The sequence below is a fragment of the Carya illinoinensis genome, chromosome 9 (genome assembly GCF_018687715.1).
Source record: "Carya illinoinensis cultivar Pawnee chromosome 9, C.illinoinensisPawnee_v1, whole genome shotgun sequence".
NCBI lineage: Eukaryota > Viridiplantae > Streptophyta > Magnoliopsida > Fagales > Juglandaceae > Carya > Carya illinoinensis.
Genome location: NC_056760.1, coordinates 5,760,272 through 5,880,408, shown reverse-complemented (window position 1 = coordinate 5,880,408; position 120,137 = coordinate 5,760,272). Strand labels below are relative to the sequence as shown.

At 34.4% G+C, this 120,137-nt stretch overlaps 8 protein-coding genes and 1 long non-coding RNA gene across 13 annotated transcripts; 2 read left to right on the top strand and 7 right to left on the bottom strand.

The window, feature by feature from the left end:
* Window positions 1-12,325: 12,325 nt before the first annotated feature.
* On the bottom strand, window positions 12,326-14,101 carry LOC122275834 (probable glutathione S-transferase). The gene is made up of 2 exons (XM_043085116.1): window positions 13,721-14,101; window positions 12,326-12,818 (listed from the first exon to the last, which is right to left on the bottom strand). The coding sequence occupies exons 1-2, from the start codon at window positions 14,033-14,035 to the stop codon at window positions 12,474-12,476; spliced, it is 660 nt and encodes a 219-aa protein (XP_042941050.1). The 5' UTR covers window positions 14,036-14,101; the 3' UTR covers window positions 12,326-12,473.
* A 12,955-nt stretch (window positions 14,102-27,056) lies between these two features.
* LOC122275832 (probable glutathione S-transferase) lies at window positions 27,057-28,822 on the top strand. Of its 2 annotated transcripts, none has more exons than XM_043085113.1 (2): window positions 27,057-27,435; window positions 28,246-28,822. In XM_043085113.1, the coding sequence occupies exons 1-2, from the start codon at window positions 27,121-27,123 to the stop codon at window positions 28,657-28,659; spliced, it is 729 nt and encodes a 242-aa protein (XP_042941047.1). In that variant the 5' UTR covers window positions 27,057-27,120; the 3' UTR covers window positions 28,660-28,822. The 2 variants fall into 2 exon arrangements, with proteins under 2 accessions (XP_042941047.1, XP_042941048.1); XM_043085114.1 differs by having other exon boundaries at window positions 27,061-27,435; window positions 28,315-28,822.
* Window positions 28,823-37,282: 8,460 nt separating this feature from the next.
* On the bottom strand, window positions 37,283-41,114 carry LOC122275839. 4 transcript variants are annotated; one of them, XR_006228706.1, is made up of 3 exons: window positions 40,797-41,114; window positions 38,456-40,002; window positions 37,283-37,870 (listed from the first exon to the last, which is right to left on the bottom strand). It is a non-coding gene; the product is annotated as an uncharacterized LOC122275839 (long non-coding RNA). The 4 variants fall into 4 exon arrangements; XR_006228707.1 differs by having other exon boundaries at window positions 37,283-38,755; window positions 39,086-40,002; XR_006228708.1 differs by having other exon boundaries at window positions 37,283-39,181; window positions 39,776-40,002.
* A 7,572-nt stretch (window positions 41,115-48,686) lies between these two features.
* On the bottom strand, window positions 48,687-50,568 carry LOC122275838 (probable glutathione S-transferase). The gene is made up of 2 exons (XM_043085121.1): window positions 50,139-50,568; window positions 48,687-49,253 (listed from the first exon to the last, which is right to left on the bottom strand). Exons 1-2 carry the CDS (start codon window positions 50,403-50,405, stop codon window positions 48,909-48,911), a joined length of 612 nt encoding a protein of 203 aa, XP_042941055.1. The 5' UTR covers window positions 50,406-50,568; the 3' UTR covers window positions 48,687-48,908.
* A 10,262-nt stretch (window positions 50,569-60,830) lies between these two features.
* LOC122275833 (probable glutathione S-transferase) lies at window positions 60,831-62,605 on the bottom strand. Its single transcript, XM_043085115.1, has 2 exons — window positions 62,223-62,605; window positions 60,831-61,323 (listed from the first exon to the last, which is right to left on the bottom strand). The coding sequence occupies exons 1-2, from the start codon at window positions 62,535-62,537 to the stop codon at window positions 60,979-60,981; spliced, it is 660 nt and encodes a 219-aa protein (XP_042941049.1). The 5' UTR covers window positions 62,538-62,605; the 3' UTR covers window positions 60,831-60,978.
* Window positions 62,606-73,828: 11,223 nt separating this feature from the next.
* LOC122275835 (probable glutathione S-transferase) lies at window positions 73,829-76,000 on the bottom strand. Its single transcript, XM_043085117.1, has 2 exons — window positions 75,624-76,000; window positions 73,829-74,410 (listed from the first exon to the last, which is right to left on the bottom strand). Exons 1-2 carry the CDS (start codon window positions 75,936-75,938, stop codon window positions 74,066-74,068), a joined length of 660 nt encoding a protein of 219 aa, XP_042941051.1. The 5' UTR covers window positions 75,939-76,000; the 3' UTR covers window positions 73,829-74,065.
* Window positions 76,001-76,602: 602 nt separating this feature from the next.
* On the top strand, window positions 76,603-78,308 carry LOC122277315 (non-specific phospholipase C6-like). Its single transcript, XM_043087272.1, has 2 exons — window positions 76,603-76,851; window positions 77,801-78,308. The coding sequence occupies exons 1-2, from the start codon at window positions 76,818-76,820 to the stop codon at window positions 78,097-78,099; spliced, it is 333 nt and encodes a 110-aa protein (XP_042943206.1). The 5' UTR covers window positions 76,603-76,817; the 3' UTR covers window positions 78,100-78,308.
* Window positions 78,309-78,850: 542 nt separating this feature from the next.
* Window positions 78,851-80,759, bottom strand: LOC122277155. Its single transcript, XM_043087049.1, has 3 exons — window positions 80,551-80,759; window positions 79,367-79,460; window positions 78,851-79,270 (listed from the first exon to the last, which is right to left on the bottom strand). The coding sequence occupies exons 1-3, from the start codon at window positions 80,730-80,732 to the stop codon at window positions 79,052-79,054; spliced, it is 495 nt and encodes a 164-aa protein (XP_042942983.1). The 5' UTR covers window positions 80,733-80,759; the 3' UTR covers window positions 78,851-79,051.
* A 16,455-nt stretch (window positions 80,760-97,214) lies between these two features.
* Window positions 97,215-99,653, bottom strand: LOC122277542 (probable glutathione S-transferase). Its single transcript, XM_043087556.1, has 2 exons — window positions 99,277-99,653; window positions 97,215-97,795 (listed from the first exon to the last, which is right to left on the bottom strand). Exons 1-2 carry the CDS (start codon window positions 99,589-99,591, stop codon window positions 97,451-97,453), a joined length of 660 nt encoding a protein of 219 aa, XP_042943490.1. The 5' UTR covers window positions 99,592-99,653; the 3' UTR covers window positions 97,215-97,450.
* Window positions 99,654-120,137: the final 20,484 nt, after the last annotated feature.

The window sequence follows — 120,137 nt, the reverse complement described above, 5'->3', positions numbered from 1 at the left end:
CACAAAATCCACAAATCAAAGAACCTTCTTCAAGAATAACTCAAAATTATCCTAAAGAAAACATTCTCGGTGAGCTAGAAGAAGGTATGAGACTTAGAAGAAGAGTACTAAATCAGGTTTCTTTTGTGTGTTATTTGTCACAGGTTGAACCCAAGAAAGTCGAAGAAGCACTAAATGATGAAAGTTGGGTCAACGCCATGCATGAAGAACTACATCAATTTACTAGAAATGATGTATGGGAGTTAGTTCCTAAACCAGAAAATTCTAACATAATTGGGACTAAGTGGATCTTTAAGAACAAATCCGATGAGCATGGTACTATTGTGAGAAATAAAGCAAGGCTGGTTGCACAAGGTTACACACAGGTAGAAGGGATTGATTTTGATGAAACATTTGCTCCTGTGGCCCGGTTAGAATCTGTTCGCATTCTACTAGCACTTGCCTGTCATCTAGACTTCAAATTATATCAAATGGATGTCAAGAGTGCCTTCCTAAATGGAGTGTTACAAGAAGAGGTATATGTCAACCAACCAAAAGGATTTGTTAACCATCTCTACCCTGAATATGTCTACAGGTTGAAGAAGGCGCTGTATGGACTGAAACAAGCACCTCGAGCTTGGTATGAAAGATTGACTGCCTACTTACTTGATCATGATTTTGTTAGAGGACAAGCTGATAGGACCTTATTCATAAGAAGATCAGGTAAACAACTCTTAATTGCTCAAATATATGTTGATGATATTGTTTTTGGAGCAACACTTGAATCTCTTGCTTATAACTTTGCAAATGAAATGAAATCTGAATTTGAGATGAGTATGATTGGTGAGTTAAATTTCTTCTTGGGTATTCAAGTAAAACAATGTAAAGAAGGAATATTTATTTCACAATCTAAATATGCAAGAGATCTTGTAAAAAAGTTTGGAATGGAAGGAAAAAGCAATGCTCGGACTCCCATGAGCACTTCAGCAAAAATCAGCAATGACTCCACAGGTAAAAATATTGATCCCACTCTCTATAGAAGCATGATAGGAAGTCTTTTATATATTACAGCAAGTAGACCTGATATAGCTTTCAGTGTTGGTGTATGTGCTAGATTTCAAGCTAATCCTAAAGAATCCCATCTTACTGCAGTAAAAAGAATCATAAAATATCTTAATGCCACTGTTGATTATGGGATATGGTACTCAAAAGACACTAATCTTACACTTGTTGGCTATTCGGATGCTGATTGGGCTGGGAATGCTGATGATAGGAAGAGTACTACGGGTGGATGTTTTTATATAGGTGGAAATCTTGTAGCTTGGATGAGTAAAAAGCAAAATTCTATTTCTTTATCCACTGCTGAAGCTGAATACATAGCTGCAGGGAGTTGTTGTACTCAGCTATTATGGATGAAAAAAATGCTTGATGATTATGGTTTTTCTCAAGACACTATGACAATATATTGTGATAATTCTAGTGCTATAAGTATTTCCAAAAATCCTGTCCAGCATTCTCGGACCAAGCACATTGATATTCGACATCATTTTATAAGAGACTTGGTTGAGTCTAAAATTATATCCATGGAACATGTGCCTACTGAACATCAACTGGCTGACTTGTTTACTAAACCTTTGGATGGACTTAGATTTGAGTTTTTACGAAAAGCCATTGGTATATGTGATCCCAAGTGAGAGTTTCCTATCCTACTAGTTTAGGATCTTTTCTTCCCGTTTTTTTCCTATCTTTAAAAGCATAAATGTTTCAGTTTTTTTTTCTGTTTTAAAAAAAAATCTTATAAAAAACTGGGTTGTGTATTTTCTTTAAGGTACATGTTTATTACATCACAGGTTGAGCATGTATGGAATTGCTTTCAAAAAATTTTCTGATCTTATGTGTTACTCCTCTTTGTGCAGCTCTCTTTAAGTGTACTAACCCTATAGGTCTTTTTGGCAAAGTTCATCTTTATGCACTGTGAGGAACCTATATGTAAGCATTTTTTTTTTAAAAAAAGGGATGCTCATCAAGAGGGAGTTCATGCCTTGAATTGACTAAAACTAGTTGAACCTAGTACTTCTTTAAAGAGCTCTCTTCTTGCCAAACACAAAGAGTGATCCATATAGAAAAAGTCGGTGTTTATTCATTGCGGAAAAAGACAAACACCCTACACGGATCTATCACCTTGAGTTCTTACAGAAAAAATCGTTGCTCCAATCATTGTGGAAAAAGATGAGCAACCAACATGAACAAAGGTGGTGTACAAACTAGTGTTTGGAGGAGATGCATATGTATCTAGGCCCTAGCATAAAGTTTGACTTTTAAGGTCAAGAAACAAACTCTAGTGAGCATCTTTATAAAAAAATATATATTACCTTTCTTTGAACAAAGGTATCAAAAATATAACACAAAAGAGAGCAATAAAAAAAAAAAAGGGGAAAGCTCATAACATGCTATGATATAAGTATACTCACTCACACACTCACCTGAACTTTGGCATTACTGATTCTATGAGGAGTGAACATCCACAAAGAGATTATTACAAACATGAGTGGGCTAAGGATTATTGAATTTTTTTTTGGTATATTCTGACTTGATCAAACTAAGATGATTTTAGGCATGTTCCTTTTAAAACCAAAACAACAAAAAAAATAAACCAAATCTTTTTCTACAAAAAAAAAAAAAAAAAAATATTTATAGTTTGTTTTTTTTTATTGCTTTGTTCTGTTTTTTTTTTAAATAAAAAAAAATTAAAAAAATAATAAAAAAAAAAAGGAAAAGGGGGTTCCCAGTGTGTTGCATACATGTATCGGGTCTTTTATGCCTAAGTGTAGAAGTCCTAATAGGACTCTTTGGTCCAGCACGTGCACGGGGAGGGTCTTCTTTTAAAACACTTAAGCATACCTCTTGGCCTTTGTTTCCTACACTCAGCCCGATTCTCATCAGCCTCCCCTTACCCATTTTCACGGCAGCTTGCTTCCTTCCCCCTAATCCTCCATACACGGTACTCTTTCCACTCTCATCTTCAAGGTAAGTATTTTCGGATCCTCTGTTTTTTTTCTATTCTTTTCTTCTCTCAAGTTTCGGTTTTTGTTGATATCCACAGTTTCTGTGAAGGGTTTTATTTTTTTTCTTTCTGGGTTGTTGGATTGAGCTACACTACTCGGAATTCGGTTGTGTGTATTGATTCTTCTCATTCTATGCATGTATTGAGGACCAATCTCTATTACACACGGATTCTCTGTTTTTTTTCTCACGGGTGCACACCAAGTGTTTGTGTTTTTTCCTGACTCACCTTTCTTTTGTTTTGGGCACTTGTTAGGATGGCTCTTTCTTATCTATACATAGTAAGGTTTTCTGCACATATTGTGTTTGGGTTGTTCTCAACGTTCAAGCTTATAAAAACAAAAAAAAAACAAAACACCAACCCACCTTTTAATATCACATTTTTGTTTTATCTATTCTTATCCTCTATAAGGTTTGAGAATTATCTTTCTAAACTTGATTCTTGTACTCTTTCAGATGAGATTCAAAGAAAGGGCAAAACGCAAAAAGTTCACTACTCCGGTGCCATCCGAGCACTCTTCAAGTGAGGATGTCCCATCACTTGAACCCATGCAATTAGGCGACACTTCTGCCCCTCCTCCATCTCCATCACCATCGGTGCCTGTGCCCACCGAAGCACCTACTGATCGCTTCACCTCCATTGAAGCCGAAAATGCCTATAGAAATACCTTTTCCAAGAGACCCGTCTTGGGTGAGCGGGAGGTAAGCATCCATGACTTTCCTTCGGATGACTTCCAAATTATCCGCCAAATATTCATTGAAAGAGGTTGGGAGAAGCTCACTCATGCCCTTCCTACACCTTGTGTTGAGGTGGTCCGGGAATTTTATTCCAATATAGCCCACTTCAATTTAGATGATCATAGCATCATCTCTACTGTTCGCGGGATTCAGATTGAGGTATCTCCGGCTATTCTCCGCAATCTATTTACTCTTCCTGAGGTGGAATCCCCTCTATATCCATATAAGGGCATGGGAGCCCCAACCAAGACTGCCATGCGCAATCTCTTTGTTGGTCTCACTGGCCCCAAATGGACTGCCAAGACACACAGACTGCCTCTTCACAATATGCTTCCTCAGTATCGGCTTCTGGCCAAAATAGTCTTGACCAATCTCTGGCCCATTAGTCGTCATACTGAAATTTCTCTAGAAAGAGCTTATTTTATGTATGCTCTTGCTACTAGTGTGTCTATTGATTTTCCACGACATGTCATTGATATTATTCATCGTTCACATGTGGAAAAAGAGTTAAATCTCCCCTTTGGAAGTTTAATTACTCAATTGGCCATAATTGCAAAAGTGCCACTTCGAGCAAATGAACCCACTATGAAGCTGCCAGGGCCTATTTCTGCCTTAACCGTGGTTAAATCAGCAGCTGTCATCACCAAGAAGCGCTCCCTCAATACTGAGTCAGCATCCTCTCCACCTGAACCATCCATCCCCACCTCACAACTTCTTGAGCAACTCACCTTGTTATCTCAGAAGATGGATAGCTTCACAGCGAAGTGGGAGGCCAGTCAGTCCAAGTTGGAGCAACAATTGGCTGCAGTACGCTCTGATTGTGTACAAGCAAATGATCGACTAGTTCAACTGTCCTTGGATGTCCAACACATTATGGCAAGCGTAGCAGATTCTGACGAGGAAGTATAGACCTCCATGGCTGATTGTTGACAAAAAGGGGGAGAAAAGTTTGAGGGGGAGCAGCAGCATCTAAGGGGGAGTACATTTGAAAAACTTATCATGTTATTTTTTTTGGGACTGTAATGCAGATACATTTGGGCATGTATTTTGATTAAGTTAACTGACCATTCTGGTTTTATTAAATCACAACTCTTTATAATATTCTATACTTTTTTGTGATTTGATAGTTGACATATTTTCAGGAAATCTACATTCATCAAACTGGTTTCGTCATCAATCCGCCAAAGGGGGAGATTGTAAAGGCAAAAAAGTTGGCTAGGATTAGATGAGTGAATGATAAGGCTTATCTTATCATATTATTTATTATTGTTGGATGAATGTAAAAATGTCTAAACAATGTTGAGTCTATCTAGAAATATTAGGAGTTGTTTAGATAAGTTCCTGAAGTCAAAATCGAGTTCTGTTAGCAGTACACTTATCCAGAAGAAATCGGAACAGAATTCAGTCTATATCAGAAGAAGTTATCCCGAAATGTTAGCAGTCCGTCGGGACGCGTTTTCGCGTCTGTTGCTAACCGTCAGCAGAGTCCTACTACAACTAGAACTGTTTTCAGATCTTCTATTTAAAGGGGACTCGGTTTTGTATCTCCTCAAGGACTTCAAGCCACGAATTTTACAGAGGATATTCTGTGTGTTTATGAGAGAAAATTCACTTGAGAATTTTCATGGGATTTTTCATATCTTCTTGAGTGTGATCGTGCTTTGAGTGCGAAGCAACATCGATTGGGTTTCAGCCTTTGGAGTTCCAAAAAGGGAGGTCAACATTTGAAGATCGCCAGAGGTTCTGGCTGCTACTGTGGTAGAAGACAAACGGGTCGTTTGTCTAAGCAAGTAAGAGAGTCGAATTGCAAAGGTTTTGTAATTGATTATTACTTGTAATTGTTCTTCAAATAATGAGATTGACTTTCCTGGGTTTGGCTGCCCCGTAGGGTTTTACCTTTAAAGAGTTCTTTAAAGGGTTTCCCTTCGTAACCAATCGTTGTGTCTTGCAAGTTTGATTATTTATTTTAAAGTATTTGATTCATTTCATAATCTTTATAATTGAGATCTAACTAATTTGTTCAAGGAAATTGGTAGACAATTTCGTGGTTTTACAGGGGTACATTGGGAATTTCATAATGTATGAGTATGAAAACATGTCAAATAATGAGCAAAAGATTGAGACAATTTGATTGACAAAAAATCAAACACTTGGTGGACATACCATGAAAACCGAAATGCATAATGGCGTAATCCACCAAAATCTAGCATTTATACATGATTAACGTAACTTCCTTTCAACATATGTATAAATTCATATTCAAATCAACAAATATCCAAGACCCAACTTCACATATCAAATACCAACAATCCAATCTCCATATTTATGTGCCCGGACCCTTAGAGCATGAGAAATAGATGCATTTGGATAAAATAGAAGACTTACCATGATAGAGAAACGTAAATTAGGATGATTTGTTATGGTTCTTAATCACGAAAAGTTCGAAATCAATGTGAAGTGAGATATGGTTAGGGTGTGAAAGAGAAGAGTGCCGTGTATAGGTGTAAGAGTATATCGTGAAAAGGGGTGTGATCTAGGCGTGAAACCGAGTGGGGCTAAATGTCTTAAGTCACTTAAATGACTAAGTGCTGTGCACGTGCTTATGCCATAGAGTCCCACCGGGATTTATACCATCAAAATAGACTCACTATCAAAATAGAGACTCACTCCTACTCATTCATCAGATACTAAGATACCCAAAACTGATACAGAGCAAAAAATCAAAATAAAACCATAAAAAGAATATAAAATATATTTTATATTTTCCCTTTTCTTCATATAAAAATTAAATCTTTTATATTTTATATTTTTCCATTTCTTTTAAAAAAATTTGAGTCAATGTAAATGCCTAAATGCATAACAAGTCCAAGCATAGTGTCACCCACATAGCCAAAAAATAAAGTACACTCTTTTATTTGCAACAATCACAATGGACGTTCACACCTCATAAGTTGATCAATTTCAAAGTTCATGTGAGTGTGTGAGTGAGAAAATTTATATATAAAAAGATAATAACCTTTTTTTTTTCCTCTTATATAATTTTTTTTTTTTTTTCCATTCATGAGCACTTCCTTCTTATAGGTGCAATACTTTCTTCTCATAAATGCTCCCAAGAGTTTGTCACTCACCTCAAAAGTCAAACTTTATGTTAGGGGCTAGATACATAAATATCTCCTTCAAACACTAGTTTGCACAACCATTTTATATGTCCATTTTTGTTGCTTATCTTTTTCTACAATGATTAGAGTAGTGATTATTTTTTTAAAGATTTAAGAGATATTTTCATCTAGAGTATTTGTCTTTTTTCATAATGATTTAACACCGACTTTTTCTATATGGATTAACTATTTGCATTTGGCAGGTAGAGATCTCTTTATTATTGTACTAGTTTTAACTAGTATTAGTCAATTCAAGACATGGACTCTCTCTATGTTAAGCATTTCAATAAACAATATAAATTTTAATTATAATATGCATACATACAAGTTCCTCTCAGTGCTTTGTAAATGAACTTTGTCAAGATGACCTATAGGGTTAATGTGCACAAAATAAAGAGATACAAAGGTTCAAGAATTTACCATTTGAGAACAGAAGTGTTCAAACTTTGACATATCAAACATGCACTTTTCTTAAAAAAACTTTGAACCAAACCAAAAAAAATATTATATATATATATATTATCTAAAAACTAAAAAAATAAAAATAAACATATGCAAAATAGAAAACATAACATCCATGTCATAAACTAATTATATGTAAGAAATGCAAGAACATGCAAGTGGTCCTATCAATTAATGTGACATGACATCTTTGACCACCCACTTTACTTAAACTTTTGGCCTATTCTTTTCATTAACAACACGTTGTATAACATTCTCTTTGTTGTGAAGATAAAATTCTGCTAGTTCACCAAGTTTGATATTTATGAAGTTGATTTATTGACTTATATGATCACCAACTTGATTCTCTACACTCTTTATTTTCCTTTTTGAATTTCTTTCACTTTCAATTTTTTGCACTTGATACAAGTCAAAGCAACGTGGTCTTATATGGCCAATAACTCTACAATTATGATAAGTAGGAATAAATTTACCATCATATTCACCTTTCTTCATCATTTTTGTGGTTGATTTTTTATGCAAATTTTCTGAATAAATTGGCTTAGATACAACATGATTTTGAACATTTTATACACTGATTTCCTATAACATTAACAATACCTGTAATGGTAATGGATGATGAGGTTAGTTTTTCTTTCCCTTTGGAAGTCGTATATACTAGGCCAGTTCTATCACTACTCGCTTTCTGAAAACTCAACATCTCTTCTAATTTCTGTATTGCTGTTTTTTGCTTGCACTCCTGAAACTTTTTCAATTCTTTTTCTAGTGCAACATTTTGATAATTTAATCTTGATACTTCAATGCCAGAAATTTTTAATACCTCAGATAGATTGTTTTTCCCATTATCCACAATAATAAGTCTATTGTACAACTTGTTGTTAAGTTTCTTTAATTTGATAACTTCTTCACACACATCATTGTATGCTTCTTGTACAATTAATTCATAGTCAGCTTCAACAAGTGCTACATTCGAATCACTATAATCGCATCCACTTTCTGCATTTGTTAGTGCAACTTCTGAAAAATCATTCACAATAGTAGAAAAAACCATAAAAGATTTTTAATTATTAGAAGATGAGCTTGAACTTTCAGAATTAGAACTATCACTAAGTGTGGCACTCAATGCTTTTCCTTTACTTTTCTTCAAATTTAAATATTCAATTCTTATATGACCATAACTAGAACATTCATGACACTTAACTTTGTCATTTTTCTCATATTATCTTTTTTCCAATTTTCAGAATATTTTTTCTTTATAGAAGATTCTTTATTTTGTTTTTGCTTTCCACTGGCTTTTTTGATAAACAATAATTTTCTGAATTTTCTTGCAATGAGATTTATATCTTCATCGTTCAAATTTTCCTCATCAAAAAAATCATCTTGATCCTTTTTTACTATTTTTTAAAGTAATAGACTTACTTTTTCTTATTTGAGGAAGTGAGGATTTATATGTTTGTAAGGAACCGACTAGCTCTTTAACTTTTATTGCATCAAAATCCTTATTTTTCTCAATGATAGTAACCTTAGGCCAAAATCTTTCAAGTAAAGACCTCAAAATCTTCTTCACGACCCTTGAATCCTCCATATTTTCACTGAGATTAAACCTGAAATTAACAATATCATTAAGTCTAGTATAAAAATCATTAAAACTCTCATCTTCCAGTATTTTAATCTTTTCAAATGTAGAGGTTAGCATCGACAATTTCAAATTTTTTACAATTTTTGTCCCCTCATGTGTAACCTCCAAGATGTCCCATGCTTCTTTAGCAATCTCACACATTGAGATTTTTTAAATTAATTGAAAGATACAACCATAAAAATAGTGTTAAGTCTTTTGCTATTTCAGTTGCAATTGGTGATCTCATCTCTAGTTCAAGCATCAAGAGATGTCTCGAGTTTAGTCCATTTTCGTTCAATTGCATGCCACACACGTTTATTCAAAGACTTGAGGAAAGCCTTTATACAAACTTTCCAATAAGCATAATTTTCTCCATTAAAGTGTGGTGAGACATATAAAGACAACATGATTTACAAAGGCACGGATCACACTAGGATGAGTGAACCTGGTTCTGGTACCAATTGAAATTTTCAACGTGTCCCCATGAAACCACAAAATTGTCTACCAATTTCTTTAAACAAATTGGTTAGATCTCAATATTATGATTATTTAATAAATCAAATACGTAAAGTAAATAAACAAACTTTTATAACACAACAATTGGTTATGAAGAAAAACCTTTTAAAGAACTCATTAAAAGTAAAACCCTATGGGGTAGCTAAACCCAAGAAAATCAATCTTATTATTTGAAAATCAATTACAACTAATTATCAATTATAAAATATTTGCAACTTGACTCTCTTACTTATCCGGACAGACAACTCATTTGTCTTCTACCACGGTAGCAGCCCAAACCTCTAGCGATCTTCAAATATTGCTTTTCCTTCTAAAACTCCAGTGGCTGAAATCAAATCAATGATCCTCCAAACCTGGAGCATGATCGCACTCAAGGACAGATTAAAAAAAAGTATGAAAATTTTTTTAAGGAATTTTCTCAACAAAATATGCACTAAAAAGTACTATAGAAAATATCTAGATTTGAATTTCTACAGATCTTAACTAGTAGGATTTATTAAATAAACAATCTAGAAAGAGTTCTAGTTTCATTATGACTCCTCTTCTGTTCAGCTTCTGTTCTAGATAAATGCAGATTCTCATGGACTCGAATTTCACATAAATGACTTGTTTAAACAACATCTATGACTTCTAGATAAACTCAATAATATTATAGATAAAGTCAATAATTATTTTACATTCATCCATAATTACAAACTTACTGATAGGATAAACTCTATTATTTTAGTTACCTAGTCCTATTCAAACTTATTAACTAAGTTACATAGTCCTAACCAAAATCTTGCATGTACAATATCCCCCTTTGGTGAATTGGTGGCAAAATCTTGCATCTACATATTCACTCCTTTATGCTTCCGTTATGTGTATAATAACTCTTGTCCAATGGATCTTGGATTTCTCAAAAGGTACCATCTGAGAATTTTAGAAGAATCTATATGATGTGAACTGGGTATATTTTGCAGTGTATTTGAAACATCTCCAACTGGCTGAAGGGGTTTTAGAATTACAAGCCTTTTCTTTGGAGATTGTGGTTTAGTAATCATGCATGCAACCACTCATTCTCTCTGCACTAGACACTTTGCATCTTCCATTTCCATCTCACCTCAATTAAAAAGGAAACACACATTGTGGTTAATACATTGTCTTATAAAACAACTTCACTCTTTACCCTCTAGTTTCTTGGTTGTTGCAGTACCAATTTTAGATATACAGTACAACCCCCAATGGATGATCAAGGCTTAAGCCCGTTTGCTATAGATATTCACTTGGTATATGCTCTAGAAAATGAATCTAACTAAGCCAATATTAATTTAGTTCGGGAATTTGATATATATCCCGTGAGGGGAGAAAATCCTAGGGTCCAAGGACCAGTGATGGAGATGCAAGAAGAGCCATTTGTAATGCCACTAGGAGGGCTATGCATGCCGAGGTTAGAAGGGTTGCATTGGGGTGCATACATGTCTCGGGTGGTGAGACATTGGGCACTCACGACTAAAGGAAGATCAAGTTGTGGTCAATTCCTTGATTTTAGGGGTTTGGATGGCAAATCCCTTAAATTAAGGGGAGTGGGCGATTTTTCCATAAGGGTGGCCGGTTATGCCCTTTTAATTAGGAGTTTACTTATTTGTAAACTTGTTTCCTTTAGTTTAGGCATTTGATAGGTTTGTTTCCTTAAACTTAATTAGGTTTTCTTAAACTTAGGAGTGATCTATGATTGAGATATAAATCTAGATTTAGGTTAAGGGAAGTAATTGGGGCAAGGTGGCACCAATCCTAGTGAACCCTATCTATATTTTCTGTTTACATTGTTATTTCATTATTATTGTTATATTTTCTTTCAATGAATAAGAATTTTCTCTTTTAAAACTTTAGAGAATTAAGTGCTAATCTAAGTTAGTTTTAATTTTCACCAACAAACCAATTTGGATTTTTGTGTTGCCTTGAGGTAACCCTAGATCTAGTCATCCAATAAGCCAAATACAAGTGAGTAAAAGTAAGGCTTCCATCAACCAAACCCAGCCTACCTGGTTGGATGCTAGAGGACAAAAAGGGACAAGATGAGAGAGGAGGCATGGGATGTTAGGGGGGTGCAGGAGGTAGGGGCCTAGACGCATGCATGGAGTCATGGAGTAGGGTAGGCTATCAGCAAAGGTGTTAGGGAGGCATGGGGGGCAGGGGGTTAGGAGGCAAGGGGGGTAGGGGTTCAGAAGGCGTGGGGGCTTCAAAGGAAAGGAAGGCACGAGGACAGAGCTCTCACCTTAAAAGGGGCTTATTATTATTCTTCTTCTCCAACCTCTCGAGAAAGAGTTACGGGAGTTTTAGTACAACTATAGCTTTCCTTGTACAGTGAGAGATGAGAGGCCATGAGATGTTATAAACAAGAATATTATAGTAAATTTCTTATCCTCAAATGCCTATGGATGTAGGCACATACCGAATCACTTAAATATGTGTGTCATTCTTTTTAGTTTCTCTATTCTTATTTCCCTTCCACCGCCGTGAACTTACGGGCCGACACTGTACGTGCCGCACCGGACCATTGCTGGGGGGATCAAGTCACGCCATTTGAGGCCCGAACCGCCTCAGTGGGCTAGGAATGACTTTTTCTCCTCTTCCGTCTTGTTGTGCAGTTTTTACAGCATCAATATATCCAATTTAGACTCCCCAAGAGCTTCCAATTAAGTTTCAGGTCTATTTTTAGGATGGATAAATGTTTTAGTACATAAATTTCACAAAAAAAAAATGTTTTAGCACTACTCTTCATCAATAACATGCAGAGGACACAACGAAGTAACATACAGAGGACACAACGAAGTGTCTTTCTTATTTATGATAAAAGATACTACACTTTTGATAAAACGTTCAGCAGAGACGCACATAAAAACCATCCTAAACGCTGCAAATACATACGGTAGCACTTCAATGTTGGGGCCAAACCGTTACTCTCCTAAAAACCTCTTCCTCAGACCCAGGGCAAATTCGTAGACCTTCTGCTGGTCAGGAAGAGTCTTGGCGACACTCTCCTTTTGCATGCACCTCTTGGCCCATGCAATAATCTTGGGGTGCTCTGCCTCCATGCTGAATTCTCCAAATGTCTCAAATGCATAGAACCAGCTGTAGAAAGTTACAAAAGCAACATCCATAAACCCAAATGTTTCACCCCCAAAGTAAGGTTTCTCACCAAGCTCTTCCTCCAACGTCTTAAAGATTTCAAGTAACTCCTTCTTTGCCGTCTCGTGCTCTTCTCCTTTTGTGCTCCAGAGTTTCCTCCCAGTATCATACACCTGCACTTTGCACGCACATTGTATTACCACTCTCCATAGATTATAGATTAGGATGAAGAATGTCAGAACAATTCCTCCCAAAAAATATAAAAAAACTGATGTGGAACCATCTTTCAAGTGGTTTCAAATATCTGCCACTTAAATAGACAGCCATTTAAAATTTTACACATTAACATATGCAAATAGAATGACATTAGTTTGCCCGGTTCATTGGACTGGAAGGTAATCTCTTTGTTCCAAGGGTCAAATTATTTCCCCAATACTCTCTCTGCTAGAGTTCTAGGACATCCTAAAATTAAAACCAAGAGTTTGAAATTGGGACAGAATTGCAGAAGCAGAGGGAAGACAATAAGAGCACGAGTTCTGACGTCAATTCCCCTAGTACTTTTTTCAGAATCCAGAAAGAAAAGCTCAATTCAGTCTGTTGATTGCGAGATAGAAGATCAAGACAATATGTGTCGAATCTAGCAGGTTCATAGTAAATTAACCGAAATTACATTACGACTACTAGAATCATCATCGTTTCTTGAATCTTTCCGATAAAATATGGAATTCTGATGAAAGTATTAACGTCACGATATAGTTTTAAAAGAAATCTTGCTAGCCTACACTGATAGACCTTGCTACTCCAATAAAAAAAAAAATCAAAGTAGTCAACATATGTGATACCCATGAAATGAAAGCGGCCAAATCAAAACAATAAACATAAATGAATAGATTAAAATATTTGAGCTGCTCTGACTACTATAATGGTCTTAAATTTAAAGAACAAAAAACTAAACCAATAAATAAACAAATACGCTAGATCCCAGCAAAATCTATCGGACCAATGAAGCCGTAAAAGGAATTAAAAGCGACACTTAAAAACAAAAAAGGAAAATAGAAATCGCAGAGACATGTACCTTCTTATCAACAAAATCAGCCCAGAACCTAGCTTGAGCTCTCTTGTAAGGATCAGAGGGCAACAGTGGAGACTTATCGTTCCAGACCTCGTCGATATATTGAACAATGATTAAGGACTCGCATATCGGTTTCCCATTGTGGATGAGAACTGGGATTTTCTTGTGAACCGGATTCATCCGGAGAAGCAGATCGCTCTTGTTCTTCAAGTCTTCCTCCCTGTACTCATACTTGATCCCCTTCTCAGCAAGGGCAACCCTGCCCCTCATCCCAAACATGCTAGCCCAAAAATCGAGCAGAACCACCTTCTCTGCCATTGTTACTGGCCTCAGAATATCGAAAGCAACCGACTTCAGGCTTTAGCGAGAATGCGAACTAGACAGAGTGGGACCGTATATTTAATTATTTATAGAAATTGTACGAGTGGCTTGGAAGGGCTTGGCCTGGAAGATTGCTCCACGTCGTGGATGACATCATGATGGATTCCTTCCAAACTTCACGTCGTTTCATTTTTAATTAATTATATTAAGACTATTTTATTTTTGTAAAATAAATAGTAATTTAAAAATTATGAATAATATCACAATAATGCAATAAAATAAAAATAAATGAGCATATTATTTAGAAAAATTATACTTATGGTCTATTTTATTATTATTCTTTTAACATCTAATGACGTAGTATCAAATAATTGATCCAAAAATTAGACATAAATAAATTATTTTTAGTTATTTAATATCACATATTCCAAAATAAAAAATGATGATAAAATAATAGTGATTAGCATTTATCTATTATATAAAACATTAAAACTCAATTTTGGACAAAATGCCAATGCATCTAACTCGAGAGTCGAGAGAAAAAATCTTACTTCTCTTAATTATTAAATGAAATAATAATAACGGTAACATCATAAGTATTATATTTGTGACGCCCTCAAATTTTGTTTGGGATTGAACGAACATTTGAAGTGTCGAGACATGCAACACAAGGTTACCTGCCCCCGTTCATGACATATAAGATGCAATGTTCCTAACATGCATCTAACATTATGCAATATTCGCAGCAGATAATTTTTTTCTTTAGCAATACTATGCACCAAATTGAAAATATCCCAAATGCTTAAAACATACTTCATACATAAAGACCCATTGAGTAGATCACAACACTAGTCCAAAATGTTTATGATCTAAAAAATACTAAAGATGTAATTCCATTGTACAAGTAGTAATTTACGTTAACTACTATATTAACATTGACGTCGCACCGTCGCTTAGTCAACTGTGTCTAGTTGATCAGCTCCTGATTCTCTTTCAGGTCCTGTAACAAGATCTACCATTCGGGGGGAATGGTAGTTGGGACTACCAAAGTGAGATTTGATTACAAATCTCAGTAAGTTAACAAAAAAACTTTCACACAAGCTAATGATGCATGCATGACAGTAAAAGCATAAATGCATAATCAAATTCATAAGTAATTAAAGCATAACTTGGCGTACAACATAGCATAATTGACATAACTTAAATTGAAACATGAACTGAACTTGACTTGACATGAACTTGATCTGAAACTTGACTTAGCATAAACTTGCTTTGAAACTTGAATTAACATGAAAAATACATACTCCACAGTTGTTGTGGCCCCATGTATTTTACACAAACTTGACTTAACATGAAAAATACATACTTCACAATTGTTGTGGCCCCATGTATTCTACACAAACTTGTCTTAATATGAAAAATACATACTCCACAGTTGTTGTGGCCCCATATATTCTACGTGTAAATACATACTCCACAGTTGTTGTGGCTCCATGTATTATATGGAAACTTATTCTTTAACTGCTTAAATACATACTCCACAGTTGTTGTGGCCCCATGTATTCTACGTGTCACAATTGTTGTATCTCACGTAGTGTATGCGTCACAATTGCTGTGACCCCATACATAAGTAATCAAGATGAAACGTGACTGGAATACGAAAGGACTGAAGCCCTGACGTAACATAACGTGATTTGAACATAACTTGAAATACATGACCAACTTGAGATAGAAACATTTCATAACATGGCATAACATATAATAGACAACATATTTAACATGACATACTTGCAACAGTGAATATTACATGACTTGACATACATGTAATAGATGGCATACTTAGCATGACGTACTTGTAATGTACAGTAATACATAACAGAATATATTATGTAACAGATAAAAATTGATGACAAAATAAATTCTGTATAATAGACAATTATGTGATAACTTGGCATGGCATGACATATATGATAACACACATACATACACTGTAGTTCCTTTACATAGCACACATACACAGTAGACTGCTAGTAAGTTAAAAGCTAACTTACCTCGATCTCCGCGTTTCTTATAAAACTTCAAGTGCGATCACGAGGAATTGTAATTAGTGATTCTAAAAGTTAGAACTAAATCACTAATAATTTGAAATATAGAAAATACTAACTTAAAGAGTAAAATTTTCATTTTACTCTCTACATGTGGGAAAATGACCGTTTTACCCATAACTTAAGGATTTTGCATACTAACTCCAAAAGTTTCCAAAATTTACATTCCTCATGTAAATTTTGTCCTAAACTTAAATATCAACTCAGAAAAATTTAAAACAAAATACAACTATGGAAAACACACTATGGCCGAAACATCCATAGGCCATTTCCTTTGATTTTTTTGTTGCAATTCTTTTCAACTTCAAAACTCATGCTTAAACCAAAATTTTGCAACAAACATCTTCCAATCCTAAGTTCAAAACCATACTTAAAACATCCATTTAGAAAAAGCTAATAATCAACACCAAACTTTTTTGTAAAAAGATCCAAGCACTTGAATCACAAGTTTTGACCTTAAATCAAAACATATCCAAGAATTTCAAAAATCAAATCTTACTTCTAACATATTCATAATATCATCCTAACATCAACCATGCTTTAAATCATCAAACTAAAGTCACCAAAATCATAAAATAACATTTGGAGTTTTTGGTTTTACACTTAGTCCAAAAACAGAAACTTTTTCCTCAACTAGTTTTGATAAATCTCTTGATCTATGACTTATAAATATATGATCTTCAAACCAAACCATCACATGGTTTAAAAAGATGTCCTAAAACATATATAAGTTTCTAATTCAAGATCACATGGTTAGAAATTAACTAAAACATAAATTTAGCCAAGAATATCCACACTTTGGCTTGTTTGAATATCTCTTTGCATAAAATTTCATATCTTTGAAACTAACATCAAATATCTTCAAAATAATAATATAACATGTATATAAGATACTTAGGATCCTCCAATAAAATTATTAAAGTCATTAGAATAGGTTTAGACCACCAAAGAGTTAAACTTTCTCAAAACAGAAACTGTTTTTCCTCTTCTAGTTTCTAAGTTTCTAAATCTAAGAAAATCTTTCATCAAAACCTTTAATCATGCAAAACTCCTCAACCAATAGTCATATATACATGTTAACAATGCTCCATAAAAATTTCGGACCAATATCTATCCATTAGCTTGGTCAAAAACTCCAAACTATAACATATTCTCCAGTTTATCTCCCAGAATGACCTTTCTATAGTTTACACAATATTTTACTGACCAAATGATCTTCAAATGGGGCAAATAAGATATCCATGTAAACTAGACTCAAAAAGGAATAACTTATATGAAGGAGACTTTATGATAAAACACTTACAACAGCTTCGAAATGGGCGTACAAAAGACCTCCTAAAAGCTGTCCGAGAGAGAGTGTTTGATAATCTTTTATTGGAAGGTGTAATTGAAGATAATTTCGTGGGGAGAGGTGGCTGGAGATTATTATGGATGAGATATGGAAGAGATGAGGCTGGAGTTGAGAGTTGAGTGTAGTTTTCTCCTACCCAAAATATCTATAAAAGATTATCTCATAATATTCTATCCAATAGTATCTACAAAAAATCAACTTAAGATATTTTTATCTAATAATATCTATAAAAATCAACTCAAAATATTTTTACCCAATAATATTCATGAAAATTACCTCAAGATATTTCTTTTTATCCAATAATATCTACAGTTTTAAACAGACGTTTTGACCGAAAATATGAAAAAATATTATTGCGCCATAAGACTTTAAATAACCCTCCGAGTCTAATGGCACAAACCATAATACATTTTGACACTTCTAACTATCTCCAATAATCAAAAACACACTTCTGATACTGTGACGCCCCCAAATTCCGTTTGGGATCGGACGGACATTTGAAGCGTCGAGACATGCAACACAAGGTTACCTGCCCCTGTTCATGACATATAAGATGCAATATTCCTAACATGCATCTAACAATATGCAATATTCGCAGCGGATAAATTTTTTGTCTTTAGCAATACTATGCACCAAATTGAAAATATCACAAATGCTTAAAACATACTTCATACATAAAAATCCATTGAACAACTAAGATCACAACACTAGTCCAAAATGGTTATGATCCAAAAAGTAGTAGAGATGCAACTCAATCGTACAAGTAGTAATTTACGTTAATTACTATATCAACATTTATGTCGCACCGTCACTTAGTCAACTGTGTCTAGTTGATCAGCTCCTGATTCTCCTTCAGGTCCTGTAACAAGATCTACCATTCGGGGGGAATGGTAGTTGGGACTACCAAAGTGAGATTTGATTACAAATCTCAGTAAGTTAACAAAAAACTTCCACACAAGCTAATGATGCATGGATGTCAGTAAAAGCATAAATGCATAATCAAATTCATAAGAAATTAAAGCATAACTTGGAGTACAACATAGCATAATTGACATAACTTAAATTGAAACATGAACTGAACTTGACTTGCAACTTGACTTAGCATGAACTTGCTCTGAAACTTGAATTAACATGAAAATACATACTCCACAGTTGTTGTGGCCCCATGTATTCTACACAAACTTGACTTAACATGAAAAATACATACTCCACAGTTGTTGTGGCCCCATGTATTCTATACAAACTTGACTTAACATGAAAAATACATACTCCACAGTTGTTGTGGCTCCATGTATTCTATGTGTAAATACATACTCCACAGTTGTTGTGGCCCCATGCATTCTACACATCACAATGCAGTTAAATACATACTCCACAGTTGTTGTGACCCCATGTATTCTACATAAACTTGACTTAACATTAAAAATACATACTCCACAGTTGTTGTGGCTCCATGTATTCTATGTGTAAATACATACTCCACAGTTGTTGTGGCCCCATGCATTCTACACATCACAATGCAGTTAAATACATACTCCACAGTTGTTGTGACCCCATGTATTCTACATAAACTTGACTTAACATTAAAAATACATACTCCACAGTTGTTGTGGCCCCATGTATTCTATGTGTAAATACATACTCCACAGTTGTTGTGGCCCTATGTATTCTATACAAACTTGACTTAACATGAAAAATACATATTCCACAGTTGTTGTGGCCCCATGTATTTTACGCATCACATTTGTAGTTAAATACATACTCCACAGTTGTTGTAGCCCCATGTATTCTACACATCATAATGTACTCAAGATGAAATGTGACTGGAATACGAAAGGACTGAAGTCCTGACGTAACATAACGTGACTTGAACATAACTTAGAATACATGACCAACTTGAGATAGAAACATTTCGTAACATGGCATAACATATAATAGACAACATATTTAACATAACATAATTGCAACAGTGAATATTACATGACTTGACTTACATGTAATAGATGACATACTTAGCATGACGTACTTGTAATGTACAGTAATACATAACAGAATATATTATGTAACAGATAAAAATTGATGACAGAATAAATTCTGTATAATAGACAATTACATGATAACTTGACATGGCATGACACATATGATAACATACATACATACACTGTAGTTCTTTTACTTAGCATACATACACAGTAGACTGCTAGTAAGTTAAAAGCTAACTTACCTCGATCTCCGCGTTTCTTATAAAACCTCAAGCGCGATCACGAGGAACTGTAATTAGTGATTCTAAAAGTTAGTACTAAATCACTAATAATTTGAAATATGGAAAAATACTAACTTAAAGAGTAAAATTTCCATTTTACTTTTTATATGTAGGAAAATGACCGTTTTACCCATAACTTAAGGATTTTGCATACTAACTCCAAAAGTCACCAAAATTTACATGCCTCATGTAAATTTTATCCTCAACTCAAATATCAATTTAGAAAAATTTAAAACTAATCACAACTATTAAAACTCCATAGGGCCGAAATTCTCATATGCTATTTCTATTGATTTTTGTTTCCAACTTGTTTTGATCAACCTTTTGATCTATGACTTATAAATATGTGATCTTCAAACCAAACCATCACATGGTTTAAAAAGATGTCCTAAAACATATATAAGCTTCTAATTCAAGATCACATGGTTAAAAATTAACCAAAACATAAATTTAGCCAAGAACATCCACACTTTGGCTTATCTGAATATCTCTTTACATAAAATTTCATATCTTTGAAACTAACATCAAATATCTTCAAAATAATAATATAACATGTATATAAGATGCTTAGGATCCTCCAATAAAATTATCAAAGTCATTAGAATAGGTTTAGACCACCAAAGAGTTAAACTTTCTCAAAATAGAAACTGTTTTTCTTCTTCCAGTTTCTAAGTTTCTAAATCTAAGCAAATATTTCATCAAAACCTTCAATCATGCAAAAACCCTCAACCAATAGTCATATATACATGTTAACAATACTCCATAAAAATTTCGGACCAATATCTATCCATTAGCTTGGTCAAAAACTCCAAACTATAACATATTCTCCAGTTTATCTCCCAGAATGATCTTTCTATAGTTTACACAATATTTGACTGACCAAATGATTTTCAAATGGGGCAAATAAGATATCCATGTAAACTAGACTAAAAAAGGAACAACTTATATGAAGGAGACTTTATGATAAAACACTTACAACAGCTTCGAAATGGGTATGCAAAAGAACTCCTAAAAGCTGTCCGAGAGAGAATGTTTGATATTCTTTTAAAGAAACGTGTAAATGAAGATAAGTTCGTGGGTGATGGCTGAAGATGCTTATGGAAGAGATAAGGGAGATGATAAGGCTGGAGTTGAGAGTTGAGTGTGGTTTTCTCCTACCCAAAATATCTATAAAATATTATCTCAAAATATTCTATCCAATAATATCTATAAAAATTAGCTCAATATATTTTCCAAATGTGGAGTAGACTTGGAAGAGTAAGGTGGCTAAAATCTTTCTATGTGTATTTTAAATCTCTATTCTTAAGATATTTTCCAAATGTGTATTTTGCTTAGGTGTCATGATCTCACACCTTGATTTCTTTCACAATTCCATCTAATGGTTTCTCTTTGTGCCAAGTATCTAATACTATTCATTATGTGTGGTTAAGATCTTGCCAAGTGTCCAAATAAAATATCGCTATCCTAATTTGGACATTTCACACTATGATTTTGAAAACACTACGCTCAGTACATTTACCGAGGTTACTATTCACTCCAAAAATAAACGTAATAAACTTAGTACTGAAAAATTCTAAATATTAAATTAAGCCTAGTGGTGTAGACTATAATGTATTCTGACACTTTTAACTATCTCAAATAATTAAAATCGCATTTCTGGCACCATAGTGAGTGATAACACTAACTATGTTGACAGGCTAAAATTTATGCGATTAGTCGATTCGTGTAAACTTACAGAGTTTTTACGAGGTTCCTAAAGTCAATAGAAATTCCTTAATTGAATTTCTAGCGGGCTGTTACAGATACCATAGTAAATAATAACACTAACTATGTAGTTAGACAAAAACCTATATGATTAATGGATTCGTGAAAACTTATGGGGTTTTCACGAGGTTCTTAAAGTTAATAGAAATTTCACAATTGAATTTCTAGCGGGCTGTTACAATATTCATGGGATATTATGGATGTTATAGACATATTCTGATTATAGAAAATTTAAAAATTATAGCCTCTGATGTACGTGTGTCGTGTATTAGTTGTGTACGTCTATCGGATTTATAGCATCCTTAATATATTATCTAAAATTAAAAGACTTTCGATGAATGTGATATTAATTTTAATTTTTAATTATTTTATATACATAAGTCTTATATTAAAATAATTTTTGTATTATATAATAATAAAATAATATACAATAAATTTTATTTTGATTATTTATGTCAAATCTCTATAGTGAATTATCTATTTATTTAGTATATAGTGATAAAATAATTAATAATTAAAAAAATGTTTAATATTTTTTAACTATACATGAATTTATTTTATTTTATCACTTTTTACCATTTTATTATTTATTTTATTTAAGTTGTATGCTGTGAATTTTTTATAAAAATAATGGTTAGAGTTGAATGGAATGATGAATGAAAAAAATAAAAATAAATGTAATGGATAAATAAATATCTGATAAAGTTACAGTAACAACTAAATTTAAAAATAATTTTAATACTTCAGTTAAAATCTAAATATTTAAATTTTAATTAATCCATAATATTTTGAGATCTAATTAATCCATAATCCATTAAATATGCTCTTAATGGCATCAATAGTATTATGGCGGCAATGTCATAAGTAACGTTGACGGAATTAAAATGCCTCGGGGATGTCATTGCTTTCGTCATATGATGTGATTGCCGGTCAGTTGCTTCGCCTCCAGGGCCAGGGTTTTGAATAGGGTGTAACCGGTTTGGTTCGGTCTGACTTTTGACAAAATCTAGGATCGAACCGGTAGGTACCGGTTTTACATTTTTCAAAACCGATTACGCACCGATTATCTTCCTAAATAGGTATTCCGGTTTTACCAGTTTCTGGTCCGGTTTGATCCGATTTTTCGATTTTAATAAAATATATATTTATTATAAAATAAAATCTGTTTATAAAAAAAAAAAAAAAAAACTACTATGTCAAAAAATTCTACTTAAAAAAAAAATACTATATAAAAAGATTGCTATGCAAAAAAAAAAAAGTGTTATGTAAAAAATTTATGCTATTAGTATAGCTTTGGTATGGCTTTATATAAATTATATGCTAATATATATAATTTATATTTATCTATTAATGTCTTATGTACTTATAAAAAAAAATATAAAGAGTTTTAAGTATATTAGGCCATTAAAATTTAGTAATAATATTTGAGTTATTTTCTTTCTTTTTAGGTTCTTACTTCTTATGAATCTATGATAAAATGTTATTAATAAATAATATATATTTATAATATTATATATTTAAAGCATATGATCAATTAAATTTTTATGTTTGAGATTAAACTTTTATTTTATAAATTAAAATAACACTATCTTATATATAATTATAATTTATATTATTATATATTATATATAAAAAATTATATATAATATAAAATATATAACATATAACATTAAATAAATAAAAAAATATACACATTAAATAGTACCGGTCCGGTCCGGTCTAAAAATGGCCGGAACCAAAACCGGACCGGTTCCGACCGGTTTTCCATTTTATGAAACCGGTTTCGGACCGGACCGGTTCAAAACCAGCACAACCGGTCCGGGCCGGGCCAGTCCGGTCCGGTTTTCCGGTTTACCGGTTAAAATTTATACCCCTAGTTTTGAATCTTTGAACGCTTCTGATAAGCATTCGAAGTGGTCTCGGCAATGGGCTATTTTTAGCTAAAGGGTTTTGCTACACAACTACCTAACACCCCAACACCTTATCTTTTTTTTTTTTTATTAAATATTTAATATATAAATAATAAATAAAATAATTAAATTAATTTAAAAAGAATAAATTAAAAAAAATATTAAAAAAATATTAAAAATTTGAAAAAAGGTGGGATGTTGGGGGTGTTGGGAGGTTGTGTAAATTTTTTCTTAGCTAAATTGTGATAAGCTTCGGTACATTGAGTTGAGATGACTTGTGTTGAAATAAAATTTAAAAATTAAATAAAATATTATTATTATTTTAAAAATTAAAAATATTAAATTATTTATTTTATTTTATATAAAAATTTAAAAAATTATAATAATGAGATAAGATAAAAATAGAATACTTAATATATTCAAATCAGATCTCATGCGTCATGCGTGACAATTTCGTCAAGATCTTTTATTTAGTTGGGAAAGAAATTGTAAGATAAGATAAGATGAAATATTTATTATATTCAAACTTAATATCATGTGTGATACTTTTACAAAAAATTTTATCTCATCTCATCTCATTTTATTATTATGACGTTTTCAAATTTTCATATAAAATAAAATAAATAATTTTATTTTTTTAAATCACAAAACAAAAATAATATTAAAAAAATATATTCTAATAATATTTTATTCAACTTTCAATTTTTATCTCATTCATTTCATCTCATCTGAAAAAAAAAACAATGCATTATTAGAATTAATATTATTTTTATTTTTTGATTTGAAAAAATTAAATTATTTATTTTATTTTATATGAAAATTTGAAAACGTTATAATGATGAGATGAAAATTTTTATGAAAGTGTCACGTATGAGATTAAGTTTGAATATAATAAGTATTTCATCTTATCTTATTTTACAATTTCTTCCCCAACTAAACAATAGATCTTGACGAAATTGTCACGCATGAGATCTAGTTTGAATATAATAAGTGTTTCATTTTATCTTATGTCATTATTATAATTTTTTAAATTTTTATATAAAATATAATAAATAATTTAATATTTTTAATTTTTAAAATAATAATAATATTTTATTTAATTTTTAAATTTTATTTCCTCACAAGTCATTTGAACTCACCATACTGAAGCCCATCGCAATTTATTGAATAATGATAACCTTACCATTATTTTACAACTCTTTTACCACTTGTTTTAATTTTTTTATTTTTTTTATTTTTAAAAAAATTTTCTTTTACTTAATGATTGAGAAAGTGATTATCAATAAAATTTTATATTTTTTAAATTTTTTCTTAATAATTAAATATATTAAAAAAAACTTAAAAGAAAATAAAGAAAAAATAAATACACTATAAGTGATAAAGTGATAATAAAAGAATAATGATAAGTGTATCATTACCCTTTGCTAAAAGTAGCCCATTGTCGAGACCACTTCAAATGCTTATCAGAAGCGTTCAAAGATTCAAAACCCTGGGCCCCGGTGGCAAAGCAACTGATTGGCAATCACATCATGTGATGAGACTGATGTGGATAAAATAGTTAAAAATTAAAATTAATCTCACATTTATTAAAAATGTGATTTAATTTTAGTTAATTTTAGTTAATATATAAACCCGATAGACGTACACAACTAATACACGTACATCAGAGATAGATCATAACAAAAAACCCTTTGTTGAAAAAACCCTCCGTTCTCTCTCCATAAAACCCTAACAGACTAGATCGACCGATAGGGGTGGGAGCTTCGACTCCTCCCCCCCCTCCCTTCCCCCTTCTTCTCTCTATTTGCAGTTTCTGTGTTTTTTTACTTTTATTTTTGGGTTTTTGTGTGTTTTTAGGTAAATAAAAGGAGGGGAGTTCTGGCGGGACCGTTTCCAGCCACCGACTGTCAACACAAAACCCACCAGAGCGTTGGCCAGCTGCCGATCTTCAAGACCACCGAACGCAGCGCCAGAAGGGAGGGAGCGTAGCCCGCATGCGCGGGACGGAGTCTTGGACAGAACCGGAGCGTGGTTGTCACGCGCCACCAGGGAGCCACATGCCGATTCAAAACCTGGTTTTTCTAGGTCCTAAAACTCCGGGTGATTATCAAACGACCATCGGAACCCCTCTAAGAGTGGTTGTGTTGCACGCACCACATGTTTGTTTTGTTTTCTTCCATCTGTGTTATTTGTTTTTCTGGTTTCCGTCCGTCCGTCAGTCAGTGTTTTCTTCTGGGTTTTGTTTTGTATTTCTTGTTTTAAACCGAGCGAGTGATGGGATTTTTGACCGGACACAACCCGGGGCTTGTGCTGTGGAGAAAGGCAGTCGGTGTTACGGCCAATGGACGTACGACCAACCTTTGATGGAGGTTCTGTGGTCCGCATGCGAGTTGGGTACTCGTGCTGTGCTTGGGCTCCTGATGCTGCCGTCTGGGATGGGTGTGCCACTGGCTCTCGCTGCTGCTCGGTTTCTATGGTGGTCTGGTTTTGTATGGTAGTGTAGTTTCTATGTTATTCTGTTTGTAATAGATTAGGAGTACGCTTTTGGACTTAGTGTCCAAAGCAGTGATGTCCCTTAATCCACTTTCTTAGAAGGTTGGAGGGGCTGGTCATTCTGTTTTATACATAGTGTTTTCTCTCTTTGGAGAAGTTTAGAAGTTAAGATAATATCCACCACTTCGTGTGCGGGATACTCCAGAGCAGATGCGTAGGTTGGCTTATAGTCGGGATTTTTCTGTATTAATAAGTCATATTTATAACTTCGTTATGATGAATGGATTTACATTTTCATTTACACGTACATCAGAGGCTATAAGTTTTAAGTTCTCTGTAATTAGAATATGTTTATAACATCCATAATATCCCATGAATATAATACTTATGATGTTACCGTTATTATTATTTCATTTAATAATTAAGAGAAGTAAGATTTTTTCTCTCGACTCTCGAGTTAAATGCATTGGCATTTTGTCCAAAATTGAGTTTTAATATTTTATATAATAGATAAATGCTAATCACTATTGTTTTATCATCATTTTTTATTATTGAATATGTGATATTAAATAACTAAAAATCATTTATTTATGTCTAATTTATGGATCAATTATTTGATACTATGCCATTAGATGTTTAAAGAACAATAATAAAATAGACCATAAGTATAATTTTTCTATATAATATACTCATTTGTTTTTATTTTATTGCATTATTGTGATATTACTCATAATTTTTAAATTACTATTTATTTTACAAAAATAAAATAGTTTTAATATAATGAATTAAAAATGAAACGACGTGAAGTTTGGAAGGAATCCGTCATGATGTCATCCACGACGTGGAGCAATCTTCCATGCCAAGCCCTTCCAAGCCACTCGTACAATTTCTATAAAATACGGTCCTACTCTACACAGTTCGCATACTCGGTATTCGCTAAGAAAAAATCTACACAACCTTTTAATATTCTAATATTTTATTATTTTTTAATATTTTTTTAATAATTTTATTTTTTTTTATTTTTTTTAAATTAATTTAATTATTTTATTTATTATTTATATATTAAATATTTAATAAAAATTAAAATAATAAAAATTAAAAAAAAATAGAGTGTTAAAATGTTGAGAGGTTGTGTAGCAAAACCCATTCGCTAAATCCTAGAGTCGTTTGCTTTCGATATTCTGAGGCCCGTAACAATGGCAGAGGAGGTGGTTCTGCTCGATTCTTGGGCTAGCATGTTTGGGATGAGGGTCAGGGTTGCCCTTGCTGAGAAGGGGATCAAGTATGAGTACAGGGAGGAAGACTTGAAGAACAAGAGCGATCTGCTTCTCCAGATGAATCCAGTTCATAAGAAAATCCCAGTTCTCATCCACAGTGGGAAACCGATATGCGAGTCCTTAATTATTGTTCAATATATCGACGAGGTCTGGAACGATAAGTCTCCATTGTTGCCCTCTGATCCTTACAAGAGAGCTCAAGCTAGGTTCTGGGCTGATTTTGTTGATAAGAAGGTACGTGTCTCTGCGATCCCTATTTTCCTTTTTTGTTTTTAAGTATTGCTTTAATTCCTTTTACGGCTTCATTTGTCCAACAGATTTTGCTGGGATCTAGCGTATTTTCTTCATTTATTGGTTTGGTTTTTTTGTTCTTTAAATCTAAGGCCATTATACTATTATAGTAGTCAGAGCGGCTCAAATATTTTAATCTATTCATTTATGTTTATTGTTTTGATTTGGCCGTTTTCATTTCATGGGTATCACATATGTTGGCTACTTTGATTTTTGGTTTGGAGTAACAAGGTCTATTAGTGTAGACTAGCAAGATTTCTTTTAAAAATATATCGTGACGTTAGTACTTTCATCAGTATTCCATATTTTATCGGAAAGATTCAAGAAACGATGATGATTCTACTAGTCTTAATGTAATTTCGGTTAATTTACTATTAACCTCCTAGATTCGACAGACATATCTCGCAATCAACACTGAATTGAGCTTTTCTTTCTAGATTCTGAAAAAAGTATTTGGGGAATTGACGTCAGCTTCTGCAATTCTGTCCCAGTTTCAATATCTTGGTTTTAATTTTAGGATGTCCTTGAACTCTAGCAGATAAGAGTACTGGGGAAATAATTTGACCCTTGGAACAAAGAGATTACCTTCCAGTCCAATGAACTAGAAATTTATCCTTTGGGCAAACTAATGTCATTCTATTTGCATATGTTAATGTTTAAAATTTTAAATGGCTGTCTATTTAAGTGGTAGATACATGAAAGTAATGAAACCACTTGAAAGATGGTTCCACATCAGTTTTTTTTTGTTTTTAGGTTCTGACATTGTTCATCCTAAGCTACAATCTATGGGGAGTGGTAATACAATGTGCGTGCAAAGTGCAGGTGGCTGATGCTGGGATTAAACTAGGGAGCACAAAAGGAGAAGAGCACGAGGCGGCAAAGAAGCAGTTCCTTGAAATCTTGAAGACATTGGAGGAAGAGCTTGGTGAGAAGCCTTACTTTGGGGGTGAAACATTTGGGTTTGTGGATGTTGCTTTTGTCACTTTCTACAGCTGGTTCCATACATTTGAGACATTTGGAGAATTCAGCACGGAAGCAGAGCACCCCAAGATTATCGCATGGGCAAAGAGGTGCATGCAAAAGGAGAGTGTCGCCAAGACTCTTCCTGACCAGCAGAAGGTCTACGAATATGTCCTGGGTGTGACCAAGAGGTCTTTAGGAGAGTAACGGTTTAGCCCCAACATTGAAGTGCTACCGTATGTATTTGCAATGTTTAAAGGATGGTTTTTATGTGTCCGTTAGAGGCTTAGAGCTTTGTTGAATACTGTGTCTCTGTTGAACGTTTTTTTAAAGGATAATTTAGTCCCGTATCCTTACGTAGTTAAGGTGAGATGAGATGAGATATTTTAAATAGTAATAAATAAAATATTATTATAATATAATTTTTTAATATTAATTTTTTATTATAATTTTAAAAAATTAAATTATTTATTATATTTTATATGAGAATTTGAAAAAATTATAATGATCAGATAAAATAAGATAAAATTGTTTGATTTTTGATAACTAATCTGGGCAAGTTGTCTCCATGAATTTGTCTACTTATTTTTACTGTTTATGTATTTTAATTTATTATTATTATTATTATTATTTTCTTAATGATTGAGAAAATAAATATTAGTATATTGTTTTTTCTTTTAATTTTTTTAAAATATTTACAAATATTTAAAAAACATGAAAAAAAAGGAAAAAAAAAATTAAAAAGTGGTATATAGCTTGTGGAGTACGTTGACCGTGGTAGAGTAGCACAACTCTTTATCAAAAGAGCAGTATCTTTTTATCATAAATGGGTAGTGTTATTATGTCTCTCAATTTATCTGATTGGTATGTCACTAATGTAAATTACATCTTATATTTTTATTTCAAATATTTTTTAAATATGTTTAAATATTTTAAAAAAATACTAATATATTGATAGTTATTTTTTAATTAATAAGTAAATTTTTTTTTAAAAAATTAAATATATAAATAGTTAAAATGTGGTGGTATAGTAATATTATTCAAATCAGGACGACACTTCGTTGTCTCCTCTATATGTTATTATGAAATAGTTCTTTTTCTACCGTTTGCGGCGTTCACTAGTTTTGTTGTATTCGAAGAAATGATCATCTTGTGTTCTTGTTGAAATTCCCTGTTGTGTTCTTGTTGAAATTCCTTGTAGAACCCTTTTGCATAAGAAAAACTCTTTATGCAGTTGCTTAAGGTAAGCGTCGTGCAAACGGTTGTTGATGTGGCAAAATATCTGCAATTCACCGTTTTGAAGATGATAGCCCTTTGAAGTCTCCCTACCCCTCGGTTTCTATTCACCCCATTTTCATCTTTCATTTAAGAGCTTCATTCCCTTTCGTTCCAGAGCTCCGTTCCCCTTCGTCTTCCTCAAACAGGATTCACTCTCATTCCCACAAAAGCCCCACTGAAATCGAACTACTGCTCTCCTTCAAAATTGAAATCTTCTCACTTCCTTCGAAGCCGGCATCTTGCTTAGAAAGGTTGGGCTCTCTCTCCCTCTCTGGCCATTTCGTAACCGCTGGGCTCATAGGATAATTCTAGGGATGAAGTTGTAAGAAATAGTTGAAATGGATTTGGTGAGAAATCTATTAATCATGAAATCTAATAAATGGGTTTTTCTTTCTTCAAACTTCCTCCATTTTAGAACCATTTATTCTTCTTCCTCACAAACACATTTTCCCTATTTCTTCCGGTCATTCCAGAAATCTGTAGCAGTTCAACTTCATCTTCCTTAAAAGCTTGAAAGTGTTGCTGCGAACAAAACCCACCTCTCTCTCTCTCTCTCTCTCTCTCTCTCTCTCTCTCTCTCTCTCTCTCTCTCTCTCTCTCTCTCTCTCTCTCTCTCCTTCCCACAGTCACAAACGTTAGCCATTTCACAGATCAATATTTTTTTTTTGGCTCTATTTTCGGGGGGTTGGGAAATGGTTCGTGGGTATGTGATTTTGTGGGGTTGTTTTTTGATGCATCAATTTTTTGTAGCAGATCAATATTCTAATTTTACAGAAGAAGGCACATACTTTTTTTTATTTTTTTTATTTTTGTGAGCTGTGACATGTCATATTTGAGTTTTGAAGGAAAACTAATGGGAGAAATGGGACAATTGAGGAAGGAAAGAGAATGGAGGGAAGAAAAGGATTTAAGGACAGTGAAGAAAGGAAATTGATTGAGTGAAGAAGATGAAGATGAAATGTGCTATGGGAAAGACGAAGAAATGGGTCTGAAATATGAACTCTCGAAAGTTGAAAGTCTACTTTTTTATATTTTTATTTTATTTTTCTGACAAAAGCTTTGCCACGTCCGCACCGTTTACATGCCGCTTACGTAGCGACGTTTGTACGTAGCAGAGTTGTTTGCATAAATACCTCAAATACGAAGTAAGCAGTTGTTCCATGAGTTTTTAGATGTTGTTCCACGAGTTTGTCCAAGGTTTATCACCGTTTCCAAGGTCTTCACACGATGGTTGGTGCACCACTAGATAATTTCTAGAACAACCCTTGAATCACCCTAGAGAGTAGGTGCTTATTCTGGAGAAAACGATGGCATAGAGAATTCCAGGTTCGTTACACTTTGTTCTACAAATCGAGCCGCAGATATACCCCCCAAGAGTCCAGTCCAACCACGACTGACCTTTAAAAAGCCAGTTATCAATCTTCGTGAGTCGCCTCATCAATTTTTAATCGTAACGCTTGCCGTTTTACTGCCTGTTTAACAAAGTAGAGGGGGGGATTACAGTAAATTACTAGAACGGTAGAGATTTTTGTTTGCTTCCATTTATTTTCATGTTAATGTTTTTAATGGACTCTTTTGCTCAAATAAAAGTAATTGATTTTATGTTATTAGGTTGAGATGCTGATTTTTTTTTTAGAACATTTTATACATCACACTTACATCTCATTGTGATGAGACGATATTATCTATTAATTTTTATATTTTTTCTATTAAAAATAAAATATTATTAAAAAATGATAAAAATGTCACATTTTACTTAACAAGACAAAAGTAAAATATGAGTATGATGTATCATATTGGTTGTTTTTTTTTTCTTTTTTTCTTTTTAAATGAGATCCATAAAAGCCTTCAAAAACTCTGATAGATGAAAACTACTGTGGGCAATGTAGTGGTGGTGGGGCTAGTGATTTGGTGGCAATACCAAGTAGGTGATTAGAGGTGGTAGTGGAGGCGGTAGTGACACAATCCAACAAAAATGGCTTTAACGCCCCAAAAAAGTAAGGTGAGCTAAAGTAAAGAGTAATGCTACTCATAATCTATTTTTTATCATTATCTCATTATTCTATAATGTAGTATTAGATGATTAAAAACTATTTATTATATTTTACTTGTAAACTTATTATTTAATGTCACATCATGAGATGATGAAAATATGAAAAAATAAAATTTTTCTAATTTAAAATAGATAAAAGAACAAGAAAACATGGGGAAGTATGGTGATGCGCAGACCCCAATTTTGGTCGGAAGACTAGCCAAGGATTTTATCGAAAGTTTTACTGAGGAAAAGATCCAACATGAACACGTAGAAACTCGCGAAAAATTAGAGACAGGTTTATAGAAAATACTGCCGAGTCTTGAAACAAGCAGCTAGCTAGCAAGAAAAATTTCTCAATATCAATGTTATTGTTTCTTCTTTTTTCTTCCATTTATCATCTAAATCATTCAACTTTCTCTTGGCGTTCACACTTCATCCCCTCTATTCTCCATTTTGGGCCACATTATTTACAGGATTGCCACAGTATCTCGCTTGCAATCTTGGCGTTCACACTTCATCCCCTCTATTCTCCATTTTGGGCAACATTATTTACAGGATTGCCACATTATCTCGCTTGCAAGGATGTCAAGTATATGGATAGCAAGATCTTTACCACTTAGAGTTTTAGAGAGAGAAGCTCATCCTTCTCTCTAAGGAAAAAAGGGTTTAAACCGTCTGAGGGGGGTGGGAGCTATGGCTCCCCCCTCCCTCCACCTAGTTTGTTTTAGTCTAGTTTTGCTTGTTTCCCGGTTTTAATAAGCGTGGGTTGGCGGCGATCATGGTGGCCGGAATGTGTTTTCTCTACATGGTCAAGGACACGGAAGCCGATTACCTTTTTTTTTCTTTCAATCGGACGGGATGGAAGCGGTTTTACACGATGAAGAGGGAGGACTATTTTATTCCAATCGGACTTTGAAGCCGTCTATTTTTATTCCAATCGGACGGGATGAAAGGCTTCTTACACGATGGAGGTGGAGGGTTTCGATGTTGTTATTTTTGGTCGTGAATGTGATTCGGTTGAAAGAGTGACCACCATGGACAACCACGTAGCTGGGCGTGGTGGTGAAGGGGAGGGTTTTCAGTGGGTAGAGCCACGGATTTCGAGTTTCAGAAGCCTTGGTATGCATGTGTTTCTGGGGTGTTCTCTCGACGGGTTTATTGACTCCGTTTAGCCATGGAAAACAGAGGTGTTTTTTTGGGATGAACGGCTGGAATGCATGGGGGTTGATGGAGGTTTTCTGGGGTAAAAGTCCATGTTGAACTCACGGTGGAATTTCTCTTGGTTGGTGGCCGGATTGGGGGTGACACACCGTTTTCTTTTTGTCTTGTTGTTGGTTTGCTGTTTAGCTTTTGTATTAGTTTATGGAGGCTGTTGTTGGTCTCTGGCTTTTGTATCTGGTCTCCGTCTCTTCTAGCCGGAGTGGAGAATGGCTGGTTCTTGGAGGGTTTGGGCTGGTGTCGGTGACGGTGACGGAGCTAGCATTGGTGAGAAGCCGGTTGCTCAGCGTAGTGAAGATTTGGGGTAAGGCTGTGCAAACGGTGGCATGAGGGCAAACGGCGACATGAGGCCTTCTCGTACGCTGGTGTAGGGGATTCGGCGGGGGAAGATGCAGAGGAGGGAAAGAGGGGATACGGATGGCGGCGGCAGATGTTGTTTTGGAAACCCTAAAGGGTTTGGGCCGGGCCCCCTCAAGCACTTAGTCTGGGCTTTTGTCTCAGGCTGGGCCTTTTAATTTTACAGTCCATAAGCCACAATTTTATTTGCTTTCTGTATTTGTTTTGTTTGTTTTAGTTTAGCTTAGTTTTTTTAATAAAAAAGGAATAGATGTGAGTCCCACTCCTCTTTTGGAGGATGAATGTGGGTGTTAGTCCTACTCTTCCTTTGGAGGAAGGTAGGTGTTTTGTACTCTTCCTCCTTGGGAGGAGAGAGTGGGGTAGTACTCCTCCTCTTTGAGAGGATGGAGCGTGAGTGTACCTCTCTTCTTTGGAAGAAAGGTCTTTAACTCTGTTTTGACAGAGCGCTTTCTCTTTTGACTGTTGTCAGAAGAGAAGGTGTAGAAGTTTAGACAATGTCCGTCACAAAGAAATTTGTTGTCGGGGAGCTCCTGAGCAGTTGCGTTAGTTGACTTATAGTCTGGTTTTTCCTGTATTGATAAGTCACAGTTGTAACTTCGATTATGAATGAATGCAGTAGCAGCATATTCCCATAAAAAAAAAAAAAAGTATATAGATAGCAACCTGTTAGAGATTTACTTTACAATCTAACGTATTACATCAATACACGTCACTTTATAAGTTTATTTTTGTGAAATCTCGATACTAAAACATCTATCCATCCAAAAAAATGACCCGAAACTTAATTGGAAGCTATTGAGGAGTCTAAATTGAATATATATCAAATTCCTGAACTAATTTAATATTGGCTTAGTTAGATTCATTTTCTAGAGCATCTATCAGTGAATATCTATAGCAAACTGGCTTAAGCTTGATCATCCGTTGGGGGCTGTACTGTATATCTAAAATTGGTCTAGCAATAACCAAGAAACCAGAGCGCGAGGTCGTTTTACAAGACACAACGTATTAACCACAACGTGTGTTTCCTTTTTAATTACCGTCTTGACTCTTGAATCTGCTTACATCTAGAAGGTCCCAATATCCGAAAAATGGTGTCGTGACCCATACGGAAATGGCAAAGGAATGCATCTCTGTAATGTACAAATAATTGTAAATGTCTCTTGAAATATATTCGAACAGTAAGAATTATATCGATGGAGAAATAGACATATGATATTGGTTTTATGAACTATAGGATGTCATCATGTCACAACATACAATATAATTAAAATTGTTTATGTAAGCATCTGTATTAATTGATATGGCATCTTATGATAGGATGTGAGGACCACTCGAATATATTTCAATAGTACCTAATAACTACTCTCTAAAATTTGGATAGAAACTTTTAATCCCAAGAAATCTTGACATCCAATGATCACTTGTTTGGAGATAAGAAACATTGTGAGACGAAGGAGCCAGGAACTTGATAAGCAGGAACTTACTGAAAGTGAAAGAGCATGAAGGCCACATGCGCATGCACTGATCAATCAAGACACAGACGGGCCGAAAGAGCCAGAATATAAATGGAAATGCCAGCGTGGATTTCTGTTCACAAGCTTTTAACTGTTCACTAACTAATCACTCTTTGTTGGTCCAAGACATTACTGATTAACTTTCGTTCACAGCAACCATGCTTTTCATAAATTAAGGAAATAAAAGACAAACTATGTAGGCCGTAGGACCGGGAGGATATATTATTGTACTTAGACGAATGAACCCATGTGCGCACAACTCCTCCTAATGGCCTGCCAATAAAATGAAGCTTTCTACCATAATGGCACATGTTGAGCCTTTAATGTGGCTTCCAATACAAGGGTATGAAGGAACAAGGCAATAGTGGCAATTGGACAGAATTCCCACCTCTTAAGCTCCAGCTTCTGTTTTACATATAGTAATGGGAGATTTGAGACAAAGGCTTTCCAATTTCATGCAATTCTGAAATGATTTTAGTATCTTGTGTCGTTAATGTTGGTGGAAATTGGTGTGGGCGATGCTATAAACAAGAACGAACACATGGTGCAGTCTTTGACAGACGCAGGTGAAAGTTGGAACCTTGATATTCTAATTGAAATTTCCAACATACTCTTATAAAATTAAGAAGTTGTCTACCAATTTTTTTGAACAAATAAGTTAGATCTTAATTATCAAGATTATGAAATGAATCAAATATTTTAAAATAAATAATCAAACTTGCAAGATACAAGAATTGATTACGAAGGAAAACCCTTTAAAAAACTCTTTAAAGGTAAAACCCTACGGGGCAGCCAAACCTAGAAAAGTCAATCTTATTATTTGAAGAACAATTACAAGTAATAATCAATTACAAAACTTTTACAATTTGATTCTTTTACTTGCCTAGACAAACGACCCATCTGTCTTCTACCGCAGTAGCAGCTAGAACTTCTGGTGATTTTCAAATGTTGACTTCCCTTCTGGAACTCTAGAGGCTGAAATCCAATCGATATTCCTTCACACTCAAAGCATGATCACACTCAAGAAGATATGAAAAACCCCATGAAAATTCTCAAGTAAATTTTCTCTCATAAATGCTTTGAATATCCTCTCTGAAATTCGTGGCTCAAAGTCCTTGAAAAAATTCAAAACGGAATTCCTTTAAATAGAAAGTCTGGAAAGAGTTCTAGTCACAGTAGGACTCTGCTGACGGTTAGCAACAGTCACGAAAATGTGCTTCGACGGACTGCTAATATTTCGCGATTACATCTTCTGTTATTGACTAAACTCTGTTCAGCTTTCTTCTGGATAAATACAAATCTTCCAAAACTCGATTTTAACCTCAAAAACTTATCTAAACAACACCTAAGACTTCTATATAGACTCAACATTGTTTAGATACAAATCAATACTTATTTTACATTCATCCAAATTTAATTAAATAATGATAAGATAAACCTTATCATTTAGTCATCTAATCCTAACTAATTTTTACATTTACATTAATTATTTAGTTAATAATTTTTTGTCAGGTATTTATGAGGATACCGTGAAGATAAGGCCTGCTAAGCCCACCCATTCCTGCTGTATCACGTTTCAAAAATTAGCCAGAAGTTAGTGACTCAACTAACCAAGAGGATACTTGGCAGTAGATGGATCACCAAAGTTGTGTGTTCAACTTCCTAAGATAAACCAAGAAAAGATTGGAGGAAGAAAAAGGAAGATAGAACTTAGTAGAAAATGATTAGTGCATGCAAGATCATCTTCATTTTATGATCCGTTTTGGGTGCACTGTCTTTTTCACTAACAAATAGCTTTTAGTTGTTTACTGATTTTCCCGTCTCACAAGCAATTCTTACAATTTGGTCCTCTGAATCTTGAAAAGGCAATTTGTTTATTTGCCAAATTATCCCTCCTGCCATTTTTGTCTTCTTGTTTACTCTCTCTCTCGGAAAACCAAAAGGAGGTGGCCGGGGAGGAGTGTGTTTGCGGATAACAAGAGACCAAGATTGCTCATTTAACAGAGTTGTAGACTATAAAAAAAGCCTAGGTGAGAGAGATAACTATTTGGAAGCGGAATTCTTGGAATGGTGATCCTGCATCAAGCATAGAAGATATTGTGCCAATAATTAATATGTATTTGACTTGTAAAAATCTTGTAACTCCACATGGGTGAGACCCATATATTAATCCAGATATAATGACGACTCCCCTCACACAACTTGCAGCCAACTGTGAATTGCTTTTCATGCTCATTAAAAACGTCAGAATTTTCATAGATGCAGAGCCAAATGATGGAAGAATTGCACAAACTGACAAATTAGAGGCCAGAAAGTTGGTGCCATATATCAAGTGGAAGCTGATAAACCACTTTCACAAAGCATTTTAATCTCAGATGTTCTTCAGGTATAACAAAAACATAGAATTTATATATGAATTAACGGATACTAACGAAGAAGAAAAGATTATCATTCCCTAATATTCTTTCTTCATGGACTGCAATGGTGGAATGAACCAAGTCGGTCCATAAACCACATACAACAAACTGAAATGCATAAGACAATTTGTTGCAATTGCCATAGTTATTCTGTGATTACAAACTGGAAAGTGCAGAATTACAGAAGATACAACAATCGGACTGTATGTGACTGATGATGCTTCCCTTTTCAACCTCTAGGTTCCTGCTCTGCCTATTCCACAAGTGAACAGCCAAACTTCTGGACTGAATCTGCCTCAACTTTTTATGCATCCATTTTGAATGCAGCTCGTCTCTCGGCCCCGAAATAGACATCGAATCCTACTCCAATCAACCGGATAAAATGCCGAAGGTGGCAACACCGTGAAATTAAATCCAGGCCTTCGACCCAGCCTGGAAACAACCCTCGAGACTAAGTAAGGGCAATTGTGGCCACATTTGTTCCCGTCGAAGGTTAGCGCAAATTCTTCAATGAATTTGTAAAGTAGAGGATGATTCTTGTCGAATATCAGCACAGCATTGTTCAATCGGCTCCAATTCCCAGTTTCAAGATCAATTGTCTGAGCACCGATTACATATCTCAACTTCGAGAAGCTCTTTAACACTATAATATCTGTGTCTATATAAATGCCTCCAAACTTATACAACAAAGCAAGCCTAGTGTGATGAAATTGATCAAATTTTCTCAAGAATGAGAGATTTTATTTGAATCTTAGGAGATATATAAGGGTAGATCGAATTGAACTTGTATAAAGACTTTGTTCTGTGCATAAAACATGTGGTAAAGCGAGTTGCTTAGTGTGTTTTTGCACACGAGATAACTCGAGATTAAAGTTGAAAATTAAATAAAATATTTTTAAAATATTTTTTATATTATTTTTATTTTGAGATTTGAAAATGTTAAATTGTTTATTTTATTTTATGTAAAAATTTAAAAAAGTTTTAATGATTAGATGATATGAGATTGAGATGAGTTGAAAAGTATTGTGAAAACAAACGAGGCTTTAAGTCTAGTGATTTAAAATATTATTTTTTTAAAAAAATATCTACCTATTATTTTGACTCTGATATATTTGAATTAGAAATAAAAATATTTTATTATAAAATTATAAAGAAATCGTAAAATGATTTTATCTATAGCTCACCAATAGAGGGAGATTGACGCTCTAGCATTAGAGGCTGGCCGCTGGTCCAACCGGGAGTCATCAATCCGAAGAAAAATGCATCAGAGCCAGAGGCATTGGACTAGTGAATCCCAGAAGATCACAAATTGACCATAAAAAGATCCAATCAAATTTCTTCATCCATTTCCTACGTTTTCTCGGCATACACAGAGAAACAATTATGGAAGTCATATTCAAGACCACTTATAAGTCTAGATACACACTGTTCTTACTAGTTACGTGAATCTGCTCCCAGGGTCAATCTCCACACAGTCCACAGCACTGTAAAATGAAAGAATCATCCAGGAGAAAATGTACATACTAATCTAAAAGATATTTTCTAGCACATTGGTGCAAAGAACTAACATTGTACTCGAAGAGGAGAAGTATTTTGAAATTCCCAATATATCTATGTGAAACCACGAAATTATTTATCAATTTCTTTAAATAAATTGGTTAAATCTCAATATTATGATTATTTAATAAATTAAGTACTTAAAAGTAAATAAACAAACTTACATAATATAAAAATTGATTACGAAGAGCAACCTTTTAAAGAACTCTTTAAAGATAAAATCTTAATTAAAAACCTTTGTAGCTTAGCTCTCTTACTTGTCCAAACAAACGACTAATTTGTTTTCTACAACGGTAGCAGTCAGAACCTCTGGCGATTTTCAAATAGTTCCTTTCCTCCTAGAACTCCAATGGCTGAAATTCAATCAACAATCCTCCAAACTTAGAGCATGATCACATTCAAGGAGAAATTAAAAAAAAATAAATGAAAATTCTCTTAGGAATTTTCTTACCAAAATATGCACTAAAAAGTGCTTTAAAAAATATTTAAATTTGAATTTCTACATATCATAACCAGTAGGATTCCTTAAATAAACAATCTAGAAAGAATTTCAATTTTAGTAGGACTCTGCTAACGGATAGAATTTATCGCGAGACATCTCCTGACGGAATGCTGACACTCGCGATAAATTCTCTGCAGTAAGAGATTTCTATTCAGCTTTTATTTTGGATAAGTGTAGATCCTCATGAACTCGAATTTCACATAAATAACTTATCTAAACAACCTCTATGACTTCTAGATAAACTCAATAATGTTGTAAATAAAGTCAATAATTATTTTACACTCATCCATCATTACAAATTTACTGATAGGATAAACTCTATCATGTTAGTCACCTAGTTTTATCCAAACTTATCAACTAAGTTACTAAGAACTAGGCAAAATCTTGCATATATAATCTCATCTTTTGGCAGATTTGCGACAAAATCTTGCATATACAATCTTACTCTTTGGCGGATTAGTGACGATTTGCAACAAAATCTTGCACGTACAATCTTCCTCTTTGACGGATAAGTGACAAATTTACTGATAGGATAAATTCTATCATTTTAGTCACCTAGTTCTATCCAAACTCATCAACTAAGTCACTTAGTCATAGCCAGAATCTTGCATATAGAATCTCCCATTTTGGCGAATTTGTGACAAAATAAAATTTAATGAATGTAATTTAGACCTGTCAGAACAAAACCAGCAAACCAAGAAACCGAGTAAAAATTCTAAGCAAATAATCAAGAACAAATAATGACATAAAACAATTACTAAAATTAGTACTATCATAATTTACAAGATAAAATCTAATTCAAAGTCTATGCATGTTCTAGTCTAACACCAAATTTATGTCCAAAAAAAAACTTTCTCCCCTTCAATATTAAACTTATACAAAAAAAATCATTAAACTCCCTATCAACAAATTCATTCAACTCCCCCCTAACAACATACTTACTCAAACTCTCCTTAAATTTCACAATACCAAAATAAATCACAAAACAAATCAGTCTACTCCAATACTCCCCCTTTTTGTCACTAATATGACAAGATTCATAAGAGAATAAATAATACTCATGTGTGGCGAGATGAAGACACTGAGAAAGATCCTGATTTGACACTGCTAAAATTGCCTCTAATCTTAACTCAACCATGCATTTTGATAAACCTAATGTATGAGTATGAATGCATGTCAAATAATAAGCAAATAATTGAGACAACTTGGTTGAGACAAAAAATCAAACATTTGGTGGGCATACCATGAAAACTGAAATGCATAACAGCGTAATCCACCAAAATCTGGCATTTATACATGATTAACGTGACTTCCTTTCAACATATGTATAAATTCATATTCAAATCAACAAATATCCAAGCCCCAACTTCACATATCAAATACCAACAATCCAATCTCCATATTTATGTGCCCTGAACCCTTAGAGCATGAGAAATAGATGCATTTGGATAAAATAGAAGACTTACCATGATAGTGAAACGTAAATTAGGATGATTTGTTATGGTTCTTAATCACGAAAAGTTCGAAACCGATGTGAAGTGAGATATGGTTAGGGTGTGAAAGAGGAGTGTGTTGTGTATAGGTGAAAGAGTATATCGTGAAAAGGGGTGTCTAGGCGCGAAACCGAGTGGGGCTAAATGTCTCAAGTCACTTAAATGACCAAGTGTCGTGCACATGCTTATGCCATAGAGTCCCACCGGGATTTATACCATCACAACAGAGACTCACTATCAAAATATAGACTCACTCCTAGACTCATTCATCAGATACTAAGATACCCAAAACTGATACAGACCAAATAATCAAAATAAAACCATAAAAGGAATATAAAATATATTTTATATTTTCCCTTTTCTTCATATAAAAATTAAATCTTTTATATTTTATATTTTTCCCTTTCTTTTAAAAAAATTTGAGTCAATGAACATGCTTAAATGCATCACAAGTCCAAGTATAGTGTCACCCACATAGCCAAAAAATAAAGTACACTCATATTTGCAACAATCACAATGGACGTTCACACCTTATAAGTTCATCAATGTCAAAGTTCATGTGAGTGTGTGAGTGAACAAATTTATATATAAAAAAAATAATAACCTTTTATTTTTTTTTCCTCTTATATAATTTTTTTTTTCGTTCATGAGCACTTCCTTCTTATAGATGCAATACTTTCTTCTCATAAATGCTCCCAAGAGTTTGTCACTCACCTCAAAAGTCAAATTTTATGTTAGGATCTAGATACATGAATATCTCCTCCAAACACTAGTTTGCACAACCCTTTTATATATCCATTTTTGTTGCTTATCTATTTTTACAATGATTAGAGCAGTGATTCTTTCTTTAAAGACTTAAGGAATAGATTTGTATAGGGTGTTTGTCTTTTTTCATAATGATTTAACACCGAATTTTTTTATATGGATTAACTATTTGTATTTGGCAGGGAGAGATCTCTTTATTATTGTACTAGATTCAATTAGTATTAGTCAATTCAAGATATGGACTTTCTCTATGTTAAGCATTTTAATAAATAATATAAACTTTAATTATAATATGCATACATACAAGTTCCTCTCAATGCTTTGTAAATGCACTTTGCCAAAATGACCTATAGGGTTAATGTGCACAAAGTGGACTGCACAAAATAGAGAGATACAAAGGTTCAAAAATTTACCATTTGAGAACAAAAGTACTCAAACTTTGACATATCAAGCATGCATTTTGCTTAAAAAAAACTTTGAACCAAACCCAAAAAAATATTATATATATATATATATATATCTTATCTAAAAACTAAAAAACATAAACATATACAAAATAGAAAACATAACATCCATATCCTAGACTAATGATATATAAGAAATGCAATAATATGCAAGTGGTTCTATCAATTAATGTGACATGATATCTTTGACCACCCACTTTACTTAAACTTTTGGCCTATTCTTTTCATTAACAACACTTTGTATGATATTTTCTTTATTGTGAAGATAAAAATTCTACTAGTTTACCAAGTTTGAGATTTATGAAGTTAATTTGTTGACTTAAATCACCAACTTGATTCTCTACACTCTTTATTTTCCTTTTTGGATTTCTTTCACTTTCAGTTTTTTGCACTTGATACAAGTCAAAACAATATGGTCTTATATGACCAATAACTCTACAATTATGACAAGTAGGAATAAATTTACTATCATATTTACCTTTCTTCATTATTTTTGTAGTTGATTTTCCAAACAAATTCTCTTAATAAACTGGCTTAGATACAGCATGATTTTGAACATTTATACCTTTATTTCCTTTAACAAAAACAATACCTATAATGGCAATGGATGATGAGGTTAGTTTTTCTTTCTCTTTGGAAGTCGTATATCCTAGGCCAGTTCTATCACTACTCACTTTCTGAAAACTCAACATCTCTTCTAATTTCTATATTGTTATTTTTTGCCTGAACTCCTGAAACTTTTTCAATTCTTTTTCTAGTATAGCCTTTTGATCCTTTAATCTTGATACTTCAACACCAAAAATTTTTAATACCTCAGATAGATTGTTTTTTTCATTCTCGACAATAATAAATCCATTGTATAACTTGTTGTTAAGTTTTTTTAATTTGATCACTTCTTCACACACATCATTGTATGCTTCTTGTATACTCAATTCATGGTCAGTTTCAACAAGTTCTACATCCGAATCACTATAATCGCATTCACTTTCAGCATTTGTTAGTGCAACTTCAGAAAAATCATTCACAATAGTAGAAAAAGCCATAAAAGATTTTTAATTATTAGAAGATAAGGTTGAACTTTCAGAATTAAAACTATCACTAAGTGTGACATTCAATGTTTTTTCTTTACTTTTCTTCAAATTTGAACATTCAATTCTTATATGACTATAACTAGAACATTCATGACATTTAACTTTGTCATTTTTCTCATATTATCTTTTTTCCAATTTTCAAAATATTTTTTCTTTGCAAAAAATTATTTACTTTGTTTTTGCTTTCCACTAGCTTTTTTGATAAACAATAATTTTCTGAATTTTCTTGCAATAAGATCTATATCCTCATAGTTCAAATTTTCCTTATCAAAAAAATCATCTTGATCATTTTTTACTATTTTTTAAAGTAATAGACTTACTTTTTCTCATTTGAGGAAGTGAGGACTTATATGTTTGTAAGGAACCGACTAGCTCTTTAACCTTTATTACATCAAAATCCTTATTTTCCTCAATGACAATAACCTTAGGCTAAAATCTTTCAGTTAGAGACCTCAAAATTTTCTTCACGACTCTTGAATCCTCCACCTTCTTGCTGAGATTAAATCTAAAATTACCAATATCATTAAGTCTAGTATAAAAATCATTAAAGCTCTCATCTTCTAGTATTTTAATCTCTTCAAATGTAGAGGTTAGCATCTAAAATTTCAAATTTTTTACAATTTTTGTCCCTTCATGTGTAACCTCCAAGATGTCTCATACTTTTTTAGCAATCTCACACATTGAGATTCTTTAAATTCATTGAAAGATACAACTATAAAAATAGTGTTAAGTCCTTTGGTATTTTAGCCGCAATTGGTGATCTCATCTCTAGTCCATGCATCAAGAGATATCTCAAGTTTAGTCCATTCTAATTCAATTGCATGCTACACACGTTCATCCAAAGACTTGAGGAAATCCTTTATACAAACTTGCCAATAAGCATAATTTTCTCCATTGAAGTGTGGCGGGACAGATAAAGACGACATGATCTACAAGGGCACGGATCACACTCCAATGAGTGAACCTAGCTCTGATACCAATTGAAATTTCCATCGTGCCCCTGTGAAATCACAAAATTGTCTACCAATTTCTTTGAACAAATTGGTAGATCTCAATATTATGATTATTTAATAAATTAAATGCTTAAATTAAATAAACAAACTTGCATAACATAACAATTTGTTATGAAGAAAAAAATTTTAAAGAACTCATTAAAGGTAAAACTCTATGGGGTAGCTAAACCTAAGAAAGTCAATCTTATTATTTGAAAATTAATTACAAGTAACTATCAATTATAAAATATTTGCAACTTGACTCTCTTACTTACCCAGACAAACGACCACGTTTGTCTTCTACCGCGATAGCAGCCAGAACTTCTGGCGATTTTCAAATATTATTTTTTCTCCTGAAACTCCAGTGGCTGAAATCCAATCAATGATCATTCAAATTTGGAGCACGATTTCACTCAAGGAGAAATTCAAAAAAAAAAAAAGTATGAAAAATTCTCTAAGGAATTTTCTCAACAAAATATGCACTAAAAAATGTTCTAGAAAATATTTAAATCTGAATCTCTACACATCTTAACCAGTAAGATTTCTTAAATAAATAATCTGGAAATAGTTATAGTTTCATTATGACTCATTTTCTAATGGATAGAATTTGTCACGAAGGCGTCTCCTGACGGAATGATGACACCAGCGATAAATTCTCTACAGTAAAAGATTTCTGTTCAACTCTATTATGGATAAATGCAGATTCTCATAGACTCAAATTTCACATAAATGACTTGTTTAAACAACCTCTATGACTTCTAAATAAACTCAATAATGTTATAGATAAAGTCAATAATTATTTTACATTCATCCATAATTATAAACTTACTGATACAATAAACTCTATTATTTTAGTCACCTACTTCTATTCAAACTTATTAACTAAGTTACACAGTCCTAACCAAAATCTTGCATGTACAATATCCCCCTTTGGCGAATTGGTGGCAAACTCTTAAATCTACATATTCACTCATTTATGCTTCCGTTATGTGTATAATAGCTCTTGTCCAATGGATCTTGGATCTCTCAAAAGGTACCATCTGCAAATTTTAGAAGAATCTATATGATGTGAACTGGGTATATTTGGCAATGTATTTGAAACATCTCCAACTGGCTAAAGGGGTTTTAGAATTACAAACCTTTTCTTGGGAGATTGTGGTTTAGCAATCATGCATGCAGCCACTCATTCTCTCTCCACCAGTCACTTTGCATCTCCCATTTCCGTCTCACCTCAATTAAAAAGGAAACACACATTGTGGTTAATACATTGTCTTATAAAACAAATTCACTCTCTACCCTCTAGTTTCTTGGTTGTTGCAGTACCAATTTTAGATATACAGTAGAACCCCCGATGGATGATCAAGGCTTAAGCCCGTTCGCTATAGATATTCACTTGATATATGCTCTAGAAAATGAATCTAACTAAGCCAATATTAATTTAGTTTGGGAATTTGATATATATCTCGTGAGGGGGGAAAATCCCAAGGTCCAAAGACCAATAATGGAGATGCAAGAAGAGTCGTTCATAATGCCACTAGGAGGACTAGACGTGCTGAGCTTAAGAGAGTTGCATTGGGGTGCATACATGGCTCGGTTGGTGAGACATTGGGCACTCAAGTTGTGGTCAATTCCTTAATTTTAGGGGTTTGGATGGCAAATCCCTTAAATTAGTGGGCAATTTTTCCATAAGGGTGGCCGATTATGTCCTTTTAATTAGGAGTTTATTTATTTGTTAACTTTTTTCCTTTAGTTTAGGCATTTGATAGTTTTGTTTCCTTAAACTTAGGTTTCCTTAAACTTAGGAGTGATCTATGATTGAGATATAAATCTAGATTTAGGTTAAGGGAAGTAATTGGGGCAAGGTGGCGCCAATCCTAGTGAACCCCATTTATATTTTCGGTTTGCATTGTTATTTCATTATTATTGTTATATTTTCTTTCGATGAATGAGAATTTTTTCTTTTAAAACTTTAGAAAGTTAAGTGCTAGTCTGAGTTAGTTTTAATTTTCAACAACAAACCAACTTGGATCTTTGTGTTGCCTTGAGGTAACCCTAAATCTAGTCATCCAACAAGCCAAATACAAGTGAGTGAAAGTAAGCCTTCCATCAACCAGGCCCAGCTAACCTGGTTGAGTGCTAGAAGATAAAAAGGGACAAGATGAGAGAGGAGGCATAGGATGTTAGAGGGATGCAGGAGGTAGGGGCCTAGATGCATGCATGGAGTAATGGAGTAGGGTAGGCTATCCGCAAGGATGTCAGGGAGGCATAGGGGGCAGGGGTTTAGAAGGCATGGGGTCTTCAGAGGAAAGGATGGCACGAGGACAGAGCTCTCTCCTTAAAAGGGGCTCATTCTTCTTTAGTTGTCTCTTCTTCTTTAGTTGTCTCTTCTTCTTCTCCAACCTCTTGTACAGTGAGAGATGAGAGGCCATGAGAGGTTATAAACAAGAATATTATAGCAAATTTCCCATCCTCAAATGACTGTAGACGTAGTCACATGCCGAACCACGTAAATATGTGTGTCATTCTTTTTATTTTCTCTATTTTTATTTTCCTTCCACTGCCATGAACTTATGGGCTGACACTATACGTGCCTCATCAGACTATCGCTAGGTCACCAAGTCACGCCGTTCAAGGCCCGAATCGCCTCAATAGGCTAGGAATGGTTTTTTCTCTTCTTTCGACCTGTTGTGCGATTTTTACAGCATCAATATATCCAATTTAGACTCCCCAAGATCTTCCAATTCAGTTTTAGGTCTATTTTTAGGATGGAGAAATGTTTTAGTACATAAATTTCACAAAAATAAATTTATAAAGTGACATGTCTTGACGTGGTGTTTTAGATTGTAAAATAAATTTCTAACATATTATATATTCACATAAAGTCGTACCCATTTGTAATTTTTCTCTTTTCAATAAATACTACGCTCGATTTATGAATTTATAGATAGTGGTGATGATGGGTATACATATCTACTCTCTTGAGATTGCCATCCATGTTCTTGACATCCTTGCAAGTGAGTACTACGGCAATCTTGTAAATAATGTGGCCCAAAATGGAGAATAGTGGGGGTGAAGTGTGAACGCCAAGAGAAAGTTGAATGAGACTATAAATGGAAGAAACAATAACATTGATATTGAGAAATTTTGCTTGCTTCAAGACTCGATGGTATTTTCTAGAAGACGAGAACCCTCCGAATAAGGTAAAAAGAAAAACAATTTATTTATTTGATTTATTTATTCACTTTTTTTATATTCTCAAATATTTTTTAAAAAAAATACTCGCAATATCACTAAAAAAAACTTCCTTTATCACTAAATAAATAAATAAAAATACATTTGAGATATAAATTCGGGATCCAAAACATTTCTTTTTCTAGAAACCTATCTCTAATTTTTCGCGAGTTTCTACATGCTCATGTAGGATCTTCTCCCCAGTAAAACTTTCGGTAAAATCCTAGGCTAGTCTTCAGACCAAAATTGGGGTTTGCACATCACCATACTTTCCCACGTTTTCTTGTTCTTTTTATCTATTTTAAATTAGAAAAAAAAATTATTTATCATCTTTTCAACTCATAATATGATATTAAATAATAGATTCACGAGTTAAATATAATACATAGTCTTCACTCATTTAATGCTACGTCATGAAATAATAAAAGAATGATAAAAAAAATTTGACTACGAGTAGCATTACTCTTAAGCTCACCATATTTTTTTGGGGTATTAAAACCATTTTTGTTGGACTCTGTCACTACTGCCTTCGCTACCACCTCTAATCACCTACTTGGCAATGCCACCAAATCACTAGCCCCATCACCACTGCATCATCCACAATAGTTTTCACCTATCATAGCTTTTGGAGGCTTTTATGGATCTCAATAGTGAAAAGAAAAAAGTGAAATACTTTACATCATACCTTCTACTTTTATCTCATTACGTAAAATGTGATATTTTTATTTCTTTTTAATTATTCAATTTTTTTTTTAATGGACAGTATCATTTTTTTTTTATACATGAACAGAGGGATTCGATCCTTGATTCTCTTAGTAAAAAACTAAGATGTTGTCAATTGATTAAAAGATCTTGGCATGGATAATATCATCTCATTAGAACAGGATGTGAGTATAATGTATAGAATTTAAAAAAAAAATTAAAGAAAAAGAAAAATCAGCATCTCAAACTAACAACATAAAATCAATTACTTTTATTTGAACAAAAAAGTCCATTACAATTACAAACATTAACTTGAAAATAAATGGAAGCAAACAAAAATATATACCGTTCGAGTAATTTACCATAATCCCCTCCTCTCTGCCGTGGTAAACGGGCGGTAGAACGTCAAGCGTTACGATTGAAAATTAAGGCGACTCATGAAGATTGGTAACTGGCTTTTTAAGGGTCAGTCGTGGTTGGACTGGACTTTGGAGGGTCTATATCTGCTGCTCGGTTGTAGAACAAAGTTTGACTAAAATATGTTTTGTGCTAGATTTTTCTTGAATTCAACTTTCTAAAATCAAAACTGGATATAGCATTTGTTAAAGCGGAAAGAACTTCAAAAAGAAGACAAGATAATCATTCCACCGAATACAACAAAACTAGTGCACGGCGCAAACGGTACAAAAAGAACGATTTCATCAATAACATATAGAGGACACAACGAAGTGTCTTTCTTATTTATGATAAAAGATACTGCTCTTTTGATAAACACACATAAAAACCATCCTAAACACTGCAAATACATACGGGTAGCACTTCAATGTTGGGACCAAACTGTTACTCTCCTAAAAACCTCTTCCTCATACCCAGGGCAAATTCGTAGACCTTCTGCTGGTCAGGAAGAGTCTTGGCGACACTCTCCTTTTGCATGCACCTCTTGGCCCATGCAATAATCTTGGGGTGCTCTGCCTCCATGCTGAATTCTCCAAATGTCTCAAATGCATAGAAACAGCTGTAGAAAGTTACAAAAGCAACATCCATAAACCCAAATGTTTCACCCCCAAAGTAAGGCTTCTCACCAAGCTCTTCCTCCAAAGTCTTAAAGATTTCAAGTAACTCCTCCTTTGTCGTCTCGTGCTCTTCTCCTTTTGTACTCCAGAGTTTCCTCCCAGTATCATACATCTGCACTTTGCATGTACATTGTATTACCACTCTCCATAGATTATAGATTAGGACGAAGAATGTCAGAACGACTCCTCCCAAAAAATATGAAAAAACTGATGTGGAACCATCTTTCAAGTGGTTTCATATATCTACCACTTAATTAGACAGCCATTTAAAATTTTACACATTAACAAATGCAAATAGAATGACATTAGTTTCCCCAAAGCATAAATTTCCGGTTCATTGGACTGGAAGGTGATCTTTTTTTTCCAAGGGTCAAATTATTTCCCCAGTACTCTTATCTGCTAGCGTTCAAGGACATCATAAAATTAAAACCAAGATATTGAAATTGGGACAGAATTGCAGAAGCTGACGTCAATTCCCCAAATACTTTTTTCAGAATCCAGAAAGAAAAGCTCAATTCAGTTTGTTGATTGCGAGATTGAAGATCAAGACTATGTCTGTCGAATCTAGGAGGTTCATAGTAAATTAACCGAAATTACATTACGACTATTAGAATCATCATCGTTTCTTGAATCTTTCCGATAAAATATGGAATTCTGATGAAAGTATTAACGTCACGATATATTTTTAAAAGAAATCTTGCTAGCCTACACTGATAGACCTTGTTACTCCAAACCAAAAATCAAAGTAGTCAACATATGGGATACCCATGAAATGAAAGCGGCCAAATCAAAAAAATAAACATACATGAATAGATTAAAATATTGAGCTGCTCTGACTACTATAATGGTCGTAAATTTAAAGAACAAAAAACCAAACCAATAAATAAACAAAATACGCTAAATCCCAGCAAAATCTATCGGACAAATGAAGCCGTAAAAGGAACTAAAGTGACACTTAAAAACAAAAAAGGAAAATAGAAATCGCAGAGACATGTACCTTCTTATCAATAAAATCAGCCCAGAATCTAGCTTGAGCTCTCTTGTAAGGATCAAAGGGCAACAATGGAGACTTATCGTTCCAGACCCCGTCGATATATTGAACAATGATTAAGGACTCGCATATCGGTTTCCCATTGTGGATGAGAACTGGGATTTTCTTGTGAACCGGATTCATCTGGAGAAGCAGATCGCTCTTGTTCCTCAAGTCTTCCTCCCTGTACTCATACTTGATCCCCTTCTCAGCAAGGGCAACCCTGACCCTCATCCCATACACGCTAATGTTGTGCCTCCGACCTATCCAAAAATCACACGAGACAATTTTAAAGTGGTTCAGCAAATTACTTACGTCCACTGGAGCCTCTTTTATAGAATTTGTACGAGATTTACAAAACACTTTACAAAATTCTATTTCTCTCTCTCACGTCCCTCTTTCTCTCTTCACCCACTGCATCAATTACACTAGCAGAGCTCTCCTTTTATAGGAGAGCAATGAAGGAACACACACCCACTCCTCTTGACCAGAAGCGCCTCTGGAGGTGAGTGGGTTGGTGGACGGTTGGTGAAAATGGGGTGGGTGGCTGCAAACCCAAACCTATTTCACACTTGAGAGGTTTTATTCAACAATCATCCCCTCTACCCAAGTGTGCCGTACTAGGATTCTTACAAACTGATTCATTCTTCAAATGAATGCACCCCATTCTTTGACATGAGAGACTTCCGTTGTTGAATGAGCTCCAATGCACCCGACGGTACTCAGTAGTGTTCAATACTGATCAAGTCCAAACAGTGTTGGAACTTGATCCCTGTGACGACCTTCGTCAACATATTTACTGGATTATCTTCAGTGCCAATCTTCTGAAGTTTGATGTCATCTTCTTCTAATATTTCAGTACAAAGTGAAATCGGACATCTATATGTTTTGTTCGAGAGTGATATACTTGATTTTTGGCCAAATGAATTGCACTCTGACTGTCACAGTAAACGGTAACCTCTTACTGCTCAAAGCCTAAATCTGTTACCAATCCCTGTAACCAAATAGCTTCTTTCACGGCTTCTGTTACAACCATGTATTCAGCCTCAGTTGATGATAGTGCAATTGTTGACTGCAAAGTTGATCACCAACTAACTGGTCCTCCAGCCATAGTGAACACATAACCAGTTGTCGATCGGCGTTTTTCAAGATCACCTGCATAGTCTGAGTCAACATATCCAGTTACTAGATTATCTTCACTCTTCTCGAACCTCAAACCAACATCTACGGTCCTAGCAATATACCGTAGAATCCACTTAGCCGCATGCCAATGAACCTTTCCAGGATTATGCATATAGTGACTAACTAAGCTAACGGCCTGGGAGATATCAGGTCGTGTACACACCATGGCATACATTAAACTTCCAACAACACTTGCATATGGGACATTCTTCATGTAGTCCCGCTCTTCATCGATTTTAGGAGACTGCAATGCACTGAGTTTGAAATATGGGGCCATAGGAGTACTCACCGGCTTCGTCTTTGAGTCGATATTGAATCGTTGTAGTATTCTCTTCAGATACTGCTTCTGAGTAAGGTAAACTGTACCTTTCACCCTATCTCTGCTGATCTCCATCCCCAGTATTCTTCGTACTTCTCCTATATCTTTCATTTCAAACTCATTACTTAACTGAGTTTTTAAGCGATCTATCTCCCCCTTGCTTTTACATGCAATTAACATATCATCTACATATAAAAGCAATAAAAGAAAGATCCATTTGCAAGTTTTCTGAAATATACACAATGATCGTATTGGCAACGAGTGTATTTTAGATCCAACATAAAGCGGTCGAAACGCTTGTACCATTGCCGAGGTAACTGCTTCAAGCCATAGAGAGACTTCTTCAGACTGCATACCCAATTTTCTTTACCAGCTTCTTTGAATCCTTCTGGTTGAGACAGATAAATCTCCTCTTCCAGATCACCATGTAAGAAAGCTGTCTTTATATCAAGCTGTGCTAACTCAAGATCATATTGTACAACCAAAGCTAGCAATATCCGAATGGATGAATGCTTCACAACAGGAGAGAATACTTCACTGTAGTCAATTCCTTTTGTCTGAGCATAGCCCTTGGCTACCAACCTAGCTTTGTATTGCACTCTATTTTTAGCAGCTTGATCATCTTTCTGATTGAAGATCCACTTATAATCAATTGTCTTCTTTCCTTTTGGAAGCGGCACAAGCTCCCAAGTCTAGTTCTGGTGAAGAGATTGTATCTCTTCATTCATCGCCTTTGTCCATTTAACTTGTTCACTGGACTGTACGGCTTCTCTGTAAGTGGTTGGGATCTCACCCCCTTCAGCTGGTAATGCATATGTCACATAGTCTGCATAACGTGTCGGTACACGTTTCTCTCGTCTCGGTCTGTTGGTTGCTATTGACTCGGGTTGACTTGGAGGTACTGTGACTGGATTATCAACCTCATCTTGTCCATGCTTTTCCAACTTCTATGAAGTAATAAACTCCACACTCTGCGAATCATCTGATGTTTTGCCATCACTGCTGCCTTCACTGGAATCTTTATGCTTATGTGACTTAAGCATATCAGATTCGTTGAATGTAACATCTCTACTGATGATTACCTTTTTGGACTCTATGCACCAGAGTCTATACCCTTTTACACCGGTACTAAAACTTAAGAATTTTGCTTTTTTGGCTCTAGGATCAAGCTTACTTGTCTTTAACATGATAGTAAGCAGGACATCCGAAAATGTGTAAAAAATCATAATCAGTAGCATGTTTACCTCTCCACATTTCAATAGGTGTCCTTCCGTCATTGGCAGCTGCGGGTAGTCAGTTGATGAGGTGGCAGGCATATGTCACAGCTTCAGCCCAAAATTATTTACTGAATCCAGCATTCAGCAACATATATCGCACTTTCTCTAATAAGGTACGATTCATTCGTTCTGCCACACCGTTCTACTGCGGTGTACCTCGTACCGTGAAGTGTCTGACAATTCTCTCTCTCCGGCATACTTCCATGAAGGGGTCTGAAGTGTACTCACCTTCATTATCAGATCTGAGCCGCTTGATCTTCCTGCCGGTCCGAGTCTCAACCACTTTCTTCCAATCAAGGAAGATTTTCAGCACTTCATCTTTATTCTTCATTGTATACACCCACACACGACGAGAATAATCATCAACAAAGTTACAAACCAATGCTTACCTCCCAAAGATGCATTTTGGGTAGGTCCCCAAACATCGGAATGCACATAGTCAAGAATTCCTTGTGTATTGTGTACTGCGGTTCCAAACTTGATCCGCCTCTGCTTCTCCAATACACAGTGCTCACAGAAAGACAGTTTACCTGTCTTGGCACCTTTGAGTAGGCCTTGCTTCACCAGTGTTTGCAAAACTTTTTCTCCTGCGTGTCGCATACACATATGCCAAAGACTAGTGGTGTCGTCATCAGTCTCATCTATCTTCTCACAGCCTGTGGAAGCTCTTCCATCAACAGTACTTCCTTGCAAGAAGTATAAGTTTCCGCGCCTCAAACCCTTCATTACCACCTGAACTCCCATTAGTACTTTGAGAGTTCCGTCTTCAATGGCGATTCTGAATCCCTTTGAATCTAGAGATCCCAGTGAGATGAGATTCTTCCGCAAGTTCGGAACATACTGAACTTCTGTCGGAGTCTTGACGCTGCCATCGTGCAGCTTTAACCGAATACTACCTATTCCTTGAGTCTTACAGGCACTATCATTGCCCATAAGTACTGCTCCACCATCAATTTTTGTGAAGTCAGTAAACTAGTCCCGATTGGGACACATATGATAGGTACATCCGGAATCCATAATCCATTCATCGGAATGACAAATGGATGATGAACTTGCCAAGGAAAAATCTGACTCGTCATCTCTGTCCATGACATTGGCTGTGGTGGGTTGATTCTGCTATTGTCCCTTCCGGTTGGGACAATCCTTCCTCCAGTGTCCTTTGTTGTGACAAAAGGAACACTCGTCTCTGGCGAGTTTTCTGCCGACTGATGAACCACGTGATGTGGCTCGGGTTTTCGAATGAAAACCTTTCCTCCTTCCGGGATACCTTGACTGTGGTCTCCTTCTTACTGTTAACGCTTCACTTGATGTATCTTGGTGTACCTGTTTATCTTTTCTCCGGTACTCATTGCTAATTAAAGAGCTAGATACATCTTCAAAACTAATCTTTTCCTTCCGTACAATAGAGTAGTAATTAAATACTCATATGTATCAGGCAAGGAATTCAATAGTAGTAAAGCTTTATCTTCATCTTCGATTTTAACATCCAAGTTTAACAAATCAGCAAGAATTTGGTTATAATTATTCAGATGTTCAGACATTGAAATACCTTCACGAAATTGAAATCTGAAGAGCTTCTTCTTCAAGTGCAAACGGCTCTCAATGCTCCTCTTCATGAACTTATCCTCCAATTTCTGCCAAAGTACCCTAGCATCTGTCTCTCTCATGATAAAATATTTTTATTCTTTGGTAAGGCATAATCAGATTGTACTACAAGCTTGAGTATTAAGCTTCTTCCAATCCTGATCAGTCATATCATTTGGCTTTCCTCCCAATGTAATATCCAACTCTTGTTGGATCAACACGTCCATAACTTCACACTGCCACATGTTGAAGTTGCTTGTTCCATCGAACTTCTCAACTTCAAACTTGGCATTTGACACAGTGGACTGACGTCCTGAGCTACTGGCATGTTTAGAGCTCCTGTCTTTTCCAGATCCTTCCATTTGAATTTTAAAAATTTGAACTCAAAATTTTAAAATTCTAACCGTACGGATGAGTCCGGAACGATCCAAATAGTAGGAAAAATACTATTTGATTGCTGAAATCGGACTCCGAATGGCTTAGATCAAGCCGAAAATGGATCTGAAAAATGGACGGTTCTGATCTGTCTGGCGCGTGGGACGCACGCGCTGCACAGTGCCAGTGGGCGGCGAGTGGGCGCGTGGATTACATGCGCTACAGCACTGTGTGCGTGTGGAGAGAGTGAGGCGCGTGTAGTACACGCGCTTAACCTCTGTAGGGCGCGTGGGGGCGCGTGGGGTGCGTGTCTTTCACACGTCTTCAATCTCTGGAGCGCGTGGGGGCGCGTGGGCGCGTGTGAATCAGTAGTCTTCAACCTCTGATGCGCGTGGGGTGCGTGAATGACAGCAGATGCACTCGCTGACCTTCTAGGGGCGCGTGTGGGCTCCTCCGACCTCCGTTTTCAATTCTGTTTGCGGCAACGGATTCGTCTCGACGCGAGGAACACCCTGGAGTTGTCAAAAATTGATTTTGAGCAACCTGAATTTTTAGACAGCTCGAACCAAAGCTCTGATACCAATTATTGTGCCTCCGACCTATCTAAAAATCACACAAGACAATTTTAAAGTGGTTCAGCAAATTGCTTACGTCCACTGGAGCCTCTTTTATAGAATTTGTACGAGATTTACAAAATACTCTACAAAATTCTATTTCTCTCTCTCACGTCCCTCTTTCTCTCTTCACCCACTGCATCAATTACACTAGCAGAGCTCTGCTTTTATAGGAGAGCAATGAGGGAACACACACCCACTCCTCTTGACCAGAAGTGCCTCTGGAGGTGAGTGGGTTGGTGGACGGTTGGTGAGAATGGGGTGGGTGGCTGCAAACCCAAACCCATTTCACACTTGGGGGGTTTTATTCAACAGCTAACCCCAAAATCGAGCAGAACCACTTCCTCTGCCATTGTTACGGGCCTCAGAATTTCGAAAGCAAATGACTTCAGGCTTTAGCAAGCATGCGAACTGGGTAGAGTGGGACCGTATGGTCCGTATATTTATAGAATTTGTACGAGTGGCCTGGAAGGGCTTGTCGGCTTGGCATGAAAGATTGCCCCACGCAGTGGATAACGAATTCTTGGAGACATTTTGTATCAAGTTGTAATTATCCGATGAGATGAGATGAGTTGATAATGGTTGTGAAAAAAAAAAAAAAACAATGTTTGAAAATTAGAAATGCTTCTAAACCATGTCTCCTACAAGACTTAATTATCAAAGATCAATAAATACATGCCACGTAAGCGTTATATGAAAAACCATTAACAGACGCACAACAGGGGATCCACTGAGAGACCATACCTCTCTCGCTCCTTCCCTCTCTCCTCTTTCGTTTCTCTCATTCTCTCTTGTGACCTAAAGACGTTCAACTCTACCCGTCTAGGACCTTAAGACTTGCAACCAAATGGCTCGTCCACACAAAGAGAATGTGCGGTTTTGTTTTGAATTTTCATTTGGGGACGTCTGTGATTAGGGTCTGATAATTTGAATCTTAGGTATTAGCTGGAGTTTTATTGAATTTTTTTGTATTCTATGTGCGAACAAATTCCAGATTTATTCGATGTCGGATGAAAAAATCCCAAATCTCAACCTAAGTCGCATTGCACCATAGCAACAACAAAGTGAAAACTCTTGATAACTTTGACAAAAAAATCCCTTCAACAAAATCAAAGCCAAAAGCACCATTGCACTCCGTACGACCTCCAGTCCAGGTGGAGGAGCTCCAGATGGTGAACGACAAAATCATTTACATCATTTTAGTTTCTAATCATTTTTTTCTTCTATTTCTTGCATATCCTCTCCTTCTCCAAATAAATTTTTTCATTTCATTTCTATTGCACAAATTCCACAAACTTCAGCAACCTCTCTGTCTCTCAATCCCAGTTTTTGTTCCAAAGCATCGTCTTCTTGTTTCTCCTTTCTCTTCTTTCCCACAAATCTAATTATTCAGATATTGCAAAAATAATTTCAGATATTGATAGCCACGTACTTTCGTAAATTTCCTAGGCAGGTAATGACAACGTAGAGGAAGCTAGAACCGTGGGTGGCTGGGTTGTGGCTCGACATGGAGGGAGCAGGTGCTCTATTTTTTGTGAAGCAAAACAGTGGTTGTTTTCTTTGGGTGTTAATGGAAAGGCATGTGGCTTATGGTGGTGTTAATTGTAGTTGTTAGTGGTCTGTTAAATACTCTTTCACTGAATTTTTTTTTTTTTTAAATCTTAATGACAAAATACTCAAAGATATGTTTGCCAAACAGTGGTGGAGACATGTTGGGGTATGGCCCCCCCATAAATTTGAAAGAAATAATTATATATGTTAATTTTTTTAATTTAATAAAATGATATTAATTTATCATGTATTGGCGCCCCTTCTAAAAATTATTTTGGCCCATTCATAAAATTTAATCTGCTATAAAAATGAAATAAATAAAACACATCTCATATAAAATAAAATACATATTTTTATTATAAAAAAATTTAAAAAAATTCTAACTATAATCAGTAGTATTTCTAACCTCTTTCCATTTTCTAAATCATTTCAATCTTTAAGTTATAGCTTACGACAATCTGTCAGACTGCCATTTACTGATTTACAAACTGTATTTTCTTCGCACACGGTACAAGAATATTTCACATCTCATCTTTCACATTTTTTTTCTTCATTTTCCAACTTCAAAACACCTCTTGTCATTCACATTTTGTTTTTTCCATTTTTCAATATCAAAATGAAAAAGAAAAGAAGTAAGCTTTACCTACTCGACTGTGACTCTGTGAGGCGCGACCAACGACTAACCCATTTACATTCTCCTGATCTCCAAAGGACCAAAAATCTTCTCAATTCTAGCCTCTTCGCCTAACTGAATCACGATTGGCAACCTCACTCTTGCTCTATCGCATTTCTAGACAAAAAGGTTCGCCCCTTTTGATTTTTAAAGCTTCCACTAGAAGCCTTTCGGTCAAAATCCAAGGCAAAACTAAAGGAACAACCGCTTTTGTCTCAGTTACTTGTTTAATTCCTTTTTTTTTTTTGCCCTAATCCTCGATACCTGGCCCTCACAGCCTCACTCACAAAATGACAAATTCAAAATATTATTTATTTATTTAATAGATTAATACTTTTAGTAGATTAATACTTTTATTTATTTAATATATTAATGATTTTTTTCTATATAAAACTAACACTTTGTTTTTTAGTAGATTAACAAACGTATTTGATAGCCCTTGTCAGACTGTTAGGTCTCATCTCACGGTCTCACGAAGCACCATTTCCTTACACCTTACTCATTTATCTGTACGTGGGTATGTCTTTTTTCTTTATAAAAATTTTATATTAGTATTAATCATATTATCTATATATATTACATATATTAATTGTGTATGGTTGTATGTACTGATTTATTTATTTATTTTTTATATAGCATTATGTGTTCTAATAAATTGTTTGATTTTCAATTTTAAATTATTTGATTTTAATTTGAGACCTTATTATTAAAATATCTATAAAGTTTATATAAGTTTCTAACTTTATTTTATATGTTTCAATGTAATTTTAAATTTAGGTTCGTGAATGATGTCTAAATTAAAAACTATCGACTCATTCTTTAAAAGAAAAGAAGTTGATCTTTCATAAAATTCTTCTAAAATTTCAAATATTGAACCTGAAGAAAATTCTGATCTTAACTCTCCAATTTTAGAATCTGAATGAATTCATTTTATATCGTCAATACTTAATTCTAAAGAGATTGATATATATTCTATACAACGAGATCCAGGATTACGTCCTCCTATATAAAATTATCCAATTAATTAGTGTGATGAAATAAAAAGAGCTTATTTAAAAATGGGTTAATATCAAATATATCTCTTAAAATATCTATTTTCTATTTCTGAAAGTGAAGGACAAAGGTGAATCCATACATACTGAACTTCAATCACTGGGCAAAAGAAACAAAATTTGAATCCACCCACAGTAGTATTAAAAAAAAGTTCAAAATATTAAACAAAATTTTGTTGCATACGGTCATGTTTCTCTGCACTAGTCGACGGAGGGTAAATGAACGTTGCTGGAAAAGGTGGCATTGGTGGTGCCTGTAATCAAGCACAGAGTTAGAAAGGTTAAGAATCAACTGCCGGGAAAAAAAAATTAATGTTTAGAAATCTATGTACCTGGCTACCCCATGTATATGTGTATGAATTAGGAAATGCATTTGGATGCATTATAAATGGTGGGTAATAAGTACTTCCTGGACCATAATATCCTTACAATACACAAATAAAAATACATTAACTAGTTGGAATCAAGACACATCCTTTTATGAATGACCAATGTATCATACCTGAGTCGGTGGAATTGGTGTAGAAGGCCTGAGTGACCTTTTATCTTCTTCTTTGTCCATAACGCTATAATAAATTAGAATAACTAATTAATAAATGCATCACAAAAACACAGCTCTACATTAAGTTAGAATAAACATTTCATAGTAATTTGAAGTCCTAAACATTAATTAGTTATGTCTACAATGATTAGAATTTAGTAATTGATTTTTCAGGCTGGGAAGTGCAACTATAGATCTGTATTTTTTATTTTTGTTTGATTTTGGGTTTTTAGCATTACATACTCCAGGCATTTTGAGTTCAGCGCATTAATTAATCGCACTAGCCATATTAAATCACAATCTTCAAGCCACAATCAAATACCAAAATCAACATAATTCAATCCATAAATAATCACAATCTTAGAAAAATTCAAGCCACAATCTGAAACCAAAACAAAAAAAAATTTAATCCATATCTCATAAGAATTCAAGCCATAATCTAACCCCACAATAAATATATCATACCATTACTGTCAGAATTCATGCCAAAATATCAGAATCCACTCCATAATCTCACACCACAATCTCAATCTCAATCAAAATTGATACCCATATTACAGTACTTAATTCGGAAATAAAATAGCATAAATGGTAATAGGGCTTAGAGGATAAAATTTCTACAGTAATTGATACCCATGTATTTTAGTTCTATGCGGATTAATTTTGTCTTAGTTTTGAGTTGAAAATATAGCAAATCTTACCTTCTCTATCCATTTACCTACAAATTTAAGGAAAACCCAAACCTAGTAAATGCCTCTCGGAATCCAACAAAAAAAAAAAATTAAAATTCATTATCACAACCCAAACTTAATCGCACTACACTCTTCCTATCAGTGCAAATTAGAAGCCATCAAAACCACTTTGCCTAAAGAACCACAAATTGAGGATGGCTAAACAGGGCACGGACAGCTCAATATTTACCTCACAGACTCGCAGACCTCAAGCAGCAGACAGAAGACGGCAAAAGGTTCAACAGCCGGCAGAAGGGTCGGCAGCCGGCAGAAGGGTCGGCAGCCGGCACACCAGACGGTATGATCAACTTCAGACTACAGCCGGCAGAAGATTTTCGGTTAGGCGAGCGAGAGGAGCGACGCGTTGAAGGGAGCAGCAGATTTTTGAAAATTTAGTGATTATTCAATTCTAAATAGCGTAAAATGCAAACATTTTAGTGTAGCATCTTAAATAAAATTTTAATTTAGGCGTAAAAGGTTGCCATTCTACTGTAGCATTAAAAAAATGAGTAATTCTAGGGAGTAGCCACTGTTCATGCTGCACACCACACACTTATAGGTATTTATAGGGTGTAAGGATGCTTTTCATAGGATATATAGATGTTTTTTATAGGGTGTGTGGTGTGCATTGATGAATAGTGGCTGCTCCCAATATTTTCTCTAAAAAAATTACCACGTTGACAGAGTGTGGTGTAAATTACTGTACAAGCTTAAGTATAGCACTACTCTTCATCAATAACATGCAGAGGACACAACGAAGTAACATACAGAGGACACAACGAAGTGTCTTTCTTATTTATGATAAAAGATACTACACTTTTGATAAAACGTTCAGCAGAGACGCACATAAAAACCATCCTAAACGCTGCAAATACATACGGTAGCACTTCAATGTTGGGGCCAAACCGTTACTCTCCTAAAAACCTCTTCCTCAGACCCAGGGCAAATTCGTAGACCTTCTGCTGGTCAGGAAGAGTCTTGGCGACACTCTCCTTTTGCATGCACCTCTTGGCCCATGCAATAATCTTGGGGTGCTCTGCCTCCATGCTGAATTCTCCAAATGTCTCAAATGCATAGAACCAGCTGTAAAAAGTTACAAAAGCAACATCCATAAACCCAAATGTTTCACCCCCAAAGTAAGGTTTCTCACCAAGCTCTTCCTCCAACGTCTTAAAGATTTCAAGTAACTCCTTCTTTGCCGTCTCGTGCTCTTCTCCTTTTGTGCTCCAGAGTTTCCTCCCAGTATCATACACCTGCACTTTGCACGCACATTGTATTACCACTCTCCATAGATTCTAGATTAGGATGAAGAATGTCAGAACAATTCCTCCCAAAAAATATAAAAAAACTGATGTGGAACCATCTTTCAAGTGGTTTCATATATCTACCACTTAAATAGACAGCCATTTAAAATTTTACACATTAACATATGCAAATAGAATGACATTAGTTTGCCCGGTTCATTGGACTGGAAGGTAATCTCTTTGTTCCAAGGGTCAAATTATTTCCCCAATACTCTCTCTGCTAGAGTTCTAGGACATCCTAAAATTAAAACCAAGAGATTGAAATTGGGACAGAATTGCAGAAGCAGAGGGAAGACAATAAGAGCACGAGTTCTGACGTCAATTCCCCTAGTACTTTTTTCAGAATCCAGAAAGAAAAGCTCAATTCAGTCTGTTGATTGCGAGATAGAAGATCAAGACAATGTGTGTCGAATCTAGCAGGTTCATAGTAAATTAACCGAAATTACATTTAGACTACTAGAATCATCATCGTTTCTTGAATCTTTTCGATAAAATATGGAATTCTGATGAAAGTATTAACGTCACGATATATTTTTAAAAGAAATCTTGCTAGCCTACACCGATAGACCTTGCTACTCCAATAAAAAAAAATCAAAGTAGTCAACATATGTGATGCCCATGAAATGAAAGCGGCCAAATCAAAACAATAAACATAAATGAATAGATTACAATATTTGAGCTGCTCTGACTACTATAATGGTCTTAAATTTAAAGAACAAAAAACTAAACCAATAAATAAACAAATACGCTAGATCCCAGCAAAATCTATAGGACCAATGAAGCCGTAAAAGGAATTAAAGTGACACTTAAAAACAAAAAAGGAAAATAGAAATCGCAGAGACATGTACCTTCTTATCAACAAAATCAGCCCAGAACCTAGCTTGAGCTCTCTTGTAAGGATCAGAGGGCAACAGTGGAGACTTATCGTTCCAGACCTCGTCGATATATTGAACAATGATTAAGGACTCGCATATCGGTTTCCCATTGTGGATGAGAACTGGGATTTTCTTGTGAACCGGATTCATCTGGAGAAGCAGATCGCTCTTGTTCTTCAAGTCTTCCTCCCTGTACTCATACTTGATCCCCTTCTCAGCAAGGGCAACCCTGACCCTCATCCCAAACATGCTAGCCCATAAATCGAGCAGAACCACCTTCTCTGCCATTGTTACTGGCCTCAGAATATCGAAAGCAACCGACCTCAGGCTTTAGCGAGAGTGCGAACTGGATAGAGTGGGACAGTATATTTAATTATTTATAGAAATTGTACGAGTGGCTTGGAAGGGCTTGGCCTCGAAGATTGCTCCACGTCGTGGATGACATCATGATGGATTCCTTCCAAACTTCACGTCGTTTCATTTTTAATTCATTATATTAAAACTATTTTATTTTTGTAAAATAAATAGTAATTTAAAAATTATGAGTAATATCACAATAATGCAATAAAATAAAAATAAATGAGTATATTATTAAGAAAAATTATACTTATGGTCTATTTTATTATTATTCTTTTAACATCTAATGACGTAATATCAAATAATTGATCCATAAATTAGATATAAATAAATGATTTTTAGTTATTTAATATCACATATTCCAAAATAAAAAATATGATAAAATAATAGTGATTAGCATTTATCTAGTATATAAAATATCTTCGAAAGCAGAAAGCATACCTAGAGAACTTTATCCCCATCGCCCTCCCCTCACCCCATCACCGTCACTTTGTACGAAAAATCAATTTATAAATTTGTGAAAATATTGTCAATACTTACAATTTGAGTTATCTGGTTTGAATACATTTTTCTGGTTTGATAAATCTCATTTTATTATCTTTTCTTTAATTTTCCTCCATTTTCCTTGTGTTCTTTCTTTTGTTTAAAGCATATTCGTCTTTGTTTGAAGCATATTCGTCTACATAGATAGCAAGATGCCAAAATACAACCAAATGGACCCCAGCTACAAAGGGGAACAATGCCATATGCATCCCTCTTCTTTTTCTGAGCCAATTCTGACTCTTTATTCTACTCTCCAGATATGCAGATTTATGGTAGGAGCAATAAATAAAATTCCTTTTGTAATTATAATTTAAGCCGAGTTTTTTAAGGTTTTTGGTTCAGATTTGAGGTTCTCATCTTGTAGTCTTCTTTCTACTTGTTCAAATCTGAACAAAATATGCTTAAGACACCAAAAATTGGAAGGAAAGAAAACAAACTTTGAGTATGTGACTCCGTTGATGGTAGAGGTGGTTTTTTCGTCGATGGCGGAAGAGATTGGGTTGTGGTGGTCGATGAAGGTGGAGATTTGACCTCATTTCTCATTTTTTTTCTTCTTTCTTTTTTCTTTCTTTTTCTCCTCCGGTTCTTCCCTTCCTGCGCATCTCTCTCTCTCTCTCTCTCTCTCTCTCTCTCTCTCTCTCTCTCTCTCTCTCTCTCTCTCTCTCTCTCTCTCTCTCTCTCTCTCTCTCCATCCTTTTCGCCGTTTTCTTCAGCAGCCCAGTGCCGCCGTTCACCGGTGCCATAGCCTGTACCGCCCACCCAGAAATCTTTCCCCCCGGCCGGTGCACCTCCCCATCAAATTTCACCTCCATTCGAGCCACCTTTAGTCGTCACGAGCTCCTCTAAGCCGCACGATTTTTCTCCCATTTTTCTGCCGTCATTCCACCTCCGGCCACCACCTCTTCACCACATCATCACCGACCTCTTGCCATCCTAAACCACCTATTTATAGTTCCGATCCGTTGCCGGAGCCGCCCCCACGAGCTCATCTTCGTTTTTGCCGTTTTTCACTTCCACCGCCATTTCCTCCGCTACCCACAGCCCATTCTCAGTTCCACTAGTTTCATAAATATCTCTAATCCATTCCCTATCAATTTCAAGTCTTGGTTTGTCTCCATTCAAAAGTGAGTATTTTACAACCCACAGCCATAGTGTATTTTACACTGTTATGTTGCTTTTTCTTTGCCGTTTGCAGCTCATTGATCCTTCAAAAATAGTTATATAGCGCTGTAAGTATTTTTCAAATTTTATTTTAGATTTAAATATATTATTAATTTTACAATAAATTCATTGACTCATTGGTTATTTCGGACTAAGTCCGAGGAATCGGGGCTCGGATGGATTTGAGGATGAAGTTGTTTGGTTATTATTGATGTTGAGTTTTGTTGGATAAATTGTGTCTTGAGGTATGCATTGCATGGTGCATACATGTGCATGTATTAAGCTCAAGTTATCTACACAATGGAGTCAAGCACATCAAGGAAACAAACATGAGCAAGAAGGGAACAAGTTCACATTAAAGTCATATAATAATGTTATAAATCTATTAAAAATTCAAAATTAGGATTAAGGCTTAAAATTAATATTTTTTCATAAAACATTAAAATACATTTTCAACTTGTGTATAAATATTTTGAAAATTATGAAAGATGATTGATTGTCATCTTTCACATGTGCATTACATGATTAAAGGTTTAAACTTTGAAAATATTAAAGATGATTGATTGTCATCTTTCACATGTGCATATTTTATTTGAATATTTTCAAAAGTGATTGATACTTTTTTTGACTTATGCAAAAAGTAGAAAGATTAGGTTTGAAAATTTTGAAAAGTAAAGTGTACTCCTTTTGTCATATGCAAAAAGTAAAAGATTATGTTTGAAATATTTGTAAAGTAAAGTGTGCTCCTTTTGTCATAAGCCAAAAGTAAAATATTAGGTTTGAATTTTTTGAAAAATGAATGATGTTGTCTTTGACAATTGAAAAAGAATAACGTTTTATTTGAATTTTTTGAAAAAGTGAATGGTGTTATTTTTGACATGTGAATATTTTTAAATTTGAATATGAAGTTTTATATGCCTATAAATAGATCATTTGAGAACTTCACATTTACAACACCAAGAGCATACAACATTCATTCAAAACTTTCATTCTATATTCTCTAAGCATTAAGCGTTAATCCTTGTTCATTTTGAGAGTTATAGTTTGAACTGTATTGTTCTTATTTCCCTCATTGAGGAGTTTTTTCTGATAACCTACCCACTATCAGCTCTTGTATCAGTAAAATGGTGTGTATAACCCTTGTGTGTGTAGAAAGTGTTCTGCACAAGAAATAGTTGAATCACTACGTGTAAAGTGATTGCAAGTGTAGAGGGTGTTCTACATGGATCTTTTGTAGCGGTGTTGTTCAAAGGTGTAATAGGTTTCTATCTCCATCTGAATGAGGTTGAATAGTAAATTTGGAGATTCTCAAGAGGTAGCTTAAGGCGAGGAAGTAAGCAGTGGGGCCGAATCTCGTTAACATACTGAGTTTGCTTCTCTCTTACCCTTAGTCTTTATATTTATTACTGTTTCGTATTTTGTTTATATTGTATATTTAATTTATAGTTGTTATTTTTTTTAAAATATAACTCAATTCACCCCCCCTCTTGTATTAGTCATCTGAGCAACAGTACAAATTCCACAAACTTCAACAATCTCTCTCTGTCTCTCAATCCCAGTTTTTGTTCCAAAGCATCATCTTCTTTTTTCTCCTTTCTCTTCTTTCCCACAAAATCTAATTATTCAGATATTGCAAAAATAATTTCAGATATTGATAGTCACATACTTTCGTAAATTTCCTAGGCAGGTAATGACAACGTGGAGGAAGCTAGTGCCGTGGGTGGCTGGGTTGTGGCTCGACGTGGAGGGAGCAGGTGCTCTATTTTTAGTGAAGCAAAACAATGGTTGTTTTCTTTGGGTGTTAACGGAAAGGCATGTGGCTTATGGTGGTGTTAATTGTAGTTGTTAGTGGTCTGTTAAATACTCTTTCACTAATTTTTTTTTTTTTAAATCTTAATGACAAAATACTCAAAGATATGTTTGCCAAACAGTGGCGGAGACATGTTGGGGTATGGCCCCCCCATAAATTTGAAAGAAAGAATTATATATGTTAACTTTTTTAATTTAATAAAATGATATTAATTTATCATGTATTGATCCTCCCTCTAAAAATTATTTTGGTCCATTCATAAAATTTAATCTGCTATAAAAATGAAATAAATAAAACACATCTCATATAAAATAAAATACATATTTTTATTATAAAAAAATTAAAAAAATTCTAACTATAACTGGTAGTATTTCTAACCTCTTTTCATTGTCTAAACCATTTCAATCTTTAAGTTATAGCTTACGGCAATTTGTCAGACTGTCATTTACTGATTTACAAACTGTATTTTCTTCACACACAGTATAAGAATATTTCACATCTCATCCTTCACATTTTTTTTTCTTCATTTTCCAACATCAAAACACCTCTTGTCATTCACATTTTGTTTTTTCCATTTTCAATATCAAAATGAAAAAGAAAAGAAGCAAGTTTTACTTGCTCGACTGTGACTCTGTGAGGCGCGACCAACGACTAACCCATTTACATTCTCCTAATCTTCAAAGGACCAAAAATCTTCTCAATTCTCGCCTCTTCACCTAACTGAATCACGATTCGCAATCTCACTCTTGCTCTATCGCATTTCTAGACAAAAAGGTTCGCCCTTTTTTATTTTTGAAGCTTCCACCGGAAGCCTTCTGGTCAAAGTCCAAGGCAAAACTAAAGGAACAGCCGCTTTTGTCTCACCTTTTTTTTTTGCTCTAATCCTCGATACTTGGCCCTCACAGCCTCACTCACAAAATGACAAATTTAAAATATTATTTATTTATTTAATAGATTAATACTTTTATTTATTTAGTATATTAATGATTTTTTTTCTATATAAAACTAACATTTTGTTTTTTAGTAGATTAACAAACGTATTTGATAGTCCCTGTCAAACTGTCAGTTCTCATCTCACGGTCTCACAAAGCACAATTTCCTTATACCTTACTTATTTATCTATACGTGGATATGTCTTTTTTCTTTATAAAAATTTTATAGTAGTATGAATCATATTATCTATATATATTACATATATTAATTGTGTACGGTTATATGTACTGATTTATTTATTTATTTTTTATATAGCATTATGTGTTCTAATAAATTGTTTGATTTTCAATTTTAAATTGTTTGATTTTAATTTGAGACCTTATTATTAAAATATCTATAAAGTTTATATAAGTTTCTAACTTTATTTTATATGTTTCAATGTAATTTTAAATTTAGGTTTATGAATGATGTCTAAATTAAAAACTATCGACTCATTCTTTAAAAGAATCTTTCAAAAAATTCTTCTAAAATTTCAAATATTGAATCTGAAAAAAATTCTGATCTTAACTCTCCAATTTTAAAATCTGAATGAATTCATTTTATATCGTCAATACTTAATTCTAAAGAGATTGATATATATTCTATACAACGAGATCCAGGATTACGTCCTCCTATATGAGATTATCCAGTTAATTAGTGTGACGAAATAAAAAGAACTTATTTAAAAATTGGTTAATATCAAATATATCTCTTAAAATTTCCATTTTCTAGTTATGAAAGTGAAGGACAAAGGTGAATCCATACATACTGAACTTCAATCACTGGGCAAAAGAAACAAAATTTGAATCCACCCACGGTAGTATTAAAAAAAAAGTTCGGAATACTTGATTCCATTCGAATTTCGTTTCCTTTTAGAAAAACGGTTTTGGAATTGCGAAACGGATGAGTCTTGCGAATGTGGTCATGTTTGAATCGGGTCGGAATGCCCAAATTCGGGTTTGATCAGGTGAACAATGCTACCTGTATTAGAAGAATATTTAGCCCTTTGGAAAATATTACAACTTTGCAAATTTAGATTTTCAATGCGTTAATTTGGAAGGAAATGCAAAATCTGTTATTCAGGCATGTAAAAAAAGTAAAGAATGTTATTCTTGGAATGGATAGATTATAGAGAATATTCAAAATTTTCTAAAAGAGAGTTCTTTGTGAAAATTATCATTAACATACAGCGAATGCAAAAAGGTCGCTCATCATCTTGCAAAACTTCAACTTCATTATGAAGATGAACAAATTCAATGGCGGAACCATCAATTTTTTTTTAGAGGTCAAATTTTCTAGTCTGTAACACATTGAAATTCAAAACTCATAAAAACATATATATAAAATTAGATCTCGATAGTTTGTAATTTACATATATAAATAAAATTTTAAAAATACAATATATTAATACCAAATTTTGTACGATAATATTTCATAAAATAATATTCATTCATTATTATTTTTATAATGAAATATTTACAATTTATTTGTTTCATATAAACTATTAAGTGATATTTGAGAATGTTATCTTTCATTCTAATATGTTTCATATAAACTCTATTTTCGTGTCACATTAAGCATATAATAGTATAATACAGACTTTAAAAGGGTTTTTTCTTGCTCGTTGAAGTCTAGATTATAAAACCTCTCAACTATTTTCTATATTGATCACCAACCTTAAATGATTTTTTTTTTAATTTTTACTTTGGATTTTATATTAAGAAGCATAATATCGTATAAAAAAAATTGGGATCCATATTAATAAGTTTGTTATTTTTCCTAAACTTAATTTTGATTTAATTTTGGTGAGACCACATTCTTAAAAATAAATCATATATAGAAATTATACAAAATTCTAAGATTATAGGAAAAAAATTAGAGAAACATTTATAAGTATATTGAAATTTTATAAAATCTTGTAAAGCATATGAAGATTATAAATTTTTTGGGTGGGGAGGGGGGGGGAGTTTTTTATATTTATAAAATTATGATTAAAAATTAGGCTATATTTTGATTTTTTGGGAGGCCAGATACATGTAGATCCACCACTAAACAGATTATGCTGATAGAAAAAGCACCTATTTCAGTTATAAAATACGTAATCAAAGACAAAGTTTATATTTCATTATATTCACTAAAAATATTATGATTCTGTTTAGGAGGATAAAAAATAAATAAAAAAAAAAAGACACATTGTAACAATCCAAAACCATGCTAATATGCCAGCATTTCCATGTAAGTGGGTCAAACCATTGCTTTCTTCTTCATAAAACTATTTTTCTTTAATTTTGCTCACCTTATTTCTTTGATTTTCCACTTTTATCTCTTTATGTAAAATGTGACACTTTTATCATTTTTTAATAATCGTTTATTTTTTTTATAAAAAATATAAAAATTGATAGACAATATCATCTGTGTTAATGCAAAAATTCCACAATAGTCCAAAAGTGAAAAAGAGTTATTCCCGAGATGCAATGATGATCTGGGCCTCGTTCGGTATAGTCAAGAGCCCTCGATGTGATCCGGTGTTATTGTGCATTTGTCCATGGCATTTAATAGAAAACAAATATTAAGAATATAAAAAAGAGATAGACATATAAATTTATGTGATTCGGCATATTATCTATGTCCCGGAGGGTTTTTGGAGAGGGGAGATTTGACTATAATATAGTTATTTGCAAGGAAAACACTATAAATACAAACGAATCCAACAAAGGGATCTCATACACTAACCAGTGTGCCACGTCTCTTTCCTATTTTTTTTCTTTCTTTCTCTCCCTCCCCCCTTTCTTGCCCACTACCATCGAAATAGAGCATTTTCTTCCTCCACCGTGAGCCACAAACCAGCCATCTTCCTCCGTTTGACCACCCCTACACAGGAATCATATACAGAAGGTGATGCCAGAAGTTTTCCACCAGCCCAGATCCACCGATTGTCCTCCTCGTCGGTTCCCAGTGTAAAACATATCTCATCCTCGTCGGGTGGACCCCATAGTACCACTTCGTTCAACAAGACTCCTCCAGGCAGAGGAAATCATCGTGATTGGTGTTGTCGTTTGACCACCAAGGCTGGGTACGGTGGCCCAGTATCGCTAGGAGAAGTAGAGGGACTTGATTTTGGGAGGATGAGAGGAAAGGGGCTGCACTGTGGGGGGTAGGGTCCGGTCGGAGGTCATCGATGAGGGAGAACAGCTGTTGGTGGAGGCCAATAACAAGTTGTGGTGGCACTGCTGTGGTTGGGAGAGAGAGTCGGGGGAGGGGAAGGATTGCATTGTTGCTTAGAGCTAAAGGGGGAAAGAGGAGAGAGAGGGAAAGTGAGGAAATGGGGGCCAAAGAAAAATGAGCACGTGGTACATTGATAGTGTGTCACACAGTGTGTATGATTCATTTGTTAAATCCTTTTGTATCTCTAGCAACTCTATTTTTATATTATTCCAATACCCTCATTTTGCTTATCACTTCTTTATTTCTCATTTCTCTCTTTTTATTTGTCTTCTAATAAAAGATCTCTTCCTTAGATTGGGCCTAGTAAGCTTTTTAGATTGTGTATATTTAATCCTCAATAATCTCATCACAATGAGATGTGAGCATGATATATAGAATTTTCTATAAAAAAAATCAGCATCTCAACCTAACAACATGTTGAGTTTTGCACTTTTTTAGTCCCACATCGGTGGGTAAGTAAATGAGAGGCAAATTCTTAAGTTATAAATAAGAGGCTTAGCCTCTTAGTTTAAGTGCACCAGTTGAAAGCTTATCTAGTAACTTTTGACTTTAGTTAAATTTCTCTATTAACCTTTTGTAAAAGGGGAAGAGGTGTAAAGTTAAAGTTTTACTAGTAGGGTAGCTTTGTAGGTGTGGTGAGGAGAAAAATTGTGTGATTGTAATAATTTTTCACATAGTGAATTTTCTTCTCTGGGTCTGGTGGTTTTTCTCCTGTTTTGGAGTTTCCACGTAAATTTCTTATGTTGTTATTATTTCTCTATTTTTCTTGTTATTCCTACAAATGGTAGATCCTAGGGGGGGTAAATTTGGAGGTCCAAATTCCCAACAATTGGTATCAGAGCTACTAGGTTCTTTTTGTGGGGTGGAGCTTTGGTGTGGTAGTGTGGATACGTACAGTCTAAGGAGGTTCTGTCTAGGAGATTGGAAATTTTAAGTGTGTCCATTGTGACCCTCCAATCTTTCCTGGGAACTGACTTAGTGAGGTACTATTCATTTCTACAGTAAATTCATCAAAACAATGTCAGGAAGTAGGCCTTCAAATCTTGTCAAATTTGAGGTGGAGAAATTTGATGGGAGAATCAATTTTGGCTTGTGGCAAGTACAAGTTAAGAATGTCTTGATTCAATCAGGATTACACAAGGCATTGAAGGGCAGACCAACACATGAAGTCAGCACCGGTACTAGTGTGACTGGTGAAAGTAGCAGATCTAAAATGAACGATGAAGATGGGGAGAATCTGGATTTGAGAACAGCAAGTGCAATACGTCTGTGTCTAACCAAAAATGTTCTTGCAAATGTGCATGGAATATCTACAGCAAAGGAACTCTGGGAAAAACTCGAAGAGTTGTATCAGACGAAGGGCGTCTCAAATCGCGTGTACCTGAATGAGCAGTTTCATACACTGCGGATGAATGAAGGTACAACTATTTCAGATCATTTAAGTGTTCTCAATGGCATTGTCGCTGAGCTAGAAGCTATTGGAGTTAAAATTGAATATGAGGATCAAGCCTTGAGACTCATCTGGTCTCTTCCACTTTCCTATGAGCACATGAAACCTATTTTGATACATGGGAAGGAGAAAATAATTTTTTCAGATGTTACCAGTAAAATCTTTTCTGAAGAGAGAAGACTAAGTAGTGGAAGTAATGTTCCACTTGAGAACTTAGCGATGGTAGCAGCTGGAAATGGGAAGATGAAGAACTCCATGAAGAAGAAAGTAGTCTGCTGGGAGTGTGGACAATCTGGGCACGTCAAGAAAAATTGTCCAAGAGCTGGAGCAGGTTCGGCAAGTGGCTCCAAGTCAGTAAATGGAGATACTGGAAATGATGCTAATATTGTGTCTCTCTCCATGGAAGATTTTGCTCTTTAAAAAGAGACATGTACATCCTCATGGCATGTCGCTAATTCCCAAAGTTGCCATGATAGAGGATGTGTTAATGTTAGCGGGTCCACAAGTTTGCACACAGGTATTGGTTTGGCATTGATGCAGGGTGTGTGATGAAAATTCATGTCGATGGCTGATGAACTTCCAGGAGAGCCAAACGTGGAAGTTACACCATAATTTTCAGCAAGGTTGTTTTCGACATGAGCTGAAATAAAATGCTTGGAATTGGTTTATTCTGAGTGGATATGCTTTTATGGTGAAGCATGATAGCGGAAGCTATGAAGATCTTCATTGAGGTGGAGCTTGGCTGTGGGACCAGTCAAAGTCGCAAGGTGGAGATTGTTGAGTTTTGCATTTTTTTAGTCCCACATCGGTGGGTAAGTAAATGAGAGGCAAATTCTTAAGTTATAAATAAGAGGCTTAGCCTCTTAGTTTAAGTGCACCAGTTGAAAGCTTATCTAGTAGCTTTTGACTTTAGTTAAATTCCTCTATTAACCTTTTGTAAAGGGGGAAGAGGTGTAAAGTTAAAGTTTTATTAGTGGGGTAGCTTTGTAGGTGTGGTGAGGAGAAAAATTGTGTGATTGTAATAATTTTTCACATAGTGAATTTTCTTCTCTGGGTCTAGTGGTTTTTTTCCTTTTTGGAATTTCCACGTAAATTTCTTGTGTTGTTATTATTTCTCTATTTTTCTTGTTATTCCTACAAAGGGTAGATCCTAGGGGAATGAATTTGGAGGTCCAAATTTCCAACACAACATAAGATCAATTACTTTTTATTTAAACAAAAAGGTCCATTACAAACATTAACATTAAACATAAGCAAACAAAAATTTATACCGTTCATATAATTTACCGTAATCCCCTCCTCTCTATTTCGTTGAACAGGCAGTAAAACGTCAAGTGTTTTACGATTGAAAATTGAGGCAACTCATGGGAATTGGTAACCGACTTTTTAAAGGTCAGTCGTGGTTGGACAAGACTCTAGAGGGTCTGTATCTGCTGCTCGGTTGTAGAATAAAGTGCGACGAATCTGGATCACTCGATGCCATCATTTTCCCCAGAAGAAGCACCTACGCTCTAGGTTGACTCAAGGGTTGTTCTAGAAATTATCTCGTGGTGCACCGACCATCGTATGAAATCCTAGGAGGCAACAATAATAAATGTTGGAGAAACTCGTGCAACATCTAAAAACTCGTGGAAGAGCTGCTTACTTCGTATTTGAGCCTTCAGGTATCTTTGCAAAAGGTCCTCCTACAGGAATTAGTTGCACCAATAACTTGCACTGCTGTTTTTTTTATTTTCAAAAAAACATCACTTGATATTTTATTTTATTATTTATTATTTTATTGTATTATTATTAAATTAATTAAATTATTCTACGTATTATCAACATACTACATATTTAAAAAATCAAAATAGATATAATATCTAATATATGAAGATGATAAATAAAATTATTATTTTTTAATATATTTCTTCGGTGCAACCCATTTACCTATAGATACCTTTAGTATTTCCCTTGTGTGCAAATTATATATTTCGTTATTATTTAAGCTCAACATTACTTATCCACTAAAGTGTTTCTTTTATGCCCTCAGAATGTGACTAAAATATGTTTTGTGCTTGATTTTTCATGAATTCAACTTTCTAAAATCAAAACTAGATATAAAGAGATGATCATTCCTCCGAATACAACAGGACTAGAGCAAGCCGCAAACGGTACATAAAGAAAAGATACTTCCCTTCTGATAAAACGTTAAACAGAGACTCTAAAGTATCTAACAAAGCTCTAACGGACACGCATGAAAACCATCCTAAACACTGCAAATACATACGGTAGCACTTCAATGTTGGAGCCAAACCGTTACTCTCCTAAAAGCCTCTTCCTCATGCCCAGGACAAATTCGTAGACCTTCTGCTGGTCAGGAAGAGTCTTGGCGACACTCTCCTTTTGCATGCACCTCTTGGCCCATGCGAAAATCTTGGGGTGCTCTGCCTCCATGCTGAATTCTCCAAATGTCTCGAGTGCATAGAACCAGCTGGAGAAAGTGACAAAAGCAACATCCGCAAACCCAAATGTTTCACCCCCAAAGTAAGGCTTCTCACCGAGCTCTCCCTCCAATGTCTTCAAGATTTCAAGGAACTCCTTCTTTGCCGCCTCGTGCTCTTCTCCTTTTGTGCTCCATAGTTTCCTCCCAGTATCATACACCTGCACTTTGCTCGCAGATTGTATTACCACTCTTCCATAGATTATAGATTAGGACGAACAATGTCAGAACAAAAATAAAAAAACAGATGTGGAACAATCTTTCTAAGTGGTTTCATAACTTAAATAGACAGCCAGTTAAAATTTTAAACATTAACAAATGCAAATAGAATGACATTAATTTGCCCAAAGCATAAATTTCTGGTTCATTGGACTGGAAAGTAATCTCTTTGCTCTTATTAGGTGGTGTTGGACCTTTTTCAATCTCAAAAGTTAACATAAAATGTGAGACTTTTTCTCACACTTATAAACTGATCACCAATCTCATCCACGGGACAATTCCACAATTTTCACCTTATACATCGAGCCCTGGGTCAGCGCAGCGAGAATCTATTTCTCCCACTGACTGTTGGGCTTAAGATTGATGATAAATCGGGACTCTGATACCAATATTAAGTGATCTTGAACCTCTCTCAATCTCAAAAAACTAACTCAAGAGGTGATGTTTCTCTCATACCTATAAACGAACCACCAGCCCCTTCACAAACGATGTGGGATAACCCTAACAGCTCCAAGGGTCAAATTATTTCCCCAAGAGTTCAAGGACATCCTAAATTAAAACCAAGAGATTGAAATTGGGACAGAATTGCAGAAGCAGACAGAAGACAATAAGAGAACGAGTTCTGACGTCAATTCCCCAAATACTTTTTTGAGAATCCAGAAAGAAAAGCTCGATTCAATCTGTTGATTGCGAGATAGAAGATCAAGACAATATCTGTCGAATCTAGAAGGTTCATAGTAAATTAACCGAAATTACATTATGAGTACTAGAATCATCATCATTTCTTGGATCTTTCCGATAAAATATGGAATTCGGATTAAAGTATAAACGTCACGATATATTTTTAAAGGAAATCTTTCTAGGCTACACTGATAGACCTTGTTACTCCAAACAAAAAATCAAAGTAGTCAACATATGTGATACCCATGAAATGAAAGCAATCAAAACAATAAACATAAATGAATAGATTAAAATATTTGAGTTGCTCTGCCTACTATAATGGTCTTAAATTTAAAGAACAAAAAAAAATAAATAAATAAATAAAGAAAATACGCTAGATCCCAGCAAAATCTGTCGGACAAACGAAGCCGTAAAAGGATTTAAAGCGACACTTAAAAACAATAGAAGGAAAAAAGGGATCGCTGAGACATGTACCTTCTTATCAATAAAATCAGCCCAGAACCTAGCTTGAGCTCTCTTGTAAGGATCAGAGGGCAACAATGGAGACTTATCGTTCCAGACCTCGTCGATATATTGAACAATGATTAAGGACTCGCATATCGGTTTCCCGTTGTGGATGAGAACTGGGATTTTCTTATGAACCGGATTCATCTGGAGAAGCAGATCGCTCTTGTTCCTCAAGTCTTCCTCCCTGTACTCATACTTGATCCCCTTCTCAGCAAGGGCAATCCTGACCCTCATCCCAAACATGCTAGCCCAAAAATCGAGCAGAACCACCTCCACTGCCATTGTTACCGGCCTCAGACTATCGAAAGCAAACGGCTGCAGGCTTTAGCGAGTATGCGAACTGGGTAGAGTGGGACCTTATATTTATAGTAGAATGCTACTCGGGTGGTGCCGCCCACTACTCAGCAGTGTCTTAAAATTTATCTTTTCAATTTTTTTATTTTTTATTTATTTTTTTAATATTTTTAAAAAATATAATAAAAATTATCAATATGTAAATTATTATTATTTTAATTAATTAATTAATAAAAAAAATTAAATACATGAACGTCAAAAAGAATTCAGAAAAAAAAAAAGAAGAAGGAAAAGTAGCATTTTGAGTTGTATGAATGGCTAAGCAAAAAAAGATTAAAAAAAAAAAAAAAAGAATTGTACGAATGGCTTGGACGGACTTGGCAATTGGCATTGCTCCACTCGTGGATGACATCACGACGGATTCGTTCCAGTAAGTTCGCGTCGTTTCTTCTTTAATTCATTATATTAACGAAAAGTTTCGTAGGAAGCGATTGTGTATATTAATACTCATACTAATCTAATATAATTAGTTAGGAAAAGTCTATATGCAACCGGCTTATATCCCCGTTGCGGCCCCGGGGCCTACGTGGCATTAAATGATAAACGACGCCGTTTTATTGTTGCTAAAATCCCTCTCTTTTCCCTCATTCAATTTTCCTCTTCCCCGCATCCCTCTGCTTTCTCTTATCTCTATCTTCTCTCATCCCTCTATTCTCCACGTAACCCTAAGCCCAGATCTAGATTTCCTCTTCCCCTGCATCCCTTTGTTTTCTCTCATCTCTGTCTTCTCCCATCCCTCTCTTCTCCACGACCCCGTGAACCCACACGAACCCATGAACTGGCAAACCGTTCTTAGTTTAGCTTTTTATGGGGGATCCACTGCAAGAAAAGAACACTGCTGGTAATGACAGAGTGCTTAGCTTCTTATAACTTTTTTGTTTTTTTTTTTTTTTTTTGTGAAAGATCATGCTTGTAGTCTGATCAATTTTTTATTCTTGAAAAGAATGCTGCTTGAAATTGTTGTAATGAAGTTTTTTTTATTTGTCTCTATGTCTTAGGTAGGATGTTTCACTGTTATTTTTTTTATGAAATCTGAGATTTAAAACTTTTATTCCTTCGTGCTAGTTTTTGCTGTCGTCTTTAAGGACTTATCTCAACTTGAATGGATACTTCTTATGCAAACCAGGGGTCATTGACGCAAGAATTCTTCATCACAAGTTTACTGTGTTGGGCCATATTTGTTGCTCTTCCCAACATTTTTTGCTTTTCCAGTTGCCAAGTCTTTCCTTTTGAGCATGTAGTTAAATAACCTAAATCATACCTTTTCCCTAATTTGATGTAAGTCATCTATATCATGCTGCCTCTTGTAAGTTTGTCTGTATTCCACATGGTTGATGTGGCAGTTCACTTTCCACTAGCTCTAGGATGCTTGGCATGACCAGGTTTAGTTTGTTTGAAATGTTGTTGGTTAAGTACTAAAACAGTCCTTGGGTCTTACATGTTTATTTTTTTCACTCTTTGATTCAATTTTATTAAATTGCTCCTTGGGTTTGTCCATTTTCTCAAATTATGACCTCCATCATATTATTTTTTTCATTTTGTTTCATTCAAAAAATGAACAAAACAGAATTTGTTGTTACAAGTGAACTTGTTGTTAGTAGTTTGGTTAGAGTAACTAATGCCCCTTGGTGCATATCATTAACTAAGGGTTTTGAAGCTTCAAACTTAAGTTTTAGAGGCAGTCTTTCGCTTTCATCTTATATTATGCTGATCTGCATTTGTATCTTTTTTAATATGCACAAACTAGTACTAGAAGAAATTACCTTAGCCTAACATGCATATGTTTGCAGAGACTCTGCCAGATGTGACACCTTTAAGGACCACAGAAGAAAAGGAAGAAAATAAGTTAACCGAGTTTCAAAGTGAGATACTTCAACTAGCAGCTGTTCTTAATGGCGACCACTTCTTGAGTAGTTTCCCAGATGAAATGAGCAGCAAAATGAATGTGAAAGAAGCACATGAGTATGTGGAGGGTGTTGTTGCAAGGTTTAAAAGAGCTAGCAAAGAAGCCATCATGTTAGGGGTGGATGAATCTACCATTGTAGATATGAGATCATCTCTCACCAACAGATCCTCCATTCATAATTAATAAATAAAAAAATCCTCCAAAGTCATCTTCCCTTTTTACTCAATTATATATGTTAGTGTCCTTTCTTTGGTTATAAATATATCTCAGAAAGTGACCACCATTTTTTTTGGTTTTTGTCAGAAGTGGAATAAATTCCGCCTTGAAAAATCAAGGGGAAGTAGTACTTTCTATTGTGATTTTGGCTATAATCGTTGTCTCATTTGCTTCAAGTGGTTATAGATGCTATCAAAACCCCCTGTAAAGGAAATTGATTGCTAATCTAAAGAGATTAGCCAATCACAGCCCTGGAAAATGATGATAATAAAACAGATTCATCAACTCTTGCGTGTATTTAGTTAATATAGACATCCACATTAAAAAAATAAATTGAAAATAAAAATAGATGTAGCAATTTCTGTTGGAATGTTTATGGTGCCAAAAACTGGATGGGACTTGAATGCAAGGGGAAGGAATGCAGAGGGGTTCTAAGTTTCTAACAAGCTAAAGCAAGTTAAAAGCTGAAATACTCAAACTTTTTATGCATAATGATTAAGCCATGGGATTTTTGCATGGAATGAAAGGCACGGTAAAATTACCCAGGATTCTGCAGTGCATCACAGGCACGGTAAAGTATAAAGTCAGCTGTGAAATATTGCATTTTTCAACAATTGCTTCCTGATGATATGCATATGAAATTAGTAATGCCTGATTCACTTCCTGAGCTGAAACAAACAAGTCACTTCCAAAGGCACAAAATTATGATGTCATGTCATTAGCTTGCAGATGAAAATCCATTAAATCCACAAATCCACCAAAAATCCATTAAATCCACAAATAAATTCCTTAAATCCATAAAAAAATCTCTGGATTACATACAAGCAACATAAATAACATTAAATTCCAAAAAAATACATTAAAGTCTTAAAAAATACATTAAAAGTAGACAAAAACCCATTCAAGCCACAAAAATCATTCATGCAGTTGTGATCCATCCATCCCATTCTTGTGGATTTGGTCTATGCTCATTAATTTCTTCAACTGCAGAGGATGTACATGGCACTTCAATTGGAGTTTCCGTGTTATGTGGAAATGGGTAACCAGCATTTGGCATAAATCCCGGTGACCACGCAGGCACTTCTCCATAGTAAGGGTGCATGTAATTTGGGCTTTCTGGACAGGTTGATGGTATGTCCTACATCATATTGGATAAAGTTATTGAATAATTTTGGAAATATATATCAACTCAACACATCTTAATGTTAATGATAAATTAAACTATAGAACATACCGCGGATAGGGGATTTGAGTTACATGGTGTTAATGTAGATGCGTGTTCTTTCCCGTTTCCCATGCTGAGAGGGAGCCAAATGCAAATACTGGATCTAAAGAGTAAAAATGCAAATAAGGGAGCAAAGAAATACAGCAGATATAGATATTCCTTCAAATAAATATAGGAGTATTATAACCACAATAATAAATTAGAAGCAATGTGAGAAGCAATGTTGATTGATAATTTTTAATTAACTCGTAAAATTTCTCAAATTTGAACAGTACATAGGTTTAATGCAAATTTTCATTCAAGTTAATTTTTTTGAGTGTTGAATTTTTGGAATCTAATATCTACCCCATCCCATAAATTCCTAATCACCACTTACAACTTACAAATGTGCTTTAAGTAACTTTTAGGCTGCAATCAGTTGGAGTGTCACTTCCAAGCAAAACAGGATATTTAGAAATGCCACACGAAATGAAATGTTTTAATGAACCAAGCTCTCTAATTTTGGGTTTGCCTTCAGATATTATGTAAAACCAAATAAATCATTTCAAGCAACCCTATTCTTTTATAAAAATTTGATTTTAATGCCCAAGGGTGTGTACCCTGCATACATAAAATTGTATGTGAAATTATCAATCCCTATCAACTTTGGTCCAAACAATCATGGAGTTCAAAGCTGCAGTCTGCAGACACTCAACATGAGACAAATAAATTCAACAAATGTTAGTCCAGATCTAGAATGTAAAAAGCACTCTTGTTGATATTTTAGACATTGACAAACTTGGGTTAGTTGGTAATATATTTGATGTGAACATGAGCCCCCGTGGTGCACTAGATGCAGAAAGAGATCCATAAACAGAAAGTACTTCAATATGCAAAGGATTTTCGAAAGGGTCAGTACGTACGGGGCTCAGTAGCACTTCTCTACTAGCAAGACATACGGTACACCAAAATTACCATATCTAAAAGACAAAGACCTTACAAAGGAGTTCTATTGCACAAATGTCTCGGAGCGCCAAAGTTTCAAAGTGCAGACAGTGAGGTACCTCGTGAAGAACAAGGACATAACATATGGACAAAGTAATTTTGTGCAAGCTAACACATAAATATATCAAAAATTCCTGTTCAGGCACGAAAATGGAAACCCAAACAAAAATAATTAGCAGATCTAGCTACTGGATCTAAGGATAATATACCTTATCGCTCTCTCCCCTGCAACAACGACTCCACCCAGTAGCTCTCTCACCCACGACGACGACTGTGACTCAAAGATGTGGACTGTCCCACGACGGCGTGTTACGGACAAGGAGAAGAACAAACTCGGCAGTGGTTTAGGCACAAAAATGAAACCCACGCGAAATTGAAAATGGAAACCCATTTCATTTTAATTCCCGCTTCGTCCGTTGTTGTTTTTTTTTTTTTTTTTTTTTTTTTATTTTAATATATAAATAAGTTAACTGACGTGGCAGTAACCACGTCAGCCGAGGACGCACCGGGGGCGCAACCCCGGTGGTATATAGAAGAACTGAATTAGTTAGGAAGTTAAATTCTAATAAAAATAATATTAATTTAAATTTTAAATATAAAAATAGTAGTATTGATATATAAATATTTACAAATTCGTCTATAGATAACAAAATTTTTATATTAAAACTATTATTATCTTATTTTTGTAAAATAAATAGTAATATAAAAATTATGAGGAATATCACAATAATGCAATAAAATAAAAATTAATGAGTATATTATATAGAAAATTATACTTATAACCTATTTTATAATTCTTTTCTCAACATGACTGGTATCAAATAATTGATCCATAAATAAATAATACAAAATTATTTTATATATAATTATATATTATATATAAATAATATACAATATAAAAAATAAAAAATATATATATGAACCGATTTAATCCTATTTTAGAAAAAAAAAATTAAAATCGAACCGATTATGATCAGTTTTTAGAAAAAAGAGGGCACCGGATCGAACCAAATTCAATTATGGACCAAACCCATTGGTTTACTAGTTCACCGATTTTTTTACACCCCTATCTCTTTCCGTAATTTCACGTCGTTTCATTTTTAATTCATTATTTGAAAATTATTATTATTTTATTTTTGTAAAATAAATAGTAATATAAAATTATGAGTAATATCACAATATTACAATATAATAGAAATAATGAGTATATTATATAGAAAAATTATACTTATAGTTCATTTTATCGTTTATTTTCATAGATGAGTTGAGATAAAAATTAAAATTTAATAAAATATTATTGAAATATATTTTTTTAATATTATTATTTTTTTAGATTTGAAAATTTTGAATTATTTATTTTATTTTATATGAGAATCTGTAAAAGTTATAATGATTTGATGAGATGAATTGAAAATAGTTGTGAAAACAAATAATGTTTGAAAAATAGAAATGCTTCTAACCGGTGTATCCTACAAGATTTAATTATCGGGAACCAATAGAAACGTTCCACATAAGCGTTACATGAACAACCACTAACAGACATTCAATTGGGGATCCGCTAAGAGACCTTACCACTGTCGCTCCTTCCCTCTCTCTCTTTCCGCTTCTCTCATTCCCTCTTGTGACCTAAAGACCTTCAACTTTACTCGTCCAGGTCCTCAAGACCTGCAACCAACTAGCTCGTCCACATATAGAGAACGTGCGGGTGTTGTTTTGAATTTTCATTTGGGGACGTCTGTGATTAGGGTCTGATAATTTGAGTTTTAGATGGTAGAAAGTTGGAATCAGGTATTTATATATTCTGTTTTATTGTTGAGAAAATGAAAGAAATTGAAAATTTGAATTTTAGGTATTAGCTGGAGTTTTATTGAATTTTTTTGTATTCTATGTGTGAACATATGCAAACAAATTCCAGATTTGTTCGCCAAGTTAAAATTCTTTCATAGAAAATTCTTGATAACTTTGACATAAAATCCCTTTGACAAAATCAAAGCCAAAGCACCATTGCACTCTGTAAGACCTTCAGTCCCGGTGGAGGAGCTCCAGATGGCGAACGACAAAATCATTTGTATCATTTTAGTTTCTAATAATCTTTTTCTTCTATTTCTTGCATATCCTCTCCTTCCCCAAATAGATTTTTCCATTCCGTTTCTATTGTAAAAATTTCACAAATTTCAACAATCTCTCTCTGTCTCTCAATCCCTGTTTTTGTTCTCAAGCATCATCTTCTTTTTTCTCCTCTTTCTTCTTTTCCACAAAATCTAATTATTTAGATACTACAAAAATAATTTCGGATATTGATAGTCACGTACTTCTGTAAATTTCCTAGTCACGTGCTCTGTTTTTAGTGAAGCAAAACAATGGTTGTTTTCTTTGGGTGTTAACGGAGAGGCATGTGGGTCACGGTGGTGTTAACCGTAGTGGTTAGTGGTCTGTTAAATACTCTTTCACCGAAAATTTAAAAAAATAAAAAATAAAAAATAAAAAATAAAACTTGATGACAAAATACTTGATCTTTGCTGCCAAATCTGGTGAGTCTTCACTTCCAGGCCAAAGGTAACCAATAAGACATATTTCTCACATCCATACAATATACGTTTTAAACGACGTATAGAGGTAATCGGATAAATTATTTACACGTCTGGATCGATTTTGCCTTAATCTAAATCAATGAAAGTGCTTACAGCTACTGAAAGCAAGACAGCATGCAGGTTAAGAGCATGCACGACAACTCTTAAGATCTTGACTGTACACACACAGGAGACAGAAGATGAAACTAGACAGCAAATCAAATTAACTGAAGACGAAACTTCATGAACACACTGGAAACAGAAAATATTTGCTCCAAAATTAGAAGTAGTACTTACTGATCATGTTCGTCGGACATGTTCTAATTTCCTAAATAGCCGCTTCTATATCTCAGTTGGCTGTAGTTATAATAAGCGGTAGACGTTATAACTACAGCCAACACCGCTTATTATAACTACAGCCAACTGAACTTGGAGAAATAAGATCGATCGATCGATCGTCACTCGCACGTACAGCTAGTGCCTAAGAAATCTGAAAGTGAAGGACAAGGGTGAATCCTTACATACTGAACTTCAATAACTGGGCAAAAGAAACAAAATTTGAATCCACCCGCAGTAGTTTTAAAAAAAAGTTCGAAATACCCGATTTCATTCGAATTTCGTTTCCTTTTAGAAAAATGGTTTTGGAAGTGCGGAACCGATGGGTCTTGCGGATGTTGTCATGTTTGGTTCGGGTCGGACTGCCCAAATTCGGGTTTGATGAGGTGAACAATGCTACCTGTATTAGAAGAATACTTAGCCCTTTGGAAAATATTACAACTCTGTGCAAGTTTAGATTTTCAATGTGTTAATTTGGAAGGAAATGCAAAATCTGTTATTCAGGCATGTAACAAAGGTGAGGAATGTTGGTCTTGGTATGGGTAGATTATAGAGAATATTCAAAATTTTCTACAAGAGAGTTCTTTGTGAAAATTATCATTAACATGCAGCGAAGGTGATCAGGTCGCTCATCATCTTGCAAAGTTTCGACTTCATTATGAAGAGGAACAAATTCACTGACAAAACTAGCAATTTACTTGAGGGGAGGCCAAATTTTCTAGTGTGCGACACATTGAAATTCAAAACTCATAAAAATATATATAAAAAATTAGATCTCAATAATTTATAATTTACACAAAGAAATAAAATTCTAAAATTACAACATCTTAATACATGTTTTAAATTTTTTCTGATAATGTTTCATGAAATAATATTTATCCATTATTATTTTTATTATGAAATATTTCGAATTTATTTGCTTCATATAAATTATTAAGTGATCTTTAAGAATGTCATCTTTCATTCTAATATGTTTCATGTAAACTCTATTTTCATGTCACATTAAATATATAATACTATAATACAAACCTTTAATAAGTTTTTTCTTGCTCAATGAAGTCTAGAGAATAAAACCTCTCAAATTTTTTTTTTTTAATTTTTACTTTAAATTCTATATTAAGAAGCATAATATTGTATAAAAAAAATTTATGATCCATATTAATAAGTTTATTATTTCTTCTAAACTTAATTTTAATTTAATTTTGGTGAGATCCTACTCGTGAAAATAAATAATATATAGAAATTATACAAAATTATGAGATTATAGGACAAATTTGAAGAAATGTTTTTAAGTATATTGAAAGTTTATAAAATCTTGTAGAGCATATGGAGATTATAAATTTTTTTAGGAGAGGCATTTTTTATATTTATAAAATTATGATTAAAAATTAGGATATATTTTAATTTTTTTAAAAAATTTTGGGACACCAGATATATGTAAATCGGCCGCCAAACAGATTATGATGATAGAAAAAGCACCTATTTCAGTTATGAAATACGTAATCAAAGACAAAGTTTGTATTTGATAATATTCAATAAATATATTATGATTCTGTTTAGGGAAAATAAAAAAACAGTCACACACATTGTAACAATCCAAAACCATGCTAATAGGCCTGCATTTCCATATAAGTGGGGTCAAACCATTGCTTTCTTCCTCAGAAAGTTATTATTCTTTAATTTAGCTTACCTTACTTTTTGGGTGTTTAAGCCATTTTTTATGGACTCTCTCCCTGCCGCCTCTGCTATCACCTTTAATCACCAACTAAGCATTGCCGCCAAATCACTAGCCCTACCACCACTGCATCGCCTACAGTAATTTTCACCTATAAGAGTTTTTAAAGGCTATTATGGATCTCGATATATATATATAAATAATACTATATATCGTACTCATATTTTACTTTTATCTCGTTATATAAAATGTAATACTTTTATTATTTTTTTAATTATCATTTATTCTTTTATAAAAATAATAATAAAAATTGATGGACAATATCATCTCTGTTAATGCAAAAAATATCACAACAATTTAGAAGTGAAAAAATAGTCATTTTAGACATGCTATAATGATCTGGGCCTCACTCAGTATAATCAAGAGCCCTAGACGTGATCTAGTGCGATTGTGCATTTGTCCATTTGCCTATGGCAGTTAATAGAAAATAAATATTAAGAATATAAAAGAGAGATAGACACAAATTTACTTGATTCGGCATACTGTCTACGTCCACGAGAGATTTTGGGAAGGCAAGAGTTGACTATAATATACTTATTTACAATCTTTCATAACATCTCTTTTCTTACTATACAATGGATATCTCAAATATATTTGCTGAAAAATATCTTCTCGTTAGAGCTCCTCTCCTGAGGTTGAAGAAGCTGAAGAAGAAGTCGAAATCTCCCTCAAGTTGTATGGCTGCTTCCTTTTATATGCCCCTTATTTTTGCGTGTCCCTAGGGAGTTATGAGGATTTGCTACATTTTCTTATGTGTTTGACATTTTTTTTATCTCCTTTCTGTTTGCTTCTTTTCATTTCCATATGGAAAACATTATATACACAAATAAATCCCACAAAGGGATCCCACACACTTACCAGTGTGCCACGTCTCTTCCCTATTTTTTTCTTCATTTCTCTCCCTCCCCTCTTTCTCACCCGCTGCCATCGAAACAGAGTATTTTCTTCCTCCATTGTGAGCCACAAACCAACCACATTCCTCCATTTGACCACCCCCACACAAGAACCATCCACAGAAGGTGAAGCTGAAAGTTTCCCACCAACCCAGATCCACCGATTGTCCTCCTCGTCGATTCTCCATGTAAAGCATATCTCCCTCCACTTCGTTATTCTCGGGTGGACCTTGCAATGCCACTTCATTCAACAAGACTCCTCCACGTAGAGGAAGTCGCCATGATTGGTATTGTCGTTCGACCACCAGGATGGGTGCGGTGGCGTAGTATGGCTGGGAGGAGTAGAGGGGCTTGATTTTGGAAGGAAGAGAGGGAGAGGGGCTCCATTGTGAGGGTTGGGTCTGATTGGAGGTCACTAATGATGGGAAACAACCATTGGTGGTGGCTGATAACAAGCTGCGATGGCACTGATGTGATTGGAAGAGAGAGTCAAGTGAGGGGAGGGGGCGCATGATTGCTGGGAGGTGAAGGGGGAAAAAGGAGAGAGAGGAAAAGTGGGGGAATGAGGGACTAAGAAAAATGAACACATGGTATACTAATAATGTGATATATCAGTATGTGGGATCCCTTTATGTCTTTATCAACTCTCTTTCCATATTATTCCGATACCCTTTTTTTACTTATCCATTCCTTATCTCTCATTCTTCTATCTTATTTTGTCTTCTTGTTGCCCAGATGACTAACACAAGAGGGGGGGTGAATTGAGTTGTATTAAAAAAAATTAACAATTATAAATCAAATATATAATATAAAATATAAACAAAATATGAAATAACAATAAATATAAGGAGTAAGGGTAAGAGAGAAGCAAACTCAGTATGTTAACGAGGTTCGGCCCCACTGCCTACGTCCTCGCCTCAAGCTACCCCTTGAGGATTCCCAAATTCACTATTCAACCTCCTTCAGGTGGAGATAGAAACCTATTACACCTTTGAACAACACCGCTACAAAGGATCCGTGTAGAACACCCTCTACACTTGCAATCACCTTACACGTGGTGATTCAACTATTCCCTGTGTAGAATACTTTCTACACACACAAGGGTTATACACACCCTTTTTCTGATACAAAAGCTGATAGTGGGTAGGTTATCAGAAAACACTCATCAACGAGTGAAATAAAAACAATACAGCGCAAGCTATATCTCTCAAAATGAACAAGGATTAAGGCTCAATGTTTAGAGAAGAGAGAATGAAAGCTTTGAATGAATGTTGTATGCTCTTGGTGTTGTGAATGTGAAGCTCTCAAATGATCTATTTATAGGCATATGAGACTTCATATTCAAATTTAAAAAGATTCACATGTCAAAGACAACATCATTCACTTTTTCAAAAAATTCAAATAAAAGGTTCTTCTTTTTCAATTGTCAAAGACAACATAATTCACTTTTTCAAAGAATTCAAATAAAAGGTTCTTCTTTCTCAATTGTCAAAGACAACATCATTCACTTTTTCAAAAAAATCAAACCTAATCTTTTACTTTTGGCATATGACAAAATGAGCACACTTTCATTTTCAAAAAATTCAAACCTAATCTTTTACTTTTTGTATAAGTCTAAAAAAGCATCAATCACTTTTGAAAATATTCAAATAAAACATGCACATGTGAAAGATGACAATCAATCATCTTTAATATTTTCAAAGTTCAACCCTTTAATCAAGGCATGCACATGCAAAAGATGACAATCAATCATCTTTCAAAATTTTCAAATTTAATTTTCAAAAATATTCATGCACATGTGGAAAATGTATTTTAATGCTTTATGATAAAATATTAATTTTGAGCATTAATCCTAATTTCGAATTTTGAAGAGATTTACAACATTACTCTATAATTTTAATGTGAACTTATTCCCTTCTTGCTCATGCTTGTTTCCTTGATGTGCTTGACTCCATTGTGTAGACAACTTGAGCTTGAGACTTCTTTATTCTTTGAATTCATTTGTTATCATCAAAATCCATGTGTAGATTTATAATCACATGAAACTTGAAATCTTGAGTTCAACAATCTCCCCCTTTTTGATGATGACAAATATTTGATAGAACTTGAAACCTATATTAATACTTAAGCTCCCCCTGAAAATATGCGTTAGTTTTTCAAGCAAAAGTATAAATATAATTCCAAGCATATATAACAAGTTTAGCAATTTAAACAATGTTAATGTTCTAGTCTAACACTTCTCCCCCTTTTGGCATCATTAAAAAGGATCCGCAACAAGAAAATGGACTGAAGAAAACGATGCGTTTAATAGTCACTGTAGATAGTTGAAAAATGGAGCCGTCCGTGACCCGACAAGTGCTGCAAAGCCTCGAGGCCTAACTCTATAAATTTAATACGGCTGAAGATTTAAACAATCGCCTGATGTTGTTGACAAACGGGATTGAAGGCTCCGAGTTTCTATAAAAAAAATGATCATTTTCATCTATCGGATGCCAAAAAAATAATCACTTCTTGACCTGAGTTCTGTTTTTCCACAACGATAGAATGGCTGAGCAATTCTCTTCCACTAATGTTCCAGACTTGAATCAGGAACCCTTGACGCATCAATCATCAATCTTCTCTCCTGAGGCCGTCAATACCATGATAGGAGCAGTGAACCGTTTTTCTAGTAAGGCTGATTCTGAGATTATTGCAGAATCAAGAATGCTCAGTAATCAATATGCTGCCTCTGTTACGATCATGTCTCGAAGGTTAATGGCGAGGGTGAGTGAGATTGATCATCTTAACATGCAAATATCTGAGTTACGACAGAAGCTTGCTAATAAGGATAGTGAGAATAAAAGGCTAAAGCAAGAAAACCAAGAGTTGAAAAAATTTGCAGATTGGTATGCTCATGATCTGCAACCACGAATAGAAGAGCTGGAACGAGAAAGGGTTCAGATACAAGGTCAACATCGGCAGATAACAGCAGAGGTTCATCGTTTACTAGAAAAATAGGGACAATCTACTGTTAATCTCGCTGGCTTAGTAAGAAAACTTTTGACAATGTGTGTCCAGCATATCTTATATTTCTTTTGACTAAATAAGATTTGAAGAGAAAATAGTTTGTCTTATTCTTTATGCTATCTCTATAAAATCAGTCCTGAAGTTCATCTAATCCGCATCAAGTTTTCATCTCATCTCTATAACTCATCTGCATTCCTTCAGCATTCTCGTTTTAAGCCTTCTATTCTTTTCTCAATGGCTCATTCTTCTAACATTTCTCTAGATCCATCCATGAGGCATTCTGCATCTCAACCTCCTGTTCTTTCTGCAGCTACCATTGGTGCCATGTTGCAGCAAGAAAATAATAATCTGACTAATAAGTCAGATTCTGATGCTATTTATGATTTGGTGAGTCTTGGGACTCGCTACTCTTCCTCTATTGTGGCTTTTTCTCAGCGGCTACAAGCCAAAAATCACGAAGTTGAAAAGCTCAAAGAACAAATTGTTGTACTTCAACAAATTGTTCAAGAGTCTCACACAAGGGAAGGAATCATTCGGCAGAAGAATAAACAGTTGAAATCTTTATTAGATTCTTCATTCCGCTTGCCGGTTCCCATGAATAAGAATGACATGATATTGTATGAAGAGAATGAGCGTCTCAAACATGAGGCTAAGAATCTCAAATTTATGTAAAAGTATTAAAAAAAATCTATCTCTATTTTTATTGACTCTGGTCTATCTTTTAAGAGATATTCATAGCATGCATCATACCTATTTCTCTTCTGATCATACATAATCTATCTTCTGGTAAAGGTTTTGTGAAAATATCTGCTAACTGATCGTGTGTGTTTGTGAACTCTAACATTATATCACCTTTTTGCACATGATCTCGAAGAAAATGATACCTTATTTCAATATGCTTAGTTCTAGAATGTTGTATTGGGTTCTTTGAAAGATTTATAGCACTTGTATTATCACATTTGATTGGAATGTGATTATACATGAGTTTAAAATCTTCAAGTTGTTGCTTCATGTAGAGAACTTGAGCACAACAACTACCCGCAGCAACATATTCTGCCTCAGCAGTAGATAGTGCAACAGAATTTTGTTTTTTACTAAACCAGGAAACTAATGCATGACCTAAGAAATGGCATGCTCCACTAGTGCTTTTTCGATCTATTTTACAGCCAGCATAATCTGCATCTGTGTAGCTGATTAAATCGAAAGATGTGTGCTTAGGGTACCATAACCCTAGGTTAATTGTACCACTAAGATATCTAAGAATGCGCTTAACTGCAATTAAATGTGATTCTTTTGGAGATGATTGAAAACGTGCACATAAGCACACACTAAACATAATATCTGGTCTACTGGCTGTTAAATATAATAAGCTACCAATCATACCTCGATATATCTTCGAGTCAACTGGCTTACCGGATTCATCTTTATCAAGTTTAGTTGATGGGCTCATTGGTGTTCCAATTTCCTTAGCATTTTCCATCCCAAACTTCTTCAGTAATTCCTTAATATATTTTGATTGATTGATGAATGTCCCACTTTTTGCTTGCTTAATTTGCAATCCGAGAAAGAATGTAAGTTCACCCATCATGCTCATCTCAAATTCTTCCTGCATAGTCTTAGCAAAAACTTGACACATATTTTCATTAGTAGCACCGAATATTATATCATCAACATAAATCTGAATCAAAAGAATATCATCATTTTCATATTTAATGAAAAGAGTTGTGTCGATTTTTCCTCTTGAAAAACCTTTTTCAATCAAGAAACCACTGAGTCTCTCGTACCAAGCTCTAGGAGCTTGTTTAAGTCCATATAGTGCTTTTGTGAGTTTGAAAACATGATTTGGGGAAATATGATTTTCAAAACCTGGAGGTTGCTCAACATATACCTCTTCATTTATAAAACCATTTAAGAAAGCACTTTTGACATCCATTTGAAAAAGTTTGAAATCTTTATAACAAGCATATGCAAGTAGCATTCGAATAGCTTCTAATCTTGCGACAGGTGCATATGTCTCATCATAATCGATTCCTTCTTCTTGATTAAAACCTTGGGCTACAAGTCGAGCCTTATTTCTAGTAATGACTCCAGACTCATCTTTCTTGTTTCTAAAAACCCATTTTGTTCCAATAATAGTATAATTTTTGGGTCTAGGAACAAGTGTCCAAACATCATTTCTTTCAAATTGATTCAACTCTTCTTGCATAGCTAGAATCCAAGATTCATCAAGAAGTGCGTCATCAATATTTTTGGGTTCAATTTGAGATAGAAAAGCAGTATGATTACAAATATTTCTAAGAGATGATCGAGTACTTACACCTTGTGAAGGTTCTCCCAAAATTTGTTCCACTGGATGATCTTTCACAAATTTCCACTGTTTGGTTGCATCTTGTATTAAATTTTGATGATCTTTCCTGATGGCTCCATGTTGAACTTCCTCTATTGCTTTCTCTTTGTTGAGATTGAGACTTTCTGTGTTATTTATACCTTCTATTTCTTCATCAATAGATTTCTTGGAGAGTGGAGAATTAGATTCATCAAATACTACATGCATAGATTCTTGTACAGTTAAAGTCTTTTTGTTGAATACTCTATAAGCTTTACTATTAGTAGAATACCCGAGAAAAATACTTTCATCAGATTTTGCATCAAACTTGCCTAAATTATCTCTGTCATTCAAAATAAAACATTTGCATCCAAATACATGAAAGTAACCAATGTTGGGCTTTTTCTCATTCCAAAGCTCATAGGGGGTTTTATCTAATTTAGACCTTAACATAACTCTATTTATAACATAACATGCAGTACTTACCGCTTCGGCCCAAAAATAACTAGGCAAGTTGTTCTCATTGAGCATTGTTCTTGCCATCTCTTGAAGAGATCTATTTTTCCTCTCTACTACCCCATTTTGTTGAGGAGTTCGAGGAGCAGAAAAATTATGAATAAAACCGTTTTCATCACAAAATGTTTCAATATTTTTATTAACAAATTCTTTTCCCCTATCACTTCGGATACTTGAAATAGTATAGCCCTTTTCATTTTGAATTCTCTTGCATAACTTGGTAAAGGCATTATGTGCCTCATCTTTATGAGCAAGAAAGATGACCCAAGTATATCTAGAGAAATCATCAACAATAACAAATGCATAATATTTTCCTCCTAGACTTGCAACTCTATTTGGTCCAAAAAGATCCATGTGTATCAGTTGCAATGGTCTAGTAGTGGAAATATGTTTCTTAGTTTTAAAAGAAGTTTTTGTTTGTTTACCAAATTGACATGCATCACAAATTTTGTCTTTAAGAAAATATGTTTTTGGTAAACCTCTCACAAGATCATTTTTTGAAAGTTTGGAAATAAGTTCCATGTTGGCATGACCTAATCTTCTATGCCATAACCAACTAGTTTCATTTTGAGCTGACAAGCAAATAGCATCTTGTGAGGTAATTTCTTCAAAATCAATTGTATAAACATTATTGTTTCTAAAAGCAATAAAACAAATATTACAATCATGATCATTCAAAATAATGCATTTATCCATTTTAAAAGTAACTGTAAATCCTTTATCACATAATTGACTTATGCTCAAAAGATTATGTTTTAAACCTTCAACAAGTAGAACATCTTCAATTATGAGAGAAGATTCATTACCAATTTTACCTATTCCCACGATCTTCCCTTTCGAGTTGTCTCCAAATGTCACGTGTCCTTCTTCTTTAGATCTAAGATCAAAGAACTTAGTCTTGTCTCCCGTCATGTGTCTTGAACATCCACTATCTAAAAACCACTTATTTTTGCTTGTGGATGACTTCATGCATACCTATAAAAACAATTAAAATGATTTTTCTTGGTACCCAAGTTCTTTGGGTCCTTTATTTATTAGTATTAGAAGAAACAAGATTTTTAGGTACCCATATGGCCCTAATAGTCATTGTATGATTTCTTCTAATAGGACAAGTATGATAATTATGACCATTTCTATTACAAAAATTACAAATAGCATGTGACATATATGAAAAACTTGAATGATTATAATAATAATATCCTTTTTTGACAAAATTATTTTTATGAAAAGAATTTTGAATATTAGTCTTTGAGGTAGAATGATTATCAAAGAAATTTTTATAAGGTTTGTATTTTTGTTTTGGCATATATCCCAAACCTGCCTTGTCAAAAACACATCTTTGACTACCAAGAAGTTTTTCAAAATTTCTTTTTCCATTCGTAAAGTTTTCAACAATATTTTCTAAATCGGTTTTCTTCTTATTCAATTCAAGATTTTCATCTTTCAAAATGATACTTTCTTTTCTTAAAATTTCAATTTCGTTTGTTAAAGAAGAATTTTTCTTTTTCAAAGCAGTATACTTGATACCCAATTTTTCAAATTCCTCATAAATCTCTTCTAAAACATTTTGCAATTCTTCATATGAAGGATTTTCAATATTATCAAGATTTGTTACCTCAATGTCATCTTTAGCCATAAGACAAAGATTTGCTGATTCTTCATTGCTTGCTTCACTATCTGAGCTACTTGAATCATCATCCCATGTAGCTTTCATTGCTTTCTTGCCCTTGTTTCGATCTTTCTTTAGCAGAGGACAATCTGGCTTGATATGACCAGGTTTATTGCATTTATAACAAATTAAAGTGTCGTTTTTACCTGAATCTTTCTTGGAAAACTTTTTGAAAGATTTCCTCGGAGGAGTTCTATTTTTCTTCAAGAACCTCTGAATTCTTCTTGTTATCATCGCAACTTCTTCATCTTTATCGTCATTTTCCTCATCTTCATCACTTTCACTTTCATGAGGAACAGCTTTAAGTGCTAAACTCTTCTTTGGCTTTCCTTCTTCTTCTCCTCTTTTCAATGTGTACTCATGGGTGATAAGTGACCCGATGAGTTCATTGACTTCGAGCTTCTTGAGGTCTCTAGCTTCAAGAATCGCTGTAACTTTTGATTCCCAACGTTTTGGTAAAGAGTTGAGAATTTTTCTTACTATCTCTACCTTGGAATAAACTTTGCCAAGAGCTGTCAAGCTGTTTATGATGTTAGTAAAACGAGTGTGCATACTAGAAATAGATTCATCATCATTCATCTTAAACATTTCATATTCATGAGTAAGAATATAAATTTTTGATTCCTTGACTTGCGAAGTTCCTTCATAAGTTACTTCCAAGTTATCCCAAATTTCCTTTGCCGTAGCGCAATTCATTATTCTATTAAACTCATTTCCATTAAGAGCATTATATAATAAATTCATAGCAGTTAAATTTAAAGTATAAAGTCTATCGTCTTCACGATCAAACTCTTCTTCTTCCTTTTTGACCTTTACTCCACCAACCACTTTTGTTGGAATATAAGGTCCATTTACAATACATTTCCATATTTCTCTACCTTGAGCTTGAAGAAATATTCTCATTCTAACTTTCCAGAATGAGTAATTATCTCCACAAAAGAGTGGAGGCCGACTACTAGATTGACCTTCACCAAATGAAGCTGCAATGTTAGCCATAAGATCTTAACTCAAAAGATAGTTAATCTTATAATAGAGCTCTTAGCTCTGATACCAATTGTTGCCCAGATGACTAACACAAGAGGGGGGGTGAATTGAGTTGTATTAAAAAAAATTAACAATTATAAATCAAATATATAATATAAAATATAAACAAAATATGAAATAACAATAAATATAAGGAGTAAGGGTAAGAGAGAAGCAAACTCAGTATGTTAACGAGGTTCGGCCCCACTGCCTACGTCCTCGCCTCAAGCTACCCCTTGAGGATTCCCAAATTCACTATTCAACCTCCTTCAGGTGGAGATAGAAACCTATTACACCTTTGAACAACACCGCTACAAAGGATCCGTGTAGAACACCCTCTACACTTGCAATCACCTTACACGTGGTGATTCAACTATTCCCTGTGTAGAATACTTTCTACACACACAAGGGTTATACACACCCTTTTTCTGATACAAAAGCTGATAGTGGGTAGGTTATCAGAAAACACTCATCAACGAGTGAAATAAAAACAATACAGCGCAAGCTATATCTCTCAAAATGAACAAGGATTAAGGCTCAATGTTTAGAGAAGAGAGAATGAAAGCTTTGAATGAATGTTGTATGCTCTTGGTGTTGTGAATGTGAAGCTCTCAAATGATCTATTTATAGGCATATGAGACTTCATATTCAAATTTAAAAAGATTCACATGTCAAAGACAACATCATTCACTTTTTCAAAAAATTCAAATAAAAGGTTCTTCTTTTTCAATTGTCAAAGACAACATAATTCACTTTTTCAAAGAATTCAAATAAAAGGTTCTTCTTTCTCAATTGTCAAAGACAACATCATTCACTTTTTCAAAAAAATCAAACCTAATCTTTTACTTTTGGCATATGACAAAATGAGCACACTTTCATTTTCAAAAAATTCAAACCTAATCTTTTACTTTTTGTATAAGTCTAAAAAAGCATCAATCACTTTTGAAAATATTCAAATAAAACATGCACATGTGAAAGATGACAATCAATCATCTTTAATATTTTCAAAGTTCAACCCTTTAATCAAGGCATGCACATGCAAAAGATGACAATCAATCATCTTTCAAAATTTTCAAATTTAATTTTCAAAAATATTCATGCACATGTGGAAAATGTATTTTAATGCTTTATGATAAAATATTAATTTTGAGCATTAATCCTAATTTCGAATTTTGAAGAGATTTACAACATTACTCTATAATTTTAATGTGAACTTATTCCCTTCTTGCTCATGCTTGTTTCCTTGATGTGCTTGACTCCATTGTGTAGACAACTTGAGCTTGAGACTTCTTTATTCTTTGAATTCATTTGTTATCATCAAAATCCATGTGTAGATTTATAATCACATGAAACTTGAAATCTTGAGTTCAACACTTCTAATTAGAGATCTCCCCATTTGACCTGACCTAATAGGCTTTTTGGGGTTGTGTATATTTTACCTTTAATAATCTCTTTACAATGAGATGTGAGCATGATGCATAAAATTTTCTAAAAAAAAAATCAACATCTCAACCCAACAACATAAGATCAAGAACTTCTATTTAAACAAAAAAGTCTATTACAAACATTAACATTAAATGGAAGCAAACCAAAATTTATACCGTTCAAATAATTTATCGTAATCCCCTCCTCTCTATTTCGTTAAACATGCGGTAAAACGTCAAGTGTTACGATTGAAAATTGAGGCGACTCATGAAGATTGGTAACTGGCTCTTTAAAGGTCAGTCGTGGTTGGACAGGACTTTGGAGGGTCTATATCTGCTACTCGGTTGTAGAATAAAGTGCGGCGAATCTGGATCTCTCTAGTCTCTATGCCATCATTTTTCCCAGGAGTTTTGCTATATACAAAGAAAGTCGCATACCAATTTGCGTACCAATACTGATTCTTTCATACTTAAAATTTAAATTAACATTGTTTTCAATAAAATCTACTTTTTGACCAATCACATCAAATTAGTGCACAGATTAGTACATAATTATACTTGAAACTAAATTTTTTCTTTCCCCAGAAGAAGCACCTACGCTCTAGGTTGATTCAAGGGTTGTTCTAGAAATTATCTAGTGGTGCACCGACCATCGTATGAAGTTCTAGGAGACAACAATGATAAATGATAAATGTTGCACCAAAAATTTGCACTGTCGTTTTTTTCAATAAAAAAGAAACACTATTCGTCATTCCATATCACATATTTTATATATTTTAATTTTATAATTTATTATTTTATTTTATTCTTATTAAACTAATTAAATTATTATACTTATCATCTATATATTACATATTTATTATAAGAAAAATAAATAAATATAATGTCTAATATATGAGAATGATAAGTAAAATTACTATTTTTTAGTATATTTCATCAGTGCAGCCCATTTACCCATAGATACCTTTAGTATTTTCCTTGTGTGCAAATTATATCATCCGTTATTATTTAAGCTCTAACATTACTTATCGACGAAAGTGTTTTCTTTTTGCCCTTAGAAGTTGACTAAAATATGAAAAATGAAAAAAAAATAAAAATTACCCAGCGGTCAACCCCAAGCGATAAAAGGACTTTTTTCAAAGAATTTTGCTACATACAAACACAGTCACGCACTAATCTGTGTACCAATATTGATTTATTCATACTTAAATTTTAAATTAATACTGTTTTTAATAAAATCTACTTTTTGACCAATCACATCATATTAATGCACAAATTAGTACACAATTATACTTACAATTATATTTTTCCTCCTCCAAATATGTTTTGTGCTTGATTTTTCATGAATTTAACTTTCTAAAATCGCAACCGGAAATAAAGAACACAAGATGATCATTGACCATTCCTTCGAATACAACAAAAACTAGAGCACGCCGCAAACGGTACAAAAAGAACTATTTCATCAATAACATACAGAGGACACAACGAAGCGTCTTTCTTATTTATGATCAGAGATACTGCTCTTTTGATAAAAACCATAAAAAAACAAATAAAAACCATCCTAAACACTGCAAATACATACGGTAGCACTTCAATGTTGGGGCCAAACCGTTACTCTCCTAAATTCCTCTTCCTCAGATCCAGGGCAAATTCGTAGACCTTCTGCCTGTCAGGAAGAGTCTTGGCGACACTCTCCTTTTGCATGCACCTCTTGGCCCATGCAATAATCTTGGGGTGCTCTGCCTCCATGCTAAATTCTCCAAATGTCTCAAATGCATAGAACCAACTGTAGAAAGTTACAAAAGCAACATCCATAAACCCAAATGTTTCACCCCCAAAGTAAGGCTTCTCACCAAGCTCTTCCTCCAACGTCTTAAAGATTTCAACCAACTCCTTCTTTGCCGTCTCGTTCTCTTCTCCTTTTGTGGTCCAGAGTTTCCTCCCAGTATCATACACCTGCACTTTGCACGCACATTATATTACCACTCTCCATAGATTATAGATTAGGATGAAGAATGTCAGAACAATTCCTCCCAAAAAAATATTAAAAAAAACTGATGTGGAACCATCTTTCAAGTGGTTTCATATATCTACCACTTAATTAGACATCCATTTAAAATTTTACACATTAACAAATGCAAATAGAATGAGATGAGTTTTCCCAAAGCATAAATTTCTGGTTCATTGGACTGGAAGGTATCTCTTTGCTCTTGTTGGGGGTGTTGGACCTCTTTCAAGCTCAAATACTAACTTAAAATGTAAGATTTTTTCTCGTACTCATAAACTGACCACCAACCCCTTCTACAATCGATGTGAGACAATCCCAATAATTTTTACCTTATACATCAAGCCCTAGGTTGGAGTAGCGAGAAGCCATTTCTCCCGTAGACTGTTGAGCCTGAGATTGATAGTAAACCAAGGCTCTGATGCTAGTGTTTGGTGATCTTGATCTTAGACCTCTCTCAAACTCAAAAACTAGCTCAAGAGATTATACTTTTCTTTATACTTATAAACGGACCACCAATCCTTTCACAAACTATGTGGAACAATCTTAATAGCTCCAAGGGTCAAATTATTTCCCCAATACTCTCTCTGCTAGAGTTCAAGGACATCCTAAAATTAAAACCAAGAGATTGAAATTGGGACAGAATTACATAAGCAGAGGGAAGACAATAAGAACACGAGTTCTGACGTCAATTTCCCAAATACTTTTTTGAGAATCCAGAAAGAAAAGCTCAATTCAGTCTGCTGATTGTGATATAGAAAGTTAGGACCGCTACGTTTGAATGTTAAACTGAGTTGACATAAAAATTAAAAGTTAAAAATTAAATAAAATATTATTAAAATATTATTTTTTAATATTATTATTATTATTTTAAAATTTAAAAAAATTGTTGTTTATTATATTTTATATTAAAATTTTAAAAAAATTATAATAATTAAATAAAATGAGTTATGCATGTCAAAAGATCCAAACTTAGTTATAAAAATCTAGGAGGTTCATAGTAAATTAACCAAAATTACATTACGAGTACTAGAATCATCATCGTTTCTTGAATCTTTCCGATAAAATATGGAATTCTGATGAAAGTATTTTAAAGTCACGGTATATTTTTAAAAGAAACCTTGCTAGTCTACACTGATAGACCTTGTTACTCCAAACAAAAAATCAAAGTAGTCAGCATATGGGATGCCCATGAAGTGAAAACGGCCAAATCAAAAAATAAACATAAATGAATAGATTAAAATATTTGAGCTGCTCTGACTACCATGATGGTCTTAAATTTAAAGAACAAAAAAAAAAAAAAAACCAAACCAATAAATACAGAAAATACGCTAGATCCCAGCAAAATCTGTCGGACAAATGAAGCCGTAAAAGGATTTAAAGCGACACTTAAAAACAATAAAAGGAAAAAAGGGATCGCAGAGACATGTACCTTCTTATCAATAAAATCAGCCCAGAACCTAGCTTGAGCTCTCTTGTAAGGATCAGAGGGCAACAATGGAGACTTATCGTTCCAGACCTCGTCGATATATTGAACAATGATTAAGGACTCGCATATCGGTTTCCCGTTGTGGATGAGAACTGGGATTTTCTTATGAACCGGATTCATCTGGAGAAGCAGATCGCTCTTGTTCCTCAAGTCTTCCTCCCTGTACTCATACTTGATCCCCTTCTCAGCAAGAGCAATCCTGACCCTCATCCCAAACATGCTAGCCCAAAAATCGAGCAGAACCACCTCCTCTGCCATTGTTACCGGCCTCAGACTATCGAAAGCAAACGGCTGCAGGCTTTAGCGAGTATGCGAACTGGGTAGAGTGGGACCTTATATTTATAGAAGAGTGCTACTCGCCTACAAGGGTGGTGTGACTCAGGTGCGGTTTGTCCATTAAGTCAAAGTATACAAAATATAAAATTTTGTAAATTATTTTGTAAAAATATTTTCATCTCAAATTTAAATTTTTTATTTTTTCATATTTATATACAAAATATAATAAATAATTTAAATTTTTCTTAATTTTTTTAAATTTAAAAATAATAATATTATTAAAATAATATTTCATCCTAAATTCTAAATTTTTATCACAAAATTCACAATGGCAAAATCTAACATTAAAATTTATCTTTTCAATTTTTTTATTTTTTATCTACATTTTTTATATAAAAAATTATCAATATGTAAATTATTATTTCTTTAATTAATCAATAAATAAAAATTAAATACATGAACGCCAAAAAGAATTAAAAATAAAAGGAAAAGTAGCATTTGCATAAATAAAATAAAAAGAAAAATAAAAAGAAAAGGAAAAGTAGCATTTGTAATTGTACGAATGGCTAAGCAAAACAAAGAGAAAAAAAAAAGAATTTTACGAATGGCTTGGACGGGCTTGGCACTCCACGTCGTGGATGACATCATGACGGATTCGTTCCAGTAACTTCGTGTCGTTTCTTTATTAATTCGTGATATTAACGAAAAATTTAATTATAAGTGATTTTACGTATTAATATAAATATTTAAATAATATAAGTGATTAAAAGATTAAATTTTAATAAAAATAATATTAATTTAAATTTTAAATAAGAAAATAACAGTATTAATATAAAGATTGATTTATAACTTCACATAAACGTAACAAAATTCTTATATTCAAACTATTATTATCTTATTTTTGTAAAATAAATAGTAATATAAAATTATGAATAATATCACAATAATGCAATAAAATAAAAATTAATGAGTATATTATTTAGAAAAATTATACTTATAACCTATTTTATAATTCTTTTCTCAACATGACAAGGTATCAAATAATTGATTCATAAATTAGACATAAATAAATAATTTTTTAATATCCCATAATAAATAGTGATTAGCATTAATCTATTATATAAAATATTAAAACTCTATTTTGGACAAAATGGCAATGCATCTGACTCTATTTCGTTTAACTTAATTATTAAACGAAATAATAATAACAGTAACATCATAAGTATTATATTTATGGGATGCTATGGATGTGATTGACATATTCTGATTACAGAAAATTTAAAACTAACGTGGTGATTGTTGGTGGCAATGGTTTAACTAACGTGGACGGAATTAAAATGCGTCATTGCTTTCGTCATATGATGTGATTGCCGTTCGATTGCTTTGCCTTCGTGTTTTGAAATTTGAATGCTTCTAATCAACCATTCGAATTGATCTCGTCAATGGGCTGTTTTTTTGGTAAAATTGTGATAAGGTATGGTCTTGTCATTGAATTGAATTGAATTGACTTAAGTTGATATAAGTTATAAAAATTAAATAAAATATTATTATTTTTTTAATATTAAAAAAATTAAATTATTTATTATATTATATATAAAAATTAAAAAATTTTAACAATAAAATAAGATAAAATGAAATATTTCTTATATTTAAACTGACCCTAAATCTCATGTATGATAATTTCGTCAAGATCTTTTATTTAGTGGGAGAAGAAATTGTAAGATTTGATTGTTAAAACTTAAAAATAAAAATTTATTTTTTAAATTAAATTATAATATGCAAATATTTTATTATCTATACATTTTAAAGGCCAAATTTGCTGAGTCAATAATAAGATTATAACATAATTAAGAAAGAGTTAATTTTTTTTTTTATAATTATCTTTTGTTTAGTTGGAGAAGAAATTGTAAGATTTGATTGTTAAAACTTAAAAATAAAAGTTTTTTTTTTTTAAATTAAATTATCATATGCAAATATTTTATTATCTATACATTTTAAAGGCCAAATTTGCTGAGTCCATAATAAGATTATAACATAATTAAGAAAGAGTTAATGTTTTTTTATAATTTAAGGTTGGGATGCGGTAATTTAATAATTTATATTACAAAAGGCTGTCGGATACCTCCCTTCTTTTATTTTGAATAAAGCTAGAAAAGTTGCATGCACTTTCGACATAGCCAATAAAACACACAAGTATTTTAAATAGACACAACCTTATCTGATGGTAATATTCTTGCTTTTCTACGTGCTTCAAAAAATCTTAATTTTGAACCTGTATCTGCAGAATGTTCAAAATAAGGCTGGTCTCCCAGCTCTCCCTCCAATATCTTGAAGCCCGAAGGTTTCCAAGAAGTTCTACTTCTCCTTTCCGCCTCTTGTTCTTCTCCTTTTCCTTTTGTGGCCAATATTATTCTCTTTGCGGCATCAAGCACTTGCATTTTGGACTCATATTTATATATTACGGACTATGGTCCATGCTTTACTAATTACAAAACAACATCAAACGTCACCACTTCATGTATGAACTCGATCGTCTATTTCACTACATCTTCAGTATACAGATGATCAACTCGCTCACTGCTCCTTCAAGAACAAGAGGTTCAAAAGATCATTAACGTGGTGGTAGTCTCTGTATATACTATATAGGATGAAATTGTTTTGCCTTTAAGACTCTATACCTCATTAACAGGTTTTTTCTCACTTAAAACAAATAAGAATTTTAAGGAAATTATATGCTCCTTACATTTAGAAAATCATGAATAGAAGTCCTTATTTTGGTATAACTCAAATTTGGGTTAAACTTAGTTTGCAAAACCCATAAAAAAATGAATTATGTCTAGTTTGCTCGGTAAGAACAAGTAAGTCTAGGAAGCTATCTCGCTTTACCACATGTTTTATGCACATAGCAAAGTCTCTATGCTAGTTCGATTCACCCTTATAAGTCTGGTAAGATTCTAATTATAAAATCTCTCATTCTTTAAAAATTGATCAATTTCCATGCCAAACTTACCATAAATCAACAACCAAAGTGTACCTTGTTTTCTCGTTAAAATGCGAAAACTATATATATATTTATAAAATTAAAGCAATATTTAAAAAGAAATAGATTGAAGAGGAATATTGTCAACGACGCAAATCCTACGCATTGACAAAATCAACCCAAATCTAGCTCGAACTCTCTGGTAAGAATAAGAGGGCAACAATTGAGACTTTTACTCAATTCGTATAATGATGTGATTCAGATTTTGTCATATTGAATGATGATGGTGATCTTTTTATTCAATGCTTATAACGATGTGATAAAATTATAATTACACGTTATACTATTTAATAAATAAACAAAAATATAAAGAGCCAACTAATGCACAACTATATAATAAAATATTATTTTTTTAAAAAAATATCTACCTATTATTTTGACTCTTATATATTTGAACTAGAAATAATAATATTTTATTATAAAATTATACAGAAATCGTAAAATGATTTTATCTAGAGCTCACCAATAGAGGGAGATTGAAGCTCTAGCTTTAGACTCTTAGAGGCTGGCCGCTGGTCCAACCGGGAGTCATGATTCATCCGAAGAAAAAGGCATCAGAGGCATTCGACTAGTGAAGCCCAGAAGATCACATATTGACCATAAAAAATATCCAATCAAATTTCTTCTTCGGTTTCCTACGTTTTCTCGGCATACACAGAGAAACAATTATGGAAGGCATATTCAAAGTCAAGACCTTACTTATGGTCTAGATACAACGTTCTTGCTAGTTACGTGAATCTGCTTCCAGGGTCAATCTCCACAAAAGCCACAGGACTGTAAAGAATCATCCAGGAGAAAATGTACATATTAATCTAAAAAATATTTTCAAGCACATTAGTGCAAAGAACTAACACTGTACTCTAAGAGGAGAAGTATTCACTCCTTTATGCTTCCGTTATGTGTATAATAGCTCTTACCGTTCTTTGGGGAGGTTCCGACAGGAATTTGGATGGAAATGCAGTACCTGGTCCAACTTGATCTTTCAAAGAACGATCTCAACCGATAATAAAAGTTGGCCTCTTGCACCTTTGTTTGTTTGCTTACTTGTATAATAAAAGTTGTGTTGTTCTAGGGAGATATGGTAAGCCTTCAACGAGCTAAAACCGTCATGGTCTACCAGGTTGAAGAGTGCAAAGGAAGCAGAGGGCCGGGCAAGAGGGGTCGAGGGGTCGAGGGGATGAGTTTTCTTGTTTATGCGCCGGGGCAGAAGGGAAGTTTTGGGTGGGGGGGGGGGGGTGGGTCTCATGGAAAGCTTACTTGGCACTCACCTATTGGACGGTTATTATTTAGAGGGTAATGGACGGACCGGTAAGAAGATTTTCTCTAAAATTATACTTATAGTCTATTGTTATAAAACTATCGAAAGGAGAGAGAGAGAGATAGAACTCAAGAGAAGTTATGAAACTTATGAATTTCTTAAAAAATTCAACAATATATATAGGCGTACAAAGGGAACTATGCCAGTTACTATGCAGTACTATGCATATGTACTATGCCAGTTACTATGCAGTACTATGTTGGCACTATGCACTGTGCGATGTCGGCCATTTACTATGCCAGTTACTATGCAGTACTATGCTGGCACTATGCGCACTGTGCGATGTCGGCCATTTACTATGCTAGTTACTATGCAGTACTATGCTGGCACTATGCACACTGTGCGATGTCGGCCATTTACTATGCCAGTTACTATGCAGTACTATGCTGGCACTATGCACTGTGCATTTGACTTCTAGCTCAAGGTGGTCATACAATTTTACAATGTTATTTTACAACACTCCCCCTTTGGATGACCACATATAATGAATATGCCTCGTTAAAACCTTGCCAAGGAAAAACCCTGTGGGAAAAAACCAATGGCGAAGGAAAAAGAGTACAATATTCATGTGTACCATAAAATGCTTTAAGATTGCCTCATTAAAACCTTGCGAAGGAAAACTCAGTGGGATAAAACCTTAGCGAAGGAAAAAGAGTACAATCAGCATAAGTCTTCAAGACGTTACTCCCCCTGAAAAGTGCATGATAAAAGGTCTTCAAGTCTCCGCATTCCAATGTTCTGTACAATCTTCTTAAATGTTGCAGTTGGTAATGCTTTTGTGAATAAATCTGCCAGATTATCACTTGACCGTACCTTCTTGATATCAATTTCAACTTTCTTCTCATGAATTGCAATGATCTTCTTGTGTGTATCTGAAAGATAACTCGCATCTGTACATCCAACTAACTGTGGACTTGATCCATGTTGATAAAATAATCACAACTGGATCTTTCTGCTCATCACTACTCTTCTGGAGTTGTACTCTTCTGGAGTTCTTGTAAATAACACAGTTAGTGGAGAATTCATCAACATTAAACCGCTAACCTCATTTTTTAATAAAAACGGTGGCCAGCCTTTTAAGATCAGACAAGCACCGCGGATTTTCAACTCCTCTGTAGGTGTCAGGCGTGCTGTCAGGCATCGCAGCTGTCAGACGTGCTGTCAAGCGCCGCAGAGCTATGAAGCTATATTTCGTCTCTTTTCTCTTGCTTCACGAGAGATGTTGTATCATAATTTTCTCTATAAAAGAGATATTCAGCTCATTTTCATTCACATCTCATCTTCTTCACTTTTCTGTAATCATACTGCATTTTTATTTTGCAATCTCTTTCTGCATTTTTACTCTGCAATGGCTCAGCGATCTTCTCATAGCCAATATATGAGGTACTCTGCACCTCGTTCATCAGCTGTTCCTGCCTCTACCACAGGTGCTATCATGCAATATAATGATCTGACTCGTAGGGCAGATAATGAAGCTATCTATGAGCTTGTGAGTCTCGGTACCCGATACTCATCATCCATTGTCGCATTTTCTCAGCGACTGCAATCCAGAACTTGTGGAGTTGACGATCTCCATGAGAATATTGCTATACTTCAGCGACTTCTTCTGGAGTCCAACATGAAGATAGAATCAATAAAGCAAGAGAATAGGAATTTAAAATCCTTGCTTAAGTCTTCTTTTCGATTGCCCACCGCTTTAGATAGGGATGCCATGCAGATTCTTGAAGAACAAGAGCATTTGAAGAATGAGGCAAAGTGCCTTAAATTTCTGTAATTCTTGTTTCAAGATAATAAAATAATATTTCACAAATATTCATATTTGTGTTTCTATCTTTTGGTAAATGTTCTGTGTGCTTTATTTCTTCTTTAATAATGCACATTTCATATCAAACACATAATATGAATCTGAAATACTAATTGTATTAAAAGATGGTATTTCATGACTAATAACATCATCCATCTTCCCCTTGAAGCCGCAAGGGTTTCAGATTTATATTTCAAATATGTGCAGTTTTTATGAGCTCTTCTGGAGCCTCAATGACATTTAAATCATATATATAAACTGCAATAATAGCTTATTTTCATTTGCGTTTGGATTGCTTTAGATTATATAAGGATCTTTGAAACTTGATAGAATACATATTTCCAGATGTATTCATATTAGAAGCTTCAGACATTTCCTATCCTTCAGGGATTTTCATATATATATATCATGATCCAATGATCCATATAAATATGCAGTTAATCATGCATATCCAAACTTTCGATAACTTTCAAGCTAATAAAAATCTTAATATGATTTAACCACTTTAAAATCATATCAATATTGTTTCATTTGTGTTTGGACTTCAAGTCCATATTTATCACATTTTACTTAGTGATATCAATTCTGCAGGAATTGAGAAACTGACTCGTGATTTATATATCACATTTTTATTTCCTTTCCATAAATACCCACTGACATTCAACAAGCATCACCTCTTTAGGTGTTTGGACTATAAGTCCCGATGCATCATATTTTACTAGTGAATCAATTCTGCAGGAATTGTTTCTTTCAAATATTGGCCAATATTTTACGTCGGTCTTCTTCGACGGTTCTTGATTCACTTTCTCCATTATTTCTGGTAATGTCAATTGCCATCTCATATGGAAATACGTTGTCGACAACGATTTTATTTCTATCCATAATTTCTCCATTATTCGAGATCTCGTTATTTTCAGGTACCTGTCCCTCTTCAAGGGAAGACATTTTCATGAAAAACCTCTTCAGGAGGCACTCTTCAAGAGTTTATATAGGAGAATTTTATACAAAGAATTTGGATGGACTTTATTGCTTGTTTTGTGGGTATGGCCTCTTCAGGAGCACCAAATTATTTGTGCCTTTCTCTTTTGAGATAATCTATCTTTTGTATCGATAAGTCTCACATGCCTTTATACATGTTTTTAGACTGCTGAATTTCTTAATTGTCCTACAGGGACTTCAATCCTCGCTGGGATTTTAGCAGTTAGAATATGAGACATTTTTATCTTATTGCATCCAAAATTTAATTATCATCTGAACTTCTGGTTCACATATGATAATCAAGATAATGTTGAATAATTTCATCTTATTTGCTTCAAGCAAATTTTTCTTTTCACTTCTGGTGGTAAGACTTTATAGTAAAAGAATCTTCTGGTTCTTTTATGGACGTCCATATGAAAATCATTCGACTTATCATAATTGATTTTGGATGATCAAGATAACCATGAAAAGATACAAATATTTTGAATCATATCATCTTTTGATGCATCATAATATTTGATTCAATAATTTGTATAATATCATCTCAAAGAGAAAGCTTACAGCTTTTCCAATACGAGCTTCTGGCCCAAAAAGATATTCATTATCACGTTCAATCTCTTAGTTTCTTTGAATGAAACGCATCATTCTTTTTACTTCAGGGAATAGAATGATATAAATTCATTATCATTCACTTCAGGGAATGATATAGATCTAGTAAGACGTGATTAATGATTCTTATCAAAAACTCATTATTTTGCTCAGTCACTGAAATACCTGACACAAATTTAGAATATATTGTGAACATTTGCATTTCATATTACTACTTCAGGAGCATACTCGATATTGCTACTTCAGGAGCACATTCGAGACGTTCATTCAAATATATATTCTTTCCACAATTTCAATTATGCAACTTCAGGTGCATAAATCATAATGAGTTTTTGGTACAAGTATCACTCATATGAGATACTCAATAAAATTATTGATTTAGGGCGATCCTTCAGGGATGCTCCATTTCCATTCTCAGATAAATCATATCATCAATAATTTATAACAAGTATAAAAGAATAAATAAAACTTTCATTACTACAAAACATTGCAGAATATAAAAATATTTTATAATAAGATAAAGGAAATACATTAATTAAAAAGGAACACTTTCATGATCAACTCTACCACTAGAATCCTCAAAGAAATCAGAAATATCAAGACTTATAATATCTTCTCCATTTATAGAATTTAAAGCATATGATGGTTCAACAAAATTTGTTTCAAATTTCTTTGTTTTTTCTTTTATAGAAGATTGGTATAAGTCAACCAAGTGCTTGGCTGTACGACAGGTACGAGCCCAATGTCTATTCATACCACATCTATGGCATCCATCTTCATCTTTCTTTAAAAATTTGTTTTGAGGACCTTTGCCCTTCTCTGAGTTGAACCACTTCTGGTGGTACGGTGTATATCTATTATTATCCCTTTTAGTGTGGTCACTTTTAGGACCTCCACTTCTATAGTTTTTCTTACCACGTCCACGTCCTCTTTTTCTTTGAAAAGATGCACCATTCGTTTCTGGGAATGATGTAAATCTAATACCATTCACTTCAGGAAATGATATAGAACCAGTAGGACGTGACTGATGATTTATTAATAAAAGCTCATTATTTTGCTCAGCTAATAGAAGACAAGATATAAGTTCAGAATATTTCTTGAACTTTCGCTCTCGATATTGCTGCTGCAGGAGCACATTCGAGGCATGAAAAGTAGTATATGTCTTCTCTAACAAGTCATCATCAGTGACTTTTTCACCACATAATTTCAATAGCGAGCTAATTTTAAAGAGTGCAGAGTTATACTCACTAACACTTTTGAAGTCTTGCAACCTCAGGTGCATCCAATCATGACGAGCTTTTGGGAGGATTACAGTTTTCTGGTGTTCATATCTTTCCCTTAAATCATTCCACAAAATAAGTGGATCTTTCACCGTTAAATACTCAGTTTTTAATTCTTCATGAAGATGGTGCCGAAGGAAAATCATTGCCTTAGCACGGTCCTGCAGGGACCCTTGATTTCCTTCTTTAATTGTATCTCCCAGGTTCATCGCATCCAGATGGATCTCAGCATCAAGGATCCAAGATAAATAATTTTTTCCAGAAATGTCAAGAGCAACGAATTCTAATTTTGTAAGATTTGACATTTTTTACATATATAAATCAAGAATATAAAAATATATTGAAAAACTTACTTGAAGTAGAGGACTATTAGCTTCAAGATTGTCAGAACTTTCGTGCTGATAACGTGTTATAAAACTATCGAAATGAGAGAGAGAGAGAGAGATAGAACTCAAGAGAAGTTATGAAACTTATGAATTTCTTAAAGAATTCAACGATATATATAGGCGTACAAAGGGAACTATGCCAGTTACTATGCAATACTATGCATATGTACTATGCCAGTTACTATGCAGTACTATGCTGGCACTATGCACTGTGCGATGTCGGTCATTTACTATGCCAGTTACTATGCAGTACTATGCTGGCACTATGCGCACTGTGCGATGTCGGCCATTTACTATGCCAGTTACTATGCAATACTATGCTGGCACTATGCACTGTGCATTTGACTTCTAGCTCAAGGTGGTCATACAATTTTACAATGTTATTTTACAACATCTATTTTATTATTATTTTTTCAACATCGAATAAATCAAATAATTGATCCATAAACTAGACATATATAAATAATATTATAATCATATAATAAATAGTAAAAAATATGATAAAATAATAGTGATTAGCATTAATCTATTATATAAAATATTAAAACTCAGTTTTGGACAAAATGTCAATGCGTTTAACTCGAGAGTCGAGAGAAAAAATCTTACTTTTCTTAATTATTAAATGAAATAATAATTACAGAAAATTTAAAACTTATAACCTCTAATGTACGTGTATTAGGTTGTGTACGTCTATCGGGTTTAATGTTAACAGTGTTATGGTGGCAATCATGTTATAGGAAAAATCTAATTATAAACACAATTGCGTATTAATATGTATACAAATTTAATATGATTGATCAAAAAGTAGATTTTATTAAAAAAAATCTAGTTACAAGTACAACTGTGTACTAATATGTATACCAATCTAATGTGATTGGTCAAAAAATAAATTTTATTAAAAATAGTGTTAATTTAAATTTTAAAGATGAAAGAATCAGTATTGATATACAGATTAGTATACGACTTTACTTATACGTAGCAAAACTCTTATTGAAAACAGTACTAACTTAAATTTTAAATATAAAATAATCAGTATTAATATGTAAATTAGTAGACAATTTTATTCATGGCAGCAAAACTCATGTTATGTAGCTAACGTTGAGGGAATTAAAATGCCTTTGCGGATGTCATTGCTTTCGCCATATGATGTGATTGCTGATGGGTTGCAATTTTCCAACGGGGCCCTGGGTTAACTGGGGTCAAACCATTGGTTTCTTCCCCAGAAAACCGATTTCCTCATCTCTACATCAAAGGTCAGGAAGAGACTTGGCGACACTCTCTTTGAAACTTACATGCCAATCAAGAACGTAGAAACTTGCAAAACCAAACACAAACTTGCTGAAACCTACAAAATCAATAACTTTTAAAGTTTAAACTCCAAAAGACGAGCTAGAAAAACAAGTACAATAAGCATATATGATGATAGTCAACAAAGGCAAACTCATTGCACAACCAATTTTATACAAATATTGTATAAAATGACTCACTTTTACAGAAACTATATATTTTATATGCACAAACCAAACACACTAGGTTAAATAATGTTTAAGAGCCCAAAACAAGTACATCCAAGAAAGGTCCTGCCTGAAAGGTATAGATTTTGTACCTTCCTAAACACCTCTTTCAAAAATATGAGGACAATCTTCCACAACCAGCAATTCTAATTTGTATGACCCCACAAGTGGCTTTAATCCATCATCAAAAATCCCCAAACCCTTCTTAAATTGTAGAACGGATAACTGAGGAAACTGACCCACAAACTGCAGTCCCTCATCTCTTGGCATCTTACAAGCCCTATGGTTACAAAACACTGAGTTGAGCAAAGAGCGTCCATTCCAAACATCATTGAATGAATAAACATGGTCAAGAGCAAGTCACGATCTCATCCTTCCCCCCCCCCCCCCCCCCCCAAATCCTTCATTCCAAAAATAATATCATCCATTAAAAAAAAATGTCTTACTAAGGCTGTTGTGTCATTTGTCAATATATGGCTATTGTGTTATGCGTGGTGAAAAATGTCTTAGTAAGGCTATATTGTATGTATCATAGATTATGGCTTGCAGACTTGCACACTATGAAATAAAACCCCTTGTTGGGTTGGCGTGCTTGATAATGATTTTCTGTCTGTAATTTTTGACAAGGATGTTATAACATGGCAAAGCAAATAGATCCTATATCCAATTTTTAGAGGTTTACATCTCCTTGGCATGAAGTTAAATACACGATGTTAGAAAGCATAACGGAAAGTACCTCAAGCTCAGCTTATAAAGTTACTCGACAAGTTTTTCCAGATCGATAAATCTCAAGAGTTTCCACTTAGTGGTAAAGCGTACTACGTAATTTAAAACTAGAATAACGCTTTAACAAATCCACAGCCTAAATACTATTTTAAGAGAGAACAAAAGAGAGAGAGCTTTTTACTAATTCAGATTATTACCAAGAAGCAAAAGAGGGGGGCTATAACGGCTGGCCTTTAAAACTGCCATTTAATGGCAGTAACGCATGGCTTAAAAGCCATGCGTTAGACAGAGTGAAGGATGGGTCTGCCCCACGTGGGCACCCCTCCATTTAACATCTCCAACTCGCACACAGTGGACATGACCCCAGGTCAACTTCTCTCTAATATTCTCAATCTTATTCATACAAGTAAATAGGCCGTGCGACCACCAAGCATATCTGTAGAAAGGTGGGAGTACATACATTAAATCTCTCCCAGAGAAGACTAGCATAGTAACATCCTTAAAGTGTCTGGTTATGTCCTAGACTCATTCGATCGCATCAGTTCAAGCATTTTCGAAACCTTCTTGAGTTTCAGAAAACTCAGAACAATGCTTGTCTATCTCTAAATCATTTCAATATGTTCACAACCTTAGTCGCTACCAGTATGTAGCGTCATAGTTTGACGTCAGCAAACACTATCGAAGATGTGATATCGAAGAATCTTCCCTTTGCACTCATATCATTTAACTTTGGTCAAACCGCTTTTCCAGCAATACCTTTTTAGACCGTATTGATCATGGCCATAGACAACATGCCAAAGTAGCAGACATCATAACCTCCATCTTGTGACATAGTCAAAAGTAAAGGACGCTTAAAAAAATGAGACTCACATAGTGAGAAAGAGGGGAACCATTTACTCACTTACTCATTTGGTCGAATAAGCACATGTAGTATGAAACACATGCTACGGTGGATTTCTCTTTCTCAAAGAGCATATGTCTATATCAACACCGTACAGATCTTAGTCTAGCCGCTCCTTAAGCGTCTAACCCGAGTTCCTCTATTTGCTCGCCTCCAAGGCGTCAAAGAGGATCTCACATCTGGCTAACCACAGGTTACATAGGTTGTGGGGTAACCCATGCATAGTCCTCTTATTGGACCTCATCTTAGCTCCCATTAAAACGACATATCTTTGTGTCAACTAACTTATCCATTTGGACAAGTATCTAAGAACACAATATCTCATCTCTACTTGCTTCTCAAGCGTTAGAGGCGATTGCTCGTGTGAGTGAGCCGATCTAAGCCTGTTGACATATCTTGTATGTGAATTAGAAAAACAATACGATAAAGACAATAACTGAATCATATTGTATTAATATCCCAAAAGAATGGTTACATCTCAATGTCATTTGAAACACAAAATACATTTACAATCTACGTAGTTCTAGATTCTTAACATGAGCCTCAAAGACATCTCTTGCTATGGGCTTCGTTAAGGGATCAGCAACTATGCGACTTGTAGAGAGGTGTTTCAGAACCACTTCCTTTTGCGCTACCATGTCTATGATGTAATGATATCTGATATCTATGTGTTTGGTTCTTCCATGGTACTTAGAGTTCTTAGCATATGCGAGAGTAGCCGTACTATCGCAGAATATTGTCACCGGATCTGAAATATCCATACCAATGTCTAAATGCTTAAGGAATCTTCGTAACCAAACAGCTTCTTAAACCGATGTAGAATAAGCTATGTATTCTGCCTCCATGGTAGATAAAGCTATATAGGGTTGTTTCTTGCTGCTCCATGTAATGGCACCATTGTTGAGCAGAAAGACATACCCAGTGGTTAATTTACGCTCATCTAGGTCACTGCCCCAGTCGGCATCGCTGTAACCTTTTAGCTGCAAATATGAACCTTGATAGCACAGCACATAGTCTGCAGTTTCTTGAGATATCGCATTATCCTCTTGACTACTTTCCAGTGAGCCAGTTCGAGGTTAAATTGGAATCTACTCACTAAGCCAACTGCATAGCATATGTCAGCCCGAGTACACATCATTGCGTACATCAGACTACCCACAACATTAGCATAAGGGACACGGGCCATCTTTTCTTTTTCTATTTGAGTCTTAGGACATAACTCTTTAGATAAGTTCTCGCTTTTTGCAACAAGGGTGTCAATGGGTTTACATCCATTCATTAGGAAACGCTCGAGGACTTTCTTTATGTAAGTCTGTTGGGATAAACACAAAAATCTCTTTGAGCGATCTCTGTAGATCTTAACTCCCAGAATGTATTCTGTTTCACCCATATCCTTCATCTCAAAATTGAAGGATAACCACTCTTTTGTGGTGACTATCAACCCTTTATCATTTCCAGCTAGTAGTATGTCATCAACATATAATGATAACATAATGAAACTCTTCTTAGACCTTTTGACATAGACACAATGGTCATCTGTGATCATCGTAAATCCATTCGAAAGAACGACTCGATGGAATCTGAGGTACCATTGCCTAGATGATTGTTTTAAGCCATATATTGATTGTTTGAGCTTGCACACTTTGCGCTCTTGACCTTTGACCACAAAATCCGTTGGTTGATCCATATAGATCTCCTCATCTAGTTCTCCATCGAGAAATGTTGTCTTAACATCCATTTGGTAAAGTTCCAAATCCATGTTTGCTACTATAGTTAGAATCAGGCGAATTGAAGCAAACATCACCACTGGTGAGAAAGTTTCCTCATAGTCTATACCCTCCTGTTGGGTATATCCTTTCGCTACTAAGCGAGCTTTGTACTTATCTATCGATCCATCCGACTTGCGTTTGACTTTAAGAACCCATTTGTTCCCATAGTCTTACGCCTTGTCGGTAGATCAACCAGATCCCAGACCTGGTTAGTCTTCATAGACTCAATTTCATCATTAAGAGCTTTTATCCACTCATCTTTAGTAGAAGATGAGAGAGTCTCATGAATTGTCCTAAGCTCATCATCATCATGCGGAGCTACCATAAAAGCTTCCCCTTCAATCTCAAAACGACGATGGGGAATACTTTCACGTGTGCTTCTACGTGGCTGAGGTTGTTGTGATTGATTGACAAGTGGTGTGCTCCCACTCGGATTTAAGTCCCTTTTATCATTTGTAGGAGTTTGAAGAATTTCTTCCTCATTCTTAACTAAATTCCTTGGAGCACTTTCCTCTTGTTCCACAATCTCATGAAGTTTTAAACTCTTATTAACCTCAGCTCTACTTGGAAATTCATTTTTAATGAAATCCACATCTCGTGATTCAATCTCAGTTACACTTTCATCAGTTTGTTCACCTATTAACACATACCCTTTAGAGTGTTCTGAATACCTTATAAAGATACACTTCTTCCCTCTAGGGCCTAATTTCTCATACTTATAAGAAAGATCATGAACAAAACCCGTTGAACCCCATGGCCGCAAGTTACTCAAATTGAGTTTCTCGTCGGTCCATAGTTCATATGGGGTGGAAGTTACTGATTTGAAGGGCACTCGGTTAAGAATGTAGGCAGCAGTCAAAAGTGCATCCCCCCAAAAAGAAATTTGTAGGTTTGCTTGTGCCATCATTGACCTAACCATCTCAAGCAGTGTTTGATTTCTCCTTTCCGCCACGTCATTTTGCTGCGGCGTACTCGACATCGTTAACTGTCTTTTGATTCCTTTTTCATCACAGAGCCTTTTAAATTGCTCAGAGAGATATTCTCATCCTCGATCAGTTCTTAGAGTTTTTAAACTCTTATCTAACAGATTCTTGACCATTCTTAGATATTGTCTAAAACATTCCAATGCTCGAGACTTATGGGAGATTAAGTAGACATGACCGTAACGTGAAAAATCATCTATAAAAGTGATGAAGTAGACACGTCTGTGTCTTGCCCTCACACTCATTGGACCACAGATGTCTGAGTGAACTAATTGCAGTGGAAAAGATGCCCTCGTGGCTTTTCCAAACGGTTTTCTTTTAACTTTTCCCATTAGACAATGTTCACACGTGGGCAAGATGACTTTAGCGAGATTGTCTATCAGGCCTTATCTAACTAATCGAGTCATTCTATCTTGCCCTATATGGCCAAGCCTAACATGCTATGTGTATGAATTCAAATTATCAATAGATGAAGAAAGAAAAACAATAGATTCGTTTATATTAGAATAAACTAAATCCAATATTATAAAACCGTTTTGAAGAAAAGCATTACCATAAAACACATGGCCCAAATGAAAGGAAACATAATTGTTTTAAAAAACAATCCGAAAACCAAGTTTTAATAGAGTAACAATTGAAAGTAAGTTTCGTCGGATCTCGGAAGCCTATAGCACATTGTGGAGGAAAAGAGTGTGGCCACCCCGCAAGTCCATCTTATAGGTACCAAGTCCCAGTACCTCCACACTAGCTCCATTCCCCACCTTGATATCACGACTCCCACTTGGAATCTGGCGATACTCCACAAATCTGACTCTATCTTGCGCTATGTGCTCGGTCGCTCCTGAATCAACAGTCCACAAAGGATAGGAGTCAGCAACCATCACATAGCTAGTTTCAAAAACAATGTGAGGAAAGTCAGAGTGTACCTTTTTCGGCTCAGTGCAGTCACAAGCGAAGTGGCCAATCTTTCCGCAGTTGAAACACTCTAATTTTGACTTTTTTTTCCTGCGCTTGCCCCACTTGGTGCGCTGAGAAGTTCCTGACACTTTTTTAATTTGTCCAACAGCTACTCCATTCTTGGACTTTTTGCGCTTAGACCTTGATGTCTTGTGCGAACCAACATTAGCCACATAAGCCGTATGATTGGGCTTAGCAGCCTCTAGGCGCTCAGCCTCCAATTCCAAGTGACGCGAGACATCATCAAAGTATTTGATATTCTCGTTATGCGTTAGGTTCTGGCTCATATTCTCTCAAGAATTTGATAGTGATCTTATCACTGCATGTACTTGATGTTCATCTGTCAGGTTGTTTCCTGCCGACCTAAGTTCAGGAATCATAGTTGACATAGTCCTAAGATGCTGCTTCATCGTGTGGTCAAAGCGCATCTTATAGGAGTCGAACCTTATGGTTAATCCACGCAACCTAGTGGCTAAAGTTCCACCAAACTTCAATTTCAAAGCCTCCCACATGCTTTGGGCAGTATCATAGACCTCAAACTTACACATTAGATTATTGTGCATGCTGTTTAACATTATTATGCGCGCGCGCTGATTTTTCTTAGCCCATTGGGTATAGGCTTGATGATCTATCTTGTGTTGTTCCGAGTTCCCTTACTCGGGCATAGTAAGGGTGTGAGATAAGGCCTCCAAGACCTCTTGCTCATCTAAGACATATTGGATCTTGCGATGCCATATGTCATAATTTTTTCCATCTAATTTCTCCCCTTTGTTTAAGTCGGCAATAATATTATTGGATGTTATTTCACTACAATACACAAAGAAGGGATATTACTCACACACCTAAGAAATCTGCCACGTCCTTTCAAGTTAGAAAAAGAATAATTTAGACATGTCGCAAAATCGAAAAATCGTTAGGCTTCAGAATCATCTCTTGCGCCACAATATCCAATTATTAAATTTCTAACTCAATTCCCACGAAAATTAAAAAAAATAAATAAATAAATATAGGAGAATTTATTATCATAAATCTCAACCATACTCCCACTATCTTAAGTAGTCATCTAGGTCTAGTCACATGTAAAGACATAACCTACTAAAACTGCAGTAACCTTTTGGGCCAGTCTACAAAGATGATTCATATGAGACCATTACAGTCCATTTTTCTTGTTCCATCAGTGCATTTATAGTTCTTACTGGGGTCACTGTAGTCTTTTTGGCTATACAGCGCATTTACAGTTCTTACTGGGGTCACCATGGTCTTTTGGCTATACAGTGCATTTACAGTTCTTACTGGGGTCACTGCATTCTTTCAGCCTATCATTCACAATGACAATTCTAATTAAGACTACTTAGTGGGATTTTCTATTTTATCACTAAAAGAAATAAAGACTAATGTCTAAACATTCAAGTCTAACATTCATAGATGATAAAATAATCATATTTCCACATGTTCAATACACACATACATGTTATCACATTTAATTTAAAAAATTAAATAAAAGATCACATGTAATATAACATTATAAAAAAAAAATAGCATGAAAATAACCAAATATTCACATGTAATCACATTTAATCTACAACATTAAATAAAAGATCACATGTAATATAACAATATATCTAAGCATATATTAAATCATGCCAAAAAAATTTTATTTTTATTATTATTATTATTATTATTAACAAAAAAAAAAATTTAAAAACCCCCACCTAAACTAAAGGATATTTGTAGCCCAGTAGTGCGCCTATCTCCTTAGTTTATTAAGAGGTCTTGGGTTCAAAACCCATTATGCCATTTTATAAAACAAAAACTGCCCCTTTTTGCAATTTTTTTTTTAACAGAAAACAAATGGGCTGAAAGGCCCAACCCATTTCATTTGGGAAAAAAAGCAGTGGGCTAAAAAACAACCCAAGCCCATATGGAAACAGATGACCTAATAGTCATCTTCTTCTTCCAGTAGTAACTGTTCACGTGAACAGTAACTTGAAAAAAACAACTAGCTTCTGCTGCCGTTTATGGAGGTCACTGGCGCCGCTGTTCGCCGGAAACTGCTTCCAGAGGAAACTGGGTGCTACCGCAGCACCTAGGTGGTGCTGGCAGCACCCCTCTGGTGCGCCCAACACCGAGGCGGTGCTGCAGGTGCCCCCACGGTGCACGGAGGACCGTGGGCACCTGCTGGTGCGTGCGGCACCGTGGTGCGCGCGGCACCCTCCGGTGCGTACAGGTGGTGCACGCTGCACCACTGAGAGCAGAGGTGATGCTCGCTGCACCATCGTGCGTGGGTGGTGAGCGCAGCACCCTTTGGTGCGCGTTGCTCCCCCACGCATATGGGTGATGCGCGTTGCACCACCGTGTGTGGGTGGTGAGCGCAGCACCGCTGCATAGCGGTTCAGCCCTTTTTTTTATTATTATTATATAAAAAAAAATTGCAACACCACATGTGTGCGAATCACATAAAAAAACACAATTACAGTTTACATGCATATGCAAAAAAGAAACTAGAAGCAATTATAAAAGCTCTGATATCAATGTTAGAAAGTACAGCGGAAAATACCTCAAACTCAGCTTATAAAGTTGTTCCACAAGTTTCTCAAGATCGACAAATTTCAAGAGTTTCCACTTAGTGGTAAAGCGTATTACGTAGTTTATAATTAGAATAACGTTTTAACAAATCCATAGCCTAAATACTATTAAATGGCAGTAACGCATAGCTTTAAGACATGCGTTATAAGCATTAGACAGAGTGAAGGAGGGGTCTGCCCCACGTGGGCACCCCTCCATTTAACACACGAAATCCATCCCAGCTCACCAGTCTCTCTCATATATTACGAACTGTTGAGAACTTGAGAGAAAAGTAAGAGAGAGGAAGAGAAAGGAGATCTAGGAGAAAGGAAATGGATTCACAGGCGAAATGAGGCAAATTAGTTGGTGGAAGTGATTTTGTAATAAAATAATGGGAATATTAGTTAGTCTTCAAATATAGAGATGACCCCAAATATACTGTAGCTCAAAGGTTGTGATTTTAGTGTTTACCAATTCCAATGCAGTGATTTTAAGTGAAAACCATTCAAATTTTAAAGAGAATCTGAATTTAAAGAGACCAATGCCGGGGCTCTTATCCCATGCAAAAATCTTGGTGAAACAAAACCAAAAGTCTCCCTCCAATATCTTGAAGCCTGAAGGTTTCCAAGAAGTACTACGTACTTCTCCTTTGTGCCTCCTTTTCTAAGTTTTCTTCTCCTTTTCCTTTTATGGCCAATATTGTTCTCTTTGCGGCACTTGCATTTTGCACTCATATTTATATATTACGGACTACTCTCCATGCTTTACTAATTACAAAACAACATCAAACACCACTTCATGTATGAACTCGTCTGTATACTAATGATCGACTCGCTCACTGCTCCTTCAAGAACAAGAGGTTTAAAAGATTAACGTGGTGGTAATCTGTGTATATAAGATGAAATTGTTTTGCCTTCAAGACTCTATACCTCATTAACAGGTTTTTTCTCACTTAAAAACAAATAAGAATTTTAAGGAAATTATATGCTCCTTACATTTAGAAAATCATGAATAGAAGTCCTTATTTTGGTATAACTCAAATTTGGGTTAACCTTTTTTACAACACTTCTCAAGCTCTTTAAAGCCTTGTTTGTTTCACAATACTTATCAATTCATCTCATCTCATTCTATTTAATCATTATAAATTTTTTAAATTCGCGTACAAAATAAAATAAACAATTCAGTTTTTTTTCAAATCTCAAAATAAGAATAATATTAAAAAAATATATATTATAACAATATTTTATTCAATTTTCAACTTTAATTTCAACTCATCTCATCTACAAAGACAAACCAGGCAACTCGCTTTAATTACCACGTGTTTTATGCACATAGTAAAGTCTTTATGCTAGTTCAATTCGATCTACCCTTATAAGTCTCGTCAGATTCTAATAAAATATCTCATTCTTGAAAAATTGATCAATTTCCATGCCAAACTTACCCTAAATCAACAACCAAAGTGTACCTTGTTTTCCCATTAAAATGCGAGAACCATATATATATATATTTATAAAATTAAAGCAACATTTAAAAAGAAATATATCGAAAAGGAATATTGTCAGCTACGCACGACCTACTCATTAACAAAATCAACCCAAATCTAGCTTGAACTCTTTGATAAGAATAAGAGGCCAGGCACCAATTGAGACTTACCATTTCAGATTTCGTCAATATATTGAATGATGATGGTAGACTTTT

Bases quoted from the DNA above. Each gene is read 5' to 3' on its own strand.
- LOC122275834 (XM_043085116.1), bottom strand. From the start codon at position 14,035: ATGGCAGAGAAGGTGGTTCTGCTCGATTTTTGGGCTAGCATGTTTGGG. The intron at 12,819-13,720 runs GTACATGTCTCT...TGCAAAGTGCAG, and splicing joins CTGATTTTGTTGATAAGAAG to GTGTATGATACTGGGAGGAA.
- LOC122275832 (XM_043085113.1), top strand. From the start codon at position 27,121: ATGGCAGAGGAGGTGGTTCTGCTCGATTCTTGGGCTAGCATGTTTGGG. The intron at 27,436-28,245 runs GTACGTGTCTCT...TTTTGTTTTTAG, and splicing joins CTGATTTTGTTGATAAGAAG to GTTCTGACATTGTTCATCCT.
- LOC122275838 (XM_043085121.1), bottom strand. From the start codon at position 50,405: ATGAGGGTCAGGGTTGCCCTTGCTGAGAAGGGGATCAAGTATGAGTAC. The intron at 49,254-50,138 runs GTACATGTCTCT...TGCAAAGTGCAG, and splicing joins CTGATTTTATTGATAAGAAG to ATGTATGATACTGGGAGGAA.
- LOC122275833 (XM_043085115.1), bottom strand. From the start codon at position 62,537: ATGGCAGAGAAGGTGGTTCTGCTCGATTTATGGGCTAGCATGTTTGGG. The intron at 61,324-62,222 runs GTACATGTCTCT...TGCAAAGTGCAG, and splicing joins CTGATTTTGTTGATAAGAAG to GTGTATGATACTGGGAGGAA.
- LOC122275835 (XM_043085117.1), bottom strand. From the start codon at position 75,938: ATGGCAGTGGAGGTGGTTCTGCTCGATTTTTGGGCTAGCATGTTTGGG. The intron at 74,411-75,623 runs GTACATGTCTCA...AGCAAAGTGCAG, and splicing joins CTGATTTTATTGATAAGAAG to GTGTATGATACTGGGAGGAA.
- LOC122277315 (XM_043087272.1), top strand. From the start codon at position 76,818: ATGGGGGATCCACTGCAAGAAAAGAACACTGCTG. The intron at 76,852-77,800 runs GTAATGACAGAG...ATATGTTTGCAG, and splicing joins GCAAGAAAAGAACACTGCTG to AGACTCTGCCAGATGTGACA.
- LOC122277155 (XM_043087049.1), bottom strand. From the start codon at position 80,732: ATGGGTTTCCATTTTCAATTTCGCGTGGGTTTCATTTTTGTGCCTAAA. The intron at 79,461-80,550 runs GTATATTATCCT...TTTACTCTTTAG, and splicing joins GCAGGGGAGAGAGCGATAAG to ATCCAGTATTTGCATTTGGC. The intron at 79,271-79,366 runs GTATGTTCTATA...AATATGATGTAG, and splicing joins ACTCAAATCCCCTATCCGCG to GACATACCATCAACCTGTCC.
- LOC122277542 (XM_043087556.1), bottom strand. From the start codon at position 99,591: ATGGCAGAGGAGGTGGTTCTGCTCGATTTTTGGGCTAGCATGTTTGGG. The intron at 97,796-99,276 runs GTACATGTCTCT...TGCAAAGTGCAG, and splicing joins CTGATTTTATTGATAAGAAG to GTGTATGATACTGGGAGGAA.